The sequence below is a fragment of the Dermacentor albipictus genome, chromosome 6, assembly GCF_038994185.2.
Source record: "Dermacentor albipictus isolate Rhodes 1998 colony chromosome 6, USDA_Dalb.pri_finalv2, whole genome shotgun sequence".
Taxonomy (NCBI): Eukaryota; Metazoa; Arthropoda; class Arachnida; order Ixodida; family Ixodidae; genus Dermacentor; species Dermacentor albipictus.
This window is the reverse complement of record NC_091826.1, coordinates 32,160,272-32,304,450: the sequence shown is the minus strand read 5'-3', so window position 1 is coordinate 32,304,450 and position 144,179 is coordinate 32,160,272. Positions and strand designations below refer to the sequence as shown.

Sequence of the window (144,179 nt, the reverse complement as noted above, 5' to 3'; positions counted from 1 at the left end):
AACCTGGCCCACTCGCAAAGTTGACTTGGCCCACCCCCAAAATTTGTGCGGCCCAGCCTCAAAATTGAATTTACCCAATTCGAGCACATGACCAAAGAAACAAAAGTTTCGCGCGTCATAAGATGTACCCAGAATCGCACCCCCGATGACAAGTGCAGAGCGTGCTGCAGGGAGACGGCCACAATTCGAGAACATGCTATGGGATTGCTCCAAACATCTAAGCGGAGCTAACTCAGGACGTATACCCCCGCAGCTCGAGGAAGCAACGCGGAGCGACAGCCAATACAAACAGCTCCAGGCCGTCCAGCAGGCCATCGAGGCGCTGGCTAGGCAGGAGCCTGGCGAGCCGGCAACGGCAAGCGGAGATCCTCGCAGAGCACCCGCCGCGATGACGACGTAGGTCACGTACGAAGCGCGCCTGCGCGCTTTACTGCAAGCTCAATAATCGTTTTCCCAATACGATCCAATTCTCGCGTCAGTGTCGTACTACTTTCGCCTTCAGTGCAGGTAAAGAGGCTCAAATACCTCTAATTTTTTCGAGGATCAAACTCGCAGCCTTGAGCTCGTTGGACGAATAGCCGTTGGTAAGCCTGCAGAGCTACACGTTAAGTAACCACAGAAAAAGTCAAAAGTAGCAACAAGAGAAGTATTCAGAATGTCAAAGAAAACTTCAGGTATATAGGCATATATCATGGTGCTAGATCGGCAGCACTGCCTGGTTATGGCGTATGCTATGATAATCACGATGAACAAGCGACTCGCATTCAATCGAAGCCGGCACTAACCCTGACAGCTTGCCGCGTTCAAGTTGTTGTCTAGTTATGCATTGAGCGGAGCAACTTCCTTCAAATTCTTCCTTCAAACTTCCTGCAACTTCAACTTCAACTTCCTTCAAACTTCCTTCCTTCCTTCCTCCAGGCGTCATGGCCAGTAGTCGTGAAATCACGTGTCAGTTTGAATGTTTCGCGCGGTACTAATAAATCGCGGAAAACAATAATTGCACAGGACGTAGCGTCCTGACAACAGGAATAGGATAATTTCGGACGCCACAACTTTCCCATGCGACGCGACGCGGTTATTTCATAGGTTAAATATCTTTGCTGACATAAACGTCTAGCTGATGCTGTTCGATGACGTTGGGGTCTTGTGCACGCGGGCGTGGAGTCACGTGATATTTTTTTCATATTTCGCTGGCTGCACCTCTCTTCATTAGAGAAAACTACACACATGATGTGTTAATTGCTGGGCCCACCTCAGTTAGGCTTCTTCTACGATTATCTACACACATGCCAACAGACAGCTTGACAAGTAGAACAACTAAAACTTAGCTAATTACTTTTGAATGATCATTTTATGTCAGAGACTAAAAAAAATTTCTGGCAGCTTCTGGGAAAGACTCTAAACAGCATGCACATTTTCTTATCGCGTTAGATATCACACATTTCTTTAACCGTGGTGAATGATACGGAGATGACGGAAACGTGGGAATATTTCGGAGTATTTGATACATTCATATTGCAGTAAACAGTTCTATTTCGGCAATCTGCCCCGTGAAAGCTAACAGTTAAGAATTCTGATTAACTGGCAACTTGTTCTTCAAGGATGATATCCCATGCTCTCTACAATGTTCTCCCAATAAATTTACCGCGATGGTACTAAATTGTATTTTATCTCTCATTTAAGGTTTTTCGAGTACTTCAGTTGGCATTTGAGTTGGTATTTTGTGCAACTTGAGCACCATTCACATATTAGAATAATTACTAACTGAACGATACTGATAATACTACTAATAATAAAGATAACCGAGGGCACAACTTCTGCTTCAGTAAGAAATTGAAACCAAATATAGCCTACTGGACTTGTTGCCTGCGTTTACGCGAAATCGCTCACTCCAATTGGTTGCACACAGCAGTCGAACGATATCACTGACAGCCTGAAGCTTAGTGAAACGAAAAGACTGCATTTCCTCTTAAAACCAAAGAACGTGGCAACAGAAGGGAAGTGGCAGTGAACGCACTTTTTGAGCTTCCTCACGTCACTTGAATATTCGTGCGTATATGTATTCGTTTGATTCCGACTTTCGCCTGCTTGTTGCATGTCGTTCATTATATACCAAAATAAACATAAATAATTTTATTTCTCTGGGAACTGTTTGTGTGTGTGCCTCGATATGTAACAACTCAGGATACCTTCTCGCCAACCACCAAACTTGTGAACGGCGCCGTGCTGAAAAAAAAACATCCTTAAAGTATACACGTGCTCTAAAGCAGTTCAAGAAAGGAGCCAATCGTTTGTAAGAGTGAGCGTTTACTCTACCGCTCAGGGGATGCCAGCTGTCTCAGATCGAAACACCTGGCATCCCGGCTGCAGCATTCAGTCATCTTTTTTGCAGAGTCAATTTATTACCCGCATTTGGTAGCCTTGCTTCTTACTGTTACTTGCAAGCGTTTAACCAACACCATAAGCAGAACGGCGACATCGAATATGCCAAGGACATCAGCCATGGCGCCAAACTGCGGCCTATTCGTGGCCCGCTTGGCCGTTGTACGCGCGGGAGTAGGGCAATCTAAGTGCAGTCGAGCGCCTTTATAACGAAGTGCTTGTGGTCTCCGAAATCGTTCGTTGTGCAGGTCACTTCTTTGCAAAGGTCGAGCAGAGCACGCCTCGCAATAGAACCATTACATAACTGTTCCTTCGTTATACAGGTCATTTCGTTGTATAGATATTCGTTTTAGAGGCGCTCGACTGCAGCAACAGCAACGCCGCCACCACAGCTGGCGTGCCGTGGTGTTTAACATGGTCTGATGCCGCCACTGCTCCCACCTTCCTTTGTAGCCACCGCAATCGCCCATCGTTACCATGGTAACCGAACTAACGCAGCGCCAGAGTTCCCTCTATTAATTTGAGTCGGAAGCCGTGTGGTATAGGGAATACCAGAAGGGTGTACGTCTGCTCTCAGGTATCCCCAAGTCTTTGCAAACATGGTAACATGGCTGGTCACCAGTGGCCCATTCAATTAGCATTTCGCCATGGTGAGCTCATTTTATTTTCTTTAGCTTATATTCCATGAAGTTTCCCGTTGACCTGAGAATAAAGCCGCAAGCAGGAGTGGGCAGTGGGACAATGTCTCTCTGTATAGACAACATAATTCACTTTATTATTGCACGCCAATGCCGTACACTCTAAGAACACTCCAAACACACCATTCAGAACAGAATTGTAAACCTAAATAATCAAACAACATTGCTACAAACATGTATACAAAGATATATTGCAAACATATTCGAACAAACAAACATTTTTGAAGACGCACTAACCTCTATGAAAAAGAACAGAAGCGCTAACGTCGTAACAGAAAGAACAGATCCAGTGGTAAAGACGATTACAAAATTTTCAGTCGCGATTCAAATGTAGGCATAGTTGCTGCTGCTACCACATCACTCGGCAGACGAATCTGCTCGCGCACGTACAGTTCGCGGGGAGAGAAAAAAAACCTTGTCTGCGTAGTCCTACAAAACAATTCTTTGTTTCTTAGAACCCACCATTCCAAAACCACGACAACACACGACAACAGAAAAAAAGAAACGAAACTGTTGAAACGAAGAATACCTAATGCCTGGGAAGAATTGGCGGAGGCTTACACGACGATCCAAACCGAAAGACGAAAATCTACCACTACACGCATTGAGCATTCGCAGAATATTTTCGTTGCCAGAGTATTCAGCGTCACATGCTGCCTTGTTCACGGACAAAAGATCCAGATACTCGTTGACGGTTTTGAAACCAAAATATCGCCAATATCATGCAATCTGCTTTTTTGTCTTTATTTCTATTGTTCCCACAAGAAACAAGCCTGCGTTCTATCTTTATCTTATTCCCCTGTTATGCGTTTCCACACATAACGTGTGTTTCTTGCTGACGATGTTGATACGCGAAATCAGCCGCTCCATGCCGCGTAGCAAAGGCCTACAGAAGTGAAAAACATGGAATATTGGCACGTGGTCTAGTCCGAAGAGCCTATGCTTTCTGTCTTCTCTCCTACGCCCAACGACGCGTTTTCGATAACCCGGTAGCGATAAGCTTAGTGCAAAAAAAAAAGAAAAGGCAGCTCCGTTCTTTTGCTGAACGCAGGATTGGTGCCTGAGGACATTGCCATGCCTGGTCTGGAGCGAGAACGGGTACATCGTTTTCGGGACCACGCAGTCGCGGGCGTCAACTGGCGACCGACGCGGTTCGTCGACGAGGTGCCGAATTCGCGTGTTTGCTGCCTCTGCCGCATGATCCCGAAACGGACGGTGCTGTTGCCGTGCTCGCACGTTCTTTGCCAATCCTGCCACGCAGCCAGCTCGGTAGCTGGCGCCGGATTGTGTCCATTGGATCGAGAGCCGTTCGAGGAATCGGAGTGCCACGGTGCCGATTTCCCTGCAAGGAAAGCTGACGCATTGCAAGTGAGTACACAATGATTTACCATTTCTTCAACCGAATAATTGTTTTATAAAGCGTCCATAAACTACAACGACAATAATAAGCGGTCTCGTTCACTTTCTTTCAGTAACCTTAATTTGCATTAGTTGCAGCGCCGTAGATGTCCAACCCTTATGCTAAAGTGAATACATTGTAACTGCAGAACAATAAAATATCCAGCTACAATAACTATGATTGCGTTGCTATCCTTTTATAACTGCGCATTCATTAATTTCGCGAAGAGAGAGCGCACTAATATTTCCTGAATTTGGCGCCGCGCCCAGAGCACAAGCATTTCAGTGTGACGTCCTAAATTTTCAGTCTTATGCACTGCCTGGGCCATTTTTTGTTTTTGTTTTTTAAGGAAAACGTTCGCAAAATTGAACAGGTGAAATTCTTTTTCTCCCCGTGCAATTCAGCTGTATTGCTAGTAAACCGTCAACTACGCTTAAACAAACTGCCAAGTTAATCACGTCACGCAAAGCTGTTGAGAAATTAAAGAGGGTGTCGTCACCCTACTCTAGGCGGCCCATGTTGTGGTTTTACAGGGCACCTGTTACGGCAGCTGCGTCGATATTCATATTTCAGAAGGGTACTTTATTTGATGCGCCTTCGGTTAATATCGCTCGTTCGTTTCTCTTTAATATTTAGATAGTAGTTGACACCGCTTTTTGATGCAAGAATCGAACCCTTGCTATGAAATCTCACCTCTACGTTGATTAAATCGGACGGAATATAGAAGCGGGATCTAAGCGCTGTTCGGAGAGGACGTATATCTTTTCGAATGTGCGCTATCGAAAGACAAAACACTTTTATTCGATCTTGGGTTGTATCTCCAGCATGCGTGCTGACGAAAATAATGTCTTAACATCTAGAAACTGAATATAGTTGTCATTGGCCAGTTCAAGAGCAGATTTGAATTTCGAAATTCTAAACTGATGAAGAGGGGCACACCCAACACTTACCTTTATGGTGCTTTGCAAAAGTCATGTATTCACCAAATTGAGCGTAGTGCGTCTAGTCAAGTAGACAGATTGAAACCTTCTGGATGTCTAATGTCTGTCATTTCATGTGTCTGTGAAACATTGCTTCAAATATTAAAACGGGGACGGAAGTGCCTAACCAAAGATTGTGACAAAAGACATATGCATGTTATTCCATACTTCCATAAAGTTGCACACAATTTGAAAAGGTCGCAAAACCACACAATGTCAATCTAGTGTCTGCATCGTCTTGTAGATTGTCACCAGTGTGACCTTCAAAACAAAAAGCACCAGAAACGCATACAATGTCATACTAATCACCGGACCAATTACACTGAATGTACTTCAGATGGTGCATATCAGATACGCTTAGATTGTGGACGTGTTTATGTAGGACAAACTGGCCAGTGCTTCGATGAGAGGGCTAGACGACACAATAATGACAGTAGAAAAGGATATGGTAGTTACTTGGCTGAATGCTGCAAGAAGTGCGCATGCACAAGCATGTTTGGTAACACAACGTTCTTGAGAAAAGAAAACACAAAAACAGAACATGAAATAGTTGAAGGATATTTTATAAGGAAAGCAGGTGACAAGTACCTCAGCTGTCCGTCTTTAGTTTTGAAAAAAAAAAAGTGATGTTTCTTTTGAGGTATCTATGCACATGACCTGATTGACCATACAATCGTGTGTATGATCTGATTCAATTATACAATCTTTTGTGCGTATGGTTATGAGCGCATGATGTACCTGGTGCGCAGTGCAAAAATAGATGATCGCTTGAAATAAACGCCACTCGGAAGTGGCGCCAGTCCTGGCGTGTATGTTGCTTTCTGCGTCATCTTAGACACGTTTTTATGAAAACTGTAAAGGCTGTTCTTGAAAGAGAGATGAAATCTTACTACGGACAATTTCCGATAATCTGCGGAACATATCTTCCCGTGCCGTTACGTAACTTTCCGTTTTCGTGCGATGCCGAGACATCACGCCTATGCTTTCGTTCTATCTGCCTACGAACAAAAAATGCATAGCTCTGCCAAAATATTTCACTTTGTTTTTTTTTTGTCCTACCTAGGTTTGCTGCTGGAACGAAGCACACGGGTGCGAGTTCGTGGGCCCCGTGGAAGGTGTACTCAGGCACTACGAGAAGGAATGCACGTTCCACGTCGTGGAGTGTTTGCGTTGCGGCAAGGGCGTCGCGCACAAGAACCTGCCATCGCACTACGTGAGCAGTTGCAGTGCCAGTGACCCTGCAGCGCTGACACTGCAAGACGCGACCAGTGCCCTGGAACATCTGCAAGCTGCTTTGAGGGACCAGGGCCAGCTGCTGGCTGCAATTAAAAGTCAGGCCAGTGAGGTTGCCGAGCAGGTCAGAAGTCAGGAGGCCGGGTTCGCTGAGCTCGCGCGCGAGCTCAGAGCATCTGAGCACAACTTCAAGGAAGAAGTGGCGCAAATCTCGGCCGCAATATCTTTGGCGGTGCCGCACCAGCCAGCTTCTCTGCAAAATCCTGTGCGGGAAACCAGCCCGTCGTCACAGGAGCCGTTGTGCTTGGAGAACACGCTCATACTTCGAAAGCTGGAACGCTTGGCAAGCTTGCCAGTAAGCGCTCCGGGGCGTTTGCGTCAAGACTCCCCGCCGAATTCTCGCCAACCTGCAGTCGCTGCCCACTGCGTGCCTTTCTTCGGTCGTGAGGAAAGCGTTCGTCATTTAAACAACGCTCTGCGAACGGCCTGTCTGCTCGGTGGAGAACATCCCGAGAACAGGTACCTCCTGACCCTCGAAAACGCCGACGAAATTTTCCAGTGCCCCGAACAGGAGACGCAATTTGCTCGCGTGACTGTGCCACACACGGGAGACGCTTATGTTAATCTAGCCGTCGGTACGGCTGTCGTTGAGGCATCTACGTGTCTCGCTGTAGAGATTCAGTTCAACGGGATGGCGGAGGGCTCTCGGCCGTCGTTACCTCGATGGTACGTGTCGGCGTTGCACCCGGAAAATGTCCAGGCTCTCTACATGCATGCATCTGACAAGCATTGTACTTGTGTTCGCGATCGGGAATCAACGAACCATTTTCACCGCTTGTTCTGGGCAAGCCTCTCTTCCTTGAAATGCCGTGGTTACCTTCGAGAGGGAATGATGACGTTCGAGGTCCACTTATCTGGCTCGACCGAGGGTGAAGGTACTCGTGCATCTAACGCTGATGAGAACTGAGCGTGCTTCACAGCGCAGTTTCATTGTGGCAGCTTCCTGCCTTTCGGTGATGACAGCTTAGCGATGTTTTGGTAACCGTTATTCTTAAGCACAAAAAATAAGGTGTTGAGAAATTTCTCGTTTCGCACATTTCTTTTTGCCTTCTACTTAAATTGTTTGTTGGTATCTTTGGAACTGTTAAGCCGATGCTTTGACTTGATTGTTCGTTTACGTTTGTGCTTTTCGCGCTGCAACAAGGAGTCTCACAGGTGGTTTTTACTGTTTAGACATCCTTGGTGAAGACTTTCCTATCTGTCTACACTGTTTATTTGCTATATCTGTCTAGACGGTGCCATCAGAATCCGATAAGACTATCGGATTCTGGCCACTTGGCCACGTGATGCCATCGCGCCACGTGGCGCAATGGCCTAGAGTTAAAATTAAGATGCGCGGCTATCAAAAGTATTCAGGCTGACACTAATGACATTCTCTACTGGAAGCCAGTCATATGTGTTTTCTGGCTGATAACCGTGGTAAGTAGCAACGCTATTATCTAACTCTGAATGAGCATACAATGTTGCCACAGGAGGCGTGTCTCTTCTATCAGATAATTGCTGTTGAGGGGTGAAGCCCTGAGCCCAAAATGACTCATTTCGAACATTCCTGTACAGGATACCCCGTAGACCGAAGGAAGTTGTTGACGACTGACCTGCGTCCAGACTTTCAAACGAATGTACTTTCGTGATTGCCCTATAATGCCTGACTACGGGGGGGGGGGGGGAGGGGGAGTGAGTTATTTTTCCTGTTGCCCTTAAGTTGATAAGGGGCTGGAATTCACTGCGTACCTGAAACACTTGTGCCGCAGTTGTGAGCGTCATGAAGCGATGGCAGCAATGAACGTGCTCATAAACGCTTCACCGATTGGTGAACCCTTTATTTAAAATTTGGCGCCTGTCACTTTGTCCTGACTCGTACTTCAAGTGTGCTCTTCTCACTTGAAACGGTTGAGGGTAACGAGCCCGGATCTTTGATTTTGCCTGTGTTTGAAGGGCTTTGTTGCCGTAGGCGTAATAGGAGCAATTAATAAAGCGTTACCTCTGAGATGCAGTTTGGCTACAACGCACTCATGTCGTGGAGCTTTGCGCGTGCAACTCGAACGCCTGGTTTCCTCTTCGAGGCCGCAAAATTACTGCATGAGTGTTTTTGCTTTGCTCTGCTATTAAAATGCAGCTTTCCTTGTTGACAATCAAACTAAAAATCTTGAACTCATCAAATGAACGGATCTTCGTTTGCCTGTGTCACCTAGAAGGTCAATGAACGCAAAATGTCAGTTCCGCCTGCAGGAAGAATTATAAAAGTGACAGCGAGGTTCAACGTTGGTCTGAAGCTCTTCTGACGGTGCTCAGCAGTGGGCAAGGAGACATGTTGGCAAGCTGTGACCGGAAAGGCCCCGTCTACTACGGAGCAAAAGCAGCCGTGGCTGCTGCCAAGAAGAAAGAGCGAGCAAAAAATGGAGTCACTTAAATAACCTTGCGTGATTTGAATGCGAAAGCATTACGGGATGTCCCGTGACCTGCCGTCATACGTGAGCGTCTCGGAATAAATTTCACTTCCAATTATCACGTGACCATGATACTTGACGTCATACATTGTGACGCGTCCTTCACAGCTCTACCTCAATCCACCTCGCTTTAATTTGTACCATCCTTAATCCACCTTACTACACAGTGCTTTAATTTGTAACCACCTTAATCCTCCTTAAGCACAAATGATAGGCAATGGCCACACCTGTCGACTCCGATACGTTGCCACTTTTCGCAGAAAGCCTCTTCGCCTTTTACGCTGTCAGCGGCTAAAACCCTGACAGCGCATCAAAAATTGCCGTCCCTTATTTGTAGCATACTCGTGGCTCCGTTTGCATCAAAGGACACGCTATCTCGGTAGAATGCAACACAAGACCACTATATTCGATCTCATGTACGTCGCTTAAGGCCTGTTTGCGCATTTCGTGTGCCTGCAGGGTCGATCATTCGTTAGCGACATGTCTGAGGTCGCCGGTGCCACTGCGTGCAAGTGTGCGAGCCAAGTAGCGACATTACGTGTATGTGGTACCACGCACGTATCCAGTCTTGTCGTAAATATCCGCATTGATACAAGTATTGTCCTAAGTAACAATTTGCATACGCAAAATCTGGCCTATGAGTTGCCTTTTTTAGTTTCTCGTTGTTTTCCTCGCTTTGTAGCACACACATTCCCACGTTATCTTCTTTCACAGATGCAGTGTCCACTCATGGAAACATGCTTTGTTTACGACGTGTGATGCGGTCGTTGGTTATAAGGACTCGGTATTCGCCGGTGTTCACGAACATGATCAGAGTGAAAAGTAGTTAATTACCCTACTGCAGTAATATAATTACCAAAATAATTAGTTCGAGGAGCCGCCGAACGAAGTGTCCTTGTTCCGACACGTCGCGTAGGACAAACTGGCATCAATGCCGGGCCGTTCCCGCTCTTCACAGTGGCGGACAGCTCATTACGTAGTTGAGGGTTGGGGGAAATTATTTCTCGCTTTGACAGTTGGCGAGCATACCAACTTGAGATGGAAAGCTCGTCACCCAGAGTCACGATCGATCCCAAGCAACTGTAGATAACTGACAAGGTCCCTCGCATTACAAACGAGGCAAGATCCCAGCACACTTGCTGTCCCGAATAATATTCCTACGCACAGTCGTCGCGTGTCGCGAAATTGCCGGTCCGGTCGACAGTGATTTGTTGTAATAATAATTTGCTGTGGCCACTGTAGGTGACGAAAGGATAAATTGAACGCCCTTTCACCTCTGTGAAGAGGGGTTGAAGAAGCATCGCTTCATAAGTTGTTTGCATTGACGTTATTGGGGCCGCCATCTTCCTCTATTAATGAAAAACGGCGACAGCACGAAATGTGACAGCATGGCAGATGCGTCATTTTGATTGATTCTGAATGGTTGCAGCGTGCTACTGTGAAGTAATGCGCTCGCACTCAGAGAAAGAAAGGAGGAAGACGGCACTGGAAGAAACACGGACAAGGAACCACGCTTATTTTTCACAACTACTGACTACACAAGCGCTGATATCAGCACGCATCAGACTGCTCACGCTTCTTGATGTGTTACTTTCGCCTTTCCTTTGTGTGCGAGTTCGCAGTAGCCTGCTGCGTCATTCAACAGCCAACTAACCCCGACGATGGCGCGTGTTTTGCCAACCGACAAACAACACGCGTAAAACTCCAATCACACGTGCGCGTTGGAACGCGTCAGCAAGCGCCGCGCTGCACGGAGTGGCGCTGCGCCCGAAGGGGTGCCTCGACGCACGCGCTCTCCTCCGCCGCCGTGCAGGGTGTTACGTTTCGCCTACGACGTGCGGTATAGCCGGCGCGGATGCAACGGACGCCGGGGCTTCGTTCAAAGCGGCGGACATTTTGGCCCGTTCGGAGCTGCCGCAACGCCTTCCCGCCAAGCGCGTCCAGGCATGTTTCACTGCCACGTGTCTTCGTATGTGCGTGTGTGTGTGTGTGCCCACGCTTGTCAAAGCGCGGCAGCCGGGGAGAGGAGCTTCCCAAGTGTGAAGCGAGGAGGTCTGACCGGCGCCGGCTCGGCTGATGCGTCACTACACTCGTCTCAACATGTCTCTCAGCTTGTCCGTGCCCCGCTGTCACTTGGCCTCGTCCCGTGACGTTCCCTCTTGCCCTCAACTCCGAGAGTATAAAAACAGCTGCCCCCGGACGCCAGGAGAGAGGCTCCGATTTCTTCTGTTGAGTAACGTGCTCTCCCGTCTCTCCACTTCAATCGACCTGACCGCCCGCTCTTTGCGATGCTAGAATAAACAAGTTGTTCTGTTAGCAGTCGACTCATGCTTTGCTCGGACCTTCGGATGCTTCCAGTTGTGCCCCAGGCCGCCAGGCCAACGCTACCCTTGGGGCTTGCGACCCAGTTGCAACAACCCGTGCCAGTGGTCCGATTGCAACAACGCGCGTCAGCGCTGAGATTCCAACAAGGGTGAAGACAACCGCGTCGTCTGCTACGGCGTCCGCCATTATGATGCCCGCTCCGTAGGCAGTCAATGGGCATCGCGCAGCTGCATGTGCAGTTCGCTTTGATAGCTGTGCTGCTTTAATGATATGTCGAGAACACGAAATTTTCGCATCAGCAGTGTGAAGGTATCAATTTAATATTTTATCATTGTTATTTTTAAAGCGGAATTTCCAACTGGACTTGCTGGCAGCAGAAAACTGCCGTCCACGCCAGCCGCGCAGACCTTAAAAGAACGTCTTGTTCGGCTAGCTGGTGACTGTTCACCTTCGTTAAAGGCACGAACCATACGCAGGCACTAGTTTTTTTATCGCAGGCACGCATTTTTATGTTTAGCTTGAGTATACAGCATGCGCTTTCATTGAATGTTTGATTTTATTTTGTGGCCGTATTCTGCTCAGCAGTGCTTCCATAGTTATTCTTAATTTTGTTTTGAAGTCTTTTACCTTAATGTAAATATGCAGATGAGGGTAAACAATATTGAATGCGTACCATATTATTTGGTGCCTTACATGTGGCTTATATCGCACTAATCACGACTCTCTCTTAGTAATTGACTATAAAGCCCTGTTTAGCTTTCCAAATTAAAATATTAAAGCTTCTTGCCTATACTGACAGGTGGAACAAGGGTAGTGAGCTAAGAAATGATTTTAAGTATAAAAAGTGGCACCCTGTTTTATGTATGCTCAAAAAGGCAATGTTGTAGGTCAATTAATGCTGACGTCATGAGGTCCACAAAGTTCGCGGAGTCCGAACACAACAGCTCTGTTTTTCATCTAATTCTGTCACCGCCCAAAATAAATTTCTGTCGTTAAACGGACACGTAGCCTTGAAAGCCTCACCAATGATCTCTTAACCGATATTCAAATAATTCGCCGATCATCGGGTGAGAAAAAAAAATAGCGAATGCACAGACAATGCATGATCAAATTAGTCATGCCCAATGCACAACTACGTGGCTCCTATACATAGAAGTAACCACTCATTTATTGTAACTAAATAAGTCATGATGAGTAGTGACATGACATGCTTGTCATGACCATACATGCGTCATGCGTGGTCATAGGTTTCACCCCCCCCACAAAAAAACACACGCATGAACATACACACGCACGGACACCAAGTACCACCAGAATCGGACAGCGGCACAGGAATAACGCCGGGAAAACACGTCAACACGATCCGTATGTCATTACATGAAAGGCAAGCTTGAAGGTCACCTTAGCTTTTACTGCGCCATGCGTATGCTCTTCCAGCTAAGTACAAGATCAAATTGTACGAGACGCTGGTCACAAAAAGCGCACAACGTACGCGTACTGAACATCCTGACGCTCTTGCAGCCGGTGTAGAGCAAGCGATTAAAAACAAAGCATTTTGTGTTATCCAGAAATAAACGAGTTACGCACGCATGCATATGCGCCAGATATGAAGAACACAAGACGAACACGCCACGGGAAAAACACAAATGAACGAATAACTACGAATGCAGAAATGGCATAACACACTGCACACAAACGTCTAGCTGATGCTGTTCGATGACGTTGTGGTCTTTTTCATATTTCGCTGGCTGCACCTCTCTTCAGTAGAGGAAACAACACACACGATGTGTTAATTGCTGGGCACACCTCAGTTAGGTGTCTCCTACGATTATCTACACACATACCAACAGACAGCTTGATAAGTAGAACCACTAAGACTTAGCTAATTACTTTCGAATGATCATTTTATGTCCGAGACTAAAAAAAATTTCTGGCAGCTTCTGGGAAAGACTCTAAACAGCATGCACATTTTCTTATCGCGTTAGATATCGCACATTTCTTTAACCGTGGTGAATGATGCGGAGATGCCGGAAACGTGAGGATATTTCGGAGTATTTGATATATTCATATTGCAGTAACCAGTTTTATTTCTGCAATGTGCCCTGTGGAAGCTAACAGTTAAGAATTCTGATTAACCGGCAACTTGTTCTTCAAGGATGATATCTCATGCTCTCTACAATGTTCTCCCAATAAATGTACTGCGATGGTGCTAAATTGTATTTTATCTCTCACTTAAGGTTTTTCGAGTGCTTCAGTTGGCATTTGAGTTGGTATTTTGCGCAACTTGAGCACCGTTCGCATATTAGAATAATTACTAACTGAACGATACTGATAATACTACTAATAATAAAGATAACCGAGGGCACAACTTCAGCTTCAGCAAGAAATTGAAACCAAATATAGCCTACTGGACTTGTTGCCTGCGTTTACGCGAAATCGACTCACTCCAATTGGTTGCACACAGCACTCGAACGATATCACTGGCAGCCTGAAGCTTAGTGAAACGAAAAGACTGCATTTCCTCTTAAAACCAAAGAACGTGGCAAGAGAAGGGAAGCGGCAGTGAACGCACTTTTTGAAGCTTCCTCACGTCACTTGAATATTCTTGCGTATATGTGTTCTTTGATTCCGACTTTCGCCTGCTTGTTGCATGACGTTCATTATATACCAAAATAACCATAAATCGTTTTATTTCTCTGGGCACTGTTTGTGTGTGTGCCTCGATATGTAGCAACTCAGGATACCTTCTCGCCAACCACCAAACTTTGATAATGTGAACGGTGACGTGCTGAAAAAAAAAACATCCTTAAAGGATACATGTGCTCTAAAACAGTTCAAAAAAGGAGCCAATCGTTTGTAAGAGTAAGCGTTCACTCTACCGATCAGGCGATGCCAGGTGTCTCAGACCGAAACACCTGGCATCCCGGCTGCAGCATTCAGGCATCTTTTTTGCAGAGTCAATTTATTATCCACATTTGATCGTTAAGCCTTGGTTCCTACTGTTACTTACAAGCGTTTACCCGACACCATAAGCAGAACGGCGACATCGAATATGCCAAGGACATCAGCCATGGCGCCAAACTGCGGCCTATTCGTGGCCCGCTTGGCCGTTGCACGCGCGGGAGTAGGGCAATCTAAGTGCAGTCGAGCGCCTTTATAACGAAGTGCTTGTGGTCTCCGAAATTGTTCGTTGTACAGGTCACTCCTTTGCAAAGGTCGAGCAGAGCACGCCTCGCAATAGAACCATTACATAACTATTCCTTCCTTATACAGGTCATTTCGTTGTATAGATATTCGTTGTAGAGGCGCTCGACTGCAGCAACAGCAGCGCCGCCACCGCTGCTGGCATGCCGTGCTGTTTAACACTCCATGATGCCGCCATCGCTTCCACCTTCCTTTCTAGCCACCGCAATTGCCCATCGTTACCATGGTAACCGAACTTACGCAGCGCCAGAGTTCCCTCTAGTAATTCGAGTGGTAAACCGTGTGGTATAGGGAAGGCCAAAAGGGTGTACGTCTGCTCTCAGGTTTCCCCAAGTCTTGGCAAACATGGTAACGTGGCCCATTGAATTAGCATTTCTCCATGGTGACCTCATTTTATTTTCTTTATCTTATATTCCGTGAAGTTTCCCGTTGACTTTAGAATAAAGCCGCAAGCAAGAGTGGGCAGTGGGACATTGTCTCTCTGTATAGACCACATAATGCACTTTAATATTACACGCCAATGCCGTACACTGTAAGAACACTCCAAACACACCATTCGGAACAGAATTATAAACTTCAATAATCAAACAAAATTGCTACAAACATATATACAAAGATATGTTGCAAACACATTCGAACAAACAAACATTTTGAAGACGCACTAACCTCTGTGAAAAAGAACAGAAGACCCGCCGTGGTTGCTCAGTGGCTATGGTGTTGGGCTGCTGAGCACGAGGTCGCGGGATCGAATCCCGGCCACGGCGGCCGCATTTCGATGGGGGCGAAATGCGAAAGCACCCGTGTGCTTAGCTTTAGGTGCACGTTAAAGAACCCCAGGTGGTCACTCCACTACGGCATGCCTCATAATCAGAAAGTGGTTTTGGCGCGTAAAACCCCCAATATTATTATTATAAAGAACAGAAGTGCTAACGTCGTAACAGAAAGAACAGATCCAGTGGTAAAGACGATTACAAAATTTTCAGTCGCGATTCAAATGAAGGCATAGTTGCTGCTGCTACCACATCACCCGGTAGACGAATCTGATCGCGCCCGTACAGTTCCCGGGGAGAGAAAAAAAACCTTGTATGCGTAGTCCTACAAAACAATTCTTTGTTTCTTGGAACCAATCATTCCAAAACCACGACAATACACGACAACAGAAAAAAAAACAAAACTGCTGAAACAAAGAATACCTATAGCCTGGGAAGAATTGGCGGAGTCTTACACGACGATCCAAATCGAAAGACGAAAATCTACCACTACACGCATTGAGAATTCGCAAAATATTTTCGTTGCCAGAGTATTCAGCGTCACACGCTGCCTTGTTCACGGACAAAAGATTCAGATACTCGTTGGCGGTATTGAAACCAAAATATCGCCAATATCATGCAATCTGCTTTTTTGTCTTTATTTCTATTGTTCCCACAACAAAAAAGCCTGCGTTCTATCTTTATCTTATTCCCCTGTTATGCGTTTCCACACGTAACGTCTGTTTCTTGTTGACGACGTTGATACGCGAAACAGCCGCTCCATGCCGCGTAGCAAAGGCTTACAGCAGTGAAAAACATGGAATATTGGCACGTGGTCTAGTACGAAGAGCCTATGCTTTCTGTCCTCTCTCCTACGCCCAACGACGCGTTTGCGATAACCCGGTAGCGATAAGCTTAGTGCGAAAAAAAAAGCAGCTCCCTTCATTTGCAGAACGCAGGATTGGTGCCTGAGGACACCGCCATGCCTGGTATGGAGCGAGAACGGGTGCATCGTTTTCGGGACCACGCAGTCGCGTGCGTCAACTGGCGACCGACGCGGTTCGTCGACGAGGTGCCGAATTCGCGTGTGTGCGGCCTCTGCCGCATCATCCCGAAACGGACGGTGTTGTTGCCGTGCTCGCACGTTCTTTGCCAATCCTGCCACGCAGCCAGCTCGGCAGCTGGCACCGGACTGTGTCCGCTGGATCAAGAGCCGTTCGAGGAATCGGAGTGCCACGGAGCCGATTTCCCTGCTAGGAAAGCTGACGCATTGCAAGTGAGTACACAATGATTTGCTGTTCATTTAACGGAGTAATTGTTTATTAAAGCGCCCATAAACGGCACCAACAATAATAAACGATTTCGTTCGCGCTTTCTTTCACTAAGCTTAATTTGCATCAGTTGCAGCGCCGTATATCTACAAGCCTAATGCTAAGGTGGATATATTATCACTGCAGAACAATGAGATATCCAGCAGCAAATAACTATGCTTCCGTTGGTATCCATTTATCACTGCGCATTGATTAATTTCGCGAAAAGGAACACGCACTAACATTGCCTGAATTTCGCACCGCGGCCAGAGCACAGGAAATTATGCGTGACGTCAGAAATTTTCAGTGTTATGCATTCCCAGTTGAAAAAAAGAACAGGCATTCCTGTCACAACTGCAGAAATTTCTTTTGTACGACAGAAGTTCCTGACGTTTCTGTAGTTGTGGCAAACATTTCTGACGTTACGACATAAATTCCGATCTCGCAACAGAAATGTTCTGTGGCGACAACAAGAGTTCTGTAGTCGTAACAACAGCTTTCTATGGTGACAGCCATTCTGACGTTACGACAGCAATTCTGACATCGCAACATAAACATTCGGTCCCGACGGCCAAGAGTTCTGAAGTCGCAACAGAGACGTTCTGTCACGACAACAAGAGTTCTGTAGTCGTGACAACAGCTTTCTATCGTTACAGCGATTCTGACGTTACGACAAATTCTGACGTCGCAACAGAAACATTCGGTCACGACGGCCAAGAGTTCTGAAGTCGCAACAGAAACGTTCTGTCCCGACAAGGTTTTATGATGTCGCAACAACAATTTTCTATCACAACAGCGATTCTGACGTCGCAACAGGCACTCTCTGTCGGGACTACACATTTTCTGTCGTGGCGTTAGAAATGTGCCACTTTCTATCGCAGCGACGTAAGTTGTGACGCCGCGACAGAAGCGCTTTTGGTCGCGACGCTTTAAAATTGTATGTCAGTTTCGCATCGGTGGTGTACACTGTACTTTTCTCGTGCGCAGTATTCAATCGCGCTTCTCTCAAGCCGGCAATGCTGATAGCACCGACACCGGTATTAAAGACCACGTGACCAATTTTTATAATTGTGCCGTGGCGACGAGGCACCAGCACCGCCCTACCGGCCTCCTCAAAATCGGCCACTGATCAATGTCATACCATCTGCGGGAATGGCTGCGTATCCGCTTTGTTTTTCTTAGTAACGTGTAGCACACAGGCCTGTGGACTTACATGTGCCGTTACACTGACACATTAGTTAATTTCCCATAAATATTGCGTAAGCTTTTGTGAAGCGAAAAAAAAGTTTTTGGTTGTTCCACAAAGTTGCGTGAAAATGTGTTACGTGAAAAGAGCGGTGTTGCTTGTAGACCTGCCTAAATTCCTGGTCTCGCTAATCCGTGCCTTGCATACGCGATCCGTAATATGGGCGACGAAGCGGGCACACTTGTCATCTTCCTACGTTTTGGAGCATGAGTAAGTCGCTTACAGACATTTCAGCCTGGTCGATATAATCTTTCCCACACGTTATTGGAATAGACGAGCATTTAAAGAAAGAACATGCATTCATGCTTCTTTTGGCAACGTCGCTTGCTCTCATCGCAAATCCGAGGGCAGAGCTTGGACAGGATTCAGGCGCCAAGAGCACCACAATATAATGTCTGTCCATGTCGTTCTTGTGCTTGTGTGAGATATTCTACATATCAGGCGTAACCTTCACATATATGAAGGTGTATGGCTTTGAGCTTTCATAGGAAGAAGTGACATGACGGATATGCATTCAAACAAGCTGATTAATCGGTGGTGCGTTTTTCATAACAAACAATTGACACTAGCGTTCCTCTTCACCTGTTCCCTGTGTCCAATCGGAAATTTTTTGCGCTAAGTTTTCCAGTCAACATGATAGACCAACTGACCCAACATTCAGTTCTTCCAAATCCTTTTCCTGACACCTGTGCTAGTCACGCTGGAGAATCTCGCATACCAACCTCTTTTTTGCTCCTATCTTGCGAAATTTTATTTGAATTAGTGACTTCAGGACTACGTACAGCCAACAGATGAGCTGAGGCGCTTTGTAGGAGCCCAAACTATTAATAATATAAATTTATTGGAGTAATCGTAAAAACCGGGCGGGTCACCGTAACTCAGAACACCGTGCACACAAGAAACGTTCTTCTGTCCGTCCGCATTGTAACTGAGCATCACTTGTTTTGGATCACCCAACACACAGACGCACACGCACACATTCGCGTGGCTGACCCCGTAGCAGACGCCGCGGTCGTCTGCACTCTGTACGGGCGAGGAGGACATCGAGACAACCTAGCAACCGCCGGAGAAGAACGCCCCTGCTCCCTCGTTTGACCTCCATTGCCTCGCGTGCCGCAGAAGAGGGCATGCATCCGGACCGCGTTCCTCGCTCACGCACGTGAGATTGAACTGCGTTGGCCAACTCACACGCGCACGCTTTCAATCATAGGCAACATCACGGCGACGCCAACGCCGACGGCAGAAATGCGCCTGGAGTATCCATATAATTTATCTCGCAATAAAATAAACACTAGGTTGATAAACGATATAACACTCATTGCCGTAGCCGCAGAAAAAAGAAGGAAACTTGATTCATGCGCAGAATACTAAAAATACGGGCCCTCTCAATTTGTGGAGTTTCCAGCGGTTACTAATTTACGTATTCCCAGTTTTACAGCATGCCACCTTGCTATGTAACGTGCGCAAGCCTGAATTAGCGAGCTACTTGGAGAAGGCACGACTGTGAACAATGTGCTATCATAGTGTCACGTGGTGGTGACGTTGAATAACACAGTAGCGATACTGTGAACAACAAAACTAACTTTTATTGGGCGAACCTGTGCCCACAAAACAGGCTACACTCATAGCACAACGATAGCGGCGAACACAGTCGGCGATCGTCGAAAATCTGATCGGCGGGTAAAGCGCGTCGGCTTTTATAGATCACCCGTCGAATGTTCGAGATTAACCGATGGGACCCGCGTGTCTTCCACAAAGTTCTACACATTCGCGTCACGCGATAAAATCAGATAACACAAAGTTCGGCGGCAACAGACAGCGGATAGCAGCATCTAAAACTTTCCAGAAACTTCATTTACATGCAGGCGCGTCCTGCGCTGCACGATAACATTTGTTAGGTGGCCAAACGTGGTCGCCCGATAAAGATAAGTACACGTGTCAGTAGTATCTTTGGCTCGGTAGCTGGCGCGTTCTGTGCAGCAACCTGTCCCACTGGTGGCTCAAGTTGACCTCTCTCGTTCAGGAGGCGTAGGTCGCGGCATGAATTCTGCAGAAGTCGGTGCATGATAAAACTACATTCATTACTGATTTCTAGCACAGCGTCGAGAATCGCTAGGCTATATATGTCGTTCTTACTTATCAAAACGCTACTTTCAAATTAACAATGCTACTCACTTCGTTCGCCAGGAAAGCAAAAACATGCCAGGAAACATTAATAGACGTCTAATGCAGTTTTGGCCTCACACCGTCACTTATAGTAATTCCCTACCCTTGAGAACTACAAAGTAGAACGCCTTGCCATCGTTAGCTATGTGGAGCAATACGGCTGATTCGTGTCAAGAACAGCATGAATGGCATATTGCAAAAGATAATTTGTAAATAAGATATCAAATGAACATCTTAGTAACGTAAACACACCTTGTATTTTAATATTCGTTTCTTATATGCACCGTTACAGCAATTATTTCGTTGTATTGCGAATTATTAGAAGAAGGGCTTCCGATTTCGACGGGTGTTGTAGTTTCATGCCTTATTTTTCTTGTTCTTATAGTTTTGAACTTTAAAATTCGGTTGGTGTTTTTGAAGCTTGAGGATATATACGGGAGCCTTCATTTTATTGTCTGCAGGATTATTGAAGCATCACCCGTGATACGGCAACACAATAGTATTTCGTGAGCTATGCTGCTTTCTGAGGTAGACATAATAGCACAAAGAATAGATGCGAATATTTGTCTATTTAACAAGGGCTAGCCCAGTAACCTTTTCAGTAATTACGTCACGCCACGTGTTGCAATTTTAGAAATTGTAGCCGGTGGCTTTTGAAGTAGTGTCCACTTCGAACCAATTCTGAGAATGACATTAGGTTCGAGGTATGCGTCTACAAGTTTTTCGAAGAAATGCATTGATGATCCAGTAACTTTAGAGCTTCAGTGTAAAAAGGCGTTCTGTCAGAAAAGTGAAACAACAGTACATTTTTAGGGCAAGTTTCGCGACAGTTATCTCAACATAGGGCTACTTTGAAAATCCGTTCGAAGTGTATTTACCTTATGAAACCACTGGCTTCACTTCGTGTGCTGCAATGTGCGTGGTAAATAAATTAGTTGAAAAGCTAATTAATAAGTTGGTGATTAGCTAATGTTGCGTATTTATTTCTAGTGTAAGTAATGTATATTTACGAGTATTCCAGCTCAATAAGTAGATTGGTGATAAATGCCTCGGGCGATTTTTAAAAATTTTGCTAACGTTTCAACAAAACACTGTGCAACTGAATACCCTTTCGGACTTTTGTTTCTGCTTCTATGTATTGTGTTTTAATTTCGCAATATTGCACTGTGTAAATTTTGAGCGGCTCTGATTGCTCGTAGTTTCAAGCTATTCCGTATGGTTGTCAACGCACGTTGAAACGTAGCTGGCGGCTAAATGTCACATTAAAAACTGCATCTGCTTTTCTTGCATGAAGGCTTACTGCTGGAACGAAGAACACGGATGCGAGTTCACTGGCACCATGGAAGCTTTACTGCGGCACTACGAGATGGAATGCGCATTCCACACTGTGGGATGTTTAAGGTGTGGCCAGGGAGTCCTGCACCAAGACCTGTCAATGCACTACGTGGCTGCTTGCAGTGCCGACGTTTCTTCCGCGGTCACAGAGAACCCCTCCCCGGAACATACAGTGGCACTGACACTTCAAGACTTGAGCAACGCCCAGGAAGATTTGAAGGCACTTTTGAAAGTCCTGTTTCATGATCAACTGCTGCCTGCTATTCAAAGTCAGATGAATGAGCTCACCGAACAAGTTAAGAGCCAGGAAGCCAGATTCACTGAGATCACTACAGAGCTGAAGGCTTCTGAGCGCTCCATGTCATCAGTGTCACAGCTGCCGAATTCGGCTCCGGAAGCCGGCACGTCCTCGTCCCTGTCGTCGCGCTCCGAGAAGGCGCTAATACTTCGCAAGCTGGAACACTTCGCCAACGTGGCACTCAGTGGCCTGGAACGGGTGCGGCGAGACGCACCGCAGCAGAATCATCGCCCTGTCATTGCGTATTGCCAGCCTGTCCTCGCTTCAGCCAAAGCGCATCTGCGTTTAACCAGTGCACTGTCGACATCAGTTTGGTTAAGCGAGGAAGTTAAGAATATGAAGTACGTCCTGACCGTGGAAAACGCTGAGGAAATTTGTAAGTGCGAAGAGAAAAAGAGAACGTTTGCCGAGTTGACGTGGTTCCACACGAGAGACACGTATTTTACGGTTGCCGTCAACAAAAGTACCTACCGTGAAGCTCCTTGTCTCGCGTTGGAGGTTCAGTTCAACGGGCTGCTGGTGGGCTCTCAGTTCGTGCCACTTAAATTGGACCTGAAGGTGTGGAAGGATGATCCCACGGCGGGTTGTTACATGTGCTCCTTTGTCAAAAGATGTTTCTGCGTGCGCGATCAAGATTCACTGCCGCACATTCACCGCGTGTTCTGGATGGAGCTAGATGCCCTTGTAAACGATGGCTATCTTCGAGACGGTGAGATGACGTTCGACATCCAGCTGGAAGACATGACGAACTGGAATTGGGCACGAACTGCTCTTCGCTCCCCAGCATGCGCTGCAACGCCATGTTCTTGCGCTTAACGCGCTCGTATCTCAGATTTAGGAAGTCTCTAATACTCTGCTCTTAATTCGAAGCAGTTAAAACTTTTTGTGTGCTTCGTATCTGGTTATTTAAGTGCTACTTCATGTGTTTCTAAATGTGTTTTGTCTTTTTTGTGCGATTATCAGCTCGGTTACATTTTCATTATGCTAATACGCCTGCTTGACCTGCAGATATTAACTATCGAGACATCCTCCTACATATTATTCCTGCATTATTGCAGTGAGATGTCTGTGTTGACGGCCAGAGGATATACTTTATATATGTATATGAGGATACTTTATATGTAGTAGCATCAAGCTAAGGCTCTTTTCACAAGGTGAGCTGCAATTCAGCGAAAGCTGCTGGGATTAGAGACCGAAACTATAGGCTGTTGTGTGTTCCATGCTACGTAACCAAAACTGACGTATCAGGCATTAGTGCGACCCGAATTAGAATTTTCAGCCGCAATTTCTGTACTTCGCTCTGCTAATAAACAGTTGCACTTGCTCTGTTCTTTTTTGCTGCCTTCTACCAAGGTTTTATTTCCACGCCCAGTTAAAAAAACAGAATTATATGCTTTTACGTGCCAAACCACAATCTTATTATGAGGCACGCCGCAGTGGTGGACTCCGGAAGTGTGGACCATCTGGAGTTCTTTATTAACGTGGAGTCCTCAGTCCACATCGAAATGCAGCCGCCGTGGCCGCGATTCGATCCCGCGAATTCGTGCTTGGCAGCCCAACACTATAGCCACTAAGAAACCATGGCGGGTTCCATATCCCGTTGTCTTGTACTTTCTGAAATAAAAGGGGTACCAATGCGAGCGCCATTTGGTAGGCAGAAATAACCGAGCGTGTGTTAGCCAATAGGTGCAGTCGGTGAAACGATCATCAGGTGTGGCATTGTTCTACGCTGTAGAATCGGTAGACTGGCTGATTGTAAAGTTTTTGACAAGCCGATCTTTGGGTCCCGAGCGGGGATCCTTGCATGCAGGTTGCTGCGGGCACAATCAAAGCAAGGTATTGTTACAAGGCGTAGCATTATTTTTTTGTGTTAGCGACGTAACTAACGAATATGATGGCCGCAGAGTGTTCGCTAATGTGCGCCTATTATTTTCTTTGTTTTTAAGCGTGAAAGACTTTTAGCTCCCGTTGTCGGCGACCTTCGAGTGACCTTGAGCCAAAATCCAGAGCCCTTATCCCAGCACTTATTTGTGCTTGGCGCATTATGGTCTGCACGGCTGCTACGCCATAAAAATCCCAAATCATCATCATCCCAGCACTTACACGAGAACGACCGGGCACTCAAACGACAACATCCGGGCAAGTTACGAGAACAAAGCGAGATCATCCGGGCAACCACTCAAGCCCTTATTACGCACGGCAGTTACGTTCTAAACAAGTTACAAAAATATTGCCATTTCTTCCACTCGTTCGTTCACGATACCATTCAGGCTGTAACTTCTAATACGGTGAAGTTTTATTTGTCATTTCCAATTGGGGGGGGGGGCACTTACACTTGGCATTTTTTGGCGCTGAGACAGGGTTTCCTGTGTTATTTTTAACGCCAGCTGCCCATGAGGTGGCTGGCATACAAGTAGAGGTGCCGAAGAGTGCACCAGGCCGACGGGGTGGCTGGTGGCAACTCTCTCTCTCTCCGCCAATGGGCCGATTCTGCCTTAAATTCCTTTGGCATGTACGAGGCAGGACTCGTTCTGACGTCACTCGCATCGCTTTCCTCATTCGTCGGGGGAGAAGTGCAAGCTACATACCACCGGTCTCCACGGCAAGCGGTCAGCAGATCTGCGGAATTCGGAACGCTTTCAGTGGATTCGTCGTGTTGCTCTGTGCCCCCGGACTCCTCAGTTCGACGCATGGAAACGGTTCGGCAGTTTCCTTGAACTTTGCAGGTTGTCACCAGGACAAACACATTAGAAGAACGGGGGGGGGGGGGGGGTAGAGTACCCGTTTCCTCGATGATAGGCACGCATTTTGGCGCAACAGCAGTTGTGGATTGGGAGGAAGTCTTTTAGTTTTAATGGTTGCTGAACGTAAGGTCAAAGGAGAGTGATAAAAAGTCGTGATCACCCGCGCACAGCTTCAGATGACTGCCGCCGTCCCTCGCGTTGCAAACATTTGCTCTCATAGTCTCACTGCACAGCTGCGCATCGTATAGCAAAATTTCCGCCCCCTTTAACAGTCAACTTTCGTAATAATTTCCTGTCTTCATTGTAGGAGATAAAAGAAAGCCATGTGTACCATCAGTCTATAGCACAGAGTACGAACATTATGAGAGATGTGCGAACGGCGGCGCCTCGCCCTGCTGAGGGCGCGTCGACAACTTGCGTGCGAATTTACCATGCTCCGAGTGACGGTGCTTTATGTTCGGGGTCCGCCAGCTCGTTCTGAACGGTGAAGCCTCATCGACGTCACATCATCATTCACGTTCGTGTTCACGTTCGTCGCACACAGACGCGAGCACCTCTATGCTTTGCGCTGGTATACGTGCGTTTCTTTTGTCAGTTGCTTGCGGTGTGAATTGTTTTGTGAACCTGTTCACCTATTTATTTCTCACCGTGGCAATGGAAACAAGCGCGAACGAGACCAAACCAACCAAACAAGCACCAGCGGCGCGAGCAGACGTTAGTACGAAGCTGGTGGTCGGGCGGGACCGCATGAACCAGTTTTCCGCGTACACGTCACTGAAGGGGCCGCTCTCATTGGTCTCCGCCATGGCCCCGCCTGTCGTGGCTCGCGTCTTCCGCCCTCCCGCACGAGCACATCATAATTGGATGTCTCCGTTCTTTCTGCACATGAGCGAGGAGCCAGTGGTTGCGAGAAAGAAATGTGGGGACTTCCTGTCCTTGAAATTTCTCTTCGCCTAGGTACTAAGTTAAAGAAAGTTGTCGCTCCGTTCGTCCCTAGCCGAGCTGGTTGCACAATCGACAGAATGCGTGGCCGCCGAGGCGAAGAAGCCGTGTCCAAGGTGAGTTTGTTGCTATTTTATTGCGGCGGTAGCATACTATATAGTCGCATACTATATACTATATAGTATATACTATATATAAATATATATAGTCGCAGGGGGATACGTTTGGAGGTGAGGTGTCTTTTTGGATGACTTTAGTGGCAAAGCATTACATCGTGCCGATGCATTGTTCATTAGTGTCGTTGAGCAAGGTCAGCGGAAACAATTTGTGAATTCGACTGCCGTGCCGATGCGAGTTTGTTGCTTCTTCTTTTGCGGCGGTAGCAAAATAAATTCTGATAATCGCAGGGGGATACGTTTGGATGTGAAGCGTTTTCCCGGATGACTTTAATGGCAAAGCATTACGTCGTGCCGATGCATTGTTCATTAGCGTCGTTGAGCATACCACACACTTCAGGGGAACCGCAGTTTATGAAGTCAACTGCCGTGCCGATGCATTAGTTCTTAATGTAACTGAGCATACAACAAACGTGAAGATTCGTGGTAATGGAACATTTTGTACTCTGTATGTGAAAGTACTAAAAGGTGAGTCGCCGTGCAATCTGAGCCGTAAATCGTTCTGCGAGCTGTACGGCCATACTGGCAAAACACTACGACCTGCGGATAAATACGGAACAAGTGTATGCTAAAGAAAAATGTGTTCGTTCGGTTATGGCCGCCACACGATACGCGCCTTCTTACGGGGACTGCCCGAAGAGCACGCAAAACCGGTGTGCTGGAACGGGCGCCATTCAAACACCTCTCATAACATTCTTACACCGTGGTCTATAGATTGTTTGCATCGACGTCATTGAGGCCGCCATCTTGGAGTACTAGAGAAACAGCGTCAACAAGAAATGGGACAGCACGGACGAGTGCGTCTTTCGTTGTGCGGCAAATCGACAACTGTGATAATACGACAAAATATGGTCTTCGCGGAAAAAAAACATTAACAACGTACGCATAACGATAAATATTGAAGAAACAAAACGAAGAACACCGACCAACAGAAGTGCTAAAAAATGAATAAATCTAAAAGACGTTTCGGCTTCGCTACGGAAGCCTTGTTTACAATAGGATGACGGAAGGTTCATGGAAGCTTATGTATACTTCAGAACATGACGTAAGCAGTGTGTGTATTACGGGGGGAGGGTTCCCTCATTTAGATTGAGCGTGCGACGTGTTTTTTGTATATCCAGCGATTCCAGATACAGCCGCAATTTTAGGTTTCTTTCTTGGCCGATAATTCTCTGCGATCCCAGTCGATATAGTGGCCCGTTGCATCCGTGTGCTCGGCAAGGGCATTCGAAACTGTACGTTTCTTTTCGACATCTTTCTGATGCTGCCTCAGTCTCTGTTTGAAGTTGCCCGATTCCCCGATGTATGCGTGATAATATGTTCCAGTGACATCATCATGGCTGCCAGGGGGAAAAGCTGCGTTTGTGACGCCACGCGAAAAACTATATGTATTTGCTCTTGCTGTTGCGTGAGCCGCCGTATATCCGACTACCAAGTAGCCGCAGGGTTCGCAGGCTCGGTTAGAAGCCACTCCTCTGGAGTGCAGGTCTCCGGGTCAGCACCTGAACACACCACCATGTCGCATATGGAAAGAAGACGGGCGCACCGTCTTCGCGACCACGTCGTCGCCGGCATCAAATGGCGACCGACGCGGTTTGTCGCGGATGTGACGAACGCACGTATAGTTAGTTCGCGTTGACCTTATTTTAGCCGCCATATTGGGATACCAACCAGTCTAGAAGCTGCGTATAGACAAGAAACGTGGCTGCACGACAGCACGAAAGTCTCTTCTTGCACGCAGCGACAAATCGATAACAGCGATAATCCGGTGAAAAACGGCCCCCTTGTAAAAGCAAAACCATGTACTTGTGATAATATGGTGCATTGACGTCATAATGGTCGCCGTGTTTGGGTATTAGCATGATGGTATGCTGCGTCCATGACGTCATGTGAAAATGTGTCTGTAGTGCTGTCGCCGTGCTCGCACATTCTGTACCAGTCCTGCCAAGTAGCCAGCTCTCAAGGTTGCGGTGTACTGTGTGCGTTGGTTCAAGAGCCGTTCGATGTAATAGTATGCCCAGTGTCGAGTTCACCACGACAGAGATGAAAAGCTTGAAGGTAAGACAAAGAAAACACTTTATTTCGCTTGACGCAAACGTTCATCGCTTACGTTATTTGCCCTTGCGCATATCTGCACGCCTAAGGGTATAAGCGTAGTTCCTACTGCCGATGTGTGACGCACCAACGCTGTTCGCCTTAGCATTCTAGTTTAGTGTTGATAATGTTCAGAAAGGAGTAGACACTGCTGGTCGATGCCAAGCATTAGTGCTCTGCCGTTAAATCTCACCTATACTTATTGGTTCACGTGGTGCGAACTATATATTAAAGGGCCCCTGAAACGGTTCGGGCAAATTTTGTAGACGCGTAGGGTACAGCTTAAGTAGAACATTCGCACCACAATTTAAGTGAAGCGTTACGTATTAATGGAGCTACAAGCTATTACAAGTTACCCATCTCCTTAGCCATGCTTTTCCTCCTCAACTCGTTCGCCGAGCGATCGGGGCTAAGCTTCGCCTTCACTGGTTCTGGGTCACGATACGACGTCACATCGTCCACTTCCGGTTGTTTTGGAGCCCGCCCGCGCGATACCTCTCCGCTAGCCGCTTGGCCTTCGACCCCAAGCGAGAGTTATCGAAGCAGCGTGCGTTGCGAGCCTTCTGTCGCAGCGCCGACCGTTTCTGGTATTCCGGTAGCCGCAGACAAGCTGGGTGTTTCGGCAGATGGCTGTAGGCATAAACTCAAGCTGATGAAGGAACTTTGGCGTAGACGTACGTGAGCGGCCTGATCGGTCTGCACGGTCCAGCCACTCGTTGGCGCAGAGCTTAACCAGCCAAACGAAGAGCTAATAATACGTGGCCTGCTATAAAGTGAAAGCGCTACACACGACAGGTGTTGCGGTAACGACCGCAATGTACAGCTAGAAAACAGTTTGCTCATGTCCAAGCGCAATTCGTAGTACACCCTTTTTATTTGTGCCGCGCACTTTCCCTAGATTTCCGGCAAACTGACAGCATGACTCATTTCTTTCCTTAACGCAATGCGCGATTAGCGGCGTACAAGTCAGCACTGCGAACCGAACGCTGCTGCAGTTCAACCAAAGCAGCTTCGTTTGAACTAGCCTATGGTGGCCGCAAAATAGCAGGCGGGGCGCGTTTCACGATGCCATTATAAAACGGCGACAGCCGCCGAACCTAATTTGAGGCAACAAACCGCGAATGGAGCACAGATTGTGTTCGGCGGGACCGCTGAAGCGTTTCGGCTAAGCGTGAGGCCGCGGGGATCAAATTGCGGCCGCGGCGACCGCATTTCGACGGCGACGAAACGCAAGGATGCCCTTTATCGTGCACTGGGTGCACACACACACGCGCGCACACACACACACAAAGAAGTAAGAATCAGGTGGTGGCAATTAATCCAGAGTCTCCCGGTACGGCCTGCCTGAAGATCATGTCGTGTTTTCAGCACGTAATACACCAGAATACACCGGAGCGCCGGCGCTGCCATACGAGCGTACGAGACCTATAGCGTGTGTTGAGGCAGCAGCGTCACCTACGCAGTATAGAAGACGTGGGTGCGCGCGTAGTCAAAGGCTTAAGGTACCCCTTTGTTTTCAGACATGTGTTAGCGACTTTTCTACGTATTTTGTTGGAACTCAAGTAAGTGCAAGAAACGGAGCTCGCAGAATGCAGAACCAAGGCAAGGAAAAAATCATGAGCCACTGCATTCTGTGAAGGACGATGACCAGCAAAGCTGTCCAGCACACGACAAGGAAGCGAGGTGAATTTCGAACAAAGGTACGAACACACTTATTGTCTTGATCGGCGGTCATAGTGACGAAAGGCACGCACACGCATTTCCTTTTGTACATCCGGGTTCATTCGTGTTACACATTCGTGTTTTCATATTGCGATATATTGAGGCAAATAATTTGAGACCAAAATCACCGCACCGACTGGCGACTGGGTCAGTGCCGTCAGCGCCTTCGCAGAGGGAGGGGCAGTACAGGAATGCTAGCACGATGAACACCACCGAGCCAGCTTTGGAAGACGAGCCATTGCTGACGATGACAGTTTCTGCTCACATATTTGTTGACATACTGAAAAGCCCAGCAGTTAACCCTTCTAAAGATTTATTGGCGGACGCGAAAAATGCACGGAACCGTAGTCATAAACAGCTTCACTGCAAGCGGCATTTGTTTCGTCGAGCATGTACTGTGGGGCGGCGCCTCTGCATGCCGGTCCCCCTTTCACCTAAGAGGAAATGATGAAGCTCATTAGGGCCCAGGACCAGACCTCTCAACGCCTGGCAGTGCAGAGGGCTCGCGAGAGGGCCGTCAGGTTTCACCTGATGGTCCCCGAGTGGGCCTGGCCAGGTGACGTTAAGTTACTCGCGTCTATTGTGGCCCAAATAAAGTTTTCACTCACTCACTCACTCACTCACTCACTCACTCACTCACTCACTCACTTCACTCACTCACTTCACTCACTCACTTCACTCACTCACTCACTTCACTCACTCACTTCACTCACTCACTTCACTCACTCACTCACTCACTCACTCACTCACTCACTCACTCACTCACTCACTCACTCACTCACTCACTCACTCACTCACTCACTCACTCACTCACTCACTCACTCACTCACTCACTCACTCACTCACTCACTCGTCGCATTCCTACGACGTAAAAACGACACCTTCATTGCCGGTGATTCCTTCCCTTGTTCTTCTACTAGCCGTCTTTATTCAATTAAAATTATTTCATGAATGTGCTCAGGCAAATAGTATGTATCCAAAGAAAAAAAACTCATTGGAGGCTGTCGCATTGGTTAGCGTTTGCGTCTATACTGTTGCGCATTTCGCCGCTTCTTGTGCTTCTGAGACCGCTGACATATTGTGCGGTCGATGCTCGTGCGGCATTCTTCGCGCAACGAGGTGGCTCTGCGGGTTGTGACTGTCCAACGGTCGCGATGGGGACACCCGGCAGCCGCAGGCGCATTGAGGGCAGCAGCACACCTGTCAAACTGAGCAGGCAGTGCACCAGCTTCTGAATTTTGCTGCCGGCGTCCAGTGTGTCCAATCGGAACTGCCCCTGTGGACGTCTCACCCGCGTCAACCAATGGGTAAGGACGCCGCACCCTGCACAGTAGGCGAGAGAGCTCCTTCAATGCTTTGTGCACTCCTCGGTACAATAGAGCTCATACAGGGGGCAGCGTTCATCGACCGATTCAATCCCGTGGACTCAAATTTAACGGGATTTAACGGATTTAACGAGCAGGAGGGGATCCGAATGAAATGATACCACCGACATTTATTGAGTGCCTATAGACCACTGTGAACGAGCATTCTTGCATCCCACCATTGCCAGAATGTCGCCACTACGGTCACGATTCGAACTTGCGACATGGCAGGAGCAGGCTGCCTAGGCAGTGAGGCTTTGTAAAATTTGGGGACAGTGCAATAAAGGCGTGACTACATGTAAAGATTGCTACATGCGGAAACTAATATAAAGTAATATATAGTAATTTTTTGTCTAAGTCCCACACATTTTGTATAGATTCGTTACTGCCTGCCGACCTTACGCGAGGCTGGCATAGAGCTACTCACTGAGGCATTTAAATGCACTATGACTGCTATGAGAAATAACGGAACGACCGGCGCCTGACTATGATATGTTTAGTTTCGGCGATAAATTTTTTTGGGCATGGACAAAGGTGCAAAAATGTCCGAGTTATCGGGCAGTGAGAAAAAAATACAATTGCTACAATAAAACTTGTGTTAACGTTATTAGAGCGCCAGTGTAGCGGAAAATTGGTTTACGAACTCTCGCTCACTGTTGTGTTCTTTCAAAATAAACTTTGATCGAAGCTTCCGTAATCGCCAAGGCCGCGAGTGCATTTAGCCCTCAACCACAGCGCAGCGCGATGTGTGTCGCAGGTCATCGTGAAGTGAAAAAGCCTTCACTGCTTAGACAATGCCAATTTGGCGCTGTGCTGCGCAAAACAAAGTCACAACATTTATACATCATCATCATCATCAGCCTGGTTACGCCCACTGCAGGGCAAAGGCCTCTTCCATACTTCTCCATACCCCGTTTATACAATTGTGGCTTGATTCGCTTTATATGCAAGCTGTAGTTTGCACCTTTCCGTACAGAATGCGCACACAAGAGCTTGTTAGGAAACACGATGCATTAACAAAAAGTTAGTGACGCTTCACTTTGTGAACGCGTGCAAGTGTATGGGTGCTATAGCGCACACAACGCTCTACGCCGTGGGTGCGCCTGAACTCCTACACTGTCCGCATCGTGTTCAAGACAGGGCTCGTGCGGCCGCGCCATACGTAGAAGCCGCCGGAGTAGAACGGCACCTTGCAAACATTCGCTTACAAACTAAACTAACTAGAACAGCGTGAGCGCGCACAGGCAAGCATGAACACTTCACGCTCGATTACCGCGGACACTCACTGTCAACACGTTGGCGTGAGGAATCGCGGCAGCAGCAGCTAGCGAAGTGACGCTTCAACGCAAGCTGGGAGGTGAGAGCACAGCGCACGCAAAGCTACGAGCCGTCGGACCGACGTAGACTGTGGCCCCTAAAAAGCAGGCCACTTTCAAGATAAAGCCCGTGCGACAGCGCGCGACCGAAATACAACGCCCCGCTTCTTGCTCTGTGTCCGCTTTTCACCCTTCGTCGCCCGGTGCCATGCACGCGACGGAATACGGCGCGCTTCCTCCCACACGCATGCGATATTGTGCCGCCATCGTCGGCTCACTGTCGCACGCCTTAACTCGGCACACATAGCATACATAGCATACATAGCATGCGTATCAACGCAAGGCTTACTATAGTATTGATCAGTCCTGGTCTTCTGCGCCTTGCCTTTACTACTTCAAGCATGAACCAACTAGCCCAAGCAAGAGTTTTACTTGGGCATATTTCTTCTACATTGGGCCCTTTCTTTCATCAAAGCTTTCGCACCGATCCTGCCATTTTGTGCGTCAACCTTATCGCCGTCTCAGCCTGCCAGTGGCGCCGGTCCTGTCGTTTGTGTCCTCGTCTTTTGCGTCTTGCCTTTACTACTTCAAGCATGAACCAACTAGCCCAAGCAAGAGTTTTACATGGCATACGACGCCTGAGGACGATGTTATCCCAGTGCGTCTGTATCGCAAACAATACCTGTAGCAACTGACAGAAGCGGTCAACCCCGGCTTTGTCCTCCGCGACGCTTCGCCTTATTTGTCCTCCCCGCCTTTAATCAACGTTGCCTATAACTTCCTCTAGGTGGCGTAACATTGCCGCGCGCTCGCGCTCCTTCGTACTTCGCGGCTTGAAATATACATTCGCCGATTTGACGAGCTCGCCAGTTACGCTTGCACCTAAAAAATCATGAGCCATTACACTCTGTGAAAGGTGGTTGACCAGCGAAGCTGCTTAGTAGGTAGGTACGTTGCTCTTCGGGAGTCGGGACTAAACGCGGCCTCCCCCATTACGAGGACAGAAGGGAAGTGAAATTTAAAATGGGAAGGGTAACTTGCCTTTTTGCATTTTTGTATAGATTCGCATGGACGACGGGACCGCCGCCCCGATGAGCCGGGGGAAACTAGACACGCGTAACGTTTCGACGGCACCAACGACGGATGACGGGGAGCTATAGGTATGGTCCAGCAGTGACGGGCTCACTTCACGGCTGCGATGGCGTGTTCTCTAATTTTCTCGCCTCAGAGCAACAGATTGCCCGGTTAAAACACGAGAGGAAGGCCCTACTACGGGAGTCCATTCCTAGCAACCTTCCTCCCATTCCCACTCGCCTTCCAAGAACAGCGAAGGTTCTCATCCACAAAGCAAGAGCTAAGGCATCTATTACACCGGATATCCTGAGCAAGTGGAGAAGAACACAAGTGGAATGCCCCAACTGCCCTGCGATCAACGTCGATCCTAAACATATGATCTGGTCTTGTCCTGCCACAGCCACCCTCAGGGACAAGCACACCCGACCTGTAAAGGTGGCATCGTGCGAAGACTGGGTCGCACCTCAAGCAGATGCCATCAGAAGAATAAACGCTTTGCTCTCCTTTGTTAAGGAGGCAGGCATCCTTCCTTTCACCTGACCCCCGCCCCTATCTTAGGCCACGGGCCATCCCTTCTAACAAAAGTTTCAATCAATCAATCAATCGACGGCACCGCCGCCCTAGGAGAGGGGCAGGAAAGGAAACTAGATACGCAAGCGCTTGGAACGCCGACAAAGAGAGGTCGGTGTGGAAGTAGACATGGCCGACGCGGGACGCATTGCGGCAAATCTTTTAGAAACCTTTGTTACCTACCCGGGAGATTGCCGATCTTGAAAATAGTGCCTATTGATTACTGATGTACTCAAAATGCATACCCGAGGGACGCTGAAGAGCCAGCTGTGCAAGAAGAGGAAGACAAACGCGCGAGCAGTGCCACGAGTGCATTCGCGAGGGACCTCAGTATTTATTTAACATTCCTATCAACGCAAGGCTTACTATAGTATTGATCAATACTTTATCTCATGTATTCATAGTTTATTTTGCCTCTTGGATTATTTGCTTTGCTTTCTTTTTTCCTGTTACTTATTTATTACCCATTTATCTTATTTTATTTATTGAATCATATTAGCACCCGATTCGTGGCCTATCCCCCTCAGTGGGTTTGTGCCATTAAGTGAGGCTTCATCATCATCATCATTGCCGCAGAAGAAAAACGCGCGGGCCACAAACTACTTCTCTGTAAAACGTGTGAATGTTTGAGCCTGCTTTAAATAAATAAATGAACGAACACGCGTAAGGAACACGCACTAAGTTCACACGTGGAAATGCTAAGCTCAACTTTTTTTTTATTGGAGACAATGGAAGCAATTACACCATTCGTTTCGTTAGTTTCAAGCGATATTAAAGATTGCCTGGGACAGATAGTGCTGATCCGCATGTACGAGTAGATTCTTGAAAAACATAGATATTGTCCGCATACGAAGTAGCAACAAGGTAAATATACCTGGTAGCGAAGCTTCCATAGGAGCCCATACGTTCAAAACATGGCGGTCCATCGCCGGTTCATGGAGCTTAGCGCCATCTGTATGTGGTGGGAACACTTCCGGCGGAAGAAAAAATAATGTGACGCCATGTCCGTTAAAAGCAGAAGTGACGTCATTTTGTTTTCGAAGGCGCGAAATTTGTTTTGTTGTTCTTCCTTTGGAGCTATATATTCAAATGCCCCGCCATTCGACTTGATGGGCGTTTCGAGCTTTCAGCGTGGAAAGCGATGTAGGAAAAGGCCAGCCGTACGGTTGTCGAAATCGCATCCCTGCACAGAACATATGGAACATACTTTCTTTGGAGGCCGACGAAAGCTTTAGGTGAAGAGTGCGGATCCTATTGTCGGATGCCAAGCCCGTCGGCCAGCGCAGTCGCACGAAAACAACTACACAATCATCTGGCGGTCGTAACTCACTACTTTTGACTGAACAGATTAAGAAGCAGTGAAGCTAGCCGCGTCACCAAATTCAGACAAACTTCGTCAAGCAAGAAAGCACAAATTGTGAGGGGGGGCGTATTTCAACAGGTGATACGAGTGCGCCTTTCTGTCCATTTCAAGACGTGCATTGCACTTCGAGCGATAGTGGCGTCAACGCCCCCTGTAGCGATGGGCGCTGAAAAGAAATGCATTTATTAATAATAACAAATTAAACGTATCTTCTTAACTCATCACGAATATATAAAATTGACTAGGAATTTTATTTTCGTTGAATGAATCTAACTGTGTCTCGTTTGAATCAAAAAACGCGTTTTTCTTTCCCAATGTTTGTTCCCTCCAAACATAGTCGCGCTTCCATCACTGCTCCCATAACCCCCCATGCTGATGTCGGTGACAATCTGTACTTAACCGCTTTTCGCCCGAAGCTTCGCGACCTATTTGGATCGACCTTGGTAGCAATGTCCCCGTGAGTAATTAACCTTGTCTGGTCGAAATTTCTTGAGTGAACAGAGAAATTTATATTTAGTTCATCTGAGTGTGAAGTGACAAGCACAGTTGAAACTTTTTGCAAACACATCGAAAGCTTTTTCCATGAAGTGCCAACAAATGAAGATTTCAGAGGCATCGTACGGTTCTCCAAACTATTTAATTCACAAAATGAAAATGCTGTAAATTGTGGCCACAATATATTTGAAGAGCATCGTTGTACCACAAAAGCATGTTATATGTTTAAGCAGCACGCTTTAGGGATTACATATACAGGGTGTTTCACGCAAGTTGAACCAAGCATTTAAAAAAAACCCAGTGCCCTTGCACACTCTGAAGAAGGATGACTAGCGAAGGTGTGTATGTAGGCCCTTTATGGTGAACTGCACCTCCGTCGCGGGTCGGCCCAGCATTGCACTATCTTCGGGATCGGCCCAAGCATGGGGAGTTTTTTGCTTACGACACGAAAATTTCCTTGGACGGTAGAGGTATACAGGATCACTGTACAAAGGGGTTAACCATATATGAATGAAATGAACGCCATATAGTTTGCCTTCATGTGGCGCTGATTAGGGTCTATATTATATTGCGCTTTATTCGGTAATTAACTAGTATAAATTAAGAAACAAATTTTAATATTTACTTTTGGGCCAAGTGCTTTTCGCTACCTTGTAGAGGGCATTCGAAAACGACCGATCCGATTATTTTTTTTTTTTGTGGAAACGTGCATGTTGCGTGGTGATTTTCTCCGGCGTTTAAAGAAAGCCCGCGAAATATGAAGTAAAACCACGCGACTGCGCTCATGCGCTACCGTATTGCAGCGCCCTCAACCGTGCTTCGAGCGAAAGAAGCGTGCACGCGGACTGTGTCAAAGTGAGCGGCAGCGGCTCTAGGCACCGACTACACAGCACCTCAGCATCTTTGATGGCGGCACACGGAAAGGAAGCGCCGTCCACCTTGATAAGCGATAGACTCGACGCACGCTTGAGGGCGCTGCGATACGATAGCACAGGAGCGAAGTCCGGCGGGTTTGTTTCATATCTCGCGTGATTTCGTTACACGTCGGGAAATAGAGACATTTAGGCTACGTTCACACTTGGGAAACCGCAAGCGGACGGAAAAGCCAAAGCGGCCGGATAATCTTTTTCGCGCATGCACAAAACGTTCACATTTGTTTCGCCACTGCAGCGAAAACCACGTCCGCTTTCGCCCACATCTATCTAGTTTGCGTACGTTTGTCCGCCTGGTGGCACTGTTCATCGCACTATTTCAAGACATACGTTCATTTATCGACCCATCAGTTATTAAAAACTACCATTTCGCGCAACTGCACGCGTCGTTTTTAACTTTCGTCTACCATGGAAGATAAAGAAGACATAGTTTCGATAGCTTTAGCTGGTTGCTTTTCTTAAAAATAGACCATGAGCAACGGAAAATGTTAAATTTTACGACCGGATGTTTACATGCGATTGCAGCTTCCGGTAAAGCGGAACGTCTTTCCGCTTCGCCTGGGCGGAAAAATCGGTCCGAGACCGATTTTTTCGCCGCCTGGTTTTCCGCCCGTTTCTCCGCATAGGCGGGCGGATTTTGTCAAGTTTTTTCCGCTTCCGCCTGCTCCAAGACCAAGTGTGAACGCAGCCTTAGCGTGTCCGGTATTCGGGCAAGCGCGGGCGGTTTTCCGGTTTAGTGGGGGCGTCAAGGTGAGCGGCCAGATTGGTGGCGCTAGCTGGTGGCGCAAATCTCAACCACACAAACACAGAGCTAATTACTATATTCGGCTTAGCTGCTGGCGTAAATTTTCGACAGTGGCGTAATCGTGTTCACAATTACGCCGCTGCCAAAAATTTGCACGAGTGGCAAAGCAGGATATGGTGAGTTACTGCAGTTTTAGCTATGCGTTTGTCTGGTTGAGCTCTACAACACCAGGCGGCTTCACCCCTCACGTTTACGCCCCGACCATCCGGTAATCCGCCCAAACCGCTCCCGTTTACCGGAATAGCGTACAAACCAAAAGTCTCTAATGTCACCCCGCAGCACGCAGTGTGCAAGAAAAGAAAAATTTGGAGGACGCTTAAGCTTCGCCTTTAAGAGTAGAACGCCGACAGGATTCAAACATCCCTGACTGCTTCTCACGCTTCCCGGCAACTGCAGCGTATGTAGTAGTAGTAGTAGAAAACTTTTAATGAGATCGTTTAAGAGATTCGCGGATTCGAAGCCTCCGTCGTCTTTCTTGGCGCCGGCGACTTGAGGCTTCTCTTCAGCAAGGTTGGGCCCCTAGTCCAGGGCTCCACTGAGTCGCGCTGCATCAGCAGCGTGCCGCACTAAGGCCCTTTGGGCCGCGAGCTCGCTGCTGGTGAGCCGGCTCTCCCATTGCTCCGCACTCGGGAATTCGTGTTGGTGGAATGCTTTATTTCGTTCGCACTCCCATGTGATGTGGTATAGTGTGGGTGTGTCGCCGCACCAGGGGCAGTTTGCTCTGTATTGTGTTGGTGACATCTTGTTATAGATGTACAAGTTGGGGAAGGAGTTTGTTTGTAGCCTACGCCAGCCGACTGCTTCCTCCCTCGTGAGGGCTTTGTGTGGTGGTGGGTACTTGAATCTAGTCCCCCTGTATAGTTGTAATGTCTCTGTGTATCCCCCCTCGCATGCTAGTAGCTGAAGCTCCAGAACATCTGACATGCCTGCTCGGTATGTAAGCCCTCGAGCTAGGCTGTCTGCTCTTTCGTTCCCCGCTACGCCTGCGTGGCCTGGGACCCAGATTATGTGTTGTATGGGTGTCTGCTCAGCAGAGGCTGCTGCCCCACTGATTATCCTGAGGGCCATGCCGCTAATTCTGCCCTTCGTATAGTTTTTACACGTGTCTTTCGAGTCTGTTAAGATGTTTAGGGATCGGCCTTTCCTATAGCCTTCTGCTACCGCCAGCGCGACGGCAATTTCCTCGGCCTCCGTTATGCCCACGACCTCCACTGAGGCGCATGTGGCCATGTCTCCTGTGCTATTAGCTACCACCGTAGCGGCTAAGCGCTTCCCTGCATGTACGTACATGGAGGCGTCCGTATAGACTGTGTTCTCTGACCGGCCTAGCCTCCTTTCTAGCTGCTCGGCCCTTGCTGTTCGTCTGTCCTCGTGTAGGTTAGGATCCATGTTTTTAGGCAGGGGTCCTACATTAAAGGTCTTTCTAAGGTCGTCCGGTACGTCCGCGTATCTGTCTACCAGTCCGCACGTGTTCCGACCCAACCTTCTCAGGAGCGCCCTTCCCGTAGAGGAGCCTCTGAGTCTGATGAGTTGTGCCCCTAATTGAGCCTCGGCAAGCTCATCGAAGGTATTGCTGATTCCGAGTTGGAGTAGCTTCTCGTTTGATGCGTTTCTGGGCAGGTGTAGAGCAATCTTGTATGCCTTCCTGAGAATACAGTCGGCTTGCTCTCGCTCCGCCTTTGTTGTTGCGTGGTAGGGCAAGGAGTACATAACTCTGCTAACGATTAGGCTGTTGACGAGTTTGAGGGTATCTTCTTCTTTCATCCCGTACCTTCTCTGAGAGACTCTACTGATCATTCTGCCAACCTGCTCCGCGGCTCTTCTCAGCAGGCTGATGGTATGGCTGCATTTTCGGCTGCTCTGCAGCCACATGCCTAGGATTCGTACCATGTTCTGCTCTGGGATCAATTGCCCCTCTAGAACTACTTCCAGCGAGGCTTTGGTAGGATTTCTTCCGATCCTGATGATTTCCGACTTCTCCGTCGAACATCTGAGGCCTCTCTCCCTGACGTAGGTCTCTACGCAGGTCGCAGCTTCTTGTAGTCTGTCCTGCTTCTCCCCTAACGATCCTTGGGTGACCCACACCGTGATGTCGTCGGCATACATCGCGTGTTGGATGCCCGGGATTTCCTTGAGGCGTCTTGCTAGCCCGATCATCGCCATATTGAACAGGACGGGCGATATCACGGAGCCTTGGGGTGTTCCTTTGCAAGGCGTGGTGAAGACGTCGCTTCTCAGCTCGCCTAGTCCCACGGTCGCTGTTCTGTCGCTCAGGAAGGCCCTGATGTAGTCGTGGGTTCTTCCCCCGCAGTTGGTGTTGTTGATGCCTTCCATGATGGCGGCGTGGCTCACGTTGTCGAAGGCTCCCTTTATGTCGAGGGCCATGACAACGTTTTCGCCACTTCTCGGCATTTTCTCGAGTACTTCCTCCTTGAGTTGGAGTAGTACGTCCTGCGTAGACAGGTGGGCTCTGAACCCGTACATGCTGTCTGGGTACAGTTGGTTCCTCTCTAGGTGCGACTGGATCCTTTTTGTGATTACTTTCTCGTACATCTTGCCCAGGCACGACGTGAGGGAGATCGGCCTGAGGTTCTCGACCTGGAGTTTCTTGCCTGGCTTCGGGATCATTACCACTACCGCGTGTTTCCACTCGGCCGGCACTTTTCCTTCGTGCCAGAGCTTGTTGAAGTAGGCTGTGAGCTGATCTATGGCGCCATCGCTGAGGTTTCTTATGAGCGAGTTCTTGATTCTGTCCGCCCCCGCTGCTGTGTTTTTTGTTGCCGACCTGATCGCCTCGACGACTTCCTCTCTCGTTATGGGCCGATCCATGGTGGGATTCTCTTCGCCCTGGTACTCTTCTTGGTAGCTTTCGACCTGGTCTCTGCCGTAGCATTTGACCCGGACTTCCTCGAGTAGCTGTTCGTCCGTGCCCGTGTACTGGTGCACCAGCCTCTGAATCGATTTGCCGCTTTCTGATTTGTTCTTGCTCGGGTCCATGAGGGACTTGAGGATCTGCCACGTCCTGGCCGTGCTGAGGGTGCCGTTCAGCGCGTTGCTGAATTGCTGCCATCCTTGCCTAGCCAGCTGCGTTGCATACTCCTCCGCTTGTTTAGTTATTTCGGCTATTTTAATCTTTAGCTTCCTATTGAACTTCTGTCTTTTCCAATGCTTGGTGAGGCCGCGTCTCGCCTCCCATAGCTTGAGGAGCCGCTTGTCCACCTCCGGAGTTTGTTCGGTTCTATCCACCTCTTTAGTATAGAGTTCTTGGATCTGTCTGAGTTGCTGGCTCCACTCCTCCGCAGATACAATGTCGCCCTTGATCTGCTTGCAGTGTGCTCTGAAGGCGTCCCAGTCCGTTAGGCGGACCTTGCCTATTTTCCGCTTGATATTGTTTGCGGTTGTGCTGATCCTTATTATGTGGTGGTCGCTTCCAAGGTTCTCGAGCAGGTTCTCCCATTCTGCTTGTCTGGCGCCCCTTATGAAGGTTAAGTCAGGGCACGTGTCTGAACTGACGCTGTTCCCCTGTCTAGTTGGGTGGTGTTCGTCGGTTAGCAATTCGCACTCTGCCTGTTCTGCTGCAGCGCAAATGCCACGTCCCTTCTTGTCGTCTTTATTGTAGCCCCACCTCGGGCTCTTGGCGTTGAAATCACCTGCTATTACTAGGGTGTTGTTCCCCGCGAACTTTTTCGCCTCCGTAAAGAGCCTAATAAAGTCCCCATCTTTCTGTCTGGGCGGGCTGTATAGGTTTATAATATAAGTGCTTTTAGATCGTGCTTTCTTTTTGGGGATTATCTCCGTGATCACGTGTTCGATCCGGGTGTCCTTTATTTCGTTATGTGCTATGGCTACTACTTGTTTGCTAATGAGAGTTGCCGTACGGCCATTTTCCTGACACGTGTAGCCCCTAAGCGTAGGGGTGCAGTTTGTTTCCTGTAGCATAATTACGTCTGGTGGGGTTCCTCTGGCATAGATGAATTGCTGCAGGAGGCCTTGTTTTTGCCTGTACCCCCTGCAGTTCCACTGCCACATCTCTAATTGTTGGAGGCGTTCTGCCATGATGGGTTACCATTATTTGCGTTGGGGGTTTCTGTGCCGAACCTGCGTTCGTTAAGTAATCTGTCTCTAGCATCATTGGTTATTCTCTGTGTGTTTTGGCTCTTGATGTGCGTCCTGACATTCTGTTCTAACAGGGCAAACTTTTGTTGTCCCTGCTGCATTTCGCTTTTTAACTGCTGCATCTGCTCTTGCATCTGCCTCTGCATGTTCATCATGAAGGTTTTAAGGTCATCGTTGGAGGTCCCTCCCTCGTGGTGTTGTTGCCCCGTCTCCATCGCCCTAGGCGGTGGGGTCAGAGTCCTAGGCGGGGCATAGCCTGTCCTCGATTCACGTAGTTCTCTGATAACCTCGCTTAGCTGCTTCCTAAGCTGCTCAAGTTCACGTTTAAGTGTCGTATTTTCCTCCGCTAGCTGTTTCTCGCGTGCGGTTTGTGTGTTGTTTGTGTTCGAGTGCGGAGCAAAGAGTGATTTGGGAGGGCCGTCTCCCCAGCTCACCTTAACGCCGCCGCTCTTCTTCTTTTGCTGTCTCTGCCCTTGCCTCTGCTTCTGCTGTTGCTTGTCGTTGCCGCCCAGGGGTGGGAAGGACTCGTCCTTTTCGGATCCCCGGCTCTGCCTCCGGTTCCGGCTGCCCCCGCGGCTGCTCCGGCCCGACTCCTGACTCTCGTCACGGAACCATCTTGGTGTTCTTCCCCGGCTGCGGCCCCGGCTACGGCGTTGCTGCTGCAGGGGGCCCCACCGCAGCTCGCTCGCCGACTTGAGTCGCTGTTTGCAGTCTCTCGTGCCCGCCACGTGGTCGCCGCCACACAGCAGGCATTTGGGTGTGCATGGGTGGTCTGCCGCCGGGTTCTGGAGACCGCACTGTCTGCAGGCCCTAGTCTCCGGATTCGGGCAGACGTCCATTCGGTGCCCCTGTTGGCCGCAGGTGTAGCATACCTGCCTCGTGGGCCGGTACGGGTAGCACCAAAATTCTCCGCTGTGGTAGAGAACTTGCTTCGGGAGGGTGGGGCCGTCGAAGGTGATGATGGCCGTGCTGGATCTCCCGAGCATTCTGGCTGTTAGGATCTTCACGCCTTGCGTGCGAACTCTGAGGCTTGCCTTGAGTTCCTCGGGCGAAGTCTCCGGATCCACTCCGTGGATCACCCCGCGTAGCGTGCCGTCCGGCGCCGCCACGTGTGCGTTTACGGCGTAGTTCTTGCCTCCGAAGCTCAGCTGCTTGATGCGCATAATCTTCTTGGCCGCTTCTTCGTTGCTGGTGCTCACAATTATGATGTTCGATCCAATGCGCAGCCGGATGATCAGGTCTTCTTCCTTACATCCCCGCTCGGTAGCCGCGACTACCGCCCGCGCCACGTGGTGTTGGTGCAAGTCTCTGACTGCGAGTCCTCTCGGCCGGAGGACGATTTTAAAGTCGTCTCTGGGGAGCGGAGGCAGGCGTCGCCTCGGCGCTCCCTCCCTCTCCTTCTTCTCCGCCGCGGCTGGCGCGCCAGCGGCGTTCTTCGTCGCCCCTGAAAAAGGCGCGCAATCTAGGCCGTTTCCCGCCAAGACTTGCTGCTTGCCGCCGCCGTCTTGGCGTTTCCGTTGTTTCTTCGACATGGCGACTATCCAGTCGTCTTCTTTTTCTCTGTCGATTCCGCTTACTTGTGAGCGTTGGATCGTTGAGGTGCTGCTTCCCGGGGCTTGGATCCCTGCTGCAGCGAGGCCGTCTCGGTCTTGCTGCATGTGGGCCACTTCGATGGTGTCGTGGAAGTCTTCTTCCATGTTTTCCTGGGATTCAGCCGAAAATCTTGTCGGTCTTAAGGTCACGGGTTGGTCGTAGCTCGGATTGCTCGTTCGGGACATCGCTCCGATGCGTCTTCACCGCGGGCCGAAGCCGGGAAGGCCGCGGAGCCCCGTACGTAACGCCCTGCCGACCACGTGGGAACTTCAAATGCCGATAAAATCCGAAAAAAGGACCCACCGGCTTGAAATTGGTATCCTCGTGGTCCTCTTCACTTCCGACGTCGATTCCGACCAGAATTTCGGTAGTCCGATGGGATTAACCGGGTCAAAGGACCCCAAAATCACGGAGCGCATGTGAGGCACGTCCGCACTCTTCGGCGAACGCAGCGTTCTGCAGCGTATGTAACCGCAATGTTTACCGAGAAAACGCTCGCGGTAAACGAACGCTATGCACGAAGGCGGGCTTTCTGTTAGGTACGCGGCCTCTTGCATGGGCCGCGATGCGGTACGATGCGGTAGAGGCGAGCGCCATCTAGAAATGCTTCAAGGAAGCAGGCGGGCCGCTCCGAGGAATCTGAGATGTTTACCCGCCGGCGCGCGCTAATGGCAAACGCCGTCTCCGCTACGTGCATTACAGAAACCAAAGAAAAGGGCGTCATTTGAGTTTTCGTGTAGCAGGATTGTTTTTTTTTATATATTCAAATTAAAGTCCAAAAGCTACTACGTCGGTAAATTGTGCGTAAATCGCAGTTTACAACATTTTCACGTGGTTTTGCTTGAGAAATTCAATTTGTTCAGCCAATGCCTTGCGTCACATGGATGGCCTAGATATTTAGGGTTCGAAAATCTCTGTGGCCATGCCGATTAACTGCAACATGGGCTCCGTGCCCGTGTTGTTTAAAACTGGATTATGTTGCATCAGCTGCTGAAGTGTAAATTTCAAGTTATGCTGGATAATATTGACTACACTTCTGGTTAGTATAATAAATACCCTGAAGAGCACCACCACATGTCGTTGGTTTAATTCAGTTGGAGTTGACGAATTTTTTAACTATGCTTTGTTCAAGTTAACCTGAAACACCCTGTGGAAAGCTAACCGGGACTTCATTCGATTCATGAGCCATTGTGAAGCTTGGCAGAAACACGTATCTGTGGCAAGAAATAGACAAGTTTCGTAATTAGATATATCGACGCTTAGATTACCAAGATCAGTGTTTGTATGTTTTTTCCTACATGTAGAAAATTTATCGTAAGACATCAGGACTACTACTATTGGACCAGAAAGGGTGAAAAGGGACCAGGTATTAATCTCTTTATTTCCTCCATTTAGGGCACATTCAGCGATTGCCAAATCGAAGCCAACAAGTGTAGTGCTTTCACGTCTCCTCAGCACAAACCTTAGGGAGAACGCCGCATCTTGAGTGTGCTATCGAATGCACTGCCGTTCCCGTTGAGTTTCTTAAAAGCGTACTTCTTAGCTCAGATTCGCACCGGCCAACGGCGATCGAGAAGACCACTCACGGTGACCCATACCTACCGTTCCCCACACCAAAATGTGCCGCTATTGCGGTGTGTGCTTGATCAAACATGGCCACGTAATATAAGCATCGGCGTATTCCGACGTCCTGCTGCCGCGCAGCTGATTGGTAGAGCCGTTTTGCGACTCCAGATGCGGAGCTTAAGCTTCGGTCAGTGAGCGCGACCTTTGCGAAATCCGTCGATTTTCGACCGAAATCGTTATGCGCGACCGCCGCCATGCGACCAACCTTTGGTCGCGCGATTTCAATTACTCGCCGATCTGAATCCGCCTGAAGAGTCCGGAATGAGGTTGACTGGAATGCGAATGGACTTATTAGCAAAGTATGTGGAAGGGTATCTCACAAGTCGTGCTTGATCTTATGATCTATTCTAAGGAGACATGATTTCACTAATCCTCGTATTCGGTTTTGCATTTCGAACATGTTCCCTGAAATAAATACTTCAAAAAGTTCATTAGTGGATCTCTTGAATGAGCTTCCTGGAAAGTGCTGTTTTCTTGCGCATGTGGTGTGGAATCTGCTAGTGATTTAACCGAATGGTGAGAATGGCCGTATATGTCGCACGTTACGAAATTTTTCTTTTTGGAAAAAAAAACATATGGCATGTACTTGTCGTTTATTTGCTCGTTTTAAAACAGTAGTAAAGATAATTTACTCGTTGTGGAGATGGCTGTTCTAAGAGTATTCGAGGTTACACGCATACGGGGATTGAAATATAGCGGCTTCGAGTGTATTTTCACACAAAATTTCTTGCAGAGAATGCCACCCAGCAAATTATCAATCCTGGGTGCTTGTAAACCTGAATGCACAACTGCGACTTCAACGGTTTCATGGTGTAAGAAGGCAAAACATTTTTTTTATTTTGTAACTTGGGAAATTTTTGTTTCTACAAATTAGAGGGGGACGAGGCACAGCATGCTGTATGTATCTCAGCCCTTGGTGCCTCACTGTAGTTTCCATGTATAACAAACTACATTTGCTTACAGGCTCTGCCAACATGCCAGTGCGCAAACTGCGTAAGGTAACGGCAAGCTAAAGCTCTCTATCCTTAACACGATGAGTTAGAGTGGGCAAATGTGTTATACAGAAGCAGGGAGAAGGGCAAATTTGTTGGCGCGCAATGTCGTCTTGCTTTTGCATAATAGGGAGCCGCGAAGATCGTGCGCTGTGCTACCTACTTGAGCGCTGAAGACGCGTTCATAGCTTCAGCAGCGTCGCCTGCTTGTCGTGCGTGCCGAAGACCAGGAGCCGCTGCAGCCTTCCGAGTACACGGGCTCGTACAGGTTGTCGCCCGGGTTGTCGCCGCGGCCCAGCGTCTCCTGCGGTCGAGGTTTCGAGAATGAGAGTTTGAGATTCCGAGAATTTCTAGCTGCCAAATTCGTGCCCGGCACACGGAGCCGGCAGAAGCACGGCCTTCGAGATTAGCTCCTGCATACGCAGGCAGCTGTCGCTGCAGCGTGGCTTTAGACACCAGCTCTCCTGAACTTCAGCAGAGTTTCTCGCTGGGCAAGTTGAATGCAAACTTGTGAACAACAAACCAGCGAGGAAGGTTCCAACGCAACAGAAGTAGCGAGCAGTGCCGCGGTTTCACCCTGTCCACTTCCCTTGCGTAGACACATCTGCATCGCTGGTTTCCTCTTCCAGAATAGACGCTGTCAAAATTGCACCTTCTAGTCGAAATCTTGCCAGCTTTATTGCTGGCTAGTATGTTTTTCCTTACTGGCTCAAAGGGCTGCCGAGGCTTCTCTGACTCGCTCGAAACGTCAACATGGTATACTGTGATAAGGTTGAGGCATTTGACAGCTTCCTGATTGGCGCTTTCCAGGCAGAGCTCAGGACGACTCTTTTCATAGGCAGTGCTAATAATTACACGCAGCAGATCCGCTCAAATAGCGGGCTTAGAGGATGAGTAAGGGAACGATCAAGCCGCCGATCGGCCCTGCTGGCTAGAGCTTTGTTCGGGACCGTAGCCATACGCTGTAATCTAAGAGTTAGGGATTACTGTTTCCTCTTAGGTTGCACATGATCGTACTGAGACCGCTGCTACCCGTGAGGTAAGCCCTATAGCATAACTAAGGCCTATCTTCACTTTATGCACTCTACAAACCATTTGTCAAACAAAGAAGGAAATCGCGCGTCTGGTGCACAGTAAGCTTTTATATGATAGACTTGTTACTCTCACCCTTGTTTCATTGATACTATTAGTGTTTTCTTCATCATAAAGACTGATTGAAGGAGTCAAAAAGAAAGAAAACTTGGTTGTACGTTTTTGCCATGCTCGTCTTGGAGCTTAGACCAATCGTAACGTTAATAGAATTCACACTATGATTCCAGTGTAAGGAAACAACAGGGAAGTTCATAAGAAAATGCAGGCTTGAAGTGAATAACGGCTGTAGAAGAGCCACGTTTATATTGATATGGTAGAATAATATTCTATTAATTTATCGTATCGAATGCACCCATCCGCCAGCGTTTACACGAATGCGCATGTTCCTGGATAAATGGATAGATGGATGCGTGAGCGTCTCCTTTGAAATGGAGTGGTGGGTTGCATCACAACCTCTTATGGATAGATGGGTAAGGCTGAATCTTTAAGATAGGGCGGTGGCTCACGGCGCATTTCCTGTCAAGAAGACTAACGCCACCTAGTGTCATATTTGTAATTTAGCACTCTCGCTTTCGATAAGCCCGCTTTGGCGGCTGCGTTCCGTCAGGTTCTCCTTCATTTGTGCGCCTGCATGTTTATGTTTGAGCGACGTTTATTTTGATGAAACGTATTTATCACAATACGAAAACTTCATAGCGTGTCCGCAACTGTTGTCATGCCCAGTGGTAGCCGAGCGTGGCCGCCTCGGTTTGTACCTCTTCAAAGAGGACTTGGCTACGCTATTGTCACGAATCGAGTAAACCGCCGATCTTATTGTAATATATTCTTGACAAAGACAACACTCTTTGAACATGCATAATGTACTAACGAGTGGAAGATACCGTGTGGTCTGCTTCGTAAGCCAGGATTCTTTTTTTTGTGTGTGTCCCGCAGTGCGGCAGTAGAGAGGCAACCACCGGTTCGTTGGTCATTTATCATCCCGTAATGAATGGTTTCCCATAATTCCCGATACAATACGCTTCTATCACATGCGCCAGTGAAATGTGCTTTCTCCATCTCGAACTGGGCCCGCAGAAGGCATTTGATACGATACGCAACAATCTAGAGAATAACCTCGTTTTCAAGAGATGCGATACGCTTCTAAGTTCGTATGATACGCTTCTGTCGCGTTCATGTAAGCGCTGCTAAGGAATCTTATGGGAGGCAACATTTCGATAAAGTAACATTGCTTCGTTCATCAGGGAAGCAAGTGCTAGCATTGCCATCGTTCATGCATACGCATCTCACTCTGCCCCATCCTCAGTGCGAGAGGAGAAGGTGAATAAGCACCAGCTTGTTCTCGATCTTATTCGATCACGTTCCTTGTTCGGCCATTGTGCACCAATTGCAGCATACCACGGGTAGCAGTAAAGGTTTTATATTCTTTAGTATAGTAATGGTACTACAATAGTGGTACTCCTACGGCTGGTAGTGGAAATAGTGATCCTAGTACTGCTTCCAGTACATGTCACAGTACATATGTGACAGTTCCAGCGGTACATGCGACAGTATTCAGGGTGACAGCCTCCTTATTATCCAATGGTCTTGTTGAACGTAATAATCAATTGCATTGTAATGTTGGCAGGTTATTCTCAATGTTCAAGGGAAAGATACCATTGAACCTACAATAAAGGTATGGAAGCTGTCCTGGGCAGTTCAGTGGTAACCAATAATACACTCGCCTTGAGTAGCGCTGCAACCAGGTGACTTGATGTAGTGTTGCACAGTTGCGCGACCGAGCCATCGAGTGTTCGGCCGCGCTGGCGCACCTCCGTAGCCACAGCGGCAACCTGCGACTTGAGGTAGTGTTGCACAGTTGCGCGACTGAAGCGATGTGTGTTCGGCCGTGCTGGCGCACCCTCGTAGCCGCTGCGGCAACCTGCGACTTGAGGTAGTGTTGCACAGTTGCGCGACCGAGGCGTCGAGCACTCGGTCGCACTGGCGCTCTTTCGTGGCAAACCGTGGTGGCGGCGTCTGAGCATGAGCAGCATGATTGTCATCATCTCCATCAGGGCCATCACGCGGAGCCCGGTTCGTGTGAACACAGTCCGGACACCCGGGCCTTTGGTGCGGGTGCAGCTCCGCGAGGGGGAAATTGATCGTAAGCGTCCTGCGATCGCATTTGCGCAGCATTTAAATCAGAGCCAAAAGATCAGGGGTCGGTGCTTTGCTACTACGCAAATGTAAAACGTAGGACAGTGATAGGGGCGAATAAGGCAAGCGTTATCCTGGTACATTGTCCTCGTCGTGACTTCATATGTCCTGTTTTGCATTTGCGTTGCACCGAAGCAACATAGCTTATGCCTTATGTTTATGAACAAACGAATTTGTTAACGCTGAAAGGTTACTTATTTGGAGTGACTACGTAGAGTCGAACCCCGGTTATGAAGTAATTCTAAACCTAACGAACGAAACGTGCTGATCTGTGTGCATATAAAGCAATCTTTTTTGCACTACGCAACGTCTTCGAAGTGATTACTTCATCGCGAATCTCCTAGGGTAGTGACACTCTGTCCTGCCTCAAGTGGACTTTTAAAACGTGGTCCTATTATAACGTGAAATGTCATAACGGGGTCTGAAGGCTTACTTGTACAGCATGCGTTACAGAGAATGCTAAAAAAAAGGTTTATGGCAGTACCAAACATAAGTGTCACGTGCAGACTTACCTTGTCTTCGCCGTGGAAAGCTTCCACATGAGCACATCGCGGTGAAACAGCCTGGTGTTCTGCCCGTGCATTGCTTGTCGGCGGCAAGCCGCGAACGGTAGACAACCGCATAGGATGGCAGACAGCTTATCTCGTGAGGCTACGCCAAGAGCGAAATTTATGTCGTACGCTGCTGAGTGTCATCGTTACCTCTAATGTTTACTGTACAGACTAAAAATATGTATGCCAAAATATCCATCATGTAAGAATTGTTAGAACCCAGATGTGTTTGGGTGAGATATGCCTAACCGCAAAGCACGCCATTCAGTTTGCAAAAAAAGAAAAAAAAAGTTTTCTCACGCGGCCCTAAAGAACGGTTAGCCGTTGAAAGCTGGTTAATGACGTTAATGACGAGTGCCAAGAACATGACAAATAACAGTGCCTTGTCGTCCATACTCTTGTGCTGCATCGCGCTTTTGGTGTAGTTTTGCTTATCACGAACAGCCTATACGTAGCTACATCGTTATGCACGTGCCAACTGTGTCAGCAGCCAGTGAAGTAGGGCTGAAGAAGCGCTGCATGCTGCTTTGACTTGTTGGCTTGCATCTAACGCGTGATCACACTGCTCGTATATTACAAAATTGGTAGTGCGCCGAAGGCCATCAACCTAACCTAACCTGGCACGGCCAACATGTGGTCACTGCCACTGTTCAAGGTCATTACTGGTGCGCAACGTCACAACTGGAGCAATCGTGCGCGTCACGGAATGACAACAAGCCAATAGTTTTTCTGAAGCTGACAGTTTGTCGAATCGTCCTCTCTCTCTCTCTCTTTCTCTCTCTCTCCGTTTCGGTTCACTTTGAGAACTCACCCGTCGCTTCTTCTAGGACAGCTGGCTTACGACGGGAACAAAAAGCCGAAGAGGCGGTGCGTGGAAATAATAAGCAGTGGTGTATTTCTTACTCACGTTTTTCAGGCTCTTGCCCTTCTCCTGTCTTCAGCGATGGCGTCGTGTCCTGCTTGCTCACGAGCAAGTTAGAACGCGCACCTCCTGACTTTCTCCCTCTTCGTTTTCTTCGTCTCTACGATGGCGCGTTCACCGTACCGGCCTGTGGTTGTGGTTTCATTATCATGATGAGCAGCAGCAATTATTAACAGCGCGTTTTTGGAACCCTCAGCAGGTTGAGTATGCATCTACAAAAGTGCACCGTGGCATGCAATCTGCTTCGTTCAGCGAATCCACCCTATGTCTGAAAGTTGTCTATAACGCCATCACTCTTGTCAACCTAGTCCATCCTCGTCGGTTCTGCAGGTGCGTTAGCGTCGTTAGTCGTTTAGACCCATGTACATCTGGCCATGTATCATAGCCGAAATTCCCCCTAGACAAACCTCATGAAAGATCAATCGCGATGCAATCTAGCACGTTTCAAACGTCCCGGTTTAAGAAATTCCGGATAAAGAATTGTCGTCGTGCGAAATTATGCGCTTCAAATCCGAGCGGATGCGTCGCAGAAAACTAGCAACAATTCAATTTTTATGTCAAAATTGCAGAAGGTCTGTCCGGAAACTATCAACAATGGCTGTCAATGCAAGCAAGTAGTCGAACACTTCAATAAAGCTATTCGTTTTAATTTAGCAATGGTGCGCATCTGTGAGTACATGCATTTTTTAACAGTGAGTATTTATAGCTAGCGTTTGTTACTTCATTACGTGATTCCCAATACAAGAGAGATGTTAACCAGCAAATATTTACCCGCAGTATGTAATAAAACAACACGTATGCTTCGAAGAGTTGTGGCTCTTGGCATTGGGTGACGAGCGTTGTTAGTGCCTCAAAACGAACCTGCTATACAACGCGAATAGCTGGTGCCATTTGCATCGGCGCCTTCTTTTTCCAACGTCCCACCACGATAACGGCTGGAAGAGCCAAAGAAGGTATTTGCATAAAGAAAGAAAGGAAAAAGACAACGCACAATCAACGCTTAGCGGAAAGTAAACAAAGCTCGGGATCGTTAGGAAGTGACGTCTTTAATCGTATGGTCCCAGAGATATGGGGATGCGCCGGCTGTGTGCTGAAAATATCCGAGGTCATGGTCTGGTATTTGCGTCGTATATACAGTTTTAAAACGTCTATTCTTGTGCGTTCCATTTTCCCGTCTCTGACGCTCGGAAGCACCGGACATTTTACTTTCCATAGGGGCTACTTCATTAGCTTCCAGCTTGTTATATTCCTGCTCCCGGTCGTCACATCGAGAAACTTCGACGGGGCAACGCCTATTCGGCATGGTCCGGCAGCAGCGTCTCTACTGACAGCAGCATGTTGCTTCTGAAAACGGTCACCTCGCTCAGAAGCTGCCGTGAGGTTTAGAAGTGTCGTCAGAGTCACACTCCGATCGTCGGCGGTCGCCTAGCTCAACAGGACTCGCGAAGTCGAAAGCCAGGAGCAAGTGTACGAAGGCATAATACCCGAGATCCACCTTCGTGCACGCTGTCTCGTGATCTTCGATAAACTTGCGCGGTTAGTAGGCTTCGCGGAAACTGAGAAAGGGCTGCGAGTACTCGAAAAGAGCTTGTTATTACACAAGATTTTTTACCCGAGAACCAGATAGGTATATTAGGCGAAGCATATTACTAGAGCTCAACCCAGCTCCTCAGGCGCGGCGGTGTCGCCTTCAATACCATGTGACACCGTGACGTCATGACAGAGGAGAAATGGGGCTCCAACTCGTGGCGTCGCCTTCAGGGCTGACCACGTGACACCGTGACGTCACGACAAAGGAGAAACGGGGCTCCAACTCGCGCCGTCGCTCGCGGCGTCGCGGCGGTATATCAGCAGCTGCGCTTGCCTGTGCTAGACACTCACGAGGTGAGATGCCTCCTGGAGACAGAGCTGCTCGTTGGAATGAGAAGCGAAGGTTGCAGCGTGCTACAGAGACTGTTTCTAGGTGGCTTTGTTACGGCGCAGCGACTACGCGCCCCGCATCGGACGCGGTGAGCGTCGAGCAACGCAGCGTTCGGCGCGACAACGAAATGTGCGCCTGAGCAAGCGCCGCACGCCTGAGCCGACGCCGACGACACCGGCTTTTCTGCGGCACGAGCTCCTTAACGCTGTCGCGTTAAAATAAAGGCTAGTATGCTTCGCATCCTGGGCTTAACCTTAGCTAAGCCACAGCCAGTTTTGTAATTGACGTCTGCGGCCACTCCTAAGAAGTCTTTAACGGGCAATATAACAACCCGGCAGTGGTCACAAGCATTCACTTAGCTGCTTTTCGATAATTTGTTCAACTGAAGATAAGGTTTTTTACCGAGAGTAGCTTCTTATCTCCTCATAGGTGCTGCTCCCAACATTATCGAGTATTGCAGATTTCAGGATAATTTTTTTTTCGTGGTACCCTGAGAACTTACGAGTGCGCCTCTATTATGTGTGCACGCAGTTCGTTTAGGTGCTACTTAGAGACTGACAAACAATTATGTTTCCGAGCCTGAAGGTTTGTTCAACTTATTAGGAATACCTATTCAAATATCCGAAGTACATTGTTCCTTGATGGTCGAGAAAGTGCACCGTTTCCCGTTACTCGTGGCGTTCGACAAGGGTGCCCTCTATCCGCAGTACTTTTTGTGCTCAGTCTTGAACCATTTCTGCGCTCAAGAGTGAGAGACCCTTACGTATGTGGTCTCCCACTGCCTGGTAGCGGTGTTGTAAAGGTGACAGCCTTCGCCGATGACATCACATTATATCTCAGGAATGAAGATAGCTTAACCCGTAGCCTTCGAATTTTCACTGAGTACGGAAATATTTCAGGTGCTGCGCTAAATTTTTCAAAATGTCGTTATTTGTTCATTGGTTCACCACAGACACGCCTAAGTCCCCTTTTCCGCCTTCAAAAGAGCAATTCTCTTCGCATTTTAGGCCTTGACTACACCTCTAATGGCATATCAGACTCTGTGTGGCTCTCAATTCTTGAAGATGTAAGGCGAAATATTGAAGATGTTCAAGGTTATGATTTACCCCTATCAGAAAGAAGGTACTTAGCGCAGTCTGTATTTTGCGGCCGAGTGTGGTACGTTTGTCACGTCGTACAGCCACCATTACGGGTTACTAGGTCCTTGCAGTCCCTTCTTGGTGCCTTCTTCTGGTCGGGCCGTACAGAACTAGTCTGTCGCGCGGCGCTTGGGCAACCACGCTCTCGCGGTGGGTTCGCCTTCCCATCCGTGTCTGTCCGCTGCCGGCTGCTTGCTCTGCGATTTCTGCTCCGTCTGTTACAGCATGATCAGTGTCCAGCGCGTGAACTCGCTTGCTATTTCCTTGGCACGAAAATTCGCTACATGTTACCGGGCGTACACTTAAATCGCGGCCCACAAGTGTTAAACGCGCCTACATTTTACTGTACGATCGTGGCATTTTATCGACACATAAAACAGGTATGTCCTGATGTAGACGTTCTCCAAAACCGTGTAGTGGATACTATGTCAGCCTTACTGCTTCCTCTAGTTCCCCCAGCGCGCCTCGCACGTTCCAATAATGTGTCGTGGGATGCGATAACGGCGTCATTTTTGCCTGGCCACCTACGCGACTTCATGTGGCGTCTAGGGTGGCAAGTGCTTCCAACTCGGGACAGGCTTGAGCGGTGGGGCGTTGTCCCATCTTCGCAGTGTCCCAATTGCCCCCTTCAAGAATCCAATAAACATGTACTGCTGCAATGCGTCGTTGCCAGGATATTTTGGAGGGCCGTGCATACTGGATTTCGTGGCCTTGGAGTTAACCGTTCTATTACATCTGGTCGCTGCTCACGTGGCCGCTTCGCGCGACTTTTAATTGCTGCGGGGGCCTTCTGTCTATGGCGTAACCGTTGCGAGGCAGTTGCCACGGGACGTCGTCACCGCGCTCTGTTTCCACTTATGGGGAGGCTCTACTCTGAGCTACTGTTGTTTCTGTCGGAGGAGTTGTTCTTCCTTGGAGAAGAAGAGTTCCTTCGACAGTGGTCATGTCGTTTGCTGTCGGTGGCTAATGGACGCGTATGGCTGAATTTTCGTCCAGCCTGGTTCTTGTAGCCAGACCATCAGAATTATTCATTTAATGTACATAGAATGCAGGTGCCCGTGATTTCTGTGTGTGTGTCCTCTCGTATACATGATCATTTTTGTATATACACATCTCGTGCACATCACTTCAAAATTGTGTAAAGAGTTCTATCACATCATCATTGTATATAACCATTGTGCACACTGTATATATTGAAAATCATTTTGTACATGTGGCATTTAGTTTATGTGTAACTGTGCCTTTCCGTGGGTATACGTGTTTATATGTTGGTGCGTGAGGACTCGGACACTACTCGCGTTGACAACGCGCTGTGTTTCGTGTCTTACATGTTATCGTCCGCGTGGAATTGTGCCGTGATTATGACTCAGTGTGCGTATCGTCTCTTGTCGAAATAAACTTTTTCTAAACACAAGATTTACAAAGGTTGTTTCACTAAGGTAGTGCAGTTGATTTGTAATAAATGTTGCCCAAGGTTAAATTTCTTCGAAGTTGGCCATGTAGGTATGTTGTACTAAACTTCTAGTATGATCTGTAGTTCATTTTATCGGATACTTGAAAATCGGTGCTGAACTTCATATTTCTGGCAGGTTGACACAATTTTCACGAGAACTCAGACTAAATTTGTTTATTTATACCTGCTTTCTACAATCAGTAATTAAGATGTTACTCAGCGAATATGTCTTGCTAGTCATTTGGACGTTGCACATTATTAGTTATCACATTATTTACTTCGCCTTTCGGGAAAATAGGTACTGCCAGCAAAGTGACAGAGCGCTATATGTCAGAGGCTATTTCTGAAGAGTAAGAAAGTTGGTGTGAATACAAAAAAATGGCCAGGCTTAGCTTTGTTAAGCCAAGAATACGTTGCATATTGCGCGAGTTGGGGCCCAGCTTTTCCTCCGGCTGTCGTGACGTCACGTCACGTGGTTGCGCTAAAGGTCAATGGTGGCTGCCCGGCCGCGCCCAAGGGCTAAATTGAGTGATTGCAATATGCAACGCATAAAAATAGAAGCAACCTAATAACACACATAGCAAACTTAAAGGAGAATAGACCCACATATGAGACGCGCAGCAATGAACAATGGCTCATACCCTCAATGATGGCTGCGCGGCCGCGCCCAAGGGCTGAACTGAGTGATTGCAATATGCAACGCATAATATGGTTGGACACTCAGCTCGAAGGAACAGTGTCTTGTAGAGTACCGGCGAATCGATTGAGCCCAGTTTGTAGCAGTGCCCACAGCATGAAAACGTAAATTCATTCCAGGAAGGAGGACCTGATCCTGCTTACGTAAGTAGGACTCTCACAACAGCTGGGACTCGGGATTTGCTCTGACGCTGCAAGGCTGTATTCTATCCTCTTCTATCCTGTCGAGTGCCTCGTGACCGCATCACACCTAGTTAGTTTGGAGCTCGGAGAAGCTTACAATTCTGTGTTTCATCTTATAACTCCCCGCTGACGACACTCTGTGACGGATTACCGAGTACATTACCTGAGTGAGCAGAGCAGGGCCTGAGCACTGTTGGGTCTAGCTGTCTGGAAGTTGTGAGCCGCTGCGAAGGTGAGCTTAGGTTTTCGCGCCCGGATAACCAAGGCTCGGATAGATGTGGGCGTAACACTCGCTGCTCTACCGAAATGCTTCTTTTTCGTTTTTATCTTGTTGGATAATCGGAGGTGATGGCTTAACCCGGGACCTAACGAATCGAGTGATCAGTACACGGCAGCCTGCCGCCACCCGGAAGTCTCAGCAATATCTCACGAGTAACATAACGCAAAAAAAAAGGGTGAGGCGTGCAGACTCGGACACAAGAGAAGAGGACAACACGAACGCCGACTATCAGCTGAAGGAAGCACTGAGGCGAAAAAAGAAATAAGACACAAAACTAATCTGCGCATGCTGTGGAATTTTTCGCATTATGAATCCTTACCAACTAGCTCAGCTTTCTGTCGTTCTAAGCTCACGAGTAACGATGGCTAAGTGAGTCAAACACGTTACTATTGTCGACTAGAAGGCATTTTTTTAACGATGTCGAATTTGAATGAGAGCCTGAAAAAAAATGAGGTGTACTTTTTCTGTAACTTTTCCGTTTGCTGTTTTTCGTGTAAATTTAGTCTCCGCAGTCAGCCACATCACCTTCAAATTCAGAGCATTCAAAATCATTCACCCCATTATCGGCCCACGTCTTCAGTCGGCGAATTCGTCGTTCCGCTAACGCGCCACTCGGGCTTAGTCGCTATGACGCTCCCCTGCTGAGAATGGGGTCGATATTGGTGTCTCGGTTGAGACCGCCGCATACCGATTAGGGATTAGGGCGGAATGCACGAACGCTTGAGTGCCGGGCTCGGAGTACGTGCAAAATAACGACAGACAGCCGTTCAGAATTATTCTCCATTGCGGCGTCTGTCGCGACGTTAACTCAATCACCGAATCAATGAATTAATTAGGTAAACAATGAATCAATAAATGAATAAATAATCAACTGGGCTGGAAAGCTTCATTATGATCCTGCAGGAAGCGCTTAGCACGTAACAGGTCATGAATCAATTAATGAATCAACTGATCAATGAATGAATTATTCAGTGATTCAATCCATAGATCAGTCAGTCAGTGAGTGAATCAATCCATGAATCAATCAGTAAATGAATCATTTAATAAATGCATCAATCAATGAATCGAATTTCCACTGTAGTCAGTCATCATTGCCTTTCAGCGGATATTTTTCTCGTCCCCACTCATTATGGTGAGAACCTTCTGTCTCCGCTCTTGATTAAACTCCTCAAATTGTTTGTGGGGAACGGATTTAACTACAGCTCCTGTACATAATGTTTCAAACCCGCCGTGGTTGCTCAGTGGCTATATTATTGGGCTGCTGAGCACGAGGTCACGGGAACGAATCCCGGCCATGGCGGCCGCATTTTGATGTACACAGTATACAGCTCTAATACATAATCTAAGCTACAATGTACTTTCCCTGTGCACCCCGATACTAATAAGCTTAAATTACAGCTCTAAACTACAGTAAATTACTTGTTTGAGCATTCGGATAGCTTTTTTATTCACCGGTATTTCTCGTTCAGCTAACCGATCGACTCGCTGCGGGCTTGTGCCTTTCATTCATTTATTCATTTCCCCGGGTCGCCACTCACCTCGTCGCCATTTGCGACGTTCCCCTGCTCAAGGTCCGAATTCTATGTCGACCCAACCAGCTTAGATGCCGGATTTCACCAATCCTCTCGGCGATTAGCACTCATCCGGAACGGGAGAGCTGGGGTTCTTCGGGTGCCCGCTGATACGGCTGCTTTGGGCTTTCGTCGTCCATTCGGGAAGCTCGTCGTTTCACCGGCGCTAACGATTCTGACGAGATGAATCTGCTGAGGCCGTGGTGTGGCTCGGCTGGCGCTGTGAAGTCGAGCGCCGGACGCCTCGTCGCATTTCTTGGGGGCATGCCTGAGAGGTGCTCGTGCGGTACCTTCCTCCCCGACCATGCGCGTACCCTGTGCTACGAGACCATGCAGTACTCCTAATATGGAGTTCTAGCTTATCCGCAAACTTCTCACTATGTACAGAATTACCGTGTTATCAGAGCCATAATCGCAATGGCATGATGCCTCACAGCAGCATTACGGTATCCCTAGATAATTTTATTTTAAATGTGACCCTTTATCCTCACACTCTCCCGCCATTGGCTGTGCGTGATTGGCTTTGTAGGGTCACATGGAATCCCCCACGTGACCGCACTGATCGCTAGCACCCCCGAAACGTTCCAACGTGTTTCAGGCACCACGGTTCACGTCAAGATAGCCACGGACAAGGATTTACGGTGGGGAACACAGTTTCAAAACGAGTATCAAATATTTATGTGGTGCGACACAAAGGAGAAGCTTCGAGTATTTGCACGCCCGTTGAGGGAGGCTTGGAACATTTGGGGGTCGCTTGAGGGGCTCCATGCAGGACCAAGATCACGGAAGGAACGGGGGGAGCAAATGGGCGAAAGGCGCTACCTGGACGCTTATATAGGGACTTCGCAGTAGCGAATCTCGTAGCGACACCTCGTGGGTGGCGATGCCTTCTGCACTTTGTTTTGTAACGTGTATTTCCAGCTTACCACGGCTCCTCTCACTTAATTGCTTGTTTGACATTGCGCTTGCTCCATTTACTAATTCATATTCGCGTAGTGTTCCCCTTAGAGGTTCTTTGAAAGGGTTTTCGAATAGTTCGCTAAGAAATAAAATAGGCTATTCAAAAGAAGTGGACGAGCTAGACCAAAGGGATGACTGCAGCTACGATTAGGGATTGCAACATTCTGTTACACCGAGGTAGTCACGGATGCAGGCAGCCGGCGGCAATGATCGGTGCATTCTCGACTTCCCTAGACAGCACGTTCGAGGAATCAAAGCTTTCTTGGGCAAGAGACCACGCAGCCGCTAATTAGGTGCTCTGGGGCCCGCTTTCGTGGATTCCCCGACCGCCTCGTTTTAGTCGCTGTGCTCCTTACAGACCCGAGATTAAAACACTCCAATCTCAGCACTACGTTCTGTAATAAACGTTGTGTAATCGCCCGCCCAATAGCAGTGTCTTATCGTTACGTCTATATTTGGTTTAAGAGTGAACTCTCTATTACGTATTCGAACATTTAACTCCGTGTTCTCTATACGGTTCCGACTCTCGAGTATTAGTTGTGCGAATTAAAGAAGATATAGGCGGAGCAACGTGCTCCGTTGAATTTCTTTCAGTTCATTTATTCCAAATTAAAGGGGAGTAGGCATTATACATGAGGTTGTAAGAGATACTTCGCAGAAAAAAGAAGACGAGGAAGGGCTGGAGCGTCACAGGGAAAAGCGGAGCAAAAGAAAGGGAAAGGGAGTGTGCACGTGACAATACAATAAAGTGTCGAACTATATAGTTTCACGTGACGTCACGGAAGCCACTTGCCACCGTGCTAGTCCCCAAGCATGGCGGCAACGATGTCGTCAAAGAACCATGTTTTCACGTGTATACATCGTTTTGATTTTTAGATGGTCATGCTTCTTTCACCGGATTATCGCTGTTATCGATTTTTCGCTCAGCGCTTGATGCGCGCCTGTCATTCCATCACATTTCTTGTTTGCGCAGCTTCCCTACGTGCTAGTTCCCCAAGATGGCGGTCATGATGACGTCAGCGCGAACTATCTATAGTATCCTCGTTGAATTAAATATAGTATACTACGCGTCGTGGTTCTACTTTCCTGCCGATGACTGCATCACCGAACTGCTGCTGTTATTGGCTTGTTGCTTTCCCGAATGAAGATTTTTCCGGATCCGAAGCTATACGTCAACGTTATTATGAATTCCATAGTGAGCATGATCGTTTAAGCACATCGCACGTGTGACGTGAATAGTGCTGCACATTTTCACATTTCTTTTTTTCGTGAGCACTTGAGGCCCCTTTGTGATGCAGCGTGGCACGAGTATAATTTGAGGACCAACTTGGGTCGGGAGATTAGGCTGACCAATGAGCGCACCGCTATTACAGAACTGATTATCTTCCTGAAGACAAGTTCGTCCCATAAACAGTCAGATTCTTAACTTGCGCTTCTGGAGGTGTTTCCGTATTTATTTTGATTTCTGCAACGTGGCAACAGGGTTTTAATGCGAAAGCAGTCCATGTCCCACGAGGAAGAAAATCCGACGCGATCAAGCAATGACACCAAAAATGACCGGCGGCGCAAAAAAAGTTAGAACACGTCAAGAAATGCTCGGATTGACGTCACATTTCTCAGGGAGGTTCCTGTAAACAAAGGCAAATAACGCCTTTGAAAAGAAAATTTGAGAACATTCGCTCTGTGTGGGAATCGAACCCGGGCCTCCGGGGTTCGAGACGAGCGCGCCAGCGCGACGCAAGGGAAGTTCCTCAGTTCTGGTTGGCCTAAGGTGTACCTAGTGCGTGCGTCTTTGATCACGTGACGGCGTAGCCTGTGGGGAGGAGGTGACGTCACCCGCGTCTTGTTTGACCTCAGCCGTAACACAGAAGACAGTAAACGGTATAACAGCATTTTTTAGTAATAAAAATATGGTTAATTAATGTGAATTAAAGCGAATTAAGGAGAATTACAGGGAAGTAAAGTGAACTGAAGCTAGAATACGTTACAGTAAGGTGACTTATGGTGGAGAAAGTAAATTAAGGTGGAGTAAAGTGAATGAAGGTGTTTTAATGTGGATTAAGGTGAATTAAGTTAGAGTTGTGAAGTTAGAGTAAGGTGACTTAAGGTGGAGTAAAGTAAATGAAGGTGAAATAAAATGGATCAAGGTTGATTTACAAAAGGATACTTAGGTAGCTCTCCATATTATTTTTCCGCGATAAGTTAAACGTCAACGTGATAACTTAGGGCTTGTTCTTTATTTTGATTCTAATTTTTTATATGCTGTATGAGAATATACTATGCTTGTCCTTTCCGACGTGAGTTAGATATTCCTCGACGTGCTGCTAGAGAAATAGAAAGCACAGCAACTTCCCCAGAAGCTCAGTGATTGTTAAATCCCGGTGGAACATTTTCAAGCGAACATATAAATGTGCAAAATAAGTTCCGTTGGCAACACGGAATCTGTAAAATACATCAAACGCGATATACGTGACCAATGCAGCCACTATTTTTAGTATAGTATAGATATTTAGTATAGGATCGACCAGTACGTTAACCAGAAAAGAAAGACAAGCCGAAGCACTTAGGTAACGTATGCCACTGCCCGAACGTTACAAAACGGATCTTCATTTTTAATTCTTTTGCAGGAAGGAAAGTTAATGCTTGCAAAAAGCTTTTTCTTCAGTGTGCGCTGCACGTAACAGAAGGAGTCATTCGCTAGAATGTGTTCTCGCATTTAATTTTCCGTTCATGCGCGTCAATACATGGTGCGCGTGTGTATGGTTTATACACTGAATAAATTCCGGGATTTTACGTCCTTAAAACGGCGATTTAATTTCGAGGCAAGCCGTACTAGGGATCAACTCTGCATTAATTTTGACCACCTGTTTTTCTTTAACGTGCCCCCAAATGCACGGGACACGGTCATTTTTTTTTCTTTTTTGCATTTCGCCCTCAATGAGATGCGGCCACCACGGCCGGGATTCGATCCCGCGACTCCGTGCTCAGCAGCGCAACATCCTACCCACTAAGCCACCACGGCAGGTTCGAGTTCTTGCGAACAAGCACACTGCATTCCCTTTTAGATGATATCGAAGTAGCGTGTTCCCTTTTTTCATTTTCTGTTCTCAGGTGTCCTCATCTGCCTTGCTGACCGAATCCCTCGCTCTGCTTAGGCAACGATGAAGGAGGGGTGGTGTCGTATTTGCGACCACCGAACGCTCGGCTGCACCGTGTATTGCTCCAACGCAGGTGCACACAGGTGCCCGGGGTGGATGGTGGCCTTCGCTTCGCGCGATATTGCATTGGGTCGGCCAGCCGGCGCTGTCTGCATCGAGAAAGGAAGAGTGGAGAGGAGCTATACCAACGGGTCCGCCGTTCCGAGACAGCTTGGTTCCCGCCCGCCTCCTCGATATGTCGACAGGACCCGGTCAGTTGATTGAATGAGGTTTCAGCGCAGGTGCCTTTTGGGAACGTTTGCGATAACAGCGTCGGCGTGGTCTTCAATCAAACAGGTATCGCTGGCTTACAGGTCCGCAGCGATGATAGTGAAGTTTGTTTACTTAAAGGATGATGACGATTAGAGTGAGAGAGGCAGTTTACCGAGAGAAGGATGTGTTCAGATATATCGATGATTATATATTAACAACTGAAGTTTCGCTTTATGGCCACCAAGATAGGCGAGGAAGACATACGATAGTTTCTAACGATTGGTTTTGGCGAAGTATGTTATTTTGGGTGAGAAAACCTCCCAAGGTGGCATACACTACTAAGGATGAATTTTGGGAATACTCAAGCCATAAGAATACAAAAAAGCACACAAAAAATCTAGATTAATCAGTTTTCTTTCTTTTCTTTCTCTCCTCTTCCCTTTTCTTTCTTAAGGCAACGTTCAAAAATGTCATCATCATCACATTACATTACATCACCATTACATCATCATTGCAAACATTACATCATCAAAATACACTACGCAATCCGCACTTCAATCAAACAGGTATCGCTGGCTTACAGGTCCGCAGCGATATTGAGAAACTCCCAAGTTTGCAGGCAGTAATCTGCCTGCAAACTTGGGAGTTTCTCAATAACTCTACAAATGACCAATCGTGGCAGGTCAAACCGCTTTCACATTAATGTTCAAGGGAACTAGTACAACATGTCTTCTTGCAGCGCTCGCGTTTGTTTATGTGCAGTGGGCACCATTAAACCTCATTGGTGAAGGCACTCATTCATCGCGTGGCCAAAACAGTACTCCCCGATTGAATAGAAAGAAAGCAATTTGGGTGGAAGATAATTTCGTCTTTATTTGTTCTTTTTTTGCACTTGCATTGTTTATGGCGCACTGTTATAAAGAAATCCGTGCTTGTTTGAATACTAAGTGGACTTACCGATTCGACCATCGCAAAAAACTTTCCGCAGCATCACACCCTTGGTTTGTTGAAGGCGATCTATTATCGGTTCGATGGCTCGTGTGATGTCCGCCTTAGGCTGGTAGAAGATGAGCTCCTTTCACGGGCTTTCCATTGATTCGATAAGTGTTCAGCACAAAGTGTATCACGTTGCAAGGAACGTTTTCAAAGAAATGCGCGGATTTATCAGTGTGCAGGCCAATAGTTTCCATTTCTTCGATACTGCGCAGAGTATTGAGCTCTGTATAATTACGAAACAACAATTTGCAGGACACTTAAGCTTCGACTTTAAGAGTCGAACGCAACAGCAATCAAGGATCTGCCGTGACTGCTTCTCATGCTTCCCGGCAACTGCACCGTATGTAACCGTAACGTTTACCGGGAAATGCCGGCGGCGAACGCTATGCACGAAGGTGAGCTTTCTGGTAGAAACGCGGCGGAGGCGAGCGCCATCTGGAGGTGTTGCAAGAAACCAGGTGGGCCACTTTATGGCCTTCGAGATTTTCACGCGCCGGCACGCTCAATGCTCGGAGGTCATGGCCGCTCTATGAATGGTAGAAACGCTGGAAAAGGGGTTCGTGTTTTTTTTGTTTTAGTTCCGTCTAACAGAATTGCGTTTTATCGTATATTCAAATTACATTATTACGCGATGTCTGTAGGTCGTGTGTAAGTTGTACTTTACGATTTTTTTGACATATTTAACCTTGAGAAAGTCGATTCGTTCAGCAATTTCCTGGCGCTACAAGGACGGCGTGCCCGAGATGACGTCCGATGCCGGACACCGACGCCGGATTTTCTGCTACAGGGCGCCCTTTACGCTATCACGTTATAATAGCAGTCAATGTTCTCATTGAATCCTTGTAGTATACGGCACAGGATCCACCCTCGCTACACAAATAATCCCCGGGTAACTGTCTTCCGTGGCGTCGGGAAGCGTCCAAACGCCACTGGCTGTCTATTTGACGTTGATTTGGCAAAGGCGCCTCGCGTATTCTATGACTGAGCTGGCCCCCAACATAATCTCGACGACAACGATCACGTCAAAAAAGTGTGCTTTGAGCCTTGTGTAACTACTCTTGCCTCATTATGGGTCTATGACAGTGTGAGTAGAATGTCCCGGTGGTCCCGCGAGGAGCGAAGTGGAACTGACGGTGGTCCGGAGCTGTCAGTACGTACGTATGTATGTATGTATGTATGTATGTATGTATGTATGTATGTATGTATGTATGTATGTATGTATGTATGTATGTATGTATGTATGTATGTATGTATGTATGTATGTATGTATGTATGTATGTATGTATGTATGTATGTATGTATGTATGTATGTATGTATGTATGTATGTATGTATGTATGTATGTATGTATGTATGTATGTATGTATGTATGTATGTATGTATGTATGTATGTATGTATGTATGTATGTATGTATGTATGTATGTATGTATGTATGTATGTATGTATGTATGTATGTATGTATGTATGTATGTATGTATGTATGTATGTATGTATGTATGTATGTATGTATGTATGTATGTATGTATGTATGTATGTATGTATGTATGTATGTATGTATGTATGTATGTATGTATGTATGTATGTATGTATGTATGTATGTATGTATGTATGTATGTATGTATGTATGTATGTATGTATGTATGTATGTATGTATGTATGTATGTATGTATGTATGTATGTATGTATGTATGTATGTATGTATGTATGTATGTATGTATGTATGTATGTATGTATGTATGTATGTATGTATGTATGTATGTATGTATGTATGTATGTATGTATGTATGTATGTATGTATGTATGTATGTATGTATGTATGTATGTATGTATGTATGTATGTATGTATGTATGTATGTATGTATGTATGTATGTATGTATGTATGTATGTATGTATGTATGTATGTATGTATGTATGTATGTATGTATGTATGTATGTATGTATGTATGTATGTATGTATGTATGTATGTATGTATGTATGTATGTATGTATGTATGTATGTATGTATGTATGTATGTATGTATGATGATTGATGTACATAAGCTCTTCTGAGCTCTCCTATCCCCTCTCTACCATGTGACCGGCTTGCCACACTTCACACCGAATTTTTTCCACTTTCACAGTTCTAATGCTAAGGCGTTGCAACTGTCAGCTTACGCGAAAAAAAAGGTGGCAGTAGTTTTAGGCGTGTTCTGCAAGCTCCTAAAAATATGGAAAGCAGAAATGTGAAAAGATAGCCTACCACACCTCACACTGTTCCTCGAGCCAAGAACTACAACCAAGCACAGCACAAATGGGATATTTGTTTTATCTCGTCATTGCGGAAGACAACAAATAGATGAGGTATGTAGTTTCACTTCAAGTGCTATCATAACGGTACTACTATACAAATACGAAAGTCATTCAAAGTTTACAACAAATACGCAGTTCCGATGTCTTGTTAATTCATAATCGACGCGTGCTACAGTGGCTGTCTGAAAAAATCAAAAGCGGCTCAGCGTAGCAAGACACGTTGTTGCATTTAAGATTTCACGACGCTGAACTGAAGCAATGAATTAGGATTAAACGTTGTACAGCGGGGCACGTGTACTACAAGTACAGTTCCATCTTCGTCTCTGCATTCAGGAAATGAAATACAGGTTTTACCATAGCACACGTTAATAGAGGGCCACTGCTTCCACAGACATGTAGCTGTAGCTTTCAAAATCTAACCGGGGTGTCTCAATAAAAGAAAGACGTTTTTGACCTTCTAGACACACTAATAGTCAGTCAAGTCCAGCTTGTAGAGCGATTGTCTCCCGTAGCTGTATCTTGGCATCAGGGGCATATACAATACGGCATATACAATTGAATAAACACGTCCATAACGAATACACTCTGTAGATTCAATGCCCTATAAGTAAGCCAGAGAATTTGTTTCGTTTTGCTCTTGCTCGAGCAAACAAAAAACAAATGGCCAAGAACCCGTCTGGCTATCACTCTCAATGGTAATGACATTAGCATTCAAGCAATGTAGACACACAAGTTATTGCTGAAGAGACGCTTGTGATGCGTGGAATGCATTAAATAATAACGGCTAGAGCGTTTTCGAGCTCATAGTTTTCGTATAGGCGACTTTGTGAAGGTGGCTCGATGTTCGTACGCTCGGAATTGGCTTACTATTGCAGAAGGAATCACGCGGGAAGCATGGAAACACCACAACCTACTAAAAACCCGCAGCAATGTTTCTGTGCCTCTTCCTCCTGCTCTCGGTTCTCGTCGTCAGATGAATTCGCCGTGCCACGAACCACCTGATAGCACAGAGGCAACCAGTCCTTCCTGCACTTGCAACATTTGTATCCCTTTCGTCTGAGCCGGCCACCGGTCATGTTTCCCGAGCGAACCGCGGACCAAGCTACTGATTAAGTAAAAATATTTCTTGGGCTAGTTGGTTCATGCTTGAAGTAGTAAAGGCAAGGCGTAGAAGACCAGGACTCAAGAAGAAGAACACAAACAACAGGACCAGTCCTCTTGTTTGTGTTCTTCTTCTTGAGTCCTGGTCTTCTGCGCCTTGCCTTTACTACTTCAAACAATGACGAATTTAAGTAGCTATCAAAATTGGGGGAATGCCATGGGGAAAAAAGGGAAGTTGTAGGGAAGACAACCAGCGTTAATAATGAGAAAATGTGATACGAAACAAGAACAAAAAAAAAGCGAATTGGTAATCGATATATTCGCATAAACTTTCTAAAAGTCTCCAACCGCCTGGCCGAATTCCGTGGGCACGGCATCCGGCTGGTCATCCACATCGAGGTCTCGGACCCTGTTGAGCGGGTACGTCACATTCTCCTCCTCCTCACTGTAGGGCTGAGTGCGGCGCTCGGTGACAATGCCGGTCCCGTAGCGCTTCTTGTCGCTCTGACGCCACACGTGGAACAGGTAGGCGATGCAGGCCGTCATGAATATGAGCAGCACGCACTTGCCGATGTCCCGGATGCAGTCGCGGCTGCGTGGAACCGAGAAATGCGTGAACCGAGAAACCCGTGAACCGAGACAAGTTGTAACAGCCGGAATACCGACCGGTTTTTTTTTTCAGTTGCGTCTAACTACTCGTAAGAACAGCAGGATTGCTTGTTGCGCCCGCTTTATGTTGCAGTTAAGTGCAGCTTCCCAAATTTAACCTAATGTATCCAGTGGTCGCTATTTGGGCACATACTGCCTTTCAGCTCGTGTATAGCAACGACACGTTTAAAATTCAAAGGTCAACTGCAACAAAATTTCTGTCCGCATAAGAAGGCTATGTGTTCAGAAAATGTGCGCGCAGCGAAAGAATAACATGGAATTTGAGAGCGCGTGCCAAACTTCGTTCAGGCGCCCTTTAAAGAAGAGTGCGGCTTCTGTATAGACGGCATTGTGCATGTGCCTGTCTTGCATGCTCGCTTGCAACTTCTTGCCTACGGTCACTTCCTGCCAGCACTCCGTCGGAATCTCGAAGACGACAGAGAATTGCGCCACAAGAGCGGTGTCCCTTTCGGCCGTTGTGACTTACGACAATTCGCTGCACCCCACGCCGGTCGAAAATGACAGCACTGTCCTAGCGTCATCATCGTCATCTAGATCAGCCTTTCCTTTTAATGTGCGCTGGCAGGGCGAGGGCCTATTCCAGGGTTCTTAAATCCGTTACCCCTGTCCCGCGCTAGTTGATTCTCTCTTGCACCGACAAATTATCTAATTTCATCTCCCTGCCCAATTTCGTGCCGTCCTCGACTGCACTTCCCTGTTCTTGGCGCAAATTCTGTAGCTCTAATGGTCCACCAGTAGTATACCCCACGCATTACACGGCCAGCCCAGCCCCATTTTTTTTCTCCTAATGTCTTCTAGAATACCGGCTGTGCTTCTTTGCTCTCTGATCCACACCGCTCTCTTCCCGTCTGCTAACGTTACGCGAGACGTTTTTCGTTCCATCGATCTTATCTGTAACTTGTTTTGGAGTTTTTTTAATAGCTCCCAAGTTGCCGCTCCGTACGTTGGCACTGGTAGAACGCAATGATTGTACACATTTCCATTAGTGTAAGCCTAACGTAATTTTCTGCAGTCATCGCGACTCCTAAAGCACGCTGGCAACAAGTGAGCGTATGAACATAAGGGGGCACGCATGCGCAGTTGTTTTGACAGAAGGCGCATTCCTCGTTAAATGGCGCAGGAATGCGCTTTCGCACGCTGCTCAGACATCCCGCACTATTTTTGTCTATGCCTGCACATGGAGATCAAGCTCCCTGTAAAAGCTCAATCTTTAAATACTAGGGCGGGCATCAATAAGTGCTCACCTAAATAGACTTGTCCGTTACGATAACATATATATATATATATATATATATATATATATATATATATATATATATATATATATATATATATATATATATATATATATTATTAGCGCTTTCCTGAAATGACGCAAAACCCCGAATGCTTAATACAGCGCGGTTTCTCGGGATGACCTTCGAGATTAGGCTGCACCCGCGAACTACCCACGGGGCACAGAAACATCTTGAAATGCGACGTGCTGTCGTTTACGTTATATTCGCTAAACTCCAGACGTACGCGTCGTCTGCTCAATTGCTATTTAAAGGTTCATACAAGGAATGATAAATCGTTACGAGCCCTGCAACTGTGCAATAGCGGGGCTGTTTGGAAACTTGAAAGAGCGTAGGTTAGGGCGTGTTGGTATTCCATAACTGAGGTTTTTTAGCGCACGAAAAGGGGCGAACGACAGTGGCTGTGTCCGCGTCTTGCCACTGTCTTTCGTCCCTTTTCGTGCGCTAACAAACCTCAGTTATGTCTGGAAACGTTGGCAAGACATGACGAAACACTCCAGGCGCCCAACCGGACGAGGATGGTGAAAGCGCCCGTGTGCCTGTATTCTTGCACCGTCGTCGTATCGTTGTGTGCTCGGGGTTTTTCTTATTTTTTTTGGCCTGCGGCTGTGCCATAGCCTGCAGCTGTGCTTTCAACAGCCTATTCCACTAATTCATAGCAAATTTCGCAAAAGTAAAAATTTACTTGCAGGCGGCGTTTAAGCGGAACGAAGTGGCAATCTGACTTCATATTGGGGTGTACAAGAATAACATGTAGGTGCGTCATTATGTCTAACTCAAAAACAAAACAAAAAAAAGAACTTGCAATACCGTCCAAAACGTACAATACCATTTTTTTTCTTACAAGCTGCAATAAGGGGCAAACCGGTTCGCCTTCCATGTTGAACGACGTGCAACAGTAAAGACATCTGTGTATATCAGGATTTTACTTCGCGCCGCTGCCCGTTTTCGAAAACCAGCCTTCGAACTTCTGAATAGGGTACGTAAGTGGCGTATAACTAACTTTGGGTGTTCGATTGTAGCAATAAAGTGCTCTCGAGGTGTCTCTCTTTCTACAATAAATAAATAAATAAATAAATAAATAAATAAATAAATAAATAAATAAATAAATAAATAAATAAATAAATAAATAAATAAATAAATAAGAATTGAAGTTACATTTTCAACACCGTTTTTAAGAGTTTAGAGTTATTACTTAGCTTGTGCTTGTTGAGTTCAGTGCAGAAAAGAAAGTGCTATCTAAATTAAGGCGTTGACAGTATTGTTAACCATACCCTGACTTCATGCTGGCGGTTATGGTTGGTGTATTACAATCATGGCCCGGTGGCGTATAAAAGCCTATGGCTCGTATCACTGATGTGGATGAACTGCTTATCTTATGCGCAACTGCTGTTGCAAGACTTCCTGCAATTCCGCAAACGTGAAGGTGTAACACAACGTCTGTACACCGTACGGAGCAACGCGGGGGGGGGGGGGTCCTCCTCATAAGTGTAGTTGTTTGCGACCAAGCAGTTACCGCGTCAAAGGGCGCCGAAAGAAGCAAATAATGTTCCGCCACAGTTAAGACCAAAAAAAAAACAACCGCCTAAGTATGCTTGCAGCGTGAGGCCAAACGTAGACGGACACAAGAAGCACGGCAGGGCAGGAGCAGCGATCTTACTTCCAATTGATTTTATTCGCAGAAAGAACACCTGTATAAGGACTTTGCAATGAAAGCACCAAACTACTACTACTACTACTACTACTACTACTACTACTTTACTACTACTACTACTACTACTACTATTACTACTACTTCTTCTTCTTCTACTACTACTACTACTACTACTACTACTACTACTACTACTACTACTACTACTACTACTACTACTGATAATAATAATAATAAAGAAATGCAAATGCACAGAAGCAAGATCGTCACCTCATAACACCGCACTGAATAACGTACTTGTACGTCATATCTTGTGGTGCGATTCGGTGACGAACGCAGCTCCTGTAACTTTACTTTTCAGTTTGGTGCTTTCCCTTCACGCGTCAATATGAGACCATTCTTTCTGCAGACGTAACCAGTTGGAAGTAACGGCGCGGTCTGGTTGCTCTGTTGCCTCCGTCTGCGTTTAGTATTACTTAGCGCGTTTAATGATGACCGACGAAACTAGCCCAAACGTTCAAATTGCAAACGACAGCCTATTGGGCGCTCACCGAGCTATGTAGGCCTCAAACTCTGTGGTGCTCATGTATACACCCTCGTCTTCCTCGTCCTCGTCCTCGTCTTCTTCTCCTTCCTTACCCTCGCCGTCATCATCCCCCTTTTTCTTCTTCGACTTTTCTCCCTCGCTGCTGTCCTCGCCTTCATCGCTAGACTTTTTCGTCTTCTTCGGCTGCTTCTTCTTATCTTCCTCGCTGCCAGACTCATGAGAGTCCGAGGGCGGTGCTTTTTTCGAAGCCGCCTTGGGAGCCGGCTTGGGAGCTAACTTCGTAGCCGCCTTCGAATCTGGCTTGCCCTTCGAGGCGGCCTTGGCGCCGGCCTTGGCGCCGGCCTTGGAGGCTTTCCCTTTGACTGCCTCGTTGGAACCGCCTTTCTTCGCTTTTCCTGTGGAGTGAGAGGCGCAATACATCCAGCACCGGCAACAATTGATTAGCTCGTCGTTTGATTGGTTGGACCGATCATACCACCGATTTAGCATTAAGACCTAAGCTACTATTGGAAAAAAAAAAGATGGTCACGTTTTTTTTTATAAAAAGCTCTCCACCACGTAATGTCGATGTGTGGTTTAATTCTTTTATGTGCAAGAAATAATAACATTACCCTTTGATGCAACTCGTTACGATGATGATTTAGCTTCAGAACTCCTATCTAATTTTACGGTAATAGAGAAACCGTGTCTCGGCTAGCAGTGTTTCGATTTTGATGACATTTCTTGCATATACCAGAAGAACGCGAAACGTAGTGACTGTAGAAATCACATTTGTGCTTTCGCTGTCACCTTCTAAAATTTTTGTTGAATATGGCAAGACTGAAAAAAAGAAAAAGAAATAAACAAAAATATCAAATTTAGACCTATAACTATAGGCAATAAAATTGATCTCACAATTCTGGAAATCGCACTTATTTGTACATCTAAAACGCACAAAATTCAGGTAAAATACACCGCTATAAAACGTAAAACTAATCCGCGAGGAAGACGTTCCGAAACCCTCGTTAAATCGAACAGCTTTATTTGAACCTAGAAATTCCTGAACCAAATTTGTTCGCTTTAGATTGTCTAGCAGATGCGCTTTAAAGAACTGGGATAGCTTCTTCTAATTCAGAGTTAAGTATTTCTCCCCTTCGCACTTTAGCACCTTTTTTAATGATTTCGCCAATTTTGTCAATTTCTGTAAAAAAAAAACCAGGGCGCATATTAAATGCTTCTAAGAGTCCCCACAAATTAATGTTCTCTGTCAAATTTTACAAATAATATTCATATCAGGGCAAAGGCCTCTCCCTGACTTCTCCAACAACCCCGGTCTGGTACTAATTGTGGCCATGCAGGGACGACATGGCCACAATTAGTACATCACCGGGGTTGTTGAAGTATGGGAGAGGCCTTTGCCCTGCAGTGGGCGTAACCAGGATGATGATGATGATGATGATGTTGTTGTTGTTGTTCAGATAACTTGAGCGGTTGTCTCGTAAGAGCATTTCTATGTGTTAACGTGTATTCGAATAGGCGGCATCGGAGTCGGCTCCAACCTAAAGCTTCCTCTTAAAAACTCGCACCGTGTGCACAGCGGCTTCGGACGTGACGTTTGAGAACCGCTCACGTGACCGAAACCTGTTGTTGCGTTCTCGTCGTATCAGAAACCACTGACGCGTACACGCCATACATACTCTGACCATGCTTCCTCAAGGCCGAGTCCCTTCAGGGCGTCGACGCAACGTTGAAGGGAAAGCGGTTTGTTCTCTGCTTAGAAGAGAAGCGCACATGCGAAAGTGCCACGTTGGCCGCTTTCGGCAACGGTGTCATTTTACGGCCTTCAGCTAGCGCCACCTGCCTTGTCTTCTTTCTAGTGATGCAGAACTACCGGCGGCTGAGCCATTAACTAACTATTCATTGTAGAAAAAAGAACTATTGCTACACTCTTAGAAACATTTACACCCTTTGGGGCGTATCTTGTCCCACAACAATAATCGTCATCCGTGCTGCCCGCGTTTCCTTTCTTTAACGCTGCGAGCCCGGTACTTCCCAGTCACGAACGGCACGCGCGTTATCAGTGTGACGCAGCATTCTCGACAGGAAAGTAGCGAGCGCAGAGTTTTCAAGAAAGGAAACGCAAGCAAGGCAGATGACGATTATTGTTGCGGGACAAACATACACCCCAAAGGGTTCAACCGTTTTAAGAGTGTAAAAAAAGTTTACACCCTTTCGGGGTATATATTTGCCACAAAACAATAATGTCATCTGTCTTGCCCGCATTTCCTTTCTTGAAAACGCTGCGCTCGATACTTTCCTGTCGAGAATGCTGTGTCATGCTGATAACACGCATTCCGTTCGTTACTTGTAAGTACCGGGCTAGCAGCGTTAAAGAAGGGAAACGCGGGCAAGACAGACGACGATTATCCTTGCGTGGCAAATATAAACCCCATACGGCGCAGCTGTTTAAGGTTTATATTTGCCACGCAAGGATAATTACACGCTTTTGCCACACAAGAATAATCGTCATCTGTCTTTCTCGCATTTCCTTTCTTTAACTCGGTGAGCCCGGTACTTCCCAATAAAGAACGGCATGCGTGTTATCAGCATGTAGATAGTGATAGTACTGTAGAGCGCGCTATCAGTATTGCTGTGGATAATGCGCCGTCGACAAGCTAAGATCACAAGACGTGCTACACTAGAAAGCTGCATTTTAACGACGCTGCGGTTTCCCGATCTGTTTCTAGCTGTGTTAAGAGCACATGGCGTATCGTCGTGCTGTGATTTCAGGCAGTTATCAATAGCAATACTATTGATAATACTATGAATGCTAATTTTGACATTTTTCAGCACACGCCGATAGCTTCATAGCGAATTGCTGTCGTAATACCATGGACAGCTCTATCAATATTACTATTGTTAATAGCCTTTTTATTACACTACTTATGGTCTTGAGAAACTAGAGCTACTATCGACGGTCCATTTACAGACAATTTTCATCACTAGTTCCTTCGCGTCGAAAAGCTAAAATTATTCTGATCGTTGGCGTTCGAATTGAAATCACATGCAACCTATGCTTTCCTTACGAGCACTTGCGTAAATCGGAAGGTATTTTTGGAGCGCACTTCGTTGCTTCGAGGTTTTTTGAAGCGTCAGGCGCTCCGAATGTGTGTGTAGGCTAAAATAAAGGAGTTCATTAACGTCGAACATTCCTTAAAGCCGGGATTTCCTTAAATGCAGGATTCACTGCAATTCCTTACCAAGTACAAACAACGTAACGCTTTCAAAAAAAAATTCTATCGACACTAAATTTCTGTTTCTTCCTCAGTGCCATGTTATATCAAAGGCAATTGTAGCGTAACCGGAAGTATACCTTCGCATTCAAAGTACAAACCTGTTGACTTGGAACTGGACGACTTGGCGTACGCCGACTTGCCGGTGAAGAACTGCTTGAACGTCTGCTTGGCTCCCCTCTCGTGACTGCCTGCTCTGGAGGGCGCAGCCGAGCCCGCTCTTGAGCTCGCTCTTGAGGCCTGCTTGGAAGGCGCCTTGGAGGGCCTGCCCGGTGACTTGCGGCCCATGTCACCTTTCACTAGGCTCCTGGAAGGTAAGAAGGAGTACTTGGCGCCCCCGCAATTACTTAGCGCATCCGAACAACTACATATTTGGGCTCCAGGGTATGGGATGGCAATGTAATATGCACGGAAAAACTTGCATGGCTGACGAAGGCATTGCGCTCGCTCGCTCGCTCACTCACTCACTCACTCACTCACTCACTCGCTCGCTCGCTCGCTCGCTCGCTCGCTCGCTCGCTCGCTCACTCGCTCACTCACTCACTCACTCACTCACTCACTCACTCACTCACTCGCTCGCTCGCTCGCTCACTCACTCACTCACTCACTCACTCACTCACTCACTCACTCACTCACTCACTCACTCACTCACTCACTCACTCACTCACTCACTCACTCACTCACTCACTCACTCACTCACTCACTCACTCACTCACTCACTCACTCACTCACTCACTCACTCACTCACTCACTCACTCACTCACTCACTCACTCACTCACTTTATTTCTCTCAGTCAAACGATCACAAAATCGATAAAATAATCACGCAATCATATAATCAATGAATCCAATACTCAATTAATCAAATAATTAGTAAGTCAATCAAATAATCAATCAAATAATCAGTCAGGCATTTTCTCTCTACGAAGAAATACAGAGGGGTCTTTGAATATAAGCTGGCTGGACAGTGTGTCAAGTTCGCAGCCCTTTAAATACTTCGGCATCGGGGATACAAAAAAATATTTGAAAGATATATTATACACTTAGCATATACGAATACAGATTGTATATGCTCACTGCGTTATCTCAGTGGTGGAGGGGAGGAACTGACAATTTAAGACATTCTGACTCACTGTATGTTTGAAAGACGGAAGCAGTAATCGGTGAGGTGTGTGAGATGCTTGCGCAAAGCTAATATTGTGCTTCCGCTTTTGGCTATGCTTCCGCTTAACGCTCACTTTTTTTTCACATTATTCACAAGTAATACATCGGTAGCTGACGCCTTAGGAAAGGAATAACAAGGATTCAAATACTCTACGAAATTGCGTGCACAATATAACTGCACAAACTGTGCAAACTATAATCGCCTCAGCCTAACTGGGCATCCCGAAAGTCTGTACTTTATTTTTGGAATATTTCTTTACATAATTACGTGTGCTGGGCTGCATAGGGCAAAACAATTTTCGACCGTGCAAAAGATTATTTCTCGTTAGTGTAGTTATATAGGAACCTCGAGGGAAAACTTCACGTTTGAAGCACGCATAGGTGCGACACAAGAAGAGAAAGATAGACGCTTGTTATAATAAAATATAAAGAACAGTGGTGATTTAGCTGCAAATACGATAGAAATGCCCGAGCATGACTTCCACATATAAAGCGTGCTTTCGCTAACTTTTGCTAGAGTTTAAATATGTGCCGATTAACTCTAAGAGGAGGCGTGCGAATACATGGTGCTCGCTTTTGTATGTAGTCTGTCACGCTATATTTCGTATTTTGCTTAGTTAGATAATTAGTCAAGATTAATTAACCAAATTCTGAAGCAACGAAGCTACGCAAAAAACTCCAATTAGAAACTTGCAGAGCGGTTCGCAAAACGTCCGACTAAACAGTTTCTTTCTTTCTATAAGGCATTAATGTTTTCCAGCTTACTGCAGATGCCCAAGAAAAAAAAACACCACGTGACATTCCCGCTTGCGCATCATAATTGCATTGCGCCCAAACGTTCCGTGCACAAACATAGCTTTTAGCCCGGCAATACTATACTTATACGGGTACACAAATACTTACTAGACAGAAAGTTAGAAACTCTATAATCGGATGTTTTGCAAAGCGCTCTACAACTTTCTAATTAGAATTTTTTTTTGCCGAGCTTTGTTGCTTCAGAAGTTCGTCAATCATTGTTGGCTAATTGTGATATTAAGGAAAAATAGAAAAAGTAGCTTGACATACTGCATACAAAAGTGAGCAACTCACATCTTAGAGTGCATCGGCATATTTTCAAACTCTGGCTATTGTTAACTGAAGCACCGAGTGCGTGTGCGTGTGTGTGTCCGTGCGCCCTCCTAAGCTCTCCTATTCCCTCCCTACCTCTACCACGTGGCCGGCTTCCCAGACTTAACACACACACTTTTTTTCACTTTGACACTCCTAATGCAACCGCATTAAATATGCACGCCACGCTAGCACACAGCGGAATTGACGCATGGCCTAGGCTAACGAGAAATAGTGGGCTACAGCGCATGACCTCCGAGATGTTGGGGTCGGCTGCAGTGCGCTGAAAATCTCCGAGGCCATGTGATCCGCGGTATTTCCGTTTGACCCGCGGCCCACCACGCGCAAGCATCGTCTGCTGAGGGGCTAATTGGTGCGAAAATTAAACAACGGCCACTCCTTCATATTTGCAAGATTGCTCCCACGTATAAAGTACTCGCCTACGGTAACTTTGACCAGAGGGAATCTTGTGAAAGTTTGTCTTTAAGCGCTCATAGCCTTGAGTGAAAAGTGGAGTGTCAGTCGCGTTTAATAACGCCGCGATAAAATGAAATTGAAATTGAAATAAATTGAAAGTGAAAAGAAATAGCAGATCAGACGACTGAACGGCCTCCGCCAAACAAGCACAGGAATGTTAGCTGTTTCGCCTCTGTGTTTCGCGTGTGTCTATAATTTGATTCTCCATTCACCTGCTTCAAGTGATTGACATTCACGCGAGTCTCCAAAGGCCGACTTTACTGCGTAACTAACCAGCAGCGTGGCGAAACTCAAGGCGATGGTGACGGTCAGTGCGCGCCATCTTGTCACCGAAAGTGGAGAAAATTAGCCTGCCCGTTATCATATTAGCCTTCACGGAATAGCCCTTAAGAGGAAGCTTTAGCTCAAGTGCTCCTATCTAAATACATGTAAAATGAGAATTCGTTTTTCTCGGCAACCACTGCACCAAATTTGACGAGGTTTGTTGCATTTAAAAGATAAACTTAACATCTAGTGACTGTTTGTTTCGAATTTTTGAGATAGGTCGTCAATTGTTTATTAAAAATTGGCAAAAATCAAAAATTTTCAAAAAATTAAGCTATCAAGTTTACAACTCTGTAACTCAACCACTAAAAATGATAATACAATTATGTGAATTGCATCTAATAGTACATCTAAAGCGGACAAAATTGATATTTTACACATGAATATAAAAAATTTATTTATAGGTAAATACAACTTTTGCAAAACCGTTGTAACCAACGTAAGAAATTCACGTAAGATGTAAAATGACATATTGAATTTGTCCGCTTTGAATGATCTAATGGATGCCGTTTACAGAACCATGATATCAGTTCTTGATGCAGAGCTATGAATTTGTAAACTTCGTGCTTCTATTTGTTTCAAACTGTTAGATATTTGAAAATCAATTTAAGAAAATTCAAGCCCTAAATCGAATTTCCGCTTCCAGCAGTCACTAGAATTTAACTTTCTCTTTCAAATGCAACAAATTTCATCAAAATCGGTCCAGGGGTTATCCCATAAAAACGTTTTTTACGTTTTACATGAATTTGAATAGGCCGCGTCGGAGTTAGGCGCGAGCTAAAGCTTCCTCTTAACAGGAGAGGTTTGCATTATTAGCCGCGTTAGTGGCGCGATCCTGTGGCGCATTCTTTAAATAGAAACGATTGAAACCTATTATTGCAGTGACGCTTAACGCTGTTGCAAAGATCCGGTGGCACACAGTCGTTGTAACTGCATACTTTGTCTAAATTTTATTTAACATTTCAATTACGTCGTAACTTCGACGAAGCGTTGAAAGATGCCGCTACCTGTGTTACTATGACCATCTGCGTTTATGGACAAGCTATGTCTAGGAAATTTTATTGCGTCCGGCCACTACTAACCGTTTACGAGTTGCCAGGTTACGGAAACCTGGGACGGAAGTGGCAAAACAGGTAGTGAACCGCTGCTATGCTTTTCCCAACAACAATGAGTTCGAAACATTTTTGTTTTGCGTCCTTGTTTTCGTTGATGATAAGTCATAAAATGATTTCTTAATAAAGATCACGTCACTAATAACCGCTTGCAACCAGTGGTTATGTAGAAAATTGTCGGTCGCTGCAGTATTAGCTTTGTGCGGTATCTGGTTAAACGCGTGTCACAAGATGTCAGTACCGCGTTGCTGCGGCCGTGAAGCTCTCCGACAGCGAGTATTTAGCAAAGGGTAGTACGTTTAAAGACAAACCAAAACTCTTAATTTCTAATCCTAAAAAAAAGAAAGAAAAAAGAGGGAGAACGCACCTTTGCTTCAACTTTTGGTGCATCTTGCTTTGAGCCTTGCTGGGTACCTTGCTGCCCGCCTTGCTGCCCGCCTTGCTGGCCGCCTTGCCAGTCGATTTGCTAGGACTCTTGCTCGGAGCCTTGCTCGGAGCCTTGGAGGAGGCCTTGCTTGAAGCCTTGCTCGGAGTCTTAGGGGAGGCCTTCCTCGGAGACTTAGCGGAGGCCTTGCTAGGGGCCTTGCTCGGAGCCTTGCTTGCCCCCTTGCCGGATACCTTGCTGGGCGCCTTGCTGGGTGCTTTACTGCTAGCTTTGCCAGATACCCTGCTGGGCGCCTTGCTGGGCGCCTTACTGGAACTCTTGCTAGTTGCCTTGCTGGTAGTCTTGCTGGTAGCCTTACTCTCTGTCGCGCTGAAACGCGCGCTCTCTTCATTGCTGGACTTCATGCCCTGGGACTTGTCCTTGCCCTTCGCCATGATTCAGGAGGCTGCTTGCACAGCGTATCGAACCGCCAGCCTCTGCTGTCGTCTTCTTCTGTCTCGAGGACAGGAGCTGGCTCGTGCCCACGAGCTGGTGATGATGGCCATAGAAGAACAACCGGAACGATGCAACAAGGAGCCTGCCGGCGTCCTTAGAGAAAGAGGAAGCTGAGGCTGGATCGGGGCACGAGGGGGCGCAAGCATGTGGGGCTTGGGCTCTTTATTCGCCTCCATGTTGGCGATTAATGGACGTATCAATTTGATGTCGGGAGCACCAGTATTTTTCGTTACATTTGTTGGCGCCGCAAAGCCTGGGACCGCCCCTCCAGAGACCTCCCTTCAAGTTGGGGGTATGGCGAACTCGGACCAGCTACGGAGGAGTGGCTCAGTCGGAGGTGGTGTTACGTGAACTTCACTGCTATGGACGGACCTGCTGCAATAACCGGATCTCAACACTCCCCTGGTCATTTCGACTACCTCACGGCGAAAGGAGCTGAACTGTCCAGTTTGCACGGTATCATTCTTGTGGCCACGGATGGAAAGACCCTCGACCAGAAAGTAAAATTACGGGGCTTTACGTGCCGTAGCCGCGACCTGATTGTGAGGCACGTCGTAGTGAGGGACTCCGGAATAACTTGCACCACGTGGGGTTCTTAACGTGCGCCTAAATCAAAGTGAACATGTGTTTTCGCATTTCGCCCCGTCGAAGTGCGGTCGCCGTGGTCGGGATTTGATCGCGCGACCTTGTGCCTAGCAACCCACCGCCATAGCCACTAAGCAACCATGGAGGGTTTGACCCAAGAAGTTGTAACGGTGCATGACTAAAACGAAAAGATCCTGTACGCCTTAGCGCAAGCCCTGTTCTGGATGGAAGAACATCGACAGGCCGCAATCACGCATGCTCAAGCAGCTGGAAGCTGCTTGAGCATGCGTGATTGCATCACATCCTTCAAGGTTGCGCAGAGGCTCCGGGCCAGGGGGAGGAACCGAATCATAGCTCTGTATACCAATTTTCGACGGTAATCGAAGTTGATGGCAGCCCTTCTGGGATACACAAGAACGCCACGCAGCCAAACATCGAAAACTTGCTTACGTACTTAACCTGTAGCGCTAAAAGGACTATCGAGGTTATCCGGCAGGCGGAGCAAAAGTACTACATCGCAATCAAGACGCGCACTGATCACTTCGTCCGCCGAGGTCTTTTTGTTAATGGCACCATGGCTTATGTGTTAGCGCTGACACGCGTGAAGAGCTCATCAGATATTGCGAACCTTGGCCTACTTCACGACAGCGTAATTTCGTGTCAGTGCTTTGGAAGGTTCAAGAGTGACCCCGAAACGGAACATCATGCTGCTTAACCACGTTTCGATGTGATGCTCACCAGAAGACTTGGCCATTGCGTGCCAACATAAGGCTCAGGAACCTGAGTGCGCATTCAGCAGCGCAGAAATTGCCGACGAGAAAATGCGGCTGGCGAAGGAGCTGTTTACGTTTCTGCGCAGTGCAGGTGGTAATCCGGGAGAAGTGCCGGCTCACAGAGCCGTCGTTGATGATCGGACGTAGACGACATGAGCCCCGTGCCAGAAAACCACGTGTGTGGCGCACGACACACCTCTTCGGCTTCAGTACTAACATGATCTACCTTACCGGTTGAGCCCAGTTTGCCCTCTGTGAAACAGCGAGAGGTGCAACATTGAAGTCTACAATGACAACCTGTCGCAGGCGAGAAGAGGGCAAGGCTGCAGAAGGCTAACTGCTGTTTCCGCTGTGGAACGCGTTACTACATCGCCAGATTGTGTAAGAAGTCCCGCAGTCTCACGTGTGGCAAATGCCAGCGCCGTTAATTACCTGTCTACTTTGTGTGATATCTCCAAGCTAGCCAGTGGTGCATGCATGCTCAATCCTTCTTTTGCATTGGTTCAATGGTGGATCGCCCCGTGAAAAAACTGCGCCTCCTCAGAGAGTCGGATTCCTTTTGACCCAGCGTTGAAGTATGTAGAAAACCAGCAGAAACAGACACAAGACACCATCAGCAAGGTTAGATCGGGCCATAAGGATACGGACACGTGCAGGGCTTGGCCTCTTCAGCTCCGTATTGGCAATAAACGAACATCCCTATTTCAACTCTAGTGCACCAGTCCTTTTGCTGGAATGACTGTTTCCGAGGCTATGGCCCGTACTCGCAACGGGGTATCCGGCCAAGAAGCGGGGGCGGTGCTTATAAAATAGAATAGAAATGTACAAATGACAGGCAATAGAAAACGTAAAGAAGGGAAGCCCAAGAGGAATCGTGCGGAATTTGCGGAAGATGAAAGAAGCAAAACTCGGAAGTTGCTTGAGAACTTCTGAGAAATTAAAATCTGGAAGAATCCATCTGCCAATGAATGTGGACGTCAGTGCGATTAGCATTGAAGCCACGTAGCGACGCACAATGTGTTTATTGTTATTACGCCGAAGCGTGATGCGCATGAGGCGCTTATGCAAGCGGGCTCCTCCACTCTCGCACTTCCCGGTGGACACGCTACGCTCTCTAGCGGTGTCGTCACCAAGTCAGCGCGTGGCACTTGGGTTGATGCAAATTTTTCTTTGTTGATAGTGTCAGTCGATCTCGGGACCAATATAAGAGTGGGAAGATACATACAAAAATGTACAAACGACTCACGATCGAGATGACAACAAAGCAAGTCGCAACAAACACGTAAACCATAAGCCATTAATAGGCTGCTACGAGTATGGTATGCTATGAAAAACTTTATTCATGTCCTTGAGGCCGCGCTAGATTCCTAGCGCGAAGCGGGCTGCTCCCAGGTGCGATAAATTATACTTAGTCAGACGAGCACAACGAATATACAGAACGTACGTACAAAATATAAATACAATTCCTCACAATAGACATGGCGACAAATCAATAGCTAACGAATATGTATATGATGGCTGCTTTCCTAGGTACTACGAAATACGATGCCTACAATATGGCTTCAATACACGTGTGGCAAGTTCAGTTTCGCCCAGCCCGCTCTATGGGACCTTGCGTCCCGTAGCTCGCAGGACCTCTCATTAAAGTTATTCAATCCAATCCAATCACCGGGGAAAACATAAGCGGGTCCCCGGTTCATGGACGAACATACGGGACCCAGTGACACGTGGACAGTGTGCCCAAGTTGGCATGAAGAAAGTTTTCTTGTAACATCTAGCCTATGCCTAAATTAGGATCCTCACGTAGTCTTTGTGTTTCCATATCTGTGGTCTACTACTTACGCATCGCCATTTGTGAATGCCAGGTGGGCGGACCACCGATCTTGGGTGTCGATGAGTTCATGCTCGTGCAGGGCACGCGGCTACGTGTTCGCACTTATGTGCGCGTCCATTGCCACGATAACATTTACCGAGCACTCCGCAACGAACTACACCCACGCGTTGCCGCCAAGCCAACATCACTGAAATGTCTTCAGGAGTCATCGGTGACGAGGATTTTCGAGGAGTCAATGAACTTATATCGCCTTCCATGAAAGCACCGCATGGTTCTAGCCCATGCCGCGGTCCTGTTTGTCTCACAGGCACTATGACATGCGATAAATACGTAAACTAGGCTGGTCGTTATGTTAGGGCACGTTTGATCCACCAGCCATCCACTGGTTAGCAATCTGCAGCCGATAGGCATGCATCTTCATTGGATATCTTCACACATTAAACCAAATAGAGCAGTTATTTGATTTCTACTTTTGAAAGTTTGGGGTTGACTGACAACCTGTGAAAGGCCTCTTTATTCTTGCCGGGAAAGCGGGTGGTAATAATAAACTGCTAATGAAGAGTGCAGGAGTCGCCATAAAATCTCAGTTGCCACTTAACCACCACTGCTTTCAAAGAATTCTCTCTTCAATAAATTATGAATAATTTCAATAATAATTATGAATAATAATTGTTAATAAATTATGAATGATAATTATGAATTTGCGCCCACTACAGTAACTGCCATCGCATGCTTACGAAATGCCGAAAAAATCTATTGGTTGAAGGGAGACGTCCAGCAAAGGTATGGTTGCAGCAGAAACTGCGAAGCGTGAACAAAGACCAAGCGTAGAAAAAAAAATTGACGCTTGAGTACACGTAGGCCGACGTTGAGAAAGGTAAGAAAATTGGGGAACAGTTAGGGATTTAAAAGCTTAGAGCGAACTTGACTAGCCGCGCTGTTGCGGCCGTTGTTTAACTCGACATCTCCAAACTACCGCGAACGTTTCTCTTGACGCAAAGCAGTTTCTCTGAATGCAAAGTAGAACCGACAAGGCAAAATAAAAACGATGAGGTACAGCCGAGGAGCTTTGGCTGGAAAGACGACGCGTGGGCAACGAATGTGGCGCCCCGTATAGAGATTGTTCTGAAACGCAGTTTCCACGGCGAAGTGCGGCGTGCCCGCTAGTTGGAGACGTCAGGTCCACTTTCGCGCGCCATTGATACGCGGATTAGGGACTAGGCACGAGACGTAACTTGGTTCACAGTAACATAAGTTCTGAGTCGAGCTGCACTTTCACTCCTCAACTGATGGCGTTCCGCTTTTTTTGTGACTCTTCGCTGTTTTATCAACGTTCATTTATTCTTTAACGTTTAAAGACAGGTGCAGCGATACGCTTCTACTTCACGTTAAAAGATTACCCAAAATTCCGTTTCAGAGCATATCAGATAATAGGTGATCTTGGATATTCGTAGCGCGCAATAGTACTGTTGCTGTCAGGAATTCCCTCGCAAACTAGAGGAAACAATTCAACCCTCGTTGACGAATCAAGCAAAAGCCGAGAGGAAAATGGAAGGGAGATGAAAAAAAACAAATATCAATAAAAAATTATGTGCGGCTCTGCTATCACCAGAGACCAGTGGAACTGGGGAAGGCCAATAAAGTAGTGCCAAACCCCACGCAAGACAGATGAGCGCCGGCAACGCGTCTCTACGATGTCCGCCAAAGGTGCGATTGACGTGGCCAACGCCGTAGTAGACGCCGTGGTTGTCTCCACTCTGTACGGAACGGCAAGCGAGGAGGCCGTCGAGGCACCCTAGCAGCCACCGGAGAAGAACGCCCCTGCTCCCATAGAGTTTCTCGCTATAACACCTAGAGGGTAATCTGGCGCCACCGTCTATGGGAGTTTCTTAAGGGGGCACCGTGCCATCATGGGAATGACGGTATATGTGTCTGCGAGGCTCGTGTTGGCTGGTGTTGTAAGAGGCTTCGTCTAAAACGTGGATATGGCTACGCAAATAACGCGTTATCAAAGTAAAATCTTCACCCGCCGTGGTTGCTCAGTGGCTATGGTGTTGGGCTGCTGAGCACGAGGTCGCGGGATCGAATCCCGGCCACGGCGGCCGCATTTCGATGGGGGCGAAATGCGAAAACACCCGTGTGCTTAGATTTAGGTGCACGTTAAAGAACCCCAGGTGGTCAAAATTTCCGGAGTCCTCCACTACGGCGTGCCTCATAATCAGAAAGTGGTTTTGGCACGTAAAACCCCAAATATTATTATTATTAAAGTAAAATCTTCATAAAATGTTTCCATTCATGCATATTACATCTTTACTCACCCACAATGCATGACCAAGCGAAGAAAAGCAAGAACAGACGACCAACTGTTTCAAAGCGAGCGCGAACCTTGTCGTCTGTCCTCCAACTTTAGCGGCCCGCTGATACTTTTTACGTAACATGCAGTCGTACACACAATAACAAGTTCTCATAGTTAAACAAAACATGTTTTCGCGTAATAATAAAGCTAAAACAGCTTTTCACGTGCTGTTCTAGTAGAAAATGAATCATTGTGGCAGATGGAGCAGTACTTGCCAAGCGCGTCTTCAAGGTGTCCTGTCTCTACAAGAACGATGCCAATCCGAATCCACAATATACCGGCATTCCCATGCATACCACAGCGCAGCAGCGCCAGATTTCCCTCTAGGCAATGTAGTGAGAAACTCTATGCCTGCTCCCTTGCCTGACCCCTCCTGCCTCGCGTGCTGCAGGAGAGGGTCCGCATCCGGGCCGCGTTCCTCGCTTGCGTGCGCGCCGCTCCTCATCCCCCGCTGGGCTCCACCCACCCTCGCCACGTCGCTATGCTGCGCGATGCTTTCCTATACTATGCCTTCACTCTCCCTCAGCTCTCTCTCCCCCAGCTCGGCGAAGCTGTGGACGCAATGAGAAACCCAGCGAGAAACCCAAACATCTCCACTGTAAAAGAACAAAATATATCGTGCGCACTGAGTCCGTACATCATTCTGGGAACAAAATTTGCTGTAAACTCGATGGCTCCAACGCGCACCAGTCCTTTTGTTCGAAAAAATGTTTGTAGAATGCCTGGTGCGCATGCCTCGGGAGAAGTACGATGTTCAACAGAGACGCCTGTGGCCTTTCGTATGCTACAGTGAAAGACCGAAATATCTAGTATGTGGGCTACCTGGTTAGCCAGTTGTGACACTGCATTGAAGAATAAGGCATGGCTTTAATGAAGCAGAAGAGAATACGGGCTCCATGCGTTCGATTTTGACGACGCCGTGCTGAGGACACAGTTTGTACGCCTGTAAAGCGCGTTTCACTGCATAAAGCAATTTTGTGCGGCAGAGCGATATTTACGAGTTCCGGCAAGTGTTTTACTCAGCCAGACTCGGCAATCTTCCTAGACGATATCATTATTCTCAGCCCTTCAAAGAAGAACAATTTTGCCTAGGGAGTATTAACAGTTGAGAAAATCTTTTCAATGCAAAACACAGCGTTGCCTTATTACAATTATTTGTTTTCAACACATATATCCAATCAACAGGAAAGGGAAAGCGAGGAGCAGGCTGGCAACTGCCACCGGAAGGGGCACAACGCCTGCCTACTCTTCAGAAGGGAGGGGACAGCAACACGGAAATGGAAGATTGCAAGGAGGGGATGAAAGAGGAAAGGAAGAGCGATAAAGCAAATCTAAAGAATAAAGTAGAACACAGTTCAGGTCACACATAGTAGGGCCGGTCACTGGAGGTCACACTACTACAGAATGTTTAATAGAATAGTTTGGACGCTACAAACGGGAACCTAAGCTAGTTAATTCTAGAGAGTGTGACTAGAGTGCGATGATTCTGATCACGCTTAGATGCACAACAACTGGGGTACAAACGTTCGTCGAGTGTTGTACACCGCAGGCCAAGAAGATGATAGTCTCTTAAGAGCGATATGCACTGCGCCTTACAAAGAAGTGTGGAAACAGACAAAGGACACTTCATACAAGACAAACAAACGCTGTTAAACTTCCTGCAGCAGGTACCTCTGTCGCGGACCCTGCAGTGATATAATCAATCCTATGGCACGCTGTCGCAATGATAAGCCTCGCTATGACGGCCTCAAACGCACATTACTTTCTTTCTCACGCATAAGCACTTTCAGTAAAGTCATTTTTCTGTCCTTCTATACTTACTATAACGGGAGAAAGACATTGAATGTAATCGTTTGCACCACTGCAAGTGCAGTTGACCTCGAAACTATAACGACTGTCCGGTCTGAGAAGCTGAATAATTCCGAAGCCTGGCCACGGTGCTACTATTTCCCCGCCGGTGCTACCACACGCTAACGACATGATGTTGTACTGTTTCGCCGGTTCTGGTTGAAACTTGGCAGAAGTGGTCTCAAATTCCCTAGGCAACAAACGTTTGAGGCGAACTGTACTCTCTCCACAGTAGCGAACATATCGCACAGTACGGTAAGGTATTGGGCTACCCTTTATATATATATATATATATATATATATATATATATATATATATATATATATATATATATATATATATATATATATATAGATTTGCATAGCAGAAACGAGTTCGTGGCATCCAAATGCGAGACTGGCTATTTCTTGTCTCAGAAAAGGTGGTGTCGTACATATGTGCTCCTAAACCGTAGAATCTCGGTAAACGGACAAACAGCCTTTAAATTGGGTGTTTCTTTATTTGGCAAATGTAATTATTTTTTTTTCAACTCAGTCAAGGGAACCGAGAGGCAAGCCTAGAATCAATATTTTTCGGTATTTTTATGCGAAGCATATTACGAGGGCTCAACCCAGCTCCTCAGGCGCGGCGGTGACCATGAAATCACGTGACACCGTGACGTCACGACAGAGGAGAAGTGGCTTTGGCTCAACTCTTGCAAGACGGGCTGGGTGGGAATCGAACCAGGGTCTCCGGAGTGTGGGACGGAGACGCTACCACTGAGCCACGAGTACAACGCTTCAAAGCGGTACAAAAGCGCCTCTAGTGAATGCGGTGTTGCCTTAGAAACGCGCTGTTTCTAAGGCGTGCGTCTCTTGCTCAGGCGCACATTTCGTTGCCGCGCCGAACGCTGCTTTGCTCGACGCTCACCGCGTCCAATGCGGGGCGCGTAGTCGCTGCCCTGTAGCCCATTGTCTTACACCCCTTGGCGGGTCGACGGGAACGCTGTCGCGTTCCACTCTTTTTTTTTTTTTTTATTGCGATGAAGGCTTGCCCTTAAGGCATAATTGTTGTAGCGTATATGTGTATTATATGTGTGCTGTGAGGCCTGTGTTGTGTATGAATTGAAGCAGTGTTTTGTGAAATCTGTTATCATGTATCCAGCGGTCATAGCTGGTTGTCGCACTGTAGCGGAGGCCGGCTTGCAGTAGGAGACGCGAGCGTTCCGATCGTAAACCCGTACATGTCCATATTAGGTGGTATGCATCTGATTCCACCACAGGAACGGAGCAGTATGGACACGTAGCACCCAGTGGCAAATTCGACCAGTTCCACCTTGAGACAACAGCCGGTGTAAGGGCCACCCCGGCCCGAAGCCTCCTAAGCACAACTTCCTCCGCCCTAGTAAGGTGAAGGGGGAGGGAGCAGACACACGGTGGGATAAGAGCGCGTGCGTCCTGCCGGAGAACATTTTTACGGGCTCGCAGCGAGTTACGGGGTTGGGGTGGGAGGGGAATAGGGGGAGGATCAGGATTAGGAGGGCAGTGTGCCTGCTGGTCAGCAGCAATGTTGTGAGGGTTCGCTGAATGGCCTTGAATCCAGTGTACCTTGACGCAAGTAGCTGTCTTACTATTCATAGTGTGTATGCTCTCGCAGATTTCCATCGCCTTATCGACCTTCTTGAGTTCCTGAATAGCCGCTAAAGAATCCGTGAAGATGTCTAGTTGCTTCATGGTAGGCAGCTTAGATGTCGCATCTTGCACAGCGTCGTGGATGGCTTGAAGTTCCATTACTAGAGCGCTGGCTTCCGTAGATAAATAGCGCTGGTGGCCGCTGATGAAATTATGCGTAGTACTCAAGAATGATGTCCTTCCGCCGTCTGGGAGAATGGCAGCATCCGTATAAACTTTGCAGGTGTTAACGCATGATGCATCGACGATGTTGTGTTCGTCAATAGTACCTGTTGTATCGCTGCGTCGTAACTTCGTTGGCTTATTAGTTGTGATGCTGGTGAATTCCCAGGGAGGCATTGGATAGGGCTGATTGTCAATCCGAGAGCCGCGGTGAAAATGAGCATGCAGCGCAGCGACAGCCGGAATAAGTTGCTTTTTTATTTCACGTGCTTTTTCACGTTGCAAAATTCTTGAAGGCGAAGAAGTAATGCATGAGTTGTTTCTTCGTCTAGCCGAACCAAATATAGCCAAGCAACAGCAGTTCACCAGGCTAAACAGTGGTTCAACAACTAAAATAAAGGCTAGTATGCTTCGCATCCTGGGCTTAACCTTACCTAAGCCACAGCCATTTTTTTTAGGAAGAAGCATATTTTTTTATTTGCCACACTTGTCTTCCACGCCAAAAGCCATGCTTAAGTTGTGGTGGCGAAGACCCAATCACGCAAAAATCGTTAAATATTTATTACATGGCGTATGTGCGTACGGCCAACTTCTCGGCACTTCCATTCGCCCCCAAAAAAGAATGACTGAAATTCCTGATGCCTTAGCATGCTTTGTTCGCTAAGGTGGGCTACACCAGCATGACCTCGTGCTAATTCAGCCACCGAGTCAAGCAACAAAAGCAATTTTTCAGCTTTCATAAGTCGCTGGTGCCTCCTCATAATCAAAACTAGCGATACCTAGGCAATCCACAAGTAACCGACCATGCTCGAACCATGGGACTAACTAGATGATACGTACACGTCCTCATGATTAACATTCCTAACACTGCCAAGATGGTGTATTGCATACGGTGCTGCACAGGACTATTTATTTCGCATTAAACGGAACTCTTGGAAATCGGCAAATGAGCATCCGGTCTCTTGAGGTTCCGTTGAACCGAATTCTACCTACCTACATTTTTTATACGGACCATTTATACTCTTATGAATGTAACATATAAATAATGACATTACCTACGTATTCTACGTGTTACATACCTTTACAGCAGTGATCTTAACAGATGACGAAATAAAGAAAGAGAAAGAGCTCTAATTGAAGGCACGAGCTGAGGCTGCTATGCGAAATGTAGTGTTGTTTTATGGTGATTTGATTTTGCCATACAAAATATAATCATCGAGAGAAGGAACCGATCAAGGGACTCAATTTTCGTCAGTCAATATCACGTCAAGGCCACGGAAAGGTAAAGGCACCTTATACTTATACTACAGATATTCACATATGCATGTAACCCGTACGCACGTATGGCACGTGCTTTGTTACATAGGTAACTATGTAAACAACGCAAATGATGCAAAGAAACTATCGAGTGTTAGGTGCAAACAAAGAAAAACAAACATATCGCTTATCATACAAGGTGGTGCTAAAAAATCATCCATTTTTTTCCCTAGATCAACTCTGCTTGCAGTGCTGATTCGTGACAAACTAAACACAAGTACACTTTCTGTTTGAACTGTGCCTGCACAAGGAAGCCCCATACCATGAACGTCAATGCAAAACGCAAGAAAATGAACGGAGTAGTGGAGGCGCATCAGCTATGAAAGAATGATAATTTCCCGAGAATTACGGCTATTTAGGTAGATACCTAAATAAGGCTGGTGGCTTTAAAAAGCATGGATATGGAAATAAAGAGCCAATAAATTGTCTGTTGAGCCGATGGACTACATCGATGCGGTGAAGCTCTTTAAAATTGCCGAAGCACGGTAGCGGCTCGTTAAAGACCACTCGGACAAATTGCATATCGATTCTCTTCGCAAGAAGACCAGAAAAAGAAAGATAAAAAACAACAAAGCCATGAGTACCACCCATACTGATGTCTGCTCACAGAAACCATGTTTATGTAACAGCGTTATGTCTTAGTTGTGAATAAAATGAACGTTATAATAGAAGAGTACATATGCAACGATGACGGTAAAGAGTTTAGTTTGAGACTGCTTCGTTTAGGCAAAAATAAAATTTTAAAAATAATCTTATAAAGAACAGGAATGCGAGCTTGGCACTTCACGATCAAACAGTTACAAGAGGTAAACGCACTTGGAAAGTACTTTAGCACAAGCACACAGGATCGATAGGGACACGTTGACCCCACGGTGCTCTGAAATCGACATTTTAATATCTGATTTCACACACTTACATCAGCCTGCGCTATGACAATTTCCAGTGGCAAGAGTAATTGCTTTCTCGGCAGTTTTAAGTCGTTAGTGTTCTCGGAAAAAAAAGGACCTCGTCAAGATTGCAACAACAACGACGTGAACGACGTCAACAACGACAACAACAACAACATCAACAACAAACAAAATTTGTTCGTTACATACATCTCCGCCCATATTCCTCACATTTCTGTATTCCCTGAATGATGATGTGAAAATGGTCTATTAAGTAGCCTTTACGAAATCCTACCAAAGGACCAGGCAGTGTTTCGCAAAGGCTACTCAATATTGGCCATATTCACACTATCAATCAGGTGATGGAGAAATGTGCGGAATATAGCCAACCCTTATATATAGCTTTCATTGATTACGAGAAAGCATTTGATTCAGTCGTATCCTCAGCAGTCATGCAGGCATTGCGGAATCAGGGTGTAGACAAGCCATTTGTAAAAATACTGAAATATACCTATAGCGGCTCCACAGCCACCGTAGTCTTCCATAAAGAAAGCAACAAAATCACAATAAAGAAAGGCGTCAGGCAGGGAGATACGATCTCTCCAAAGCTATTCACAGCGTGTTTACAGGAAGTGTTCAGAGACGTGGATTGGGAAGAATTGGGGATAAAAGTTAATGGAGAATACCTTAGTGACTTGCTATTCGCTGATGATATTGCCTTGCTTAGTAACTCAGGCGACCAATTGTAATGAATGTTCACTGACCAGTAAAGGCAAAGTAGAAGTGTGGGTCTAAAAATTAATCCGCAGAGAACGAATGTTTAACAGTATCGGAAGAGAACAGCAGGTTACTATAGGTAGCGGGGCACTGGAAGTGGTAAGGGAATAGATCTACATAGGGCAGGTAGAGACGGCGGATCCGGATCATGAGACTGAAATAATGAGAAGAATAAAAATTGGAGGACGCTTAAGCTTCGCCTTCTAGAGTGGAACGCAACAGCGTTCCCGTCGACCCGCCAAGGGGTGTAAGACGATGCGCTACGGCGCAGCGATCACTTACGAGGCGCCCCGCATCGGACACGGTGAGCGTCGAGCAACGCAGTGTTCGGCGCGGCAACGAAATGTGCGCCTGAGCAAACGGAACGAACCAAAGAACTCGGTGTCTCGGAGGAGGAAACGATCTACGCCAGCCGAACGTCGTGATCGGCACGGGCAGAGAGATAGATAGATAGTAATTTAAAGAAAGGAACGGCGCTTGAGTCTGCAACCCGTGTGGGAGAACGGCGAAGCGTCGTCAGGCGAAGCGTCGTCATTTACTCACAAACGTGAATAAATGACATCTTAGTTGACATCAAGAAAAAGGAATGGGCATGGGCAGGGCATGTAATGACGAGGAAGATAAACGATGATCATTAGGGATTATGGACTGGATTCGAAGAGAAGGGAAGCGTTGCATGGGGCGGCAGAAAGTTAGGTGGGCGGATGAGATTAAGAAGTTTGCAGGGACAACATGGCCACAATTAGCACAAGACCGGGGAAGTTGGAGAAGTATGGGCGAAGCCTTTGCCCTGCAGTGGGCGTAGCCAGGCTGATGATGATGACGACGATGACGCCGACGATGATGATGATGATATACATCCATTCTATTTTTGATGTTTATTATTCACGCAATTCTTATCTTAATCATATTGACACGTGTACTTATCTTTATCGGGCAACCACGTCTAGCCGCCTAACAAATGTTATCGTGCAGCGCAGGACGCGCCTGCACGTAAAAGACGTTTCTGGAAAGTTATCGATGGTTCCCTCCACTGTCTTTCACCGCAACTTGTGTAATCTGATTGCATGTATGCGCGACGTGAATAGTGTAGAACTTTGCGGAAGGCACGCGGGTCCGAACGATTAGTCTGGAACATTCGACGACTGCTCTATAAAAGCCGACGCGCTTGACCCGCTGATCAGATTCCCGGCGATCGCCGACCGTGTTCGCCGCTATCGTTGTGCTATAAGTGTAGCCTGTTTTGTGGGCACAGGTTCGCCCAATAAAAGCTAGTTTTGTATTCCACCGTATTGCTTCTTTCTTCACCGTCACTACCACGTGACAATATTGTATTTTGCGATCTATTACGATGATACCCATCGGGTGTCCTGTAGCCGTCCTGCGACGTACGAGAAGCTCATTGTATTCTTCAGAATTATCGGCACACCCCGCAACGGTGTTGTGCGACTCTCTTCCGATAGGGCCTCCAAGACAAGGTAAATTGGCCAATAAGACACTACTCGACGTCCAGCGGCTCTTTGCGGGCGAGATACGAATCACACATTCGGGCGGGACGGGTCTGGCGAGCTTCGGGCGCGTTCTTAGTGCAACTGGCGCAGTCGGCCCACTTCTAACCCTTGTCGGCACTGTTAGATATGGAGCTGTTTCCTGCGATTACTTCGAGTTCCCCCGGACCACATCGAATCGCAGCACATTCCAGAGGAGCGCTCGAGCAAACAAGTTCACGTGCAAACAAGTTCGTAAGCCGCCGGTAGCTGTTCTCTGCTGGACTCTTCCAGAAAGCGAGGGGATAGCACGGCACTGTTGGAAGTAAAGTGGGTGCCAAACCAAGACGGCGGTAATGCGCCGTGACAGCCGGACGTGCCGGGAAGGCCCAAGCCTACGCCTCTTCGCCTTTGAAGAAGGCATTTGCCACCACTGCGGAGCCGTACCACCGGGAGCAGGTGGGCCCTCGGGCAATGGAGCATGAGCGACCCCCCTTCTCCGCCTTAGAAGAAGCGCATTGCAAGTCAGCGAGGCAAGACCGCAGAGAGCCGCCGGGTGTGACACCGCGACACGGGCGCCAACGATTGGCCGAAAATGACGTCATCTGAGCGGACTCTCCCATTGGCCGAACATGACGCGACTTCCAGTCCTCGAAAGGCTTAAAAGAAGCATTCCAGAGAGACCAGAGCATTCCCCGATTCACCTCTCTCGAACTTCTTGCCGCGGGCCGCAGCGTCCGAGTTGCTGCCGGCCCGTAATGACTGTACAACTGTTACTTGTCTCTCACCTCTCTGTATATAATGTAAAATAAACCCTCCCAAGTTTTGTTTTCATCCCGAACTCCCGTCCTTCAACCCCAACAGCACTCTCACTGGTGCGCCAAAAGCGTGTAGCCGCGGCGTTCTTGCATTTTCTTTCTTCAACATCAGCAGCTGGTCGTTTCACGTGGTGGCACGTTGCCATCACGGATCCTCTAGAAGCAACCTGCATGACGAGGGTAGCGATATGGGCTTGTTGGTCGGTCGTCATTGAAATGTTGTTGATAGCTAGCGCTTGTCTTCGTCTTCGTTTCTTCTTGTGTCCTTGTTTTGTTGCGCTATACAGATACCTTGCAACTTACATGGCTGCATTAGAATAGCCCCCCTCCCCCCCCCTTCCTAAAATAGAGGGTCCCCTAATGATTAGCGTCTCTTAACAGCGCATGTACCGAACCAAAACTGTATCTTTGGATTTGCGTTTTCGCATGCCCCTAACTCTTAATTTCAGACAAAAAAATAGCGCGGATAACCCAATAATATTAGTTAACCCAAATTGTATTAGTTTCTAATATTATTATGTGTTAGCTTGAAATTTTAATACTCTTTGCACCAGCTTTCGTGAAAGCCGACTTTAATTTCGTCCTAGCCATCGTCACAATGGGGAGGAACACCCCGCTCGAGATTTCAATTACAACACACAAAAATTGAGCTTGAGAAATCTGTATTGAGACAAGTAAAGGCGGCGTTTACCGTGAAGCACTAGTGGCGATGATATTGCTTGTCCATATACGCAGCTTTCATTATCACCGTGGCGCGTTAAACAAGCACATGAGGTTTTTCACGTTCACATAGTATAACAGTCGGTAATAAGAATCGACGTGAAAATCCATTACGTCCCTGACGTGTCGTCGGGTCGCAGGTGGTTGGTTGTAATATGGTTTCGCGAACAACGCGTGCTGCAGCGTTTGCAGAGTAAGCCAACCTGATATTATGCTTAGCCGCCTCGACGCAAGCCATATCGGATGAAATGCTGGAAGCATCCACCAAGCACTCACGCGAAAGCGATATCACATGCAGCAGAGCACCAATACGACAAAGTGCGTCACAAAAATTCCTTTACACCACAACTCGAGGTCCACGCAGCAAGGAAGATACATCTTAAAACTTTTTGTGCGCAAACAAACAGGGACGAAGAATAGGGGCAACACAAGGACGAGCGCTTTGAACTGAAGCATAACTGCGAGTCGGCCTAGTTCCAACTAGCCCCACTCGCAGTTATGCTTCAAGGAAGATACAATTGTCACTCGCTCGGCAAGATAGCTCGCTGCTGTTTCAGCGATGCGCTTAGTATGCAGCCAACGTCTGCCTCTACGCGTCAGACAAAAAGGAACAATGTTGTGTGACATGGTAAGAAGGAGATGTTGTTGCAAATAAACAGGCATCTCTGGTAGGAAGCCCCTTATTTCTAAGTGGCTGCCGTACGTGATAGATACTGCTGTAGGGAGAACACTCCTGCATGCCTCTTGCATATTGAAAAACCCAATACTCGATGTTTATTTCAAAGTTGTTTCAGAGGCCTCCTGTTCAAGTACGTACCCTTTGAAAAATATGTTGCTTTGAAACCTTTGAATCGAACACCATGGTGACGGTGTGTTTTTGAACGGAAGGCTGCAAGTATGATGTGCGATTGATTTTACGCAAGATGTGTTCAAGGAAAGATGAAACGCTGGGTTGACAAGGAGCACAAGAGAAAGAGAGAGATAAATCTTTTTTTCCACTCTGCACTTCTTCCTTGTTGTTCTTGTTTCCATTGAGTTGCATCGCCATTCAGTATATTTTGCCTGACAGAACTGTTTAGTTCTGGAGCTCCTACTCTTAATATATGAAAACGGACGTTTTTTTTCAGTGTAGTTTATTGCATTGTTTTCAATTAAACTTGATGCATTTAAAAGAAGTTGTCGCCTAGTAACCTTAACAAGCGATATTAAATTTACGCCAACCATTTCTTCGGGAAAATTCTTGAGCAGTTTGAAGTATCAAGAAACAAGTATCAAGTTTAAAACACCGTCACTTACCAATAAAAAACGACGCTAGAATTTTGGGAACTGCACTTATGAAGGCATCTAAAGCGAATATTATTCATGAATTGTACGCTGCTCTTAAATATACGATTAATCTTTAAGCAGGACTTCAGCAATGCCCCCGTAACCATTGTAACAAATTGACATAGGCTGTTAGCTATTAAATCGCAGGTTTTCGATTGACATGGTCCAACACATGCAGTTTTCAAAACTGCGATATGGTGAAGAGTTTTACATTTGTAAAATTATTGCTAATATTTTTTTAAAGCTTACCGATTTTTGGCAACTTCTGCGTAAATGCCGAAATATAAATAACAATTTTATTCTGGTGGAGTGACCACAAATTAACACCGCAAAGTCCAACGCATGACTTTTGATGTGCTGAATTTGATGACTAATCACTCTGACTTAAGCGCTGAAAACCGAATTACGAGCCCATTCCAACATTCTTGATATTCTGGAGGGAGGTTGCACTTGTGGATATTTGAGCAACCCAATTACCAATTCCTTGGTGGCTATGGTGATGGGCTGCTTAGCAGGAGGTCGCGGGAGAGAATACCGGCCACGGCGGTCGCATTTCTATGGGGGCGAAATGAGAAAACACCCGCGTACTTAGATTTAGGTGCACGTTAAAAAAAGCCTCAGGTGGTCCGAATTCTCGGAGTCTCCCCCAACGGCGTGCCTCATAATCAGATCGTAGTTTCAGCAGGTAAAACCCCACAATTGAATTTAATTTTAAGGAGCAATTAACTGATTGTCCTCGTAGTTTTTCTTAATTATTATTTCATGGTTTTCTTCGTAACAAAACACTCTAGATTGCGAGAATCAAATATCAACATCTTTCATTTTCTCTAACGTGAAATTGCATTCGACCTGTGTGGCAGTAAACTTCTTTCTCAAGCTCAACGTATTTCATTCAAACCGGTCTTGCGGTTGTCTCATGAAAGTATTTCTCTCTTTTGTATGCATTTGAATAGGCAAATTGGAGTGAGCCCAGAGCTAGAGCTGCCTGCTAATGTCAAGCGTACGCAATTGCTTACAGGATGACTAAACTAACCCAGGAAAAAAAGGTTTTACTTAAAATAAGCTATAGTTCCGAGACAACTGCGTGGTCGACTTCTGGAAGCATGATACCAGATTACCTTAGCTCCGATGTGCGTCTTTGCACGTGGCGCAAGTCATAGTAAAGGTGTCGGTGCGCGACCATTCTGGTCAAGCGTTTCTACATTCCTTCTCCGTCCGGGAATACGAAATACTTGAACTGCTTGCAGCAGCATTTTGTCAATATACCTTCCTTCTTTTCTTAACTTTGTTTGTCCTGTTACAGAACACGTCGGTTTGCATGACGTCTGTTGAATCGTCTGTGCTTATGGCACAAGTTTCGTTGCATTGTTATTATTTTGCCCAAGTTCTTCCGCCCATTACGAATATTTCGCATTATTTCGCATAAATGGCTTTCAAAGAATAAAGAAAGAAAAGTATACCACCCCTTCTCATAGGCCACTCCAGACCTTGCGGGTCTTTTGCTGTGCAGGTATATAAATGAAAGATAGACGAACAAACGAGTAAGCGAACAAAGATAGAAATATAAAGAGAAAGACTCACAAGCAAACTCGTAACTTCGGTGCTTCAATCGCTCACAAGTATTTTGATTTTCTATGGAAGGCGCCTTAATTACTGCTTCCTTTCAATGTGAGGAAATTTGTAATGCATAACTTTTACGTTTCTACCGTTTTACATTTTATGACGCGGACACTGCGCTTGTCCGTGTCGTACTGCTGTGTGTCGTCCCTTTTCGTGCGCTAAAAACGTAAAAGTTAAGGAACACCAACATGCCCAAACTTACGCTCTTTGCAATGGACAGCCAGCGTATTTACTGTACGTGTAAATTTGATGTCCAAACAAAAGAGAAGCACTTGAAACCTTCAAAAGCTAAAGCTCCGCATGTGCAAGGAAGCTCAAGGTAAAAGCTGTTTGTTCTCGCGATCATTATACCGGGGTATTCCGGCAGGTTTCACTTATTCATGAGAAAATGAAACAAGGCGGCATATCCGAAAGTAAGAACAATTTATTATACCGAACATGGGAACGTAGCATGACAGGACCGCGGCAGGAAGAAAAGAAAAGCAGTTCATACATGATGCTAAAACTTTTTCGAGCGAATCGCCCGAGCAGCTGAGCTTCGCTTTGTCGGCGTGGATAGAGTAGGTTCACCGTTTGACGCTCTAACCTGAAAAAAAAGAGCTAAGAAAAAAAGGAAAAAAAGGATGAAAAGGAATCGAAGGCGTATTCAGAAGTGTGAAGTGAGGATAGTGCGGCCAAAGGTAAAAAGGCTTTATCCACGATGACGAAAAAGGCGTTCAATCTCATTAGGAGATGCCTCCTCAACAAAAGAACAAAAGCCGAATTTACAGAACTTTTTCTTTCGTGTGCGCTCTTTGCCATTGTGTGACTGCCTTCGCTAATAATACGTCCAGCATCAGTATTGGCTGAAGCTTTCTATTACGAACAATTCTGGCGTAAGAAGAGTTTTGAGAATTTGGACCCAGCAGCTGAGTGAGCTCACTAGACAAAAAAAATGACAGATTGGTTTGTAACTGAGATAGCTGGCTCAGAGCTTAAGCAAATTTCATTCATTCATTCATTCATTCATTCATACCTCAAGTGTGCCGGTGAGACGTTACATGAGGGATCAGTATTCAACTGAGCTATCGGGCTCACAGCCGTAGCAAGCTCATTCATTCATTCATTCATTCATTCATTCATTCATTCATTCATTCATTCATTCATTCATTCATTCATTCATTCATTCATTCATTTCATTCGTTCGTTCGTTCAATCATAAATCAAGACTACTGGAGGGACGTTACATAAGGATGATGAACATATTAGATGGTGACTCTTGGGGGCCGTTTTAACTTGGTACCATATGTAAGTACGGTACCAACAAGGGAGGGAAGGTGGTTACAGTCGTGCTCCATATGGAGGGAATAAGTACTTCAGGAAGCTCTTGGTATAGGTTCTTTCTGAGTATAATGCATTGGGATTGCCATGGCGAGACGCCAGAGGTAGGTAAAGAAAAAAAATGCAAAAGGAAGAAATACATTAGCCTCTTCTGAGCGTCATCCGTGTTCTGGGTTTGATATAGATTTAGTTTTGTGGTTATAAGCATGAAACCATAAAGGGGCTTCCGTAGTGTGGTAGGTTCAGGAATAATTTTGACAACTGTGGAGGGAAAAGAACGACAGGCGAAACGTTAGGCGACAGTATGACAGCGGTGTGAATTAAAGAGCAAATGAGCGGCTAACACACCAGTTGCGAACGACCCTGCGGTGTCCAGTGCATCATGTACGTACACTTATATGATACCTCGAAGTGTTGACGTTTAGTACGGCAAACTTTGCCACATTGCCTACAGTAGCATTTACACACTGTGGAGTAAATTTGCAGTAGTCAGTTGCTTGGCAAACAAGCTACTAAATAATGAATTAGTTCCCTGATTACCTTACAACTCAAACAGGACTTGTTTTATTTTTTCTGTACAAATGTCTTGTCCTAGGCCAGAAATAAAGTTGAAGCTTTTCTTGGCGTGAAAAAGATGTCTAGTGATTGCAGAGTTAGGACTGGGGAAAAAACAAAGGAGTTGGGCAGGTGTACCTAACGCATACGATAATGAATCTCGGGTTAGAATTTAATAGGGTTAAGCTAAAGCTGTGCAGTTGCTATTACCCTCGGAGTCTCTGCGACGGGCTTCATGAAAATACACGTTTGCGCGAGTTAGTCTGATGCTGAAAACACGATGACATAAGCGAGCTTTCATTTGTCTTCATTTCGGAGATCGCGTCACCTAAGCATTGTTTCCCGGATGGCATTAGGCCACAGAAATGAAATCTGTGTTGTGTTTTCTTTACTCTTTCGCGGTAATATTGTTGGTCGGCTTCCTTTTGTTAATGCAGAAAATATTTGCGCTCCAGATATATTTCTTTCTTAGCGAGCTTCTCCTACTAAGAATCTGCATGTTATTGTGACTTCTTCGGTTTCTTATACCCTGTATATTCATTTCACGGCATTTATTCCTTTGTATGATCGACTACTTACTTGCCTATTGCTTCTTCAGTGTTATCGCAGCTTTCGTTCTATAACTCGATTTATCTTTTCTGCTCTCCGTTACCGCTGGGTTCTGAGCCCTTAACCACCGCTCTGATTTGGGCCAGATTGTCCAGCACAAACTGCCTCCCGTTTTTACTGGGCGCAAACCATTCATCCTTATATCGTGTTTACAACTGGAGTGGGTTAGGCCCACAGTTACGCTTTTTTCATTCTGGCGACGTGACTGCATGATAAACCCAGCGCCGAGACCGGCTGTCTTTTACTGCTTCCTTGGCACGTAGCAGCTGAGGTCCGTATCATCATCTAAAGAAAGTACAAAAGCGAGCAGCCCAGGTGTGTGGTGATTCCTCTTCGGTAGCGGCCAGACTTGGTAGCGGCACTTTTGAGAAGAGCAACAAAGAAATAGCTCACGCAGTGAGAAAGGAAGAACGAAATGCGGTGATCCACAGTGCGTGGCACGATATATTCTTCGTATTCTTCCGAGAATAAAGGGCGGCGTGAGACGTGATCCCAAGGGCTCTCCAAGCGTGTTGCCTTTCACCTTGCTCGAGCCCTTTTGAATAACGATGTCTTTCTGGTTTCAAATGAAACGCGCTCTTCAAAAAGTGGACCCGTTGCTTTATAAGGGCCTCGCTTTGTAATCAGCGTACAGAGCCTCGGAGCTGTATTCGTGATGAGTGCAATAAATACACTGTAGTTATCTCTGGAGCCCGAGCTGAGACATAAAAAGAAACCGCTTAAGGCTATACTCAAGACGATTTTCTACCTGCTAAAGCATTAACACATCCTACGAGAACAGAGAGCCAGTATCGACGACCAGAACTGATAAACCGGATCGATATCGATCAATTGAGAAAGCGAAAGCGGGGTGTTGAATTGTGAAACCTTCGAATTTAGGGGAGCCCGAGTCCATGCTCCTTCCCCATGCCTCGAAGCAAGATGTTGCCTTTTGTAGCTTTGACTTGCCTTATGCACTTTCGTTTAAAGTTCCCTCATAATATCCAATCTCGTGAGGAGACTAGCGAACGTAAGGAAGCTCAAATTTTGTCTTAATTTCTGAATTTCTGTGGCCTCTGAGCGGATGTGTACAGTCCTCGTGAAGTCTTCCCGGGCCGAGTAGGGCGTGAACGGATACATACTGCCCAACAATTTTTAGCTTTCGTAAGGTTCCGTTTACTTTGCTCGTTTTCGTTTGAACGAAATTACAAGAAAAACATATGTTGATGTTGATTACGTAATTGAATTGAGCATCCGACCAAAGAAGTTTCAGGGCACGCTATCGTTTATCCGAAGCATGAACTGAAACATAAATTTTGTTGATCCATGACTTAAGGAACGTAAACATTCCTAATACTCACCAGGGTTCAAGGCAATGTGTGATTCTTTTGCAGCAACTGCACTAACGAAATCGCTTCACACGACTCGACTCTGTACTTAAGAGAAAGCTTTAGTTCGGGCCCAACTCCAACGCGGCCCATTCAAATACATGTGAAACGCAAAAACGCTTTTTTTGAGATAACCCCTGGACCGATTTTAATGACATTTGTTGTATTTGAGAGAGAATGTTAAATTTTTGTTTATTTATTTATTTATTTATTTATTTAGTACATACTGCAGACCTTTCGGTCCAAGCAGAGGGGCAATAGAACGTATACAAACAAAAGAGAACAAATTAAGAACAAACAAATACAGATTTATACAAATTTTAGTCACACTGTGTCTGTAAACTGTCGCTCCAGTCCGATATTGTTCTGGGAAAAAAAGAAAATTTAAACGTGTTAGTTCGAGCATGTAGGGTGTTAGTGAATCCGGATGATGCTGTCTTGTTTGCCGTGTTAGTTCAGGCGTTATATAAGCCGATGGTTTAATTTCAAGCCTGTTGTTGAGAAGAAGGGAAAGGAATTCAAGTCTTAGCAGCTTTCGGCGCGATTCAAGAGTAGGTATGGAGTTTTCTGTCATAATTTTGTCATAATTCTAGTGACTGATAGAAGCTGAATTTCTATTTACGGCCTGAATTTTATGAAAAGGAATTAAAAAAAACTCGAAAGTTTGAAAAGAATAGACGCATGAAGTTTCTAAATTAATATCTCTGCATCAAAAACAGATATCGCGGTTCTGTAAATGGCATCCATTAGATCATTCAAAGCGGACAAATTCGATATGTCAATTTATACCGTACCTGAATTTGTTACGTTGTGTACAAGGGTTCTGCAAAAGCTCTATTTACATATTCCTCAATTGTTTTTTTTTAAATTTATGTTTAACATATCAATTTTGTCCGCTTTAGATGTAATATCAGACGCATTTCAAAGGATGGCGATATCATTTTCGGTTGCTGAGTTTGAGAGTTGTAAACTTTATTGTATCGATGTCTGAAAATTTGCGATTTTTTCCAATTTTTAATAAAAAATTGACGACCTAAATCAAAAATTCGAAACCAATAGTCACTAGATTTTAAGGTTTGTTTTAAATACAACAAACCTCCGCAAATTTGGTGCAGTGGTTGCCGAGTAAGACGAATTCTCCTTTTACATGTATTTAGATAGCATCACCCGAGCTAAATCTTCCTCTTAAGCAAGTGTTCAACGATACTGGAGCCGAAGCAAATGACAATAAATTCCTTCTTTATGGAGCCTTGTGTGTTGCAGGCTTCCAGCAATAGGTCGAATCTCATATGAAGCAGATAACAGGATTTCTTGTTACTACCAAGTTAACTAAGTTTGTGACAAACAAGTGAAACATATGTTTGTGCTTCGAACATCCCGGCAACACTCGTTAGAGAAGACTTCGCTGCAGGGTTAGCCTGGGCCGAATCCCTGATCTCCAAAGCGCCTAGTGTCACGTACGCGAATGATCGATCGGCTGGAAATGTGCCGCCTGGGTTGCTAAGTGAGTTAATTGCTGGGCACGCTCACGCTGATACACGCCCGCGAGCCATAATGCTAGAAAATGATGATCTCGTGAGGAATCTCGTGCGTTGGAGGAAATACTCACTGCTTCAACACCACTTGAAACTTGTGGCAAGGACAGATTCATTCTATCTGCTGGCAGTAAACGCATAGTGCCGCGAGTATTAAAGTGAATGCGTTCTAGCGGTAGCCATGCTGTCTCTTCGGGCGAGTCGATAAGGGCGCCAAAAAAGTGTCATAGTCTGCAAATGAAGGCATCATAGAAGGAATATTGACCACTTCAACGTCCCGAGCTACCCTGACGGTTATGAAATCGAAATTCCTGCGATGACGAATGCAATGACGCGGAGGACCATCTCATGTTGTCAATATCTGTGCTGTACCGCGTTACGGAGAAAAATAAAACACGAAAAAAAAAACGTGTGGCCCGTTAGAACCGACCATTAGACCCAAGCTCATCTTATCAGCGGTATTAACGCGATAGCGTTAAGGAGCTTGTGTCGCAGAAAAGCCGGTGTCGTCGGCGTCGGTGTCGGCGTTTGCGGCGTTGACCGTGAGCGATAAATCACGGCAGTCGCTTCATAAATATAAAGCAACTTCCAAGATTGGCCCGGTGGGAATCGAACCAGGGTCTCCGGAGTGTGAGACGGAGACGCTACCACTCAGCCACGAGTTCGATGCTTCCAAGCGGTGCAAACGCGCCTCTAGTGAACGCGGTGTTGCCTTCGAAACGAGCCGTGGAAAGTTATACTGCGGTGTATATCGGTAATTATGAACATGTAACGCACAGAAGTCACAATTACACGAGTTGCGAAGTGCGTTTCCGCTGCATTTCTTCTGCGCTTTCCGCACACGCAGAGCCATCTTGCGGCAAACACAGAAGACCCCCTCCTCTCAATGTACGGCGCTGCCCCGACAGGAGGCGCGCCGCGCGCGCATTGGGACCGCTGCCAGGCGCGTCGCGGGACTCCCTCTCCCCTGACGACGCTTCGCCGTGCTCCCAGTCCTTTTGCTCTCCCTTTGTGAAAAATCCGCGACCGGGACTAGAATAGCAGGCCAAATGTCGAAATCTAGCCTCTTGCCTTCGACTTCGTGGCCTTATATTGAAGATAGACAGATAGATTTCTTTATTTCCCAAATTACAGGTGTTCTGGTGGGTCCCAAAGGCTAAAGGTTGTTGTAAAAGCAGCTTGACTGGGCCTATAGTCCGTTACAAGGCATACATGGTGGTTGCATCAAAAATCGTAACACTGTTAGACACTCAGAATAAAGTAGTTATATAAATGCACAATGACAAGACCGAAAATAATATAGAGACTAAGATAAAAAAAAAACATATTTGATTAATCAGAAAAAAGGAAGTATGTGTGTAAGGGATACTACTAAGGATTAGCCATTCGATCGGAAGAAATTCTTCGTCATTTATAAGCTTGCTTTTACGAAGTGCTTAAAGCAGAGTCTCTTCGTTTTATAAAACGCCCCAAGTATTACAATCTACGCCCTTTAAATCATCGTCCAATCTCCGATTGCTGCGCAAAATTGATTTCAATTTCTCGTATTTTTTCTTTTCCTTCAGACTTCGGGCAAAATTTCGAATGAGATTCTGGCCCGAAAAGCAATACGGATGACCTGGTATGCAAGGCCAGGCGTGTAGAAATTAACCGGACTTGAAAATTATCACTGTATAAAAATGTTTAAATATGCTAATATACTAGAGAGAGAGAGAGAGAGAGACAAAAGGGAAGGAAAGACAGGGAGGTTAGCCAGTGTAAATACCGGCTGGCTACCCTGTGCTGGGGAAAGGGGTAAAGGGAATAAAAGTAGAAGGAAGAGAGAAGAAAAAAAAAGAAAAAAAGGGAAAAGAAATGCACACAGTAACGCGATGTTACGCGCAACAATAGTCAAAGGCGGTCGCACAATTCACATGTCCTTAAGAACTTGAGCAAAGCCCTTTAGGCTTTGAGTGCCGAAACCCGTCTGGACCAGTGTCCTAGAACTTTCTCTTCTGTGAAGGGGCGATTGTCCAGTTTTTCGAGCATGGTCACGAGCACTTTTCTTTGCACATTGTAACGTGGACAGTCACAGAGGAGGTGCGCGATCGTCTCTTCGCAGCCGCAGGTGTCGCAAGCAGGGCTGTCGGCCATTCCAATGCGGAAGGAATAGGAGTTTGTGAATGCCACGCCGAGCCATAGGCGGCACAGAAGTGTTGCTTCCGCTCGGGGCAACCCTGGTGGAAGACGGAGTTGCAAACTTGGATCCAATCTGTGGAGACGTGTGTTCGTGAATTCCCTGGTGTTCCACAGAGTTAGCGTAAGCTCGCATGCGAGGGAGCGAAGACTTGTGGCTGCATCTGTTCTTGACAGTGGTATGGGCACAATCTGGGCACCATCATGGGCCGACCGGGCAGCGTCATCCGCATTGTCATTTCCCGTATTTCCGCAGTGACCCGGTATCCACTGGTAGATGATGTTGTGTCCCTTGGCGATTGCGTATTGGTGGAATAGTCGGATGTCTGCGACTAATTGTACATTTGGTCCGTGGTTGAAAGGGGACAGCAGACACTGGAGCGCTGCCTTTGAATCACAAAAGATGGACCAGGAATGTGGTGAATTGGGACCTATAAACTCCAGAGCAGCACGAATAGCTGCGAGTTCTGCAGCCGTCGATGATGTAACGTGAGACGCCTTGAATTTGATAGTGACAGATTGAGCGGGAAGTACCACTGCTCCAGCTGAACTTTTACAGGAGACAGAACCGTCCGTGTAAACGTGAGTGCGGTCGTTGTGTTTTTCATGTAAGAATGAAAGGACGGTTTGTTTGAGGGCGATAGATGACATTTCCGTTTTCGTTTTGATGCCGGGAATAACAAGAAGGGCCTGGAGTGGATGCAGGCACCACAGCGGTAGAGATTGCCGTGCTGCAGGTGTGAAGTTTGACGGTAAACCTCCGTGGTTGGCGGCAATAATTCTGCCAAACGCTGAACGAGGTCGAGCGGCAGGAAGGGAGGCGAGATGATGCGATGGAAGTCGCGCAAAGTGCCTGATGTGCACCCGTAAGGAGTCGACGTGAATATACGTATTGATAGGGTGGTCATGCGCGATGGCTATTGTTGCTGCCGTTGATGCACACCTCGGAAGGCCAAGACAAATTCTCAGAGCTTGAGCTTGTACGGATTGGAGGGCTCGGAGGTTGGTCTTACTGGTCCCACCTAGTACAGGTAAGCTGTAGCGTAGGAGATCCAAGAACAGTGCGTTATAGAGTTGGAGCATCGCACTCACAGACGCACCCCATGACTTTCCTGCAAGAAATCTGAGCACGTCTGTTATCATCACTAGTTTCCTCTTAAGGTAAGAGACGTGAGGACTCCAGGAGAGGTCTCGATCTATTATTACTCCTAGAAAACGCTGCGTCTTCTCGTAGGCAATTGGCTGTCCATTAATTCTAACAACGTATTATCTCATTGCTTTGCGTGTGAAAGCGACCACAGAGCACTTGTGGGAGGACACCTCCAAACCTCGTGCTCGAAGATAGCTGGATGTTAATGTGGCCGCTTTTTGCAGTCTGGCGCGCACCTGTGGACGCGTCACTCCTGATGACCAAATGCATATATCGTCTGCATAGATCGACACATGGACGGATTGTGGAACGGTGTGAACCAGGTCGATGAGCACGAGGTTAAATAGAGTGGGACTCAAGACTCCGCCTTGCGGTACTCCACGGTAGATGTTGTGCTGTGATGATGCACCATCCTCTGTTTGCACAAAGATTGACCTGTCTGTCAAGTAGCTGAATATCCATCGAAACACAAGTCCCCCTAGGCCGACGTCGCCCAAGGCGTCCAGGATGGCTCGATGTGTTACGTTGTCATAAGCGCCTTTAACGTCTAGGAACATCGCCGCTGACAGTCTCCTTAGGCTTTTTCGTGTTGAACAGACGAGACAAGATCTGTGACGTTGTCTACCGAAGAGCGTCCGCGTCGGAAGCCTGCCATAGCGTCAGGGTATATCTTGTAGTGTTCTAGATACCACTCTAGACGTGTCAGCACCATCCTCTCCATCACTTTTCCTAGACAATTGGCCAGAGCAATGGGACGGTAAGACGCCACATCTAGGGGTGATTTACCTGGTTTGAGCAGAGGCACAAGGTGGCTGGACTTCCATGCAGCTGGAACCACTCCTTCCCGCCATGAATTGCTGTACACCTCTAGAAGAGCATGCCGGGCTGCTTGACCGAGGTTGCCAAGAGCTGCGTAAGTCACCCCGTCAGGCCCAGGCGATGAGGAACGTCTACACGCTGCCAACGCCGCTTGTAACTCTTCGATGGAAAACAGATTGTCCATACGAGAATCCCGCGAGATTGGAACGTCAAGGGGGTCATGTACGGGGAACGAGGATGGTAGACCAGCAATCCTTAGACAGAAATCCTCCGCTACGTCGATCTCTCGGTGACCTTGACTGAGAGCCAGGCATTTGAAGGGGTGGCGTTGTTGTGGTGATGCTCGAAGACCGCGCACCGTTCTCCATATATGTGATAGGGGTTTATGTGGATCAAGGGAATCACAAAATCTCTTCCATCTTACAGACTGCAGGGAGTTGATCCGACGTTGAATCTTCTTCTGTATGCGTCTCGCCTCCCTTAGGTCGTAGATGGACTTGGTGCGCCTGTACCTCCGTTCCGCGCGACGGCGAATTGCTCGAAGCCGCTCCAATTCTGCTTCGAATTCAGAAAATTTAGGAATAGGCCTAAAAACTCTTGTGGCTTCTCGAGCAGCGTCGTTAACGAGCTCCTCGATGTTGCCAGGTGGACATTGTTGGATATTTTGGCAACTCTTCTCCATGAGTAACTTTTATTTAGGCCAGTCGATGTGTTGATGAACTGTGGTAGAGTGTGACCTGCGTATGCCAGCCATTTTAACGTACGTTGGAACGTGGTCACTGCCATGTGTTTCGTTGTCCGGAAACCATTTCACATTGGCACTGAGGCATCTTGAAACAAAAGTTAGGTCCAGGCAGCTACTGTATGTCAATCCCCGCAGAAAAGTGGGACTACGTCAGATGCGATTTCACTTATCTTTTACACCCAGTGGCACCTGATGACGACAATCAGTATGTATGTTTGACTATAAAATGCAAGAACGTTTCACTCGCGCTGGTAGGTGCCTACATTTCACCTTCGAGTCGATTTGACAACGCCAGACTAAGTACAATTTTAGCAGCGACACCTGGACCATGGATTCTTACCGGCGATTTCAATGCGCATCACCAGCTATGGGGAAGCTTGAAGATGGATTGTCGAGGAAGACGTGTACTATCCTTCGCGTCGGACCATGAACTCTGCTGCCTAAATATACTAGACATGATGCAAGAAAAGCTTGGGAGCATGTGCCACCATCTCCTTTCAATGGTTATGATCACATAATCATCATTGTCATTATAACCTTCGCCGTCGTCGTCATTATCATGATTGTCATCCAGCTTCTTGTTGTGCTTCCACGATAATACGCAGACATTAAGAACTAGGAGTATAAAAGACATTGAGCGTTAATCCAATCAGAAACTGTACAAGCGTACAGGTTCTCAAAAGCTCCTCAACCCTACCGGGATTTTTTACTGCGATAGCAATTATATGGACACTCCAGACGCATTTCTGCGGACGGCGTTGGCGTCGCCGTGCGTTTCTGTTTAAAGTCCAAAGGCGATAAAATCGTCGTCGCGCGCCGAATGCTGTATGTGCGAGTAAAAGCGTACCAGTGTGAACCGGCGAATGCGGTTCAATGTCACGTACGCGAGCGAGGAACGCGGGCCGGAAGCTTGCCCTCTTCGGTCGCGCGCGCGCCAGGGGCGTCAGGCGAGGGAGGAGGGCCGTTCTTCTCCGGCGGCTACTAGCGTGCCTCGACGTCCTCCTCGGCTTCTGCTCCACACAGAGTGGAGACAACCGCGGCGTGTACTACGGCGTTGGCCACGCGAGTGTGTGTGTGTGCGTACGTGTGTTGAGCGGCACTTCAAAACTGGAAGCGCCGCCCGTGTTGTCTTTCTGTGTCTTCCTTTTCTGTGTGTTTTAACTTGCGGCAAAAAAAATACGTCTTTCCATATAGAGTGCTGGCTGGCGGAGGCAACCGCGGCGTCTTCTACGGCGTTGGCCACGCGAATCGCGCACGCTGTAGTAGATGCCTTTGGCGGACGCCATAGAGGAGCGTTGCCGGCGTCCGTGTGTCTTGAATGCGGTCTACGACGTGGCCAAAGTGCGCGTCCGCGCGGGCCGCGCGATGTTTGCAGAGTGCGCGTAGTGCCGGTAGGTTCGCATGCGCTGCGATTCTTACGTGTCGTTCACGTTGAAGCGAGAGATGCACGAAGGTCAATCCACTTGCTGCGGCCGCCATTCCTCGCTCCATCATTTTCACAGCGAGTTTCCGCGTTCATCGAGCGAGATGTGTTCATGTTTACCTGTGCGTGCGTGACAACGTGCGTTTCAATTTAGTTGAGACACGTTGGCGGGTTGGTTGCTTTGAATCTTTGATAGAAGTTGAAAGCGTCACTGAACAAGGACGTAGAAATAAGCAGACAAACAAAGACAGCGCTGACTCTGTCTGTCTGTTTCTTTCTGCGTCCTCGTTCAGTCACGCTTACAGATTTTATGCTTGTTTATTTAGTTAGTACGGGAAGGTTGACAAGTTTGTACGGCCTCTAAAACTACCATATTTACTTCGCACAGCCATCCACTAATTTGTTATCGCAATCGGTGCTTCACCTAAACTGCGACTTTTTTTCACGAAACAATCTGTTCTGAAATATAGCTGAGTGAGCGATAAGCGTGAACGAACACATACAGAGAAGCGAGGATAGAGTGGCTTTTTGTTCTCATTTTCGTATTTATGCTCCTTGGCGCCGGTCGTCCCTACGTAGTCTCGCAACAATTTTCCCTCACTAAGGAGCAGAACACAAGTTTCCTGTTGAGCTTACATAGCGTTAAATAAAGTTCCCTTATGTCACTTCCGGTATGTCAATCTGAGCTTTTGTAAGGATTTGCCGAGGGCGTCCGCTCTCTTCGCCCCAACCGTCGAGCCCTCCTTCTCCTCGCACCACCACCCACGGAAACGCACAACACACCTTCGAGCCAGTGCCTCGGCACGTAATTTCGCCGTCTCGCTCTTGCGGAAACCACGTGATTTGCCCATTTGCCGAGACCTGCCCATCGCGAACTCGAGCGTCGGCCTCGGCAACCGTCTTTCGCGCGCCTTCGGACACCGGAACAAAACGAAAGACGAGGCTCTTCGTGCCAGCAGCCGTCGCCCCGTTCAGGCGGGGGAAACGACCTTCTCTCTACGCTCGATTTGCGCTCACATTGAGAGAACGAGACAGGGAACGGCGATTCGCGCGCGGTCTGGGAATGTTTTTGCGCCGGCGGAACGTAGCCGCCGGCTGAGCACCGGCTGGTTGATTGCGCAAAGGTTGCAAGCCGAGTTGCGTGGTTTGTGTGTGCGTGTAGCTGAAGCTGCATTGGTGTATGCATTTTCTGAGTGGAAGGGGCATGCGTCTCCCCGATTTCTACAGGAAGCGAGGTATAATGACGTTTCCGGATTTATTTTATTGTTTTGTTGTCACTGCCGCAGTTTCGGCTGCTTTTGTTTGGTTTCAGTTCCGTAGAAGGCTCCCACTTCCAGCACGAATTTCATCAATATACTTCTTTTGTTGTTCCAACGTTGCCGTTTGGGATTGCTGCCATCATGATGTTCGAGAACTTGCTTATACACCCTTCGCAACGAGCTCATGTTCTCGATATTATTGCATATCAATGCCGCTGCGTCTTAGAGGCGATATTCCACAGAACGCAAGTAGCGGCTTCAAGCAAACTGAAAACATTTTGTGAATATTGATTCGGGTTAAGCGATTCAACAAGCGCGCTTTATCAGGATTTTATATCTGCCATTGGAGCGCGTGTGTGCCATCACAAACTTCGCGGTGAACATTTTTTGTTTCCTCTTTGACATCGAATCTGTTAAGCGGAGTTGTGCATTGCTTTTTCGTACTGCGGCGCGGAACCGCGTGGACGTCATCAAATCTAGATGTGACGCATCTTGTGTCATATCCACGAATATGCTCTGTAGCGTAATGAGCAGTGACTGTAACAGAAACAATTTTCTTGCGGACGGCTCACTCAAATACGAGGGACGTTCCGAAAGTAAGTTTCGTCATTTATTTTCACCCCGAAACTTTATTGCCAAACAAATACACCAAGGCATCAGGAACTATCTACCTTGCACTACTTTTTCACATACTCACTACCGACATTGAGACATTTTTCGCGGTAGCAATCAGGTTGAAGAAATCACTCGATATAAAAACTCGGTGCGCCCCTGCTATGGAAGGAACTGTCGCGCAGCCTGCTCCACCTGAGCATTGTTTCCGAAGTGACATCCCGATAGGGCGCCTTTAAATCCCGTTAACAGGTGCCTATTCATACAGGATAACAGCACGCACTTCCATTGGCGACCATGTGGTCGGCACACGTCCGCCTGCTATCGTGGTTTGTACTCGAATAACCTCGAGCACGCCGGTCTGCTGCTACTCTCTCTTCTTCGGTGCTCTGCGCATGCGTCCTTCCTCCTCTGCTGATGCTCCTTCCGTCGTCGAACCAGCAACGGACGTGGATTCTTATGACGATTGTTTGTTTTACCTGGTGTGCCACCTTCTCGTCAAAAAAAAAAAAAGAAACGATGAAACTTACTTTCGGAGTGTCCCTTGTAGAAAACACCATATATGCACGTCTATTTCAATTCTAATTTTATTCCTTTTTTTTTGAACTCGTAATTCTTGTTTTCTCACGTAGGGTTCCACCGGCTCCGTGTTCGAGGTCAGCTGGGGGCTTGTATGACCTCGGCGTTGAGAGCTGAGGCCACGGTTATGCGACAAAGTGTGCGCGGGAACCGTCGCCGGTTAGGACCGTGGTCGAACACTGCGGCAGTTGCTAGGCGCTGCGTTCGAGCGAGGACCTGAACCGTCGAACAGACCCCTAGTACTGTATTTTCCGTATTGTAAGGCACACCTTTGTATAGGTTTCGCAACACTTTTGCCCAAGCCCCTCACATGCACACCTAGTCTTTGCACGTTTCGAAAAAAAGAATGTGCAAGAGTCGCGCTGGTGTATCACAACTACCCACTTTAACTGTTTGTGGTTGCAAAAAAAAGATGTGTGTCTTTAAAGAGTCGCAATAATTTAATTAGCACCTCAAAGCCCAATTATGATTTTTTATATGCTGGATTTGATGCCTGAAAAATCTCATTTTGTGTTGCAAACGCGATGTACAGCCCATACTAGCCTTTCTGATACTCTGGAAGGAGTGTTCAGTTGTGAATGGTTCAGCGAATCAGTTACTATTTAAGTAATTATCATAATAATTCATTTTACTGAATAAAAGTTTTGCTGTTTTCTTTATAATAATATGCTCTCTGTGACCAGAAATACGTGTGAGGAAGTTTTTCTTTTTTTATTTTCTTTGACGTAGAACGGCGTTCGAGCTATGCGGGTTTAAACTTCCAGTTATTACGTGTCAAAACCGTGATCGGACTGTGAGGCCCGCAGCAGCAGGGAAATCCGAATTATTGTTGGCCACCTGGTGCTCTTTACGTTTCACCCCAGAAATGGTACACCAGTGTTCTTTTTTTTGTTTTGTTTCTTTTACAGTCCGCCCCCGTCGGAATGCTGCCCCCACGTCCTGAATCAAACCAGCGACATCGACTGAGCTGCGGCGGTGGGTGTTTCACTACACTTCATTACTTTGCCTTTTAATTGAGAGATACCTTCAAGTTCAGTTTCGCTAGGTTAATTCAAGAAACACTTATCATAAAGTACGTGTATCGTCTCTAAAATATTTCACCCCCTCATGTACCTTGTCATGGCCTGCGCCGCAGTGACCACTTCGTTGTTCCTGAAGCGCTAAATCAATTTGAGAAGCCATTCAAAAATATTATTGCTACAATCGCGGGAAAGCTCAACGTGGGTTGCTTAAGCATTTCTTCGAGTAATTTCCCAATTGTGTTCTTCGAAGCCCTTTCTTCCTTTCTTTGTAAGACATAGGTGTGCATGAATATGAAAATAAGCAAGCGCGTTGGCTCAGTGACCAGCTCACATACTAGCGTCGTCGCATGCAAATCAATGTTGAATATAGCAGGTTGGATATGACACTTAATATAATATGCACATAGACGAACTGCTGAAGAATAAGGAGAAAGTAAACCACGAAATTAGAAAAAAATTTTGAATGTAGGCAAGCCTTGAGACATCCGGCGCTATGGTGACCGACATACATAAAGAAGTAGAAGCAATACACACTGGAAAAAACATGTGATAAAGAGATCTATATATAAAATGAATAGGTAAGTGAAAATGAGAACATTAAACTGCAAAACCAATAAAAAAAGAAGAATCATTAGGTGATTATAAATTAGCATATGGGACTGTCCATTAAGAAACGAAGAAAAGCTTTCCGCGCTTCGGTTCCCCTTGTGCGTTATTACGATGTTCTTAGTATTTGCACCCCAGTGGTCGTGCGTCTCCATGCGATCCGGCTAATCGCGCTCCCCTTACTTTTCTAGAAGTCGCTCACTTAGGTTCACGTTTGTAGCATATTTCCGTTTTTCGAGTGACATGACCTGAGACACTACTTCTTCTATTTCAACATTCTTTAGCAGCGCGACCTACAGTGACCGGCCCTGCACTGTGCGTGACCTGTACTGTGAGTGTTCTGAGCTATTCTTCGAGATTTGTCATCTTGCTCTTTCTTTCCTCTTTCCTCCCCTTCTTCCTATCTTACATTTCTACGTTTCCGTTTCCTCCTTAGCCTGCTCTTTTCTTTCTCTTTGTTGTCAAGTGGATACGTTGTTTTCAAACCAATAATAATAATAATAATAGACATGGGAAAAAAGAAAGGCTATTCTACTTTCTTCTGCAAGCACCTGCACTGCGAACTTCTCTTAACAGTACACAAAGAAGTTGGAACTTTCCTGACACTACCCGCTTACGAATTATTCCATGGCGATTACATGGCCGAAGCATATTTTTCTCAACCATTATGGCCCGAGGAAACCATGCTGTCTTAGGTGGGAGCTCGCGCTCTCATGCTAGAGCTTCCTCCCAAACCCTCCGTGATGCCTCTGCGGGATTTCCTGTGACCTAAGTTTCAAAGCTGGGGTAGCGTGACAGCCGGGCATCCATTATGCTGCAACATTCACGGCTCAGCGGGACGCACCCACGCACTGGAGGATAAATGCTGTGGCGGCTTTGAAATTTGCATGCGAAACTTGTTATCCGTGTCCTGAGGAACTTCTCACAGCAGTTTCACTGTTGTTATTTGCGCGTTACGCTAAGCGAAACTCCTTCATTCGCTGAACAACTCGGCCCAGTTTGTCTGCATGCTTTCGAGCTCTTCTCTGAGCCTCACCTGTCGTAACTGCTTGAATGCGTCCGCGGCGAATGCCCGAGCAAAAAACGTTCAGGTCATCTTAATAACGTCGTCGTGTCGTACGGTTTAGTTTACTATGCATGTTTTCTACGCATGACGAATAATTACTCTCTGAGAAGCGGCATTATCTCGTTCAGAAGTAATCAGTATTCTGCTAGAGAAACCGTTTTCTTAGAAAGAAAAAAGAAGCTGTTCTTCGGAAAACACGATTGTACTTCAAACTCGAAGCGACTACCACGATCTGCGAACACATGAACGACTAATTACTAGAGTGCATAGCCTCTGAGTACGAAGCGTGTCGAGTAAGGTCGTTCAATTAAAATGCTTAAATAAAGGCTGCTAAACAAGAAAACGTGATTGGTCCCTCCTAAGCCTCGCAAAGTGTCTCTCGAGGCGTGCGACAAAGGCAACCGGAGAAAAATGTGGCCCCCGGTAGCAGTGTCTAGGGACTTCGGCTTTACCCCCTGAATAATTACGCCGGATTCCCTCTGGGAAAGTTGTTCCCAAGGGGCTTAGAGTGCAAGGTTCTTTAAAGCTTGTTCGTCACCCTCGCAAAAGTTAGCTAGAAGCGCACGTTGTGCAGTTTGTTAACAGGCGTTTCAGCGTTAGCCTTTTTTTAAGCCGATGAACCAGCAAGGGTGGGGAGCATAATTATTCTTTTGTGGCTATGGCGAATGCTCAATTAAGGTGTACAAATACTGCGCAGTGGCTGCGAATGTTCCTGTCTCTTTGTTTACAGGTTACTTTTAGCACGTCAGTGGCTTAACGTTTTCAGAGCGAAGCTTTCTGTTCGAACTTAGTGGTTGTGTTTGCGTACAGCGCACGAAATTAGGAAAGGAAGGACAGAGACGAGTAAAGATGCGCTAACTTCCAACTGGTCTTAATTTCCTACTTTCGTGTGCTACGCAAACTCCGCCGTTATGAACCACGACCAACTCCTCCAAGCCTCTACCCTAATTTCATTGGAACCCTGCCGGATACTGTTGACCATGGATGCGTCTGCGGTCTTGCCAAACATAACACCCGCATAAGAGAACGGCTTATATGTAAACAAACACCTGCACTACCCCTACATATGTGCCACTCTCCAGCTCTCTTCTCTGCGAAACTACGCAGTAAAACTGCAGACTGTGCCTAAATGTCTCTATATTGGGCGAGAAGTACAAGCTTGCGTGCGCATAATTCCGTAATTGAAGGAAAGCTTGTTATGCTCGCATTCTCTGAGTTTGAAGCGCGTGCTTGGCCGGATGCCTGACATAAAAAAGTGGGCCGGCCCAGGAGATAGTGCGATAGTGGACGGTGCTTATCCCAGAAGTATCACGTGACGGAAAGTGGACCGAGCCCCGGAGACTACATAATCCGCGCTCGCGTGCATCACGTAGATCGTAGACGTAGATCACGATCGTAGGCCACGAGCGTAGATCACGGGGACCACGTAGACGTCTTCTTGATCTTCCGGACAGGCGCGCAATAGCTAAGCTGCAAGACGCGTTTGTGATGGTGTTAACACTTCGATAGCATTTAATTATCCGCTTCACGAATGCACCGTTACAAATAGGTTGCAAAATGGACGTTTGAACTGCGTATTTTTATTTTTTTCATCTGGCACCTGCTTGTGATTGTCGGTGTCTAGCAGTGTACCGTCCCAAATTTCGTCATCTTGGCAATAATAATTTCTTCTTTCATATGTTTTGCCATACCACATTGTCACACTTATGCATGTAAAGTGTAACGTAATTCACGTATCCTATATTCTGCATAATATTATCAGATTATAACGAATGCGCGACAATACGGCATTGTTAGGTATATTGTTATGTATAACCACAGATGAAACTCTATACCGTTTTTTCCGCGTGTAAGTGTATGAACAGCTACCTTTAGCCAAAGCAGAGGTAGATTGGGAGGAAACACCCGCAAAAAAGACCATTTTTGCCAAAGTACGCTTACCTAAATGTAAATAAAATATCTACAAGGAGCAGTACGTAGAAGTAAGTCCCGAAAAAAATGCACCTTTGCTTCATGAGCAGCATGACTAGAATAATATGGTCGCTGTGATTGCTAGGATAAATAGGAGACAGAAAAAGTTTGTTGGCCACAGCGGAACTGCCTACCTACGTACGGCTGACATTTGAACGTCTGACAGATGAAAGGCGGGATAATGGGTTAAAAAATGGACTGCTTAGGGTACAGCACACAGATAGAAAGAATTTAAACAAAGGGGGTATGTACAATATTAACACGATATCTCATCAGTGAGAGAGACACGAGGACCCCAGGGAAGCCTCAAAACGTTTCTGTTTTATCCTTTTTGAAGCAAGCCAACTGCGACGTAAGCCAATAAGGTGCACAACGTCGGAAAAACTGCTTAAGAGTTTCAACGTCAGCAACGCAAGTTCCTTCCGACAAGGGGACGTCTAGCAAACTCTCTATAAAGAAAAACAAATGTGCGTTAAAGTTAGCTTAGCGATATTTTCAATGCAAAAGCAGTGGAAGAATTTCCTGTCTTTATAAAAGATGATGGTGAGAATGACTCACCTTATTTCGTTTTCGGGAGTGGAACACCGACATGGACTGGAGAAAAGAGGCCACTCTCGGGCTATTGTGGAAGATTTTACTTTACAACTTTACACTGCTTGCTATTAGCTCCAGTCATTGTTCAGTTTGCTAAGAGCTATCAGCGTGAGATTCGTGCATATGACGCTTCATGTTTGAGCCGCTTCATCTTCATTGCTATGCTTAGCTGGCGGGGGGCTGGGAAGCCATTCTTTTTTTTTTTCTGGTCTCCCCCCCCCTCCTTTCTTTCTTTTTTGGTGCGCTGGAAAGCCAATAACAAAACATTAATGAAATAAATGTTATCTTCGCAGCACTACTACGAAGTGGCACTATGCTCTCTGGGGTTGACGTCAACTCTGGCTCTCCGTTCTTTTTTTTTTTTGTAGACTTCAAACTTTGCTTCGACCTTACACTCAAGTAACCTAAAAGTGAAGGTGGATTTATTAATGACTCCATACACTGTTTCTCAAAGTATGGAAGACACAATTATGACTGTAGTACGTGAGCCCCACAACTCACCGGCCATAGCGTTTCCAATTCTCGGAGACCATGTTGAGATCTGTCTAGGACAAGGGGGTACAGTCACAGTGGAACGGCTTGCTCCCCGATTCACCGACATTTTTTTTTGTAAGATGATGGATTGATTGATTCTTGATGTTCCGCGTCCTGACTAAAGACAACCGACATAACATGCACCGTACTGGATGGCTTCGGATTTATTTTGACCACGTAGAGTTTTTCAACGGGACACAAAGGAGAAAATGTAAATTGGACTGCCTAGGCAAATATATTTTCTAGAATACTCTGAAAGCCGCTCCTAGCATGGGATAAGGCTTGCTAAAGGAATAAAAGGTGTGAAAACAAAACACATGAGGCGACGATGGCTTGAAGTTTCCGCACCATCCACCGGCTACGTCACAAATTTTGAGGTTCTTTGATCGGGCCTACTTACGGGCCTACTTACAATGTTAATATACAAAAAGAAGGGCCAGAGGCCGAGCTTACTAAGTTTCACCAAGCTTTACTAAGCCACAGCCGCCAAAAATACGCGAAAAGACTTTGAAATTCATGACGTCACATTTATGCACGGGTACTGGAGTTCTGATTCGCAAGCAAAAAAAAAAAATGGAACTCTGACTTTCATGTTCTTTTTCAATAATCAGCGTAGAGCGTGAGCGCTTTCTTTTTTCGGCGCATGACGTCATAAAAAATTTGGCGCATAGCTGAGGTCAGGAACGCGGTTCATAGTTCAGAAAGCTAAGCACGGCGCATGAGCGTTTGTGCATACTGACTCCATCGGAAGATGGCTGTCGTGACCTACAATCTAAACAGCGACGTACCGAGTGCTCCAAAGCAAATTACCATAGCAACTAAGCAGCCGAAGCGTTTTACTATTACGATAGCAGTTTACGCGTAAACTGGAAGCGCACTCGCGCCGTGGATTTTTTTTTTGCGCCCTCGTGATGCCCAACAATCGAGGTGCGCATGCGCAGCCCACGCACGGGGCAGGGTTGCCAGAACTCGAGCGACGCGTAGTACGTTTTGGCCGCCAAAAGAAATGGCTGGAGTTCAACGTGGCTTTAACATTGTTATACGAGCGAAAACAGTGTTAAGCATGGTTAACCGCGGTTCTTCAGTGCGTCTTCCCGGCGAGCTGTATCGTCAGGGTGCTCAGACTCAGCCTGGAGCCTGCGGCGAAGAGATGACGTGCTCGCACGGGCGCGTGCTTCATCCATGGCGAGGTTGAGCGCAACCAAACACCGGCGAAGCAGCTGTTAAACCCTGGCCTAGTCACGTGGTACAGAGCGGCGAGGCTCGAGCGAGAGCAGCTGCGACGCCTCTGCGCAGCGGATCACGTGACGTGACGTCACACCATCAGAGTTTCACGTATCCTGCCAAATTTGGGCGTGAGTATTTTTTTTTTCGAAACACTTGCACAGTATGACTGCATCGGGACTAAGGTAACTGTGGGGTGCCGCTGATTTAAAAATAAGCATTTATAATTAGCTTCCTGTCCACAGTAGCTTCAGCTCGCGGACACGTAGCCCTTCGTGGAAGAGGATTATAAAACGAAGATACGCAGTCCTAGTGATCTGGAATACACGCATTTGCAGCGATTCTCAGGAGTAAATGGTGAATTTTTAGGAGTAATTAGTCAATTCGATACACCTTTAATATCGCACCACGTGCCGTGCATTGGTAGCGCGTTAAAAATTCCCTGGTGGTCAAAATTATTCCGGAGTCTACCCCTACGGCGTGCCTCATAATGAAATCGTGGCTTTCGCACGTAAAACCCCCCAGAATTTATTCATTCATTATTTATGCCGCGTTACGAGAAAAGAAAAAGGTGGCAGGTATGAGGTCTAGTGCGCCCTGCTGTAATTAGGAGGTTAATTTACAAGCCAATATATCGAATCTATTAAAACGCTAGTGTATAAAAATTCACGTACTGATTGTCCTAAGTGTGCGAAAGATTGCAGACTGTAGGGGGCAAAATAACATTATTTTTAGTTAATTTCAAACAGAGAGTTCGCGTCAGCCGACAGAGCAGCATCGCGCCTCTGTTGGTGTATATTTGAACTTACCAGGAAATTGTGAGCAAGTGACGCCTCAGGCAGTGAGCAAATGTTTCAATACACAAGTCAACACGCTGAAAAGTTTGTTTAGGCATGCTGTGGGTCATCTTTTTCGCCGACTGGTGATATTGGACTACAGTAAAAAAAAAAAAAATACGCGTTTATTTACCTGAAAGCCTTCTTCAAGTAAAACGGTTGACCGATGGCGTTGCCAGTTGAGGCATGAAAGTCCTTTTAAAATGTCACGTCAGTGGTGGTTATTTCCGGACGCTATGGTACCTGCTAAGGGTACCACTGGTTTTTTAACTTTCCCTATCTGGTACACGCTGTGGCACAGATTATAGCTCGCGTGAGCGACATGTTTCTTCAAGGAACGCACCAGCGAGTACCTTGCGTACGTGTGTACGCCCAACCGCCGAGGTCGCGGGATCGAATCTCAGCCGCGTCGGCCACATTTCGATGGGGGTGATATGCATAAACGCCTGTGCATAGGGGGCACTGTTGAAGATCCCCTGGTTGTCAAAATTGATCCAGAATCCCGCACTATGGCTTGCTTCATAATTAAATCGTGGTTTTGGCACGTGAAAACCCCTGCCAACGTACATACATGCACAAATGCATACCAACATACGTGCTACAATGCATTTTTTGCCTCAAAACCTTGGTTTAGGCATGAAAATAAGCTGAATGCATTGCCTGTAGCAGCGTTTGTGATACGCCAGAGCAAATTTTCATTAGTAGATAATTCAGCAAGACAAATAATCTAATTGCAATAATAATTAGGCATTCACTCAAATAACATTTTATTCCATTTTTCGTAAAAAAATGTATTCTCCATGGGCAGATATAAAAGTGAGCAAGTTTTTATTTTTCTTGGTGCGCAACTCAAAGAGGAAACACATCTTTTGGGACTAGCCCGTGTATTCTGAAGTGCGCCTGAAGTTGAAGCCCATGCTTGACTAGCTCTAAATGAAGCCTGAGGGGAACGTGCCGAAGGAAACACAATAGAAGTCCCGGGCGCGTTCACTCCAGGCTTCATTGAGATGAAGTCAAGCGTTGCCTTCAAGTTAAGGCGCATTATTTACTCTGAGGGTAAGCCGAAGCACGGGGGTAGCTTTCACGTATGCTAGTATGAACTCGTCGTTTCAAAGAAAAAATAATGTTTATGCGCCTAGGGTGGATCTCTGTGTAATGCATCATGTCATTAAGAGTTCTGAAGTTTGGAGGGGGGCAAATCTTCCTGGATGGCCTCTTCGTATACTGAGGCATTCTTTAAGGAATGTTTAGCTCCACGAAGTGCGCATTTCCTCCACACAAGTGTAACGAAAAATTCAAATAAGTGCGGATAAGAGAGATGAGGACTACAAAAGGCTTGGGTATAGAGCTGAGCACAGATCTCGTGTTGTTGATTCCAATTCCAATCGTGCTTTGATTTTATCTGCTTCCCTGTCGAGAAGCGGCATGCATATCCTGAGAGATAAACAGAAAGATCGAAGATAAGGAAATAAGAAAAACGTTTACTAGACGATATATCCCACAGGCGACCTCTTGCTCACGAAAGGGGCAGAAGAAATGACGGAAAAGTAAAATGAGATGAAGAATAAAAAGAAAACAACAAGCTATCCAGACTATTCTCGTGTCCGTCTATCGTCGCGACAAAGCATGTCAAAGCGTCGCATGCTCCCGAAGAGTATCGGTTTTGCATACAGATATACAGCGGCACACTAAGCCCCATGTCACGCAGTCGCATTCTGTAGCAGAATCCGGCTTCCTCGAAGCAACACACCAGTACTTAAAATACGCGAACTTATTCTACTTAGTTAAATATACCTCATCGGGAAAAAAGGTCGTTTTGGTGCTAGCAACCTTCACGTAGTACGGACCATAAAATCTCGGTCGCCTTTACCGCAATACACAAGAGTGATTTAGATTGTCCATAAAACGCCTTACCCTTCTCGGTTGACGTGAGACAAGAAGTTGAACAATCGCGTTGTTGGCGACATTTTGTGGCATAGAATTTAACCAGAGAGGACATAGAGGCACTACTGCTGTGACCAATCGTATTGCACGTAGCTACTGGTTTGAAGATTTGGTAGCGACGTGGTCATTAACACACCGTTTCTTTTTTTCTCTTTACACGGGAACACCCATGTAGCTAAAAAAAACTTCTCATGCGTTAAGGTTTGACAATGCACCACAGTGTGTCACTACCAGCGATGCCAGTGCCTTTGAATTCCGTAAACGTTGATACGTTTACGGGCGAGCTAAAACTCTAATGTCAGTTGGCGTCCACGAAGCTCCCTTCCTTATCTACTGCGCGCTTCACCAAACGACATTCCGCATCAGGAAATATCCGTAGCTCTTCCCTGTAGCATCGATAGCTGCCGATCTGAGTTCAGTACACTTCATACAGCACGTGAGCTCTGAGCTGTCAGCAGCTATCCGTCGTGGCGAGATAGGCCTTGTGGTCTCCACTGTGAAGAGAGTCAACGTCTTCACGCCCATTTAAACTGAGGTCGCTCTTCAAACTCTTGTCCGGTGGCTTGCGTCGCTTCCTCCTCTGCCTCCTGCGTGCGTGCGTGCAGTAGATGCCGACCACTGCCATCAGAGTGACAGCCAGGCTACACGCCAACACGACGACGCTCAGGGTAAGTGTCCAGCGTCCGTCATGAGTGTTCCTCTTGATATCTGCGGGAGGATTAAATTAAGCATTCAAAATTCGGTAGCAAGGTTAATGTTTTGAGTTGCTCAGATATCCCTCAGAGATCCTTGAGAAATCGGAGATTTGATAGTGTAAAGTCAGGTTAATGTCAGGATTATGGCTCTGAGGGAGTCGTTCAGAAGATTTCGCGTTCACCATAATTCAGCGTCATATCTTACGATTCTATAGGAGCTTGGGTTAATGAGCCTGTACCACCTTGGATTGATCACCAACCTGCGTTGAGATAGCTGTGGTGCGTTAAAAACCACGAGGAAACCTTGTGGGAGTTTCCAGATTTAAAAAATAAACAGGCAACTTGGTATTTCAGTTGAATGAGTTATGTTTTCTAAGAACCACTACTTTTTAACAAATGCGAGGTCCTGTGCTTTTAAAGCAACCTTAATATTCCTTTTGACATTCTTTCAAGACATTGGCCTCATTCGTAAGCCATAGCTCGTTTACATCAACGCCATCCACCTTTGTCTTATCTTTACATAACCTGATATTATATTTTCTTGTTTTGAAGGCAGGGTCTCAGCTGACTCACATGGGTTGGCATGTCTGGGTTCTGGGTATCTTGTAACGTTTTCGCGCCTCTAAAACGTCGTCGCGCATCGCAAGAGGTACAAAAACGAAGTTCAGGTCTTAACAAGACACAAAGTGACAATTACTCGCAGAGGATGTAAAGATAACACTAAAGGCGCAATTAGCACCAATATATAAAAAATCAACCGCACTGCGCTTTACCCCTGTAAAGAGTGCACCGCCGTAGTTGGAGACTTGATGAGGCAAAGCCTCCATATGACATACTTTTGGGTGAATGGAGCGAGCTCGATTGGACTAAGCAGTGCTTGCACCTGGCAATAATTACTAAAAGTGGCTTCAGAGGTTCTAACAAGAAGCAAGAGTTAGTCATAACGTAGGTAAAATTAACGGTACGGCTGCAATCAGCCTCAATATTGCCGTGAATTTACCAGGTTGCACTATATCCCTGGTAAGGGTGCACCGCTGTAGTTAGACGCTTGTTGAGGCAAAGCCACCATACGGCACACTTGTTTGTATTTTTTTTTTGACACTGCTAGACTTATAGGGACGGCGCATGCTGTCGCCACTCAATCTCGCCGTTGATGGACGCAAAAAAAAGTGTGTAGACTTCCATCTAACAGATGGCCCCACATGATTGTACAGCTTAGATTGACGCTAACTGCTTTGACGCCATCTGTTGACGGAAACCGACACACTCTAGCTTTCGCTTTCGAACGCTTTAGAGAGAGAAACGACATAGATTTGGTGGCATAGTCGCAGGTCGAAGTTTTACGTTTTATGCGAAAGACAATCAAAATTCTTTACAAACTATCTTAAGAAAAGTTCGCCCATGCAAAAGAATACAAGCGCTCAGTCACACAGTCCTGTCAGGTTTGAACTGGAGCCGATGATGTACTTCAGTGTATTCTTTTACACGTTGTACGAAGCCTGCAGGACAAAAAAAAAATGAGCGTAAATTGAAGCATCACGTATTAGTGCAGTCTCACCTCCTTGTCTAATCAGGGTCTGCGCTGGGCCCAGAGTGCGCACCCAGGTCCAGAAGCTCGCATCCGGAGGCATTCGAACCACGACCAAGTATTCGGTGGAAGAGCGTAGTCGGTTGACGAGTATCGGGCCCAAGTCCGTGCTCCAGAAGCTGCGTTCAGACCGGTTGCCCCTCCTTGTGTCAAGCACCTGTACTCGGAGTCGCCGTTCCTGTCTCAGCCTCGTTGATGTTGTCGTAGTCGTGCCGTTGACAAGAGGTGTGAAACAGGTCAGCGAGAACGAACTGTCCGTGTAATTGCCGACTGTGCAAGTCAGGTTGGGTGGGTCCTCTCCTGCGCGTACGAGAGAGGGACGCTGTTTCTACGTATCACTACAAATTCGATTGCTTAGCAATGACATAAGTTTAATAAGTGATATCAATGATCAAACACTTCTTGAAACAGCTGGAACTCTAATGTTTACCGACAATATAGTTAGCGAGTTCCTTTTGGGGCATGTGGACGCACACCCTAAGGAGGAGGTCTCATTATCCGGGACCTCTATACGATAAAAGTTTTGTTTATTCATTTATAATTCTTTTTAACATTCGCCGTCCACGACCGGCCATTCCTGTTGACAACGCCGATGGAGCGCCGCTCAGACCACTGACGAAAGGCGAGAAGGAAGCGATTCAGAATAGGACCCTGAAATTTTTTGGGGCTAGTAACAATACATTTGCTATACAATGTTTATACATCAGCGTCATTCGTCATATTTGGTTCATTGTCGAAATTTTCGGAAACACGCGGAATGATTCAAGGGTTAGATCTTACTACAAAAAATCATGGGAAAGCCGTTTCAATCTGCAGTAGCTCGAAGAATAAGGAGGGCTGGTAAAAACTAGTGGCGATTTACTGGTAAATGCAAGAGAAATGCATTAGCATTACGTCGCACCTTTTTGACCTTCCGTGTCCATGATTCAATGAGCGAGGTGCAAGTGACAGGTCCGGAGCAGAGCACCGTCAGTTGATCTACGCACGCACGCACACACGCACGCGCGCACGCACACACGTTTTTCTAAGCTAACCCATCCCTTCTCCACCTTTAGCACGGGACCGGCTTCCCACAGTCCACATAGCAGTTCGAGCGTTTCTTCACTACCTAAAGGCAACAGACTTGAGTGCCCGACTATAGACGTCCTACACCTGATTTAGTGCATGTGAAAGTGCGTTTTAGACTCATGTTTTCTCTCTCTCTCTTTCCCCATTCCCCTCTCCACATGTAGGGTAGCAACTGGACTCAGTCTGGCTAACCTCCCTGCCTCCCCTTCCCTTCTCTCTCTCTCCCCGCCACACTTTAACACTCCTAATTCTACCCCATTGAAATCATTTCACTCTCGGGATAAGGGTCTCGAACGACTAATTACGTACGTACCCTTGTATACGAACTTGAATCGGCAGCGCTTCCTCTGGGTTCCCACGGCGTTCTCTGCCCAGCATGCGAGAGCCGCATTGAAGAGCGAAGCGTTGGCGATGATCTCCAGGCGCTCCGACGCCGTTACGAGTGGCCGATCCGCTTGCTTGGGCCGAATGGGCTGGCTTTTCAGCGTGGTTTCCGTGTCTTCCATAGTGCTTTCCGCGAGCCAGAAATAGCGTAGGCCCACGCTGGGATCGGCTTGCACGTCGCAGGTCACGTTGACGGCAGCGTCTTTCTCGACAAGCACGATGCTATCTTCCTCAGAATCGCATCTGGGAGGGTCTGCGGGAAAGTGACAACGCCAAGTGGCTAGAGCAGAACAGCACATTTTCTCCACATGATATTCTTTTCGCATTAGTGGCGTGCGGTTCAAATATGGGAAATCACTTCCATCATATCAAGTGAGATAACCGAATACTTTTGACGTATAATATAGATACCAGGTGGTTAAAGCTGATAACTAAACTTTGTTTAGTTAGCAGTTGGTTTATGACATTATGGGGACCTCAAAAACGAGAAAACGTTTCAATCGTATCGTTATATGACCAACTAGCCTCATACGCACTCTTCTTAATCAAACAGGAACATTTTCAGCGACGCGTTAGTATTGCATAAAGCTTTGAAAAGGAAACCCGTACATGCCCGTATCACAGAAAGAATGCTTCAAAGTTGAAGAAAAATTCATCCCGCGCGGGAGGGGGTAGTGAACCCGGGACCAGTGTTTCTCTGGAGCGATCGCTACACTATCTGAGCTGAGCGGGAAGCGATCTCATAGCATTGCGAGTTTGAATTGATTTACAACTTAAAGCGCCTAAAAATTGGATAACAAAATCAATTTTGTGGATACAGGAGCAAGGTGGCGGTAGGGAACTGGAACAGGGTGCGCATGTGCTTATATCGCTATCGGACCATATTCCATAGGGTAGGTATGGTCGGACCGATAGGTTCATAAAACACCACGTCTTTGAAAGGCGACGCGCATTCGTGCACTCAGCATAGTTGTTTTAGTTGCGCTTGTGCGGCCTTCTTCAATGTAAGAGTGGTCCTGCAAAACCTTCCAGGCTAACGTATAAGCTGACAAGTGAAGCAGTTTGAGATTATATCTACAAAACGATGAAATGTGGTGAGCAAATACAACCAGTGCGTTGCTGCAGCAGAAGATGATGTCCATATCACTCGGCGAATTAACACAGTAATGTGATTCGACCAGACCCCTTATTGTTAGATAGGTATTTGTGAACTGCTCACACGTAAAATCAATGGGGTTATAAGAATAATTTTCCCCCTGGAAAACTATTGTCCTCGTATTCAGCTCCATTTCCAAGAGTTCTGCTACCCGAAAAAGGAGTATGTTTACTCAGTGTGCTCCACGCGTGAACGAACGTTTTTCATTAAGGAGTTCGATGCCGCTCCAGTATGTAGTTAAGTAGTGTAAGAACAATTAGGCCCGCTAAAATAGTCATAATGACTCCTTTTCAGCCTAGTGTCTAAGCAACGTGCCGTCTTCATTCATTCTGTGCTGTCTAGTCTGCTCAGAACTCGGCCCACTAAAGACGTTCGCAAACATGCTAATTGATTGATTGATTGATTGGTTGGTTGATTGATTGATTGATTGATTGATTGATTGATTGATTGATTGGTTGATTGATTGATTGATTGATTACGTTTATCGCGCCAGAGTCACACTGGTTCCGTAAAACGCACCCTGGTGGAGGGTTCCGCAAAGTTTGGAAATCTGGGATTCTTCAAGAAGAACATAAATCTAAGCGCATCAGCATTCGTGCACTTCCCTCTCACCAGAATGCCGCCACCACGTCCGGCACTCGAACCCACAACCTCACGTTCAGCAGCCGAACGCCATAGTTATTGAAGCACCACAGTGGGTAACCGGCTGCTTACATCTGACGCGGATGAGAAGCGGAGTGCTCTCGACGGTGTCACCATGGGTGCTAGTTACTCGACACGTGTAGTTTCCAGCGTGGCCGGGAGTCACCCCTCGGATTATCAAGTAGCGAGAAGTCATCACAATGCCCTCAGTCAGGTCCGCGTCGAGTTCTTGGCCGTCGCGGCTCCATTTAACGTCGGTGATTCTTGAGGTGACGAGGACGGAGCACTCCATGTACACGTCCACTCCCTCCGTGATGCGGCTGGCGTTGAGACCGGTACCCAGCTTGATGCTCACTTCTGGCTTGCCTACGCAAAGGAAAGGAAAATAAAAGTTTAATCCGAAGTCAGGAAGGCGTTTGACTGATGAAAACATACTGTAGGATAAAAAAGGGATCGACGGAGGTAAGCCGCCTATGAGAAAGTGGTCAGCATTCCTATAGGTAGACCTAGATAGGTCCACATACCGAAGCGTTGGCTAGCCTGTCAGAGGCACGTTACATCTGCTCATCCAGCTTATATTAGTGTCGAGTGGCGCAGTTAGGCCTCATTCCCTCAGCCGTTATCCGCTCTGTCCTGTTACCAGTGCTACACCGCTTTGCGCCATGGGTGAATGTGTCCTCGCCACTTTCTCCTAAGCAATTGGTATGCTGGCGATCTTAGAGCGTTTTTGAAGAGAAAGCAACAAAAAAAAAAGGAACGCTCTCTCGCAACGCAAACGTGACAGTGACGGGATAGGGTGGACAATGGCGGTGTGAATCAGTCTTTACACTGAAGCAATAGTCATCAGGTTCCTTCAGGGCTCGCTTGTCTCTTACGTATTCAACACGAATGTGGAACATAAATTGGCACTGACTGAGCATTCGAGCGACTTTTCTGTGATCACGTGGTTAGAGGTCCTGTACCACACTTTCCTTGCTTTTTTGTCCGACATTACAAAGACATGGGATAAAGCTCGCTACGACAGCTGAATGTTTCCGCACAGTGCGGTGCTTCAAAGAAACAAGTTACATTTACATTTAATGTTATTATTTGAGGGTCGACCAACTTTGTAAATAGCAGCTTATTGTAACTAATGAGTAACTCGCTGACGATTTAAAACAGACAGCGAGGTACTTACCGGTAACCCCATACAGATAACCGATTCGGGATACTGACTGGTGCGCCTCTGTTTAATTAATTTTAATTCGCATTTAACTGCATTTACTGTTATGCGGGTACGGGCTTCAGCTCGAAACATATAAACACTCACAATATACCTATAGGCACAGTCTTCTCTCTCTCCTCTCTCTTCTCCTTGCCCCCCCCCCCTTCCAAGAAAAAATGTGTAAAGACAGTCTTTAACAAGGTTTTAAAAGCGTTTTGTTCATGACGAATGGCTGTGTAGTATTACGAACGTGTCGCGAATGACAAATGCGCGATGTCACCCTCAAAACGCTGCCAGATATCTTTTTACTTACTTGACACATTCAGAGCCAAATAGCGACTGAGCACTCCATGATGGTCCCGCAAATTGTCGTTGCTGGCCCGGCACTCAAGCAGCTTTCCCGCGTGAACGCGAGCTGACAGGAGAAGCACGCTTGCCGTTACGTTGCCTCCGGTACGAGTGTGACTCAAGCGCACGTCCAACGGCATTCCGTCCAGGAACCACGAGATGTTTGCTGGCGGACGACTTCCGGTTGCCTCGCACTCGAAACTGCGCGGAGCGTGGAAATCGGCAGCCGAATCCGGATCTGCATTTGGTGGCCGAGATGCTCCTTGGAAGAGGTACGAGCTACCTGACTTAGGCTCAACAACGGATGTTGAAGCACTAGCCGAAGATGTAGCTCCAGTTGCCGAGGAGGCGACCATGACCCATCCGGAGGCATCGACATCTTCCTGATGCCAGCTCCAGAGGGAAACTTCGGCAGGCGGCACTAAGAAAAGTGGGTATGAAAGTAATGTATTAAAGCAAAACGTGTCATTTGCGTGTTAGACCAGTTTTCTCTGCGGCTATCTAGCTATGCCATCAAAATTATGGGCCCATCTCGGAGATTGTGCAGTCTAGAATATGTGAGCCGATCCCACATGTGCATAATATGGGTCAGCGCAAGCAACAAGGACAAAGGAAGCGAGACGACAAACGCCACACCAAATTAGCAACTGGAAGTTTATTCAGGAAACGGGAAATATATTTATACACTAAGCGCATCATGCTAATCAGAATGAAAAGCCAACGCCAAGAAGTGACAAGAAAGGGCAAAGCCGACACCAAGAGGAAGACAGGTTAAGCAGGTACTATCTTGATTAACTTGAGCTTGAACGAGGGAGCCCGTGGTATTCGCTACTATCAGCGCAGTTTAATAGTGGTGCCGAAAAGCTTTCCGCGTGCTCAGTTGGTGCAACGTAAAGTAATTATTGCTTCGTGCATATGACGTCACCCTAGCGCACTTTTCGTCTGCTACATACAATTTTACGGCTAAGAAACAAAGCATTAGCCTGTGGAAGACTTATATTGGGGTGCATGAAAGAAATTGTGGTAGAACGTCAATTTGTTGTAACACTACAGACTATCCGTGAGCATTTGTTTGAGAACTAGGGAAATCTGAGAGCAGACATAAGCTTAGTGCCAACTGTCTACAATCTACTCCCATGTAGAATCGCAGAACTTGTTACGGCCGAAGACGGCTGAAGGTATTCCGTTGGAAGCAGTGGTTAACCTCAGCCAGCAGCTAATAAGATTGTAATTGTGCCTAAACTATTTTAAAATGGGAACTGAATGAAGAAATTGGTCTGTAGGAGGGGGGGGGGGATTCGTTCAGACACCCTGTTTCTCTCGCTTCATAAAATTCCCGTAGGAGAAAATTTGCGCGCAGAAATGACAGCGACAAAAAAATGCTCCGCGGTGTGTAGCTCCGACCACCAGGTTGAGGAAGGCACCGTTTTATTTTACAACAGTGTGGTGTGGCCTTTGAGTTAGCTGCGACCCACAGTGATTCAATGAAACGCGCCTAGCAGACGACATGCGAGTGCTCCGATGACGTAATACGGGTAAAAGAAGGATACTGTCCTCACGCAGGCGCAAAACGATGTTGCGGTTTCGCTAAACTACACTCGTAGTAATGAAAGCCGCACGCTCCTGTGTTTACGCTCAAAGTGATAAAGATAATAAAGTAATGATTGTGGCTGCAATACCGTTTTTGAAGGCAGCATGTATGTTGCTCAATGTTTAAACGTCGATATAAGGTGCCGAGGGAAAACATGGAGGCCTTATACGTAAGAACGAAAAGTTTCACCTCTGTCAGCCAGCTATTACTATCTTTGCTTGAGTGTAAAATATGTTTGCCAGATTTGGGAAGATGTCATGCGTGTGTTTAGTTTGCACCAATCATTGCTGTACCTTCTTAACCTGACATCGTCTTAGATATCAGCTTTGTTTTTGTTTTTTTGCCGCTTGTTGCCACTGGCTTCTGATTGTGATTCACGTGATGGGCTCAGTGCATCTGAATTTGATGTTCTTTTGCGAACATAACTTTTACTTGCTAGTTCCGCGTCGCAACTGTGGTCGCCGTTCCTTTGTCCTCGTCCCCTGTGCTGCCTCTAACCGCGAGACACCCACAATTATCTGCTCTTCTAAAGGTAGAGCTGCTCAACAATAGGGGCCGTTCGCCTGGATGTGCATTTATACATGTGTCCCTGCATATGTGCCTCTCCTCGAACCTCTTTGATGCCAATTCGTGTATGTGTGCCACTGGACATGGGCCTATGGGTAAGTGCCGCTTTTCAGCGAAACTCTCTGACGACACCTTCAGTCACTGTGTATGCATGTATTTAATGTATTTAAAGGCGGCTCCGCCAGATGGCGCAGTGTGTCAAGAGGGAGCGCAAGAGAAGAGCCGGGCTGTAAGTATTCGCCTGATACATGAATCGTTTTGGCAATTCGCTTATTTGGATAGTCATGGTAAATGAGTGCCGCAGGCATTTTGAAATTCTTTTTATTATAAAGACAAGCACTTACGGGGGAATATTTGTGCGTACCGAAACAAATATTCAGCTTGTCATAATATATTTTACGAACTAAATAAGTAAATCAATGCGACAAAATTTATCACAGTGAATGTGACTAAATATGCTTAAGTCAAGCTTTTAAGTAACTGTTCAGTCAATTGAATGAATAAGTGAACTAAACTGAACGAAGGAAGGAAGGAAGCAAAGCGCGAGCATGAGTGATTTTCCAATCATTATTTTACGCATTAAAACAAAGGAGCTACGTGAGAAATTTGACTATAGTTGACGGGTTTACGAGCACTGTATTTTAGGGCAGCTGAATCAGACAAACATTAGGAACGTCCCAGGTACAAGTGAATGCGAAGGCTGTGGGTTCGGTTCCCACCTGCGGCAAGTTGTTTTTTCATCCACTTTCATTTCCATTTATTTATCGTTTTTTTTTATTTCATTTATTAAGCACAAGTAATTTCCCCTATGTTGTCCTTGGTGTCAGTGTTTGTTGGCTTCTTATGATATGACTAATAAAAATCGGGCCCCTCGGTTAACCCCCTTTCTTCCCAGGTACAAGTAGTATCACAACGCATACGTAACGCAATATCGCAACAAACTTGATACGGAAAAATGTGGCAGGCCTTACTAATATTGTGGTTACCTTCTAGATTAAGACAGAAAAGAGCAACTCAAACCGAAGGTTGCGGAGAAAGAGCACGGCTTCAGAAAATGTAAATACGCGCATCAGAATTTAAAGCACCCACGCCCACCAGTAAAGCATAACAATGAATACAATTGTCTAAATTTGATCTTGCTCAGGTTGCCACAAAGAAACGCCTACTTTATACACTAAAAAGTGATTGGGAGCCGAAGCATCTGGAAGCCATATTTGGCGCATGTAGAACGTGTAACTTGTTCGCGATGCCTCAATGCAAAACTCTGACCAACTACAAAAAAAAAAAAAAGCTTTCGGTTCTCAGCGCAGGCGGCGAGTGCCGCGGCATCGCAAATTAAGACGACACGCGTTAGCCGATGCCTGTAACGGTACATCGCGTGTTATGAGATGATAACATTGAAGAGAAGCGTTATCCGCGCACTGGTAACACGATTCAGACATTCCACTTGTGCAGTTTGTACGTACTTACGGAACATGTCGATAAGCACCGAGCTTTCTGCAGGCAGCGTGACGTCACTGGTGGCCACGCAGCTGACGTTCGCGAACAAGTCCTCGCGGAACAAAGGACCGAGGTCGAGATGGTTCTCCCAACCTCCGCTAGGCGTCGCGACGGTAGCTGCTGTTGATCCCAGGGGTTGGCCGTTTCGCCTCCAGGCGAGCGTGAGTTTGTGGCCAGCTGCGTACAGAAAAGGCAAAATAGTATGGACGAAGGAAATTAACTAAAAGAGAGCATTGCCTCACGCGTCCTATCTTGGCCAGCGAACTGTATATGAAGCCATTCCCGGCGCGTTTTGCCTCGTAGTATCGGTTCAGTGTGTGACCTCTGAGACTCAGTGCCCTGCCAGAGAATGTTTGGTTTCCTGTAGTTTGTTTAATCGACGTGCACTTGCGTGGCTGACCTGTCGTAGCTCTTCTTGCAGAGCGGGAGCACTAAAACCTACCGCGCGGTCTCACGGGGCGATGGCGTGTTGGGCCGATATGTTTGGCTTTGATAGTGTGGCGTAATGCTCTGCGGTAATTCCTTTCCTTCCTCCGCTCAAAATATTTCGCGGAGTTGGCTGGCACAGCTGGCACAGCTGATGTGGGGCTCGATGTGTTGCTCAGGGAATGTGAGAAGGAGGGGCGTAAGTTGGAGTCATGGGGTGAAGCAGGCACGTGTTATATTGCCGTTTTTTTTTTCACATGCTGATCACTGAGACATGCACACAGCGCTCTGATTTCGAGATTTCGAAGCTTGCCTAGCACCCTGGTTACAAAATAACTATGTGTCGACAGGTAGGTGAGAGAGAACGCTACAGCACTTCCCAAATACAGCTAGAATTTGCGACCGACTGTGACCGCGACGTAAACTCTAATGCGAGTGCGTTATTCGTGCTTTTACTATGTTTCCCGTCTACTTCCTGCCCCTTTTCATCCTTCCCCAATCATAGGGTAGCCGAGTTGGCGTGTTACTCATTAGCTGCGATGCCATTTCTTGCTTCTTTGTTCTCTTCCTGCGTCGCTGAGCAAACAATTTAGTATTACTGTACACACGGCTTACGATAGACGGCCGTTCCGACTTAAGAAAATGCCTTCTGCATCTCTTTCTCACTTTTCAAATCACGGGTGCATTAGCTGGGGCAGAGTACAGACGACGTTTTTAAGTGATAACACTATAATCTGTAATAAGACATCAAAGGATAAAGATTGCTTAACATGTCCTCACGAAACATATTCAGGAACGATGTTCGCATCTGAAGGAACACCTCTCGAGTATCATCATATCGTTTCTGTTTTGAAAAGAACTTGAAGACCACTACTCTCCTGTTTACATCTGAGTCTGTGTCACGACCCTCAATAAAAAAACAAATTCGGAGAGAGAAAAGAAGAAGCAGAGGGAGGGTGGTAAACCTATGATGTATTTATTCATTTGGCTACACTGCCCGTTGAAGAAGGGAATGTATGAAATGAAACAAGAAAATGGAAGGATAAGAAAAACAATAAAGAGGCAATCATTGTGAACACTCTTGCAGATGCACGTTCGCAAACCGTAACAAGCGTTCGCAGAGTGCAGTCATCATCAGGAAGTGCAATAGGACTTTTGTGACTTTGCACATGCAAGGCTGCTTAGTTAAAGCTCCCGCCATCTTTTCTTCTGAGCTAAGTCTGTCATACAAGAGACTGAGTCCAGCTCATAGAGCACATCGTTGAGCATCGAGAAATGGGGAGTGGCACACAAGGTGCTCGTTAATCTTGACATACCTGGCGAAATTGAATGCCTCACTGTTGGCCATTCCTATTGGGAATGAATAGGCATTCGCAAGTGTGTCGTCCTTCTGATTGCAACACACGATAAAGTTGTTTCACGGCGGCAGAGTTCCGATTGCAGGCGAAGTAGCACGTGGGTGTTTATAGAAGCGGCAGTAGACGAAAACCGTTGAATTCAAATGTAGAAGTTCGATGCTGTGAGCTAGTGATCGAGGAGGAGTCTTGTGGACACAGAAAGGCGCAAACGCTTGCACATTGAAGGATTTGAGAGGGAAAGGGAAAGGTTAAACTAGGCTTTCATACCAGCTGGCACAGCGCAAGTCAGCAGCACGGTGTCGCCCTCAGCGTAAGGCCCTGCTGTGGCGCGCAGTTGGTTGCCTTGGGAGTCCTTAATAACCGGTGGCTGCTGAGGAACTGCGCAAGGAGATGAACGAAAAAAAAAACAAATTCATCGTAACCTATAATACGTAGAAATGACAACGAGTTTTGTAAACAAGAAGGATATAGGCCTTAAAGGTGACTTGCAACAACATTTTGGACCGTGTCAATGGACTAGCTTCAGATAATATACATACAGCAGCGTCAGTGCAAAACATTTTTGTTTGTGATAGAGATAGGTCACAGAACCTAGTAAAAAACGGCCATTTTTGATACCGAAACAAAAATAAAGGTAAAACGAAGTCACTACGCTCGCTGGAAATGATGCAGAATCCAGAACGTTTAGAATTCACGTTATGTTGAAGACCTTGGAGGTCATGTTCTGGGATCACTGCCATATCTGATAACCAGTATATGCTAGGGTCGGCTCTTACTGGGCAGTTAAAAACTAGCAATTTAGCAGCCCTGTACTTTGGGTAATGTTAGACAGCAGTTTCATATAGTGCTCATATATAACCAAGTTAATCAAACTGAAATTTTTCTGCAGCTAGTCTTTAATGGTAAGCTTTTGCTCGGTAAATCGACAACCGTCGACGGCAAGAAATAAAGTGATTGGTAAAACGCTGAGGCTAAACTTCGTTCTAGCGGTTCAAGAAACGTGCGTGTGGTGAGAGGGCCGCAGTACACGCGTTAGAACTGCTGGTTTATTGTGCACGTAGTTAGCATACCACCAGGGGGGCAATCGCAATTATGAGTGCTTAATTCTTGGTAAGAGAGGAACGACATGACGACTAAAGAGCAGAAGGGTGCGCCGGCCTTATCACTTCGTGACGTCGAGACAAGAAAACAGGACTGCTCTTTGATGAACGCATCTTTTTCTAGCGCGCAGCTCTTAGGTGCCCATTCCTGCGGTGAGCGTCGGCGTTGTCCCTTGTAACCGAGTGAACGAACACAGCGAAAGATGGAAGCGAACGCGGAGCACAGCGGCAGATGAAAGACGGTGATTATGGAGAGAGCGCGAGAAGAAAAGTGAAGGAGGAGGATGCACGGAACCAGGAGGCGAAAAGCGGAGGAGGAAGGTGCGGCGGCGAAAGTGTGAGCACAAAACCGTAGTGCCGCGAAAGACGGGCTTTGCGGCGGCGATGGCTACGAGATGGCGCCAGAAGAGCGTGCGTCGTCTGTATGCGAACGAAACGCTGCATGAGCGGAGGTGTCGTGGCGGCGGCGGTTGTGAGTCGTGTCCCCGCGTCAACCACGCGCTGTGTCTCGCGATACATTTCGCTCCGTCTGCGACGTGCCGCGTGAGACAAATTCACCGCGACAGCCAATATATCGCGAAATGAGAAAACGCGTATGGAGCTGCGCCCAAATTTCGTATTAGGGAAGCATAATCGTCGGCGAATTTTTTAATGGAAACGGACATGTATAACAAAGTGAAGGAAATCTCACTAGGGAGACTTCGGGCTGATTGGCTTGATTGATTGACCTGGGCCGGGTCACAGCACATGGCGAGCCTCCCCTGCAGCCGCGGGGTTCCAGAACACTTTGGCCACTTCACGGGGCATTCAATTGCTGGGCCGGGAGCCCAGCAATTGAATGCCCCGTGAAGTGGCCAAAGTGTTCTGGAACCCCGCGGCTGCAGGGGAGGCTCGCCATGTGCTGTGAGTGTCCACAGCAGGAAAGGTCACAAGAAGGAAATTGCTTAGAGGTGCCGTTATGCGGACAGACCAGCCCTCATGCTAGAAACGGTCATTTTCCAGAGTTAAACCATCAGTTTCTTTACGGAGAAGTATTACGCGCATTTATTTAACCCTAATATGCCGTATGGCAATCCATATGGTTCAAAAAGAGAGAGAGAAAGAGAATAAACTCTCATTCTGAGCAAGCGCAGTGTGCGCCTTAGGTGGGCGGCCTCCTTATTCCAGGTAGCCACGGGCCATGGCCATCTGCCGCGCCCATTCGATCTGGCTGTGCTGTTTGTTCGGGTCCTGTATATTAGCTTCGCCTCCCACTGCTCCTCAGTTAGTGGTTCGATGGTCTACTGCGCCATGTATTTCTACATATCCGCATACCTTATAACATAGGGTGTATAGGACATTACAGATCTTGCAGATGTATGAGTGCTCAGTGGTTGAGATTCGGTGCAGTAAGATACCAAGGACGTAGATATTGGTTTGTGATTTCCTGAATGTTACTGCCACTTCCCTAGTTAGGTTGAAGTGAGGTGGCGGGTGAGTTATTCTTTCTGTCATATACTGTTGCAAAATATTACTGTACATTTTGGGGCGTCATCACACGTCGTGTGAGAAAGAAAGGTGATCATGTGCTCACGCGAAGGCGTCGGCTGCCTCAGTCCCCAGCAGGGACTCGTTGCCCGGAGTACCAATGATGTATTTATTTGGTAGGTGCTCATTTGCCATTGCTGAGAGGAGTTCTAGGACTTGGAAGGAGAATCTCCCTTTCTGAAAATTTCGGAAAGCAGCTTGTGAATCGGTGAGTATTAGAAAAGGGGACGTGGCTGCCAACATGTTCAGACCAACCTGAGCGGACAAAGTTGAATAGGTGGTGGGGTGAATCAGCCTGGAGGATTAGATGTAATTTTGTTAGTGTAGTAGTAGCAGTAGTACATTTTTTTTGTTTCTCGCATACATACCGAAGGATAGGGACAGATGCAAAAAAATTCTTCGTATTTGCCTGACAAAAACTTCTTTGTGCGATGTTTGGAATTTTTGCGAATGTCTTAGACTAAACAGAGTCGACGCACCATTGAAAGAATCATGAAAAATAACAAAGGGCTACAAGGACACACACAGGACAGCTAAATAATATATAGCTGCCATTAACTAGTAGAGAAAAATACCAACGGACGACTCAAGCTTCTGCATGAGAATTACAGTGTTATGGTACATATATTTTCTAATCAATACTGGCTGGTGTCCACAGATCATTTGTTCCTGCAACAAAATTTCCCATTTCAATTCGCTCTTTTCCCCGTGGTCCATAATTAGGACAAAAATAATACCTGAATATGAATGTACCTGAATAACTGCGTGTTTCTCACCTCCCCTCATGGGAAATCAACCTTGAACTAAGCGACCATCTTTCCTTACATGAAAGGTACGTTTGTCGTACGTCCATAATTACTACAGGGCAATTACGAATCAATACAAATTAGCCAACTTTGTCGCACTCATACTTCCACTTGAACGACGTGTAATGACGTAATCCTGAAGGATGTGACGCAAGAAATTGTTTGTTCTAGCTCTAGGACGCCATTCTCTTTTTTTTTTCAGAGAGCCCATCATTCATGATTAAAAGAAACGGTATAATTATCCTTGCTTTGGGAACTATAGTGTACCAGTTCTCCTGGTGCCGCAAACAATTCCTTAGGTATAACTACTCGTCGTACTTTCTTTGGGCGTATCGAAGAACTAGCTGTAATTCTGCACTTTCAGGTTCCTTGTCGTGTAAAGGCTTTCCTCTGTACAAAAGGTCCCAGTCTCACCCAAAGCATCGATTGCGATAGCTAATTACTGTACAGCAATGCGAAGTAAGGATATTAGTTTTATCAGCCGTATAGACTTGAAAAACATGCGCTTGAATTAACAAACGTGGTGTCAGCGCGCACAAGCAAGCATAAACACATCGCACTCGACAAGCGCGGACACCCGTTATCAAAACGCTGGTGTGAGCAAGCCCGGCAGCAGCAGCGAGCGAGGTGACCTTCGTGCGGTCTATCGGCTGCAACGCAAGGGCGGCGAGAACACAGCGCACACCAAGGTATGAGCCGTATGCAGATCCCTTGCGAGATACGGTGCGTGCGACCGCGCGCGACCGTGCAAAGTACGAACATGTTAGGGCACATTCACACCGGCGACTTGAGGAGGTCGCGCGACCAAGTTGGTCGCTTTGCGACCGGTCGCAAACGGTCGCCTTTCTCGAAAAGCGACCATTTTGGGCGAGTCGCTCTCTGCGCGATTTTTCAGTCGTGCGACCGTGGTCGCAAAACTGATAAACCAATCAGCGGCGTACCGGAAGTGATCTTTCGTCTGTCTACATCCGGCCTCCTCCGGCGTCGCCTTCAAATTCCGCGTAGATTCCGAGAGTTCTCGCTGAAAACGATAATCTCCGGGATTGCGACTTGCGGGTCGCGCTCAGCCGGGCTTGCCGGTGTGAACATCAGTCGCCTTCGGTCGCTTTTTGATTGCGAGTCGCAAATGGTCGCGCGACCTCCTCAAGTCGCCGGTGTGAATGTGCCCTTAAAGCAATCAAAGCCTCCCCCCCCCCACCCCGTCCCTCCTGCGCTGCCTACCCGCTTTTTTCCAAATATGGCACGCGAGATTGCGCCGCGATCGTCAGTTCCCCTTGCGACCAGTCGTGAAATGCGCAGTCGCCGGAGTACAACGCCCCCCACCCCTTCTCTCTTTCCCATCACCCTACGGCCTTTCGCACAAGGGAACACGGTGCGTTTGCTATCCGCTTCCTTCGCACGCGCCAGATAGAGACGCTTTCGTTTGCTTCCCTCGTGTGCTTTCGCTAGCACATACGACACGCGGCGACGGTGTTATCGCGCTTGGACTCTATACGAAACATCACGGCGACGGCGACGGCAAAAATACGGCGGGAGTGTCCACATAGTAGCTTTCGAAATAAGAAGGCAATGAGGCAACAGAATTGAAACAAAGTGCACCAAGGGCTTCCGTAGGGAAAGACTAATATGCTCCTGGAATGCTAGAGGCGCTGTCGCCACGGTTCCGAACAGAAAGCGGAAGGACTTCACTCAGGGTTCATTGTGGCCGGCATACGAATGTACGGTTCAAGTGCTTGAGGGTGCGCCACGGTAGCGTGGTGAGCATGGCATTGCGCTGAAGTGCGCAAGGTCGTGGGTTCGAGCTTAGCCACGGCGGCCGCACTGCCACGGATGCGGGATACAAAAACGCTATTGAGCCGCACTTTGGGTGCACTTTAAAGAACCCCCTGGGGTTCAAATTATTCCGGAGCCCCCACTACAGCGCGCCTTGTAATCAGAGCATAGATTTATGCGAAGCATATTACTAGAGCTCAACCCAGCTCCTCAGGCGCGGCTGTGTCGCCTTCAATACCACGTGACACCGTGACGTCACGACAGAGGAGAAACGGAGCTTCAACTCGCGCCGTCGCTCACGGCGTCGCCTTCAAGGCTGACCACGTGACACCGTGACGTCACGACAGAGGAGAAACGGGGCTCCAACTCGCGCCGTCGCTCGCGGCGTCGCGGCGGTATATAAGCAGCTGCGCTTGCCTCTGCTAGACACTAACGAGGTCAGATGCCTCCTGGAGACAGAGCTGCTCGTTGGAATAAGCGAAGGTTGCGGCGTGCTACAGAGACTGTTTCTAGGTGGCTTTGCTACGGCGCAGCGACTACGTGCCCCACATTGGACGCGGTGAGCGTCGAGCAACGCAGCGTTCGGCACGACAACGAAATGTGCGCCTGAGCAAGCGCCGCACGCCTGAGCCGACGCCGACGACACCGGCTTTTCTGCGACACGAGCTCCTTAATGCTGTCGCGTTAAAATAAAGGCTAGTATGCTTCGCATCCTGGGCTTAACCTTAGCTAAGGCACAGCCAGTTTTTTTTTGCCCGTAAAACAGCAGTCTTTATTTACATATTCCAAATGTGTGCGATTGCTCCGTGGAGCAAGGCGGCAACTTGTGTGAGTGGCAGCGATATCCTCGATACGACAAACGAGGTCTCAACATAACTGCAGCCACGGGCTAATGCATAAATTATCGCATGCCCCCCCCCCCCTCCCCTGTAAGAAAAGAAGCAGCTCTATCAAAGCTGATATTCTAGTTTCGGGAAGGCATTGATAATTACACCGCATGCCGCATTTTCTAACAATCCATGTTTCTTATTTTTGCGCAGTATTTCAGTTTTTTTCTGTTGTTCCCGCAGCTGCTAACACATCATTGGGCACCCGGTGCGATAGATGATAAACAGTGTGTTTTACAAAACAAAATGGAGCGTTATACAACACCGTGCCAAGCATCGATTAATTATTTGTGGAAGCACGTGGCAAAACAAGCATTCTTTCAATACACGGCTGCTTCGGCCGAGGGGGCGCCGAGAAAACATGCGCACTCGAGCGCGAAAACCGGGCAAGTTTAACGTCAGACGTGGCAGCGCGGGCTCGATTTATGACCTTCCTACACCGTCTGCGCGTCGGCGCTACGCTGAAACCACGTGGACGCCAGCGTAGGGGCGTTGTTCTCGCGTGCTCGTATTTTTCGCGCCGAACGTTATAACAAATGGTCGTTCCCCTATGCTTGGCACAGCAGTTCCACGTGACTAGAGTTCGAGCGGGCTCCGCGAGGACACTCTGAATATCATATGCTACGCAAGTTCCCCCCGACTAAATGAAATATATTTCCTAGAAAATGTCCCTCTTGCTAAGTGCCTCCGGAGAACAACTGTATTTGAGTGTTGTCCATTACTTAGGTCGAGCTTCAAAGAAATGGTAATAGCACCCGTGGCTAGAGAAAAAAAAAATTGGAGGAAACTTCAGCTTCGCCCTGAAGTGTGGAACGCGATAGCTTTCGAAGATCCCTGACTGCTTCTCACGCTTCCAAGGAGCTGCAGCTTACGTAACGGTAATGTTTACCGGGAAAACGCTGGCAGCGAACGCTATACACAAAGGCGAACTTTCTGGTAGAAACGCGGCCTCTTGCGTGGGATCCGGATGCCAGCGCCACCTGGAGGATGCTGCAAGGAACCAGGCGCGCCGCTCTATGAATGATAGAAACGTTGGAAAAGGGGTTTGTGTTTGAGTTCGCTCGTAACAGAATTATGCTTTCTCGTATAATCAAATTACGTTCCGACGCTATCATATCTGTAGGCTGCGTGCAAGTCGTTCTTTAGGATTTTTCAGACGCATTTAACTTTGAGAAATTAGTTCAGTAATGACTCCGTGCTACATGGAAGGCCTTCATGGTTGGGCATGCGTGGTTCGGAATGATTTGTCGCTCACCACACTTAGACGCGGGAAGTAAACGCCAGATTTTCCGCGCCACGGGGCCCTAAATGCTCTCGCATTAAAATGACGAGTTGTCAGTATGCCTTCAAACACTTCGTCACACAAAAATGGTATGTCAATGGTATGTCATATCAATGTGTCTGGGTTAATGTGGTGCATGTTCATACGTTCACAGAAGCAAACACACAAACGCGCACACCCACACGCATGCACGCACATAGCGGGGCTGGCTAGCACTCCCACGCCAGTAAACCGAGAGAGAGAGAGCAATACAGAGGTCGCAGTACCTTCGTGATCAGTCCACGTGTGGGGAGTGCTTGACGCCTGCTTCACCTCCGCAGTTCATCGGACCGGTATCGCACTATCTTCGGGATCGGCCTACGTATGGGGAGTGCTTAACGCCTGCTTTACCTCCGCAGCTGGTCGGACCGGATCGCACTATCTTCGGGATCGGCTTAGCTATGGGGAGTGCTTAACGCCTGCTTCACTACCGCAGTGTGTCGGACCGGTATCGCATTATCTTCGGGATCGGCTTAGGTATGGGGAGTGCTTAACGCCTGCTTCACCTCCGCAGTGGGTCGGACTGGTATCGCACTATCTTCGGGATCGGTTTAGGTATTGGGAGTGCTTAACGCCTGCTTCACCTCCGCAGTGGGTCGGACCGGTATCGCACTATCTTCGGGATCGGCTTAGGTATGGGGAGTGCTTAACGCCTGCTTCACCTCCGCAGTGGGTCGGACCGGTATCGCACTATCTTCGGGATCGGCTTAGGTATGGGGAGTGCTTAACGCCTGCTTCACTCCGCAGCGGGTCGGACCGGTATCGCACTATCTTCGCGATCGCCCTACGTATGGGGAGCGCTTAACACCTGCTTCACCTCTGCAGCGGGTCGGACCGGTATTGAACTATCTTCGCGATCGGCCTATGTATGGGAAGTACTTAACGCTTGCTTTACTCCGCAGCGGGTCGCACCGGTATCGCACTATCTTCGCGATCGGCCTATGTATGGTGAGTGCTTAACGCCTGCGTCACTCCGCAGCAGGTCGGATCGGTATCGCCCTACGTATGGGGAGTGCTTAACGCCTGCTTACCTCCACTGCTGTTCGGCGCGATATTGCACCATCTCCGGGATCGGCCCATGAAGGGGGATTTTTTTTGCTTTCGACAGAAAATTTTCTTGGAGAGTAGAGGTATATACCTTCGCTGTAAAAACGTCTCTAACCAGTTTGGGTTGAAGAAACCATCCCAAGATGTCGCCATGAGCGATGGAGCTGCCGTTGACCTTTGCCATTTTCCAGTAGCTGGCAAAGTGTAAGACGTTTACAGAAAAAAAAAAACGCATTTCTTACGTGCTAATTCCTCGGGAAGTTGACAGACTACATAATCAATGTATTTTACCCTCCTCACAAGAAAAAGGCCATGCAATAACACAAACAGCCAGAAATCAGGATTCAACGCAGCCGAGCTAGAGTGAGACAAATTCACAAAAAGAGGAAACTAAAATCAAAAGAAAGGACGCTTCTCAGAGAGTTCTCCCCGGATAAGAATAACACTAATCACTGTTTCTCCTCATTTTCAACTGTCAGGAGTGACAAGCGTAAACAAAGACAAAAGACGAGGAAGAAGGAGTGAAGCGAGCGTGTGGAGCGGCCATCTTGGAGAAGGCGAGCGCAGAGAAGGACGTGGTGGCCGGGGCGCAGCGTTCCAGGAGAAGACGGCCGGAGATCGCCTCTCAGGGTCCTGTCCCAGTTCCTAGGCGACGCATCGACGTCCCGTCCGAGTACCAGGCTCGGCGAGCAGATGACCGACGTCCCCGGAACTACCGCTGGTCCGGACATACCGTCGTCGGCCGTGAGAGAAAATTCCCGGAAGACAACTCGTAAATAAAAACAACTTGCAAGATGGGCTGGGTGGGAATAGAACCAGAGTCTCCAGAGTGTGAGAGGGAGACGCTACCGCCCATCAATTAGTTCGGTGGTTCAAACGGGACAAAAGCGCCTCTAGTGAAAGCGGTGTTCCAGCCAGCCCGCCAGCCAGCCAAGCCAAGCCAAGCCAAGCCAAGCCGCGCCAAGCCAAGCCAAGCCAAGTCCAGCCAGCCAAGCCAGCAAAGCCAGCCAGCCCAGTTCTCACTTCCCTTTACCTGCTCTTTCCTTTTGCGCCTCAAATAAATGCATGCATTTGCACTATGCTTCCCTTGGTTTCATTATTTGTTGCCTACACATGATTATGACCGATCCTCTGGAATCGCGAACCATCCTATAACTATAACCACTTCTTGCTGCGTTTGGGTGGATCGGAGTTCTGGCTTCTAGTCTGTAGTTTTCGAAGTGCTTTATCATTTTTGGTTCCTTTTAGTCACAAATTAGGGATGCACAGATGTTTGCAGGCATTGGGTCAAGTACTTGGATGTCGCAATATTTGTCCTAGAACGACGATGGCAGCGCCACCACTGTAAGGTGACACAAGCAGAAGGTGATGACGTCTGCGCAGCACGGATCATGTGGTTCGAATGTGTGCGCTTATACCCGCAACCCACAGCAGGAGGGAGAGCACACGCGATCCGCCATCGTGGCCCATTGTATAGGACGCCCAGCTCTGCTGCGGGAAGTGCGTGGATCGGTCCCTGCCCCATGGATGCCCAGTGACTTGTAAGAAAGGTACAAGCACAATAGTGGCCAGGCGTCCCCCTTTCCATGGACGTGGAGCTCAGGAGAGTTCCGTACAGGCCGCCATGTTAGCTGGACAAGAACAAAGACCAACGTAACACCACCCAACTAGCCAAAAATGAAAAGCAGTCTTAGCGATCCCATGTCATCACATTCACACCAGGTGCGTGTCTTTAGGAACACGTCTAAAGCTCCAGTAGTTGCCGAGCACTAGGACGGGACCACAGCTGCACCTATGCTACCGGTCGGTGTCCGTCGGCCGCCCTCATGTGCCTCCCACACCAGGGGCGGAGGCTCGACTATTTCACCTTAGCTGTGGTGGGGACGAGGCATTTGCAGCTCCTTACAGGACCGCCTTTCGAGATGACAAAATAAAAGAAAAACAAAGCGCCGCGTCGTGGTACATCTCTCTCAACGTAAAGGAAAAGGGGTTTTCCGGCGGCACCCGGATTCGAACCCAGCACCTCCCGCATACGAACCGGACGCTCTCCTGA

The 144,179-nt window shown here is 47.0% G+C and overlaps 3 protein-coding genes and 1 long non-coding RNA gene across 6 annotated transcripts; 2 read left to right on the top strand and 2 right to left on the bottom strand.

The window, feature by feature from the left end:
• Nucleotides 1–4,104: 4,104 nt before the first annotated feature.
• On the top strand, nt 4,105–23,156 carry LOC139060932 (uncharacterized). 3 transcript variants are annotated; one of them, XM_070540279.1, is made up of 3 exons: nt 4,129–4,448; nt 16,430–16,753; nt 21,494–23,156. In XM_070540279.1, exons 1-3 carry the CDS (start codon nt 4,155–4,157, stop codon nt 22,646–22,648), a joined length of 1,773 nt encoding a protein of 590 aa, XP_070396380.1. In that variant the 5' UTR covers nt 4,129–4,154; the 3' UTR covers nt 22,649–23,156. The 3 variants fall into 3 exon arrangements, with proteins under 3 accessions (XP_070396382.1, XP_070396381.1, XP_070396380.1); XM_070540281.1 differs by lacking the exons at nt 16,430–16,753; nt 21,494–23,156 and adding an exon at nt 6,523–8,739 and having other exon boundaries at nt 4,105–4,448; XM_070540280.1 differs by lacking the exon at nt 16,430–16,753 and having other exon boundaries at nt 4,128–4,448.
• Nucleotides 23,157–27,636: 4,480 nt separating this feature from the next.
• LOC139046813 (uncharacterized) lies at nt 27,637–128,637 on the top strand. Its single transcript, XR_011506939.1, has 3 exons — nt 27,637–27,752; nt 112,250–112,316; nt 128,373–128,637. It is a non-coding gene; the product is annotated as an uncharacterized lncRNA (long non-coding RNA).
• LOC139046811 (uncharacterized) lies at nt 30,397–50,585 on the bottom strand. Its single transcript, XM_070520724.1, has 5 exons — nt 50,500–50,585; nt 49,554–49,692; nt 48,570–48,997; nt 45,920–46,060; nt 30,397–30,833 (listed from the first exon to the last, which is right to left on the bottom strand). Exons 2-4 carry the CDS (start codon nt 49,588–49,590, stop codon nt 45,947–45,949), a joined length of 579 nt encoding a protein of 192 aa, XP_070376825.1. The 5' UTR covers nt 49,591–49,692; nt 50,500–50,585; the 3' UTR covers nt 30,397–30,833; nt 45,920–45,946.
• On the bottom strand, nt 66,817–79,031 carry LOC139046812 (histone H1, gonadal-like). The gene is made up of 4 exons (XM_070520725.1): nt 78,500–79,031; nt 74,050–74,255; nt 70,681–71,071; nt 66,817–67,106 (listed from the first exon to the last, which is right to left on the bottom strand). Exons 1-4 carry the CDS (start codon nt 78,949–78,951, stop codon nt 66,848–66,850), a joined length of 1,308 nt encoding a protein of 435 aa, XP_070376826.1. The 5' UTR covers nt 78,952–79,031; the 3' UTR covers nt 66,817–66,847.
• Nucleotides 128,638–144,179: the final 15,542 nt, after the last annotated feature.

What these genes read in the sequence shown, in the direction of transcription:
- LOC139060932 (XM_070540279.1), top strand. Translation starts at nt 4,155, where the DNA reads ATGCCTGGTCTGGAGCGAGAACGGGTACATCGTTTTCGGGACCACGCA. An exon ending in GGAAAGCTGACGCATTGCAA is followed by an intron (nt 4,449 to 16,429) that starts GTGAGTACACAA and finishes CTTCATTTGCAG; the next exon opens with AACGCAGGATTGGTGCCTGA. An exon ending in GGAAAGCTGACGCATTGCAA is followed by an intron (nt 16,754 to 21,493) that starts GTGAGTACACAA and finishes TCTTGCATGAAG; the next exon opens with GCTTACTGCTGGAACGAAGA.
- LOC139046811 (XM_070520724.1), bottom strand. Translation starts at nt 49,590, where the DNA reads ATGTGCTCATGTGGAAGCTTTCCACGGCGAAGACAAG. An exon ending in CTTTCCACGGCGAAGACAAG is followed by an intron (nt 48,998 to 49,553) that starts GTAAGTCTGCAC and finishes ATGCGATCGCAG; the next exon opens with GACGCTTACGATCAATTTCC. An exon ending in TGGTTGCAGCGCTACTCAAG is followed by an intron (nt 46,061 to 48,569) that starts GCGAGTGTATTA and finishes CCTCGACCGCAG; the next exon opens with GAGACGCTGGGCCGCGGCGA.
- LOC139046812 (XM_070520725.1), bottom strand. Translation starts at nt 78,951, where the DNA reads ATGGCGAAGGGCAAGGACAAGTCCCAGGGCATGAAGTCCAGCAATGAA. An exon ending in CACCAAAAGTTGAAGCAAAG is followed by an intron (nt 74,256 to 78,499) that starts GTGCGTTCTCCC and finishes CTTACCTTCCAG; the next exon opens with GAGCCTAGTGAAAGGTGACA. An exon ending in TTTGAGGCCTACATAGCTCG is followed by an intron (nt 67,107 to 70,680) that starts GTGAGCGCCCAA and finishes GGTTCCACGCAG; the next exon opens with CCGCGACTGCATCCGGGACA.